The sequence below is a fragment of the Melospiza melodia genome, chromosome 1 (assembly GCF_035770615.1).
Source record: "Melospiza melodia melodia isolate bMelMel2 chromosome 1, bMelMel2.pri, whole genome shotgun sequence".
NCBI lineage: Eukaryota > Metazoa > Chordata > Aves > Passeriformes > Passerellidae > Melospiza > Melospiza melodia.
In genome coordinates, this window is record NC_086194.1 from 145,504,341 (window position 1) to 145,648,519 (window position 144,179).

At 37.2% G+C, this 144,179-nt stretch overlaps 1 long non-coding RNA gene across 5 annotated transcripts; it reads left to right on the plus strand.

The window, feature by feature from the left end:
- The first annotated feature begins 15,764 nt into the window (after window positions 1–15,764).
- On the plus strand, window positions 15,765–100,572 carry LOC134430464 (uncharacterized). 5 transcript variants are annotated; one of them, XR_010030828.1, is made up of 5 exons: window positions 15,765–15,885; window positions 17,077–17,154; window positions 93,639–93,751; window positions 94,301–94,770; window positions 98,038–100,572. It is a non-coding gene; the product is annotated as an uncharacterized LOC134430464 (long non-coding RNA). The 5 variants fall into 5 exon arrangements; XR_010030832.1 differs by lacking the exon at window positions 17,077–17,154 and adding an exon at window positions 65,594–65,742 and having other exon boundaries at window positions 15,780–15,885; XR_010030829.1 differs by lacking the exons at window positions 15,765–15,885; window positions 17,077–17,154 and adding exons at window positions 21,853–21,951; window positions 65,594–65,742.
- Window positions 100,573–144,179: the final 43,607 nt, after the last annotated feature.

Sequence of the window (144,179 nt, forward strand, 5' to 3'; positions counted from 1 at the left end):
ATTGTTGAAGTATTAAATTTATCTTGAGACTGAGTCAGTTAGAAACACTTTTATTCACAAAATTATGGAATTAAAAAAAAAAAAAGAAGAGGAAAGCAGAGTTTTTCTTAGTCAATTCTTTTAAGTTAGTATTCCATTAAGTTCATTAGTTGAAAGTGAGTGTATTTTCCTCAGAAACTTGATTAAACTCAAAATTTGTTTTAGGAGCAAAAATCGTGAAATATTTGAAATGTCCTGAAAAATCATGTCTGACTTATCTGACTTGTTGAACGAAATTCTTCAGAGTTTCTGAATTTGATGCATCCTGGCTGTGGCAGAGGGATATTTTTAGGATACTAAGTTGGAGTGTCTACGTCATCGTGCAGCTGGAGGTATCTCATGAAGTGATTGTACGGACCAGGTGGGAGCACAAAGGTGTGATGTCACAGGAGCTGGTTCTGTTTGGTTTTGGCCACCAAACAGACCCTTTTGGAACTTTTTTTTGGAGTAGATCTAGAGCTAATTTTGTGGAAATTATGAGAAAAATGCTGATTTTTGGGAAATGATAAGAAAAATAATGTTACTAGACTAGATCTGTAATCAGATCCCAAGAAGGTAGGAAAAATAGCTTGTGAAACAGGAAAGTGAGTAATTATCATTCTTGTGTCACACTGTGCATTTATTCCACCTAAACTTCTAATTGTACTTAACACACTTTGATTTGAAGAATTTCTTCAGTCTTGCCATTTGTATAGGTAATTTTATCTACTCTAAGTTTTCAATATGTTCAGAATTAAAAGCACTACTCACTTGTAATTGTCTGAAATTCCTGCATAGAATTTTTTCTCTGTAAAATTGGGTTCAGCTGGGTTTGGCAGAGGCAGCATGCTGTGTACAAGCACTTCACTTCCAATAACCAAAGGCAGTTGCATAGAAGTCAGTTTTCTTTCATGTCTGCAGAACAATTTTGGGAATCTTAATCTGAGTCTGTGTTCTGAAAGTATGCAAGATCTTAATTCAGCAGAATAGTACCAGGTGAAAAGCCTTTAAATCAATAATAGTACATTTATCTATTGCCATTGTTGGTATGTATTTATTGGAGAGGTGAGTTGAAAACTGAGATGTAATAATAATGGCTTAAGTGTTAATTATTTTTTTTGTCTTCAGACCGTACATGAGTTGTGAGGAGAAGGATGCTGCATGTGGTAGGGTACTTCACTGGGCAAGCAGTTTCTCTGACATAAAAGACAAAAATGACAAAATCTGACTGAGTGGAAATAAGATTGAGTTATTTTTGAATTGTTGAAGTTCAATTGATGAAGTTCAATACAGAAGACTGATAAATGACTGAAATTTGCATTTCTGGTACATGGCCTAAAAATGCCTGAAGGCCAAAGCAAACAATTTAATTTACAGCATGCTTAGGACTGAGCCTGGACTGAGATTTGCTTTATGATGATCTGACCTACCTCTCTGGCCCATCTTTATTCCAGTTACCAAGCAAATGGATTAATTATTTGGGCTTACTTTTTCTGATGCTTTTGAAAACACTGAGCATGTGACTTAGCTTATTGGCATTAATCAGCTATATTAAAATTTTAGGAAAATAAGAAGTACTTCTTTCTTGTACAGTAGTCAAACTGATTTCATCATTGCTTGAAGCTTGGTTGGAGAGCTACCACTGAGCTCTGCCTCAACCTCTTCCTGGGCAGGGACCCCACCATCTTTGGACTGGTGTGTAAAGCTCTAGTTTTAAGGGAGCAGAAAAAAGCCACTTAAACATCTAAAATAATTGTCAAAAAATGTGAAGGACAATTGAAAAAGCTTTGAATTGATGTGTGTCTTTCTTGGCTAGGTTTATCAGAGCTTATTGCACATGATTAATAAAAATTTTTGCTGAAAAATAAAATGGTAATCCACAGCACATCCAATAAGTGAAAATCCTAAATGGGTCAAATTTGGTCCAGTAACTAGGTCTTATTCCATTATTTTCAATGGAGTGACTAAACCTGCCTCATTGTTCCTGTTTCTGCAAACCATGAAGCAGTTAACTCCACGTATAAACAGTGAATAAAATACATGAAAAAGCTTATATATAGTAGCTAGGAGGATTCTTCCATACAATTCTAGAACACCTCTCTGTTTTTTTTTTATTCTCAATAAAAATATTTTTGATATAAATTTATTTATTCTCAAGCTCCACAGATACATTAATAAGCAGATCTTTGTGTGGCACAGTACAGCATACATTTAGGTGACAGCAGCAGTACATTTTAAGTGATTTCTATTTTTTTAAGTCAATTTAATTACAGAAACACATTAATACATAGGTGGCATCAAGTTAGATTGGAAGATATAGACTGCCTAATGGTTGCATTTTTTTGCTATTGTGAAGTAAATTGATTAAAAAGAGAAAATTAAAAATAACATGAAGCTAGAGAAAAAGTGAAATTAAATATTTCATTAAAATAGGAAATTTGATGTTTGGAATGGCTGCTGGCTATCAATTCAAAATACAATCCATATGGAACAGGGGACTCTTAGAATTTAGAAGATTATAAATCTTCACTAGTGATTTCATGTCAAATTTTCATCAACCCTGTCCCTGAAGATTACTAAATTCTTCTTATGAAAGGAAGAGACTTAATCCACAAGTATTCACAGAGCATTTATACTAGCATGTAGTATTGACTAGTGAGTTTTAGAATTTGTGTACACCACTCTCAGAATGGAATATAAATCTCTGTTATTAGCAGAGGCAGCTTTCATGTATTTAAATGCCTGCAGTTCCTCACAGATAAACTTTTAATGATTATTTGGCAAGCAGCAGCCACCACATTTAGTGAGATGGCTCAGTGATATGGGTAATTCAGCACTTATTCAATGAAAGGGGGAAAATAAAACTCCTCAGCCTAATGGGTAATGAATGTGTCTGACTTCAGTGGCTACAAGGGGTGGATGGTGAATCATCTTCCTGCAAGACTGAATGTAGCTTTTTCCCCCAGTACTTTCTGACATCTTTCATACAAGAGAATACATAAATCTGTCTTCTTTTTTTCATGGAGCTTGGCTTTAACAGCATCAAGCAAGTTATGCTGAACAAATCAGTCTTACTTGATGGCTGTTGTTAGAGTTTATTATTCTTTCAGTTCATCATGCAAGCTATTAATTGTTGCAATTCTAAGAGCACAGCTTTGTCTATATTCCCTTAAGCAGTTATTTTGCATTGCTTTAAGGATGTGATTGATTACAAAACACATAACACATTAGGCCCTTGATCCTACCTTGGAAGATAGAGTGTTTTCCTATCTTATTTCAGATTGGAGGTACATCTAAGAGCTTCAGAATTCCTTCAATGTACACAAAGCTAATTCCTTCTGTTGCTGACTGCTGGTTTTGCTTTCTGAGTCCAGATGAGTTGATCTATCCCACAGCAGAATACAGTCTGTTCACTTATACCAAGCAATTTTGTATCAAAACCATACCTTTGAGTTCTGACAATTTTTTTAGGATTTGTCATGCAGTTCCATGTTCATTCCATCAATTCTATCCATTCTATCTTGCTCCATGCTCTCTCCCAATCTTCCCCTCTCACTGTGTTGAGAAGATTCCTTTTTCAATCTCTTTCTCTGTACTTCCAGCACTCTCCAACACAGCTCTTAGTGGTGTGTGTCTGTGATTGACTTTGCTGTTGGGCACTGTGACTGGCACTGTGATGCTAGTCTCTGGACAGGACTGCAGTGTGGACTGTGTCACACATCCAGTGACAGCATTTATAAAGTGTTTTCTTTTACAATAATGTGGAACTCAGTGTAATTGTTTCAGTCTCACTGCTTGGCCCACATAGTTGCATAACTGGCATTATTATTTATTAATCTTATTTATCTGGGATGGTCTTTTTAGTCTAATGAATTGTAGCCCTCGATGAGGTCCCACAGGACAGCATAGGGTTTTAAAAGCAAAGGGAATCAGGCCTTATTTTTCCCTCCCACGGCACTTCTGTTTTTCAGTGTCAAATAGTGTCAACCTGCCAAAAATAAGCATCTATATATATTACATTTATTCATCTGCTCATCTTGATTATCTCAAAAGACATGTCAGTCTCGAGCTCGGAGCTGGAATCTTACCTGCTGACAAGCTGATGTGGAAGTCATCTGAGTTAAGAAGGGAGCAGATAAGGTCTTGATGTATCACCCCAGTAAAGGCCTGGGGTAGGAGCTCATGGGAGCCATCTAAGCTGCAGGATCTAACTGGCCATGTGAGCCTTTATTACCAATTTAAATCCCTTCAATGCCAGTCCTAGATGCAATCTATAGGTGAGACATCACTTGACTTTGAAAGTGCTCCTGAAGGACACAGTTCTCACTAAAATGCAGTCTAATAGCTCTGCTTTGGGACTCTAAGAAAAAGGGGTTGTCAACTTGGTGAGAAATTGCTTATAGACAGAGAATTTTTCTTAAAGAAAATTGATATTTATTGATCATTCCTTTTACAGGAAGAAAAATGCTCTCTGTAGAGTCTTCACAAAAGGCCCTTTAACATAGGACCAGGTGAAGTAGCTTTGTTCCTCTCTGAACAGCTGAATTTATCTTTTTTCTTGTTTATCTAAAACCAGTTTTTCTCCATGTGGTTTCATTTTCAGGGTCAGGACTTAACAGGAATCTGTGGCTGAGATTTACTGTGCTTCTAGGTTCCATTTCAGAAATAAATTATATTGTTGTAATTGCACAATGAATTGGTCAGTTAATAAGCTCTTTAGCAGTTACTAAAAATATAAAGATGAAAACCTTGCAGAACTTAATAAAGGACATTAAAAGATCTGAATTAAAGGAAAGATTGTTTTCTTTATCATTAAAATTTCAAAACCCAGCTTGATTTTTCATGGCAGATCTGAGTGTTTAGGGAATGACAAAAATTGTTTATACCAGTGTTTGTCTTTTTAGCTAAGGAAAAACTAAATATCATGGAGGGTAATATAAATTAGAACTAGCCCAGAAATGACATCAGGATTTTGTTAATTTGGGACTGAGTATGAAACAAATAGGAACAGAGTATTCAGTCCTTGTTCTCCTTCACAAATCTGCATTCAGCATCATTCATGAACAACAGCTTCTCAACCAAAAGCTTATTAAAACCAACTATATAGACTAAAACCCTTGACCAAATGGAATTTTAGATCCAGAAGGCTGGAGTTATGTGGAGATTCGATCTTACATTAGGAAGATCTTGGCTGATAAACTCCTAAACATCTCAAAGTCCTAGCTGAGATTGTAATAAGGCATTGTATGTGTTGTGAGGTGCTGAGTCAGCCCCACTCTGTGGAGATTACAAACCGATAACCACCTGCAGAAAGTTAATCCAGCAGTGCTCAAGGCTATAGGAGTCTAGCTTCTTTCTCATCCCTGTAAAACACTGATCTGGAAAGCTCTGTTTTGGTCTTAATCCTTGGCAATGCAGCTGTGCATTTTAGCTACCTCCTTGAAAATGCACACCAAAGCATTCTATACACTAATATTAGCTGTGATGAGATCATTGCACATATTACTGGTGCTTTTACAACTTTTGCATAATCTATTCTGCTGATTTATATTATGAGAAATGATTTTTCGGAGTGTTGGAATTTGGAGACTGAAGCTTTTTTATTTTCTGTCCTCCTCCTGCTACCCAGGACATGATTGGTTTCTCTTTGATTCTTTCTTGGCACTCACACTCATATTACTCCTCTTGCCTTAATGTTGATACATGCTTTTTGTTTCTTTTTGACCTTCAGAAAAACTCTTTTAAGATGATTGAGCTTAAGGCAAACCAAGTGTGATGATGTGTCTTGAATGAATGCTGCCCAAGGGAGTGGGGAGGGTGGAGGGACAAGGCAGCCCTGTGGAAACATTCAGTGTATTTCTTGATTAACTTTTCACAAATTGTTTTCAAAATTGTGCTAAAGAAGAACAAATACTTTGGGCAGAGAGCAATACTTCATTAATTTTCCTCTTTTTTTTTTTTTTTTTTCAATTTTCCCTTGAATGACCTCCATGGGTTATTTCTTCAATTGTGTTTATGCAACATTTTCTCCTCGAAATCTTGGAGATAATTTCTTTACGTAAAAAACAGAATGAATTCACAGTGTATTTTTAGACAATTTGGTCATATAGCCAGACATGCCTGCAGCAAGATAACATTGGTGCTGGCAAAAAACAGGTAGTTAAACAGGTAGGTGGTAAATATCTACAATCATTGCTTGAAAGCTATCAATTATTTTTGTTCTCAAGCTTAACCATTAAACTGAATATTTACCCTGCAAACTGAGAAATGGCAGGCAATCTAAGCAAGTCATTTGCTTTTCAGTATTAATTTTGCTTCTTGTGCCAGGCTCTGTAAATGTTTCCTCATGTATCATTGTGATGGTGCCATACGTTTGAAATGTCAAATTATGCAGTGTCTGGTGTCATAAGAATAAAATCAGCAGCAGGGAGAGACAAAAAATACCATGCAGAGAATAAATACTTGTTTTCAGTACCTGCTTTCCCTGGTGTTGCAATGCTAGGGACAGAGTAATCTAAGGGTTGTTTGGATGTATACAAAATATGTCCTTTGAGTATTTTAGCCACCCCTTGAGGAACCTTTTTCTTGTACTGAAAACAAATGATTTGTGCAGTTCAGCTGCAGTATTTCAATCTTTCCCTATGCTCTTGCATGCGGGGTCAGCATACCAGAAAGGGCAGAAAAATGCTATTCTTTTTAGTGCTTATTTTCCAATTATTGTTAATTCACTAGCCTTTTGTGAGAGAATATAGTGCTAAAGCAGAGTAAGAGGCAAACTTTCAGATGACTGCATTTTACATGCAGCACTTTATTCTGCTCTCCTGCCACCCCATTTACCATCAGATTTATACCACACTAGCACAGCAACTGAAGATTAAACAGGGATTAACCTTTTTGGTTATCCACAATTTCTCACACTATTTGTAGAATTAATATAATTTACCAGTGTGTTATTATTGTGCTGGTGGAGTAATACTTCTAATACTTCTATGGAGGTTAGAGAAGTCAGGGCTCTGTAACAATCTATTTATAATAATAAGAAAAAAGTGATCACATTATTATTCTCAAGAGGCTTCACAGGAGGAGGGCCATGTTATGTTGTGTTTTGCCATTCAGACTGTGTATTTCTACCCAAATTAAGAGACTCTGTGCTGTCCGTTCTTGGAGCCAAGCAATGCCAACTTGCTTCCACCACCCCTGACCCCTTTTCATGCCTCTTCCCACTCCATCAGAAGATTTAAGGAGGTACAGAACTATTTCTTTTGGCATTTTCTCTTATGGTTTGAACATTTCAGGCTGGTGGATATGCTGAAAGGGCTGAAATCCAAATTAATTGTCCTTGGGCTTGATTGATTTGCTCATGCTTGAACATCCAGTGGTGTCTGAGCTATCAAGAATATCCAGCAGCGTCTAGAAGGAAATGGGTCTCACAGAAGTGTTGTGAAATACATACCAGCTTTTCAGGGATTTTCAGATATTCTGGTGTATCTCAAGGCATTCAAGTATGCATCACTACACCAGACCCTAAATAATCAATTTGCAAATTGGAAATGTATCTTCCATTCTCTGAATATCCAGTTCTGTATATTCTGTGATGCTCCTGAAGGGAAAGCAATTGCCTGGCAAGATGTCTGAATGCCCCATACTATTGGTCAGGTCCAGCAAACAAACACACAGGAAATTTTAGGCATCTCAACCAACTGCTTGTGTGAGTGCAGGAATGAAGTGGATCTGTCATTGTGGTGCTTCTATAACTTTATACATCTTATCCATCCTTGTAGGTAAGCTCAGGCAGTGTGGGCTGCATGAGTGGAGGTGATGTGAATTGAGAACTGCTGAATGGCACAGCTCAGGGGATGGTGGTCAGTGCTGTAGAGTCCATTGGGACCTGTAGCTAGTGGTGTTCTCCAGGGATCAGGACTGGATCCAGTCACGTTCAGCCTGGAGGAAGGGACAAGAGTGTACCTCAGAAAGTTCACTGGTGCTACAAAACTGGGAGAGTGGCTGACAGCCAGAATGCTGTGCTGCCATTCTGTGAGACATGGACAGGCTGGAGAGTTGGGTGGAGTGCAACATAGTGGAGTTCAACAAAGGCAAATGAGGGATCCTGTACCTGGGGAAGAATAACCCCGTGCGCCAGTACAGGCTGGGGGCTGACAGGCAGGAAAGCAGCTCTGTGGGGAAGACCTGGGGGTCCTGGTGGACAACAAGCTGTCCATGAGCCAGCAGTGTGTCATTGTGGCCAAGAAGGCCAGTGGTATCCTGCTGGGGTACATTAGGAAGAGCATTTCCAGCAGGCTGAGGGAGGTGATCCTGCCCCTCTGCTCAGCCCTGGTGAGGCCTCACCTGGAGTGCTGAGTCCAATTCTGGGCTCCTCAGTTCAAGAGAAAAAAGGAATTAGTGGAGTAGGGCTGGTGGAAGACAACAAAAATAATTAGGTGACTGGAGTGTGTCTCTTATGTGGAAAGGCCAAAGCCTGTTCAGCTTCAAGAAGAGACAACCCAGAGGAGTTCTCACTGATGCATACAAATATCTTCAGGGCAGGTGTCAAGTGATGGGCCAAGACCCTTCTCAGTGGTGCCCAGTGACGAGACAAGGGACAACAGGCACAAACTGAAACACAGGATGTTTCATCTGAATATGAGGGAAGACTTTTCTTTGATGATGGCAGAGCACTGGAACAGATTGCCCAGGAGCCTGTGGAATCTCCTTGACTGGAGACATTCACACCCCACTTGGATGTGTGATCCTGTGCAACCTGCTCCACATGAACCTGCTTTAGCAGGAGGGTTGGTTGGACTTCTCCAGGTCCCTTCCAATCCCTAATGTTCTGTGATTCTCTTCATATCCAGATAATTTCTAGTATCTTTTCAATATGCTGAAGCCCAATGTCTGAGATTTCCAAACAGCACAAAGCTCTGGATTTCATTATTTAAACATGTGGCACATCTGTTTTCTGTAGTGATATGAAACTTCAGGCCTGTAATGCAGAAGACATCTGTGAGCTGCTGTACACAATTCAGAATGAATACTGATGTGTTAGGTTCCTATTTTTGGTGCCTTCACTGGCTCCTAGTTTTTCATTATGTGATAAATCTTTTATGTTCTATAAAGTAGTCTATTTCAAGCAATATGATTGTATTACATTGTATATGTCTCGTTCTCTGGATGTTTTTGAGAATTTATAAAAGCACATTATTGTGTTACTCAGGTTTGAAACATACAGATGTAAAAATACTACACTTACTGAACAGTAAATATGTAATTGTTTCATGTATGCCTATCTATTAAAAAAAAAGACAATTGAGCATTTAGTGTTGTTTTTCTTTAATATTTGTTTTGATTCCAGGTTGGTTGTTCTGTCAGTGTTAAAAATTATGAGTCAAACTGGAAGTTGTGGAAATATCTTTGGCTTCATGAAATGTGAAAAAGAAATAATGTGCACGTGTTATCCTCATGTATTCATATTCATACATTTGTATGTGTCATATTATAGTTGCAATATGGTCATGGCTTTTTAATCTGTCCATGACTAAAGAGATTGATGAGAGAGAATCAAGAGAAATCCGGAATATCACTGCATCTCCTGAATTGACACTGTAAGAAGTCCAAGTGGAAGGAGTCCAAATACTGCTGCATTTTTTCTTTAAAATCTCTGAACACAAGGATTTCTTAACTTTCTCAGCTGCTTCAGCACTTAACTCTCCTTATAAACAGATTTTTCATATGCCTTACAGAAATCTTCTTCTTTGCCAACATTGCTGCTTTCTTGTATAGGTGATACACAGAAAACAATTAATCACTGATATGTTTATGACAGTATTTTCCATAATCTCATTATCCCTCTCCTCTGTTTGAAACTAAGTCAATCCTATTGCTCTATACTCTCTCCTCATATACACTCTTCATCAGTCTTGTTGATTTCTGCTGAACCTAATTTCCTGAATTGTCACCTCTATGTCTGATGGACCACATCCACATGTCCCAGATTTGCGTTTGCCTTTTTGTGTCAGCACTGTACAAGTGCTCCAGTGCAGTTTATAGCATCTCAGTCCACTTCTGCTAGAGGGTTTGGGTTTTTTCAAATTGATGATGATGGTGAATGTGAGGTACCTCAAGAAGGGTCAAGAACAGGACCCAGACCTGTGAGGTGTTCTGTAAACAGAGCACATCAGACAGCTCTGCCTCCAGGCAGACCCTCTTGCCTTCTTGCACACTCCAGTGCTGTTCTTCCTAGGAAAGTGGGGCATTTCTGTGCTGAACACTGCTTGTTGTAGCTCAGCTGACACTCTGTCTCTTATCTACTACTTGAAGTTTGTTTGAACAGATTGATTGCATAAAAATTCCTTCTGTTTCCAGTAGTTAGTAACAGTTAGCTGAAAGGACCAGGTCTCTGGAAAATGTGTGCAGATGGTTTTTCTTAGTAGCACAGACACTGCTGCTGTTTTTATTCCAGCATGAAAGAAGCACCTTTCAAACTATGAAGTCTGGCATCAAACTGTTGGAATTTCTTTCTGCGGCATTCATTTGTGCCCTTGACACTTATAAAGCCTCAACTAGGAAAAATCTCACACAGTCATTATATCCAAACTGTGCATATAGCAGGATAGTGATATGGACTGGTGAAAGCTTTACCTTGGTGATCAGGATGGCCAAGAATCCACATGGCATAGCATATAGTATGCATTTTTGCATTTCTTGATTCTCCTTCCCCTGTCTTAAAGAAGCACTGAAAAGATATCTGGAGTCTTCATCTGGCATGCAGCTGGTCGGCAGAGTTAGTTAAATCACCCTGGGGAATTAGACTCTTTGAAAGCCAACTAATACAGCATTTCCTCTAAATTCTGCATTTCCTGTATCCATCTTTAATTAAAAATATCTCTTCTTCCTCTCTCCCCTGTCACAGACATTAAACGAAAGGGAGAATGTTAATTTCTAAAGTGGTTTATGTGCCTAGCACTGCCAACATCACAGACAGGGAGATTGATTGAATGTGAACATTTACCTTGTGTGGCTTGTTCTGCTGGGAGGTAACAGTCCTGCCTCTGCTCAGCAGTGCAGGTACAGTTTCATCACAGAATCATGAGGATTGGAAGGGACTTTGAAGATTTTCTAGTCCCAACCTGCCCTACCAAGGGTAGGGACACTTGGCACTAGATCAGGTTGCTCAAGGCCCCAGCCAACCTGGCTTTAAACACTTCCAGAGCTGGGGCATCCACAACTTCCCTGGGGAGCTTGTTTCCAGTATCTCACCACCCTCACAGCAAAGAAATTCTTCCCAATATCTAGCCTAGATTTTTTTCTATTTCAGTTTGTACCCATTACTTCTTGTTCTATCACTACAGTTCCTGACAAAAATTCCGTCTCCAGCTTCTCTGTAGGCCCTTTTCAGATACTGGAAATTTGCTACGTGGTCTCCACAACCTACGTGATCTCCACACAACTTTCCCCTCTCCAGGCTGAACAGGCTGAACTTTCTCAGCCCTTTTTCATAGGTGAGGTGCTCCGGCCCTCTCACCAACTTCGTGGCCCACCTCGGGACTTGCTTCTGCAGTTTTACGTCCTTCTTACGTTGGAGGCATAAGAGCTGCACCAGCACCGCGCACAGCACTCCAGCTGGGATCCAGAAGGGCAGGGCAGAGGAACAGTCCCCTCTCTCGACCTGCTGGCCACGGTGCTGTGGGTGTGTGGGTGCAGCCCAGGACCCCGTCGGCTGTGTGGGCTGTGAGCCCGCCTGCCTGCGGGTGGTTCTCCCCAAGCATGGCGCCCGGTCCCTCTCCGCAGGGCTGGGCCGCAGGCCGCTCCGTGCCCGGGGCTCCCCGGCTGGCAGGGCCGGCTCAGAGCAGCCGCGGGCGCGCTCCGGAGGAGGCGGCGGTGCCGGGGCTGTCCCGCAGGGGGCGGTGCGCGCCCGCCGCAGCCGCACCGTCCCTCGGTCCGTCCGTCCGCCCGCCCGTCCGCAGCGCCGGCACCGCCGCTGCCCGGTAGTGCCGGTGCCGCCCGTGCTGCCGCTCGGCTGGGTCGGCAAGGGGCGTTCGTGGCGGCTCCTGCTTTCCTGCCTTGTGCCATTCGTCATCTTTTCTGCTGTTGTTTGTCCTACGCACAGAATCGCTGGTATAAAGCTGTGAAACGCCTATACCAGCCAGACCACAGCTCCTTTCTCTCTCGGGTTTTTTCCCTCCTGGTAACCTTCTGCCTGGGTCTGGCTCTTTGCTGCCAGATCAGTCCAGCTACAAACATGAACATTTTCCACATTTTCCAGCCTTGGTACCATAGTATTTAATATTCGGATGTCCCCTTCACCATTGACTTGGGGCTTATACTTCCGTTTCAGGGCATTTAGAACATTCTGCAACGCACTTTCTTTGTAAAATATGAGTACCTTCAGCTTTAAACACCACCAATTTTTTCCTTACAGAAAATTACTTTTCGTAATTAAGCTACTTTTGCAGCTAATAGTGACATTTCCAAAAGAAAAGCTTGAGAAGCTGAAGCAGACCACTCACTGAAATCTAGCAATCGTTGCTATAGACTTCAGTATTCTTCATGTAATTTTATTCTGTTCTTGTTTGATTTGATTAGAAATGTGAAACAGATTGCAATATTTGAAGTGCTTGATCTTCTTTAAGCCTTCCTCAGTGCTTAAGGAAATATAGAAAAACCTAGGATTTTTTTTTTAGCCTGTATTGTTTTCTTCTGGCTTTTTGTCTGTAGATTTTAGAAACCCTAATAAGGCAAGCAGCAGCTGTATGAAACATGGCTCTGGTGGTGTGAATTCTCTAAAATGTGACTTGTGCAATGCCATTTCTGCACAAAAATGCAAAGTTCACAAGATTATTATTTCCAAAGAGAAAACAAATGCAAATGAGGCAGATTTGCTACTATAAGTGTTGTGATTTGCATGTCTGGATGAAAAGCTGGGAGTTTGACTTAAATTTTGCAGATATAAGTAAGTAGAAGGTTCAAATGCTTTCTGACATCATTGCTAACATTTCTGATTTAGCGATTTTTGTTTTTGATTTATTAATTTTTAATTTTCTCCAAATGTATGGTCCCATTATTGACTTTAAAGTATCTAACACAGGCTACAATGTAAATTGTATTGAGTTATCTTAAACAGAGCTTTACATTATACTATACTTAGGATGGTGAATCCTAGATTTTGAGGCAAAGTACATGGTGTTTGCATAATTTCACGTCTTTCCTTTTATTTATTTGTACAAAGCTTTGTTTGTTGACTTTTACTTTTGCAAAGTCACATACTTTAGCCAGTGCCAACTTCCTTTGCCACATGCGCATTTGATTTGTGCTTTTTTTCCAAGATCATATGAGGTGATTAATGAATCGACTAAACTATGTATCTCTTTTTCATGTTTGCTTTTAAAGTAGTGGAAAGAAGTTCAAATTAATCATCAGTAGTCTATAAAGAATTTAACCAAGTAACACTTCATCCTGCGGTGTGTTTTTATCACCTGTATCAAAATGTATTTATGGTGTCCTTCTCAAATGTGTGTTCTTCTGCTCTCTCACTACAATTTATTAATCTGACAAATATGATGAACGCTCTTGGCAGCATTGAGGAAGGGCATTCAGCAAGGTTCACTCAATCTCCCTGATTTTACAACAGCAAAGTTCCACAGGAGAACTGCATCTTTGGTGATTTATTATACTGTAGCACTGATTCTGTGACCCATTTCTGCTCTTGTGATCTGTCTTGGGATCCCAGGCATTGCAGGGCACACCTCCTTGCAGTTTTGCCGTTGGAAAAAGAGGGGTGTAAAGATGAGCAACTTAGTTCAACCCTGAGTTTCACTGGTCTGTGCCCTGGGGCATGGCTCTGGACGAGGAGGTTACTGCATTTCAAGGAGTGGAGCATTTCTCATCCTTGAGTGGCACCCAAGCATCCAAAAATATTGTGGGAAGGCAGAAAAGAGATGGGAAATTCAGGAGATCCATTTGATTCAGTGCTCTGGCAAAAGCCAGAAACAGCCCAATGTGGCACCAAACTGATGGCATCTAGCTATTGTGGTACTCTCAGAGATGGTGGTAAGGCAAAGAAGACTGCTTTTGTCTTCTTTGCATCATTGGAGTGCATCCATTAGATTGCAATAGCCTCAAATAGCAATTTTGGCATAATTTCCCCCATTATTTTATTATTATAATAGTATTGTTGTAATTTTAATTTTAATTTTAATTTTAATTTTAATTCTAATTTTAATTTTAATTTTAATTTTATTTTTTTATTTTAATTTCTGTGCCAGATTTCTTTGGAATTTTGTCTATATTTCTCATTCCCCCTGCTGAATTAAGCTATATTTGAAACTCTTCTAGTGGAGTATTTCTGCCATCTGCTCTCTGTAGCAATTATTCAAATTATTTGCAACCCTCTGTTCCAGCAGGGGTGAATCCAGCACAGATTTCCTGACAGACATATTTTTGCCCTGCAATATGCCCCAGCTGGTACAGATCTGTATTTCTGTGGGCTTGGGTGGGGGTGGAGGGTTATGCTTACAATTCACAGGAAATCATCATCTCTTAGATTTTACAGACTGAATAAAGAGAAAGTGGTTTTGAAGGTTCTCCTTCCTTTACAATCTCAGCCTGTACTAGAATCCTACAGATCCTGAATACTCTAAATTGTTCACAGCACTGAACAAAGCTCATCACATGCCTATACTGGCTATTCCTTCTGTTATTGAGAATACAGGCCCCTTTTTGTTTTGCTGTGATTAAGGTGCTGCAGTAGTCTGCCCTGCCTCTGGTGATATTCACCTGATATAACAAGAAGAATGATTTTCCTACTTCTTGCCTTGTGCCACTTTTTTTAGTAAATCAGGGGGTTTGAAATGCAAACCCAAGGTATTCAAACTATCAGTGGATCTGTATAAACACTTCACAGTTGAATTTTTGTGAAAAATTAAAAGGAAGTCAGGAAGAGTGCATAATGTGCATATTGTTGTGAAAAGAGGACCCTTAAATTGCATTAGAAAGTGCCATAATAGTATAAAGAGATAACTAAACACCCTCCATGCTGATGGGCATACATGTCAGCTGAGAAATATAGGCAGTTCTGATCTATTTGTGGTCTCCTCAATTAAGGAGCCTTTAAGAAGAGCATTGAAGTAACTTCACAGCCAGCAGAAGTCTTTTCAGCTTTCAGCAAGTGTTTATTCATTTTATAGACAGACATAATTTCAAAACAACATGACAGCGCTGTGCAGCCTCCACTCTGCCCCAAGTTTCCAAAGCTGTGTGGGACCGCTAACACACTGTCCAGGCCCCAGAGATGGACAAAATTATGAAAGATTTTAAATACAGAAATACACTTTATACCACAATATACTATGAGAAGGGCTGTGGGTCACCACTCTTGCTCTTCCTTTTCGTTTGGCTGGTATTTGTTATAGGTTTATAGCAAATTTTTTTTACTATTACTAGGAGTCTGGGTTTGTTTATCTTAAAGAATTTTGACCTCTTTGCACGTTGTGCAATGCTCTATGTGTAAGCAAGAAAAATCTGTCATAAGTGCCAGGAGAGCACAAGTGACACAGCTGCTGCTTTGATAGACACGCCAGCTGCCCAGAAGTTTTATTTCTCTCACTGGGCTGATAACCTCCAATCCTGCATATTGCCTCACTTTTGTGGAACCCAATTGTTTTTTGGACATTTGGACTGCTGTAGAGTTAAAATCTTTTTAGGTGGCATCATCCAAGAGTTACAAGACGAAGAGAGGTGGGGATTGGCCTCATATAAGGGTCCCCAGAAGAGAAAGCCAGCCTGAAGATCTGTAGGAGTAGAAGAAAAAGCTCCTGATTTTTCATACAAGGTCAACTTTAGCAAAGGTGTTACATGGATGGGTCCAAAAAGCTGGTAAGTCACATTTGTGTGATGTACCCTTTGCAAATCTCCTTCTGGACAGACCACGTGCTACCTTGTCTTAGACTGCAAGTGCAAGATGTGGCTGGGGGTGAGTATTCTATTGCCCTCTGTTAGAGGTGGGGCAATTTCTTCTGTTAATTGGGCCACCTGTTAAAACCAGGTGGGGTGTTTTCTTTATCTCTTCCACAACCAATCCTCCCTCTGGAAAATGGGTCATATCTTCTGTTAATGGGCCATTGAGTGTCACTGCATGACTGATAAAATGACGCCATCCCATTGGGAGGTGCTCCACCCAGGGGGAGGAGCCAAGCATTCCTATCTGGATATAATCTGAGATTGGAACACCACAGCAGCCTTTTCCCACTAGATTTGCAGAAGAACATAATTGGAAGAGCATCTATGGGTTATCTAAATATTTAGATTAGGTGATCTAATGGTAAATTTTATGAATCTTTGCATAAAATACTTCCTTAAGTTTATTGCTAAATGAAATTGTCTACAGTCACATAATGGAGTGGAAAAGTTTCTACTTTAAAAAGTCTCTGATTGAGAATATTGGTAAAATCATTGTCATTGAAGTCCTTACAAAAACATTTAAAACAAGGTAATTTCCCACTGGAATTTTCCTTAGTGGAGCAACTAAGGAAAACTCAGTATGTATAAATGCAGTTTGTCTCAGGGCTCAGTTTCAGCTAGAGTGAATTTTCTTATCACAAAAAATTTTCTGAGTTTATCTTAGAATATTTTCCACATCATATCAGGGGGAGTCAGAGGCTTTTCGAGGTGGTGGAGGGGGAAAATATTTCTGCAGTTTAATAAAACAGCTTGTTGATCAGGAGAGCTATGTGAGAGCATCAGAGTATCAGGAGAGCTATGTAAGATTACATGATTTGTAATAGCAGTTAATTCTGGATTTCAGATAGCCCAAAGGAGTCTTTGGTTATTTGTGGTTGAAATGTTCACTGTCTTCTTATTTTTAGCAAAAATGTAGTACAGAAGCAGAGAAGCTTTTTTTTTATTATTTTTTTCCCCTATAGCTAAGATATTCTCACCTAAATCTTTTCTTTGGTCTGACAACACATATACATCTCTACCAGTTTTTCTTATGGTGTATATTTACAGCATATTTTTTCTCTTTCAATTTGTCCCGTTTCTTGCACCCTCCTCCCTTGTACTTTCCAGGTGTCTCCTTTCATGATCTGAAAGTGCTGCAGAATAAAGATGAGCCAATAGTCCAGTCCCAGGCAGTCTTTTGTTCAGGTAATTGCTCGGAACCAAGCAGCTCTTAAGTGCCCTGACTTCCCTGACTGAGATTGACTGATGGAAAGATTAAGTAGGGCAGAGATTTATAGCCAGCCTAGTCAGAAGAAAGCAAAAATGTAGACTCATTTAAATAAGATGGTTTTGATGTGTGGTTTTTTTTTTTTTTTTTTTTTCCTCCTCACTTCCCCACTGTATTGATGATGCATCCTGAATGTTATCCCAGGTCATATAGATCAGAGCCAAGCTCCTTTGACTGGAGAAGTGAGACCCTTCCAGCCACTCCTGAGTGGTGCTGGAGCTGTGCTGGTAGTGCTCCCACAGCAGATGTAACACCATGCTGGAGAGCTAACTTAAAGAAGAAAATTTACCAAGTCTCTCAGAAAATGTAAAGTAATTCTTACAATAAAGCCAGTAATTTAGATTTCTACCTGATTTATTTACCTTGCTTTCTCACTTGCTAAAGATATTTTCTAGTATATATTGAATGACACAATCCATTTAAAACAAATGAAATTGGCCTTGAAACCTTTGTCCCCATTTTATCAGTATGACCACAGCAGATTCTGGATAATTAATAGTAACATTTTGCAAAAAAAAGCCCAAACTCCACCATAACCTCATCTATATGTGGGAACACCCATTCTAATCCTTGCTAAAAATTATTTAATAATTAATATGTACATTTAGCAGTTTATATCTAAGACACATATTAATTAGAAAATACATAAACATATATTCATAAATGTGAAAAAATGTTGCAGGCCTCAACAGTGAATCTGAGTAAATGTATTTGCAATATTGCCAGCAGGTTTGTTTTTTTTTCAAATCTTTTTAATGAAGCTGTGAACAATGGAGAAATGCTATGTGTTAACTTCTTTTTTTAAAAGATTAGAATTTATGAAATGACTGACATTTTTACATAGTTTGGAATCACAGTTAGATCATTTAATGCAAATTGCAATATCATAGTGTCTCCTGCTCATAATCAGTATTACAGCTGTACAGCTCCTGGGTCAAACACAGTTTAGGTGACTTCCCCTGGTGCACATCAGCAGCAGAGCTCTTTTCCTCTCATTCTACACATACTCTATATTAATTTATGCTTGGGAGATGGGGCCAAAGCATCCCCCTTTTCTTTCCTTTGGGCATTATGTGTTTGAGCAACAGAGAGAGGAGAGCCATGCCTGGAGTTGGTGGCTTCCACGGGGACCTTGGGGGAAGAATCCTGCAAAATTCACCTCATCTGTAATTCATAGTGTGGGATGTACAGGTTGTGCCTTTTCTAACACGGCTGTTCACTGGCTAGAAGAAACCCTTTGTGTTGACAGTCCAGAGACATTTGGGCTAAACAAGTCAAAGAGAAAAAGAAAAAAAGTAGTAAATTTCAGTACTTTTTAGATCTGCATTATATAGTGTTAATCTTTGGGCTCTAAAGTGAATAAGATTTTTCCTCATATTTTTAAAACTGCGCATTATAATTTAATCTCTGGTCCTCAGACTACTAATACTGTGAAGGGTATTCCCTTAGTAAGCTGTTTGGTAATGGTCTTGTACAGACAAACACAAATATTCTGAATTAACTATTAAAGAGATAGAAAGATAAAGAATGTAGAAAACATCCAAGTTCCTAGACTGATGTACTTAGATGTTTCTATTATCTGTTTCAAGAGTTATCCAGCATGATTTATAATTTCTATTAAAAATATCAAAACTGTCTGGATATATCAAGTCAGTGAATATCCCTCAATCTTTGTTTTATGTTATTTTAAGAAAAAGAGTTCACGTTTACCTACACACTTCACCCTGTAGTTTTTGCTCAAAGCTACAATAAAGAAGAGGAAATCAATCTTTCTTGAATCCCTAATTTCCCATGGAATTAAATGCCTCTTGAGAGAAACGTTTCAGCTTGTGGGTTGGGTAATCTCTTCACTTTTCATTCTTCAACTGTGTTAAAAAAAAAAAGCATACAACACTAATCTGCATTCCCTTCTATGACTTTGTCCTCTAAACCCTATGTAAAACACATCTATTCTGTAAGAGTAATTTACAGTAAGATTTTTACTTAAAGAAAATGTGGGGTAAGAACCAGCTCTGTCAAGATTCATATCTAGGAAAAAACATATCTAAACTTAAACTTTAGGAATTAGTTCACTGACATCCTACTGTTTAATTGTCACACTTAAATAATATATATATTAAAGTAAAAATAAATGTCACTGGCTATATTTAGAAAATATTTTTATCAGATATTCTCTGGCAACAATAGAGTGAATTCCAAGGGCTATATCCAGCATGATGGAATACTACCTTACTCTCTGAACAAACCTGAAATAGAACTAAATATGAAGTACCTTTAGTTCCAAAACCTGGAGAGTTTAATGTACAAGAATGAATGATACTAATTTTTGTTATATATTTGGTCCAAGATATTAATTATCTAAATTATTTTTAATTGGGATGAGAATGTTTCTCAGTCTCTGCTTTGACAGCTGAATATTGCAGATGTCTCCATAATAGTTTTCACTACTTCTTTAAACCATATAAAATGTTAAAGGCCACATGGCAAAACTGAGTTTGAAGGAAAATTTGGGGTCTAAAATACTGGTTTGATTCTAGAGGGAAGGGTCAGGCAGGCCCTTGTTTTATGAACATGTTCTCAGTCCTGTCTGTATGTGTAGATGTCTGGAGAGAAGTTTGAGGGTAGTCCCATGTCTACTGGAATGTCATTAAATTCATTTGGTGATGAATCTACCCTGGTCTCAGAAAAGGAAAATATCTACCAGAGTCAAATAGCTAATGGAATAAAAAAAATGGAAATGGAGGAGTAGGTAGTATTTTTCACTCATGCAATGTGTCCTTTGCAGGAACAAAACAGGATATATAGTCTTATAGTGCTATTTAAAGCTGAAAGCCTGTTTTTGCAAGCAGACGTGTGTATCTGCATTTGCAGCATGCCACTGGCAAGGTAAATGGGATCAGCAGTAAGCTGAGACTGAAAGCTGCAGCTGGCTGACAGTTGCAATTTTACAAAACTCCTTTTTTCCCCTTCAGAGTCTATGCAGATATGAGTTTCAGCAATACTTGCCTCCAGCCTCTTTTAACTTTCTTTTTAATTAAAAAGCTTAATTGGGAGTAATAAAAATTCCAATTAAGCTTTTTAAATAAAACCCAAAAGCTCAAAGTGGCTGTGGTTGAAGATAACTGCTACTGCAACCCGTGACTAGCACCGCTGTTTGAACAAGGCATTTGTTTCACCATAATTAATGTTGTGCTTTATGATTGAACCTCCACATCTTTCAAAAGATACCTTACTGTATCTTTAAGTCTCACAGAGCTATTGTTTGCATGTGAAATATGGGCATTCTTGTGAGTTTTGCTAAGAGCAGCACAGGGACTCAGCTCTCTGTGGGTTGCTCTGCATATATTCCCCTCAGCATCATGCTACATGTCAGATCTGTAAGCAGAAATAGAACCCATAACAAGCCCTGATCAGCCAATTTCCCAGTGAATTCATGTGGTCTTGTGGGCTGCCTAAAATTCCCAGGACTGATTTACTGCTTCTCCAACAACTTCTTAGGGATTTTTTTCTTGTTATTATTTTTGCCTCTTTATTACTGACTGACTCCTAGCTCTTGGCTTGAAAGCCAGCTTGTGTTGGCTCCAGGTACCACTGGCATTAGGTTCACAGGCTTTTCTCATCAGCTTGATGGACCCAGGTGGCCTTGTCTTTCACTGCTGTTTTTGCTTTCATTTTCTCAGCCATCTGTTTCTGACAAGAATGAATTACAGCCCTGTTTTCCAAGAAGTATATTGATAGCTGTAGCTCAAATGGTTACAGTAAAAAAAACCCCAAAACCCAGAATGGCTTGAAAAGCAGAATCACAGAATCACAGAAATTCAAGGCTGTAAGAGACCTGTAAGATCATCAAGTCCAGCCCATGTTCTAACTATTCAACTAGATCATGGCAGCAAGTGCCACATCCAGTCTTTTTTTGAACTCTTCAAGGGATGATGACTCCATCACCTCCCTGGGTAGATGATTCCAGTATCTGACCACTCTTTCTGTAAAATACTTCCTTCTTAATTCTAACTTGCATCTCCCTTGACGCAGCTTGAGACTGTGTCCTCTTGTTCTATCTGTTGTCGCCCGGAAAAAGAGACCGAGTATTATTCGTATATAAAGAGACCGAGAATATTCGTATATAAAGCATGAATACATGGAAACACTCTAAGAATTAAAAAAAAAAAAAAGTTAATCTACTCAACTAGTATTTAATTTATTAATAATGTTGAACATATTGAGTTAAAGTTGAATAGGGTTGATTAAAGAATGGCTACATTACAACACAAAATGTACTTTTTTCCCAAATTAAAAGCTTAGTATAGAAATTTAAACCAAGTTTTTTTACTTACTTTTTGCCCCCAGATTTTGAAAAATAAAACTATTTCCTCCAAAAACCCCCTTGGATACCATTGGAAGGGATCAATCTTCTATCTACCCCAGCCTGTGGCATTGGAAAATATTCCTCCATCCCAATGTTCTTGTGCAGCAATAATGTGGTACATAAACTGAATGATGTGCTCCTGACCACTGTAATGCCCTGTGTCACCAAGTTGCATCTCTTTCCAGGAAAAGAACATTTGCCATAGGTTATGGGAATTGAGAGAGACCTGCTGTAGGTTGGGCTTGCTTGACTCAGCCTCAGTTCCTCTCAGTCAGAGTTTCATCTCCTGGGTCTGGGCTCTGACTAACAGCTTTATTCAGGAGAAATTGGCAGCTTGAATTACAGGAAGGTAGGAAAGATTATGTGTCAAAAATAGAAATTTTTTGTGGTTTTCTTTCCTCTGATCCTTCTTTGAAAGCATTTTCTGGAATAAATCAAAATATCTAACAAGCCAATGAGTCTTTTAAAGTGGAGTTTTAAGAGTGTACCAGGATCTTATTGAATCATGTTATCTAGCATTTTAAATCCTCTTGAAGTTAGTTACAAAGAATAGGAGCTATATGTTCAGTCTGAAGAGTTCTAAGATTTTAGTGACTTTGGATTAACAGGAAGATTTGAAACTATCAGTGCTTAAGCTTCACCTTTCTGTCAGTCATTCCTGACAAGGCCAGAATAAGGTAGTAACTACAGTGACTTTAGAGAGGGTGGTTTTTCATTAGTTTAAGCAGAATGTCAATTAAAAAGGAATTGAGATAAAGAACCAGCAACTAGATTAAGTTTACACTTCTTCAAGGATGATAAGAAAAATCCATTTACAGGTTCTATTTCAGACTGAATATACTTTCTGAGGTAAAGGCCCCTTATATTGTAGCTTAAAAAGTCTGCTGGTAATTTCTGAAAAGATTTAATAACTATTGTGTCTGAAATGTTGAGGAATTTTTTAACTGCTGAAAATAATTATTTCTTAACTGAAATGAATATACTAAAATTAATTTAAATTTAATTTCACACATTTTATGACAGAATGTTATCATCTTCCATCATTTCTTCTTCTGCCTGACTAGTATTTGCAATCCCTAGGAAATGACAAAGCCTATTTAAAATGAGAAGAGAAATTTATCTTTCTGTCATCTCTGAATGGGGCTGATTTGCTGCTAAGGAGTATGGGACACAATGGAAGCTGGCAGATACTAATTTTTTTTCTTTTCTGTGATCTATTTGCAAGATTTTGAGCAATTTAGAAGGAGTTAAGAACTCAGAATTTAGAAGACTGCATGGGAATGGGGCAACATCAGCCTTTGTCCAGGTTTAATGCAAAAGAAGCTCCTACAGGGATTCACCCTTCCATATATCCTTGTTATTCCTTGTGACAACACTGGACTTCAGGGTTCACATGAAAAATATTGTTTAAGGCAGGATGACATAGGTATTTATTACCCTTGACTCACATATTCAATATTTTTTTTTGCTTCTTGCAGGCTCGAAGTGTTTTCTCTAAAGGAAACAGAAATTATGATTTGTTACTGTGTTCAGAGTTGGGTTAGTCCTGGTTTTCTAATTTGCCCAGAAATTCAGACCAATCCAGAAGGGAAAAGTATTTTGAGGGATGCTTCTCAGTGCATGACAAAGGGAAGGAAGGGAAGTTCAAACAGTTTGGGACTGTTGAGCACAATCAGCAGATCTTGTAAACACCAGCAGGCGATCTATAAAACACTTTTGCATGCTTTACAAAGGCAGCTTTTCTACCTTTTAATTGTAATCTGAATAGATAGCAGTTTCAGAGCAAATAAAACATAAAAAATTTTGCATACACCTGAAGTTGGATAAATCATTAATTCCTGGTATTATATGAAGGATTTAGTCCTCTTTGCTGCTCCTGTGACTAAACCCTTAGCAGACAGGTCAGGTGTGGGGTTTTTCAGTAGTGAAACAGCTTCCATTCTGGTCTCTTTGCCATGAAATAGTACAATACTGGTTGAAAGAACCAAAACTTTCTATCATTAACAAAAGAACAGATATTTTCTCTTATAGGCAACTTATAGGTAATCAAATTCTTTCTTCTAGTTAACTAAAGAACAGGAGCAGGATAACCTTCCTCTTTGGAGGGGAAGAGAACTACTCTTCAGAGACATCCAAAGCCAGAGGAGATGCTGCCAAACTCTGATTCACCTACACTATTTATACTGCCTGACAGAATGAGTCACATTATGCTACTTTTTAATAGCTTTCTCACCTTCCTGAAATGAATTACATGCTTGCAGAGCAGTGATGGTAAACTCGGAGTCATAGCGATCATTATTAGGTTTGCAGCATCCTTAGCATTCAGTACTCATGAATCAGCTGTAATATATTGTGATAAATAATCTGCCCAGAGGGACATCAGCATTGCATCTGAAGTACAGCCCAGGCTAATACTGTGAAATCAGCTTTGATACAGTCTGTAAAGTTAGGTCTTGCTATATTTCTTTGAATCAGGGCAAGATTTGGCTGATTCCTCCTGACCAAGAAAATGTTGAGCAGCTTTTTCAGATGTATGTCAATGCTTTGAAGTTATTATTTTAAAACTGATGTGTTTCCCACTCTTTCTATTAGCTATATACACACCAATGCAGCGAAACCTCACCTATAGCATGGCCATGATGGAAAACATCATTGGATGGAAAACATTCTTTTGAACCCAATATTCCAAGATCTCTTCATGGTTTTGAAGGTTTCAGCTGCATCAAATTTTTGTCACCATGTTATGCAATAGATTTTGTTTCCACTACAAAAGCTGTGGCATTAAAAGACCATGGGATGATGTGAGGAGCTTGTGGCAGCACCAAGCTGAATCTGTAAGGTAACAGCCTGAAACAATTGCTGGTTACAGAAAATAGCCCCAGAAGGGGATTGCAGAAGTCAACTACATAGTGCACATGCTGAAGCTCAGTTAGCACTCTGATTTATTCTGAGAAATTCTCCTTTAACCTCCTCTTACAAATTTCCCATAGCACTGGGGAAAGCCATAGATTAACAGCTTTCACCTACCACTGTAAACCAAAAGAGGTAAAGACCAGAAATTGTGGTGCTGGCCAAACAGAAGGTGTTTTTAGTTGATTTTTTTGTGCTGTTGGATGGATCCTCCAATCTGTATAGAAGGGAGCCAAATTTAATATGCATTAGAAGTCTTTACCTTTCATTTAATAGTGGCAGAGCTGTTGTGTTTCAATTGCACAGAGATTTGAGAGTGCTCTAAAAACCTCATATGGAAACCTCATATGATCATCTGGGTAATGCCACTTTTTCCAACCAAACCTGTTGGAGAATTTTGCTCAGAAATGGCTTATAGAGTTTTGTTCAGACATGCCATAATAATATACAGCTGATGGAAAAGTAAAAGGCAGCTGTGAGGAGCAAATTCTCACAGCCTGTTTCTGTAAACAGCGAAGTTCTCAAGCCTGTCTTCAATAACAAGTAAACATTCCGTCCTTGGCTGTTTTGGGAACAGACATGGAGGTTTGAGAACCATTCATATCAGGGTGAGAACACAAATCTTGGTTTCAATAAACAAACCACAGGTATTGAAAACAAAAGGAGGGGTTAGTGTTTGAGCTGTGCCCTATGATGAGCTCGGATTTTGCAATATGCATGAGCTTAGTTACCACCACTATAAAAGTGTGTAAGTGAGATCAATAAATTGGAGTTCGATGTTGATCAACAAGGATGGGTCATCTCCCTTCGCTTTCAACACAAACCTCTGTAATTCACCTAACAATGAAGAAAGAACTACAAAAAAGAAGACTTATAGCTTGTCAAACACTAGTTTCACAAAACAGCTTTTATATTTAAGGTACATTAATGTTTCTTGCTGTAGTAATACAAGTGTGATTGAATGGGCTGTTAGCACAATAATGCTCTCTGCCTTAAAAGTGACACAAATTTCTGTCCTTCATTTGAATGTCATCAATGTCTTTATAGGCAATGGAATGTGTTCTTCAATTATATATTTGCCTGTTGTCTGATGGTGAATTTTGCATTTTATGGATTTCAAAAATATTTGTCTGACAGTTTGAATTGTTGACTTCCTTTAGCCAGCACCTGATAGGTTTATACCAGTGGCTGGTATAGACATCTTGTGCAGTTGAAAGTGGCATTTAGCATTTTCTGGCAAACATACATGTGTTCAGAACTCAAACTTTTTTTAACAGGCAGTGTCATGCTGATAAACTGTTTGTACCTTCTATAAATGGACCATTACAAGAGTCTAAGTATGAAAGCCAAATCTCTGTACATTGGCACTAAAGATGAGGGGTAAGTGCAGGGTTTGGGAACATCTGATTGAATACAAATGGGATGTTATCTTAGTGAAATCAAGAGAGACTTAGTAGTAGTTTAAAACAAAGCATTGTGGTTTGGTTTAGAACAGAAGGAAGATCTCCTAACATGCAGGGAGAAGTTTGTCTCTCTCAGTAGTATTATGTACAGACTAATTTCTTCTATTTGTATTTTATTCAGGAGTCAGAAAATATACAAATCCCTTCAGTGCCTGCATGTGTGGCGTGTCTTCTGCTCAGGTCAGATCAGGAATGATGGAGCTGCTTCTGCATGTCCTGAGTGCTGTATCTCCTGTGGGATGTGAGGTACTTGTAGGGAAGAGGACTTCAGAAATCCATTTCTCCTGTCCCAGAGGAGAGCCCGCTCTGCTGCCTGATCAGGAAGTCTGGTTGGGATGGGTAAACCAGGACAGTTCAGGTATTACTCAGAAGAATGAGATCATGACAATTAACACAGTAGTTCTGAAGTAAGATCAGCAGACAGGTCTCTGCCTGGAAAACACTGCATCAGCACCTTTCTGCAAATTTGAGCAGAGGGCTGGTGAATTAATTTGCTTTGGGATGGTTTGGCAAAGAATCTATTGCTTTCATTCAGCCAGTGCAGTGCTTCCCACCACCAGGATGTGGCATTAGTGGTGTATACATTCTGTGTGGGAGCAGGCTGAAGCTGACTAAATATTTGTTTCAAAACATTAACTACAGCTTCAGGAGAACTATTAATAGCCTTTTAGTTTCAGAAGCCAAAGCAGCATATTTATGGTGTTCATGGACTGCTAGTTTGTGCTGGTTTCACCTGGGGTGGAGCTATCTTTCTTCACAACAACCACTATGGAGCTGTGCTTTGGATTTGTGTGGAACACAAGGCTGATAACATAGAGATGTTTTTGTTACTGCTGAGCAGGGCTGATGTGGAAACCCAGGGTACCAGGAATATTTCTCTGTCTGCTCTGGGGTGTCCTGACCCCCAGGGGAGCACTGACTTTGACTCTCATTCATGGAGAAAGTTTCCTAGACTTCAAGGTAGACTAGAATCCACAAAAGTGTGAAATAGATTATAGGGAGTAGTGCAGGTGTATCACTTAGGTGAGAAATTTAGGTTTTTGGGATTTTTAGTATGTTGTGGATGGAAGCAAGATGGAGGACACTGTGTCATCCTGAGTTTCTTCTTCATGCTTCTTCTTCCTTCTTCTTCATGGGTTTGGGTGATGTTTTGTAATTGGACAGAAAAGCATTGCAGGCTCTTTGGGATTAGTTATTAGGTTTAAAGCGAAAATGATCTAGATGTCTTTTCTTAATTGGATAGTTTAGTCTTAAAAGACCTTGTAACAAGAGATTGTTAGCCATTTTGTGCTTTGCTAATGAAAAGCTGCCGCACTCACAGTAGTGAGACTGTTTTACTGATAACAAATAATAAACACTTGAGTCTGAACATGAACTGCTGTCTCAAGTGCCTTCAATGCAGACCCAGGGAAACCAATAGGCCTGCACAGAACCAAGGCCTTTACATGAGCATGCTGCTCATGCTGCCATGCTGGCAAGGATGTTAGGGGTGCTTGGGAAGTTGGGAGAAGACACATCTGGGACAGGTGACCCAAAATGACCAAAGGGATGTTCCAGACCCCAGGACATCATGGTCAGTATATAAAGTGGAGGAAGAAGGAGGAGAGGGAAACCTTTTCAGTGATGACATTTGTCTTACTGGGTGACTGCTCCATAGGATGGGGCCCTGCTGTCCTGGACATGGCAGAACTGCTGCCTGCCCATGGGAAGCAGTGAATTAAGCTCTTGCTTTGCTTTGCCTGTCTGCATGGCTTTCACTTTCTCTATCAAAATGTCTTTATCTCAACCCATGAGTATTTTAGCTTTTACCTTTCTGATTCTCTCCCCAGTCCTGCTGTGGGGGAGTGGGTGAGTGGCTATATGTGTTACTGGCCAGGGTTAAACCACAGCAGTCCTTTTTGGTGGCCAGTGTGGGTTGTGTAGGGTTTGAGATTATGACAGGTTAGACTGGGATATGCTAGATTGAGTATTGATCTGTTAGTGGTTAACTAGTCATGAGCAGGGTTCTGTGCTTGCTGCGGGGCTCACTTTCCTGACTGTATATTCAAATGTAGTGCTCATTTGTGTCCACTTTTTGCTTTAGCTTTTTCCTTTAGCTGTTTGCTAGGATTAGCTAAACCTAACAGAACCTGTGTCCCCGTGTGTCTCTGCTGCCTGGCACTGTTAGTGAGGCAATGGAATAAATCTACTCTTTGCATTTCAGTGGTTTGGTGGTCGCCCTGGTTACACATATGTGTTGATTCTCGTATAGCTAAACTCACTGTCATGGGAGTTTCACAAATAAATTCCTGTTCAATTCAGGAGAAGTTGAGTTGATGTGTCCTGGAGCCAGGCTGTGAAAAACCCCACAAGAGACAGCCTGTGTACCCAACCTGTCACAACAGACTGATTCACAAGATTTAAAATAAAAGCTTGATTTTCAAGTTGTGTATAAGGAGCCAGTTCTTTAAATAATACCCCAACAAAATTAATACTATGAGGATTTATGATTACAGCAACCTTTTATGAATTTTAAAGGCAGAGAGACACTGACAAAATATTCACAGTGTTTCTGCACTTCACTGGTTTACAAAGAATATTGCTAGCAGGCAGACCAGTGGGGCAAGGAAGCACAATTGCTTACAACAGTCAAGCAGGTACGCTTAATTTTTAAGCCTGCCAGCCCTGACATAAATTCCTTTATTTTTTTCTGACATCCTCTTGTATGTCTTAATTATCTTGTGAAGTCTCATAGGATGGATTTGATAAGGAAAAGCATGAACTATTAATTTTCATCTTGGGGTCTTAAAATAGCCAATTAAGCTTGTACTAAGAGAAAAATGATATAAATCTTCTGTGCCAGAATACAATGTTCTGTGTCTCATTCACATTCAGTTTATATATTCCCTCTAACCATCCAGGATTCTATGATTCTATATACTGTGCCCTCTAGGAATGTTTAAGTTTTCAAACCAAGAGGAAACTGACCTTTACAGGAGTACAGGGTGCATGAAAATGCCTGGGATAACTGACCTCCCTATCAGCAGTTTGCTACCAGCTTTTGCAAGGCATGTTTAAGATGGATTTGTCAATAAAATTTTGTACTTTCAAAAATTTAGAGAGGAACACACAACATGGTTCACGAGAGAGACGCTGTAGCTGGTTAACCTAAAGGGTGTGAGGATAGTTGTAGACTGAAAATACACCAGCCTTTGTAACCACAAATCTTTTGAGATGCAGCACAAGCCAAGGTTATATGGCTAGAAGATCTATTTTCTTCCAAAGTGCTTATAGCAAAAAGATAAAAGCAACAACAAAACCCCAAGGAAATAATGCTTCTTATGATTATCTACCTAATTCTGGCAATCAGATAAACCTTTAGGTGGGATAAGATATGGGTTTTTTTTGTTGTTGTTTATTTAATGCTCTAAGTCATATCAGTTAGTCATTGCTAATTTACATCAAGACCTAACTGATAAAAGAAGTTTCATTATGACATTACTTTAAAATATGAAAGTGTTCAGTTTTGTTGCTAAAAGTCTAATTTCATTGTTCTGGTCAAACCCTGAAGCTTCCTGTTACCTGATCTGCTGACCTAGTGTGAAACATTACCTGATCATCTTCAATAAGCCACAATGTAGATGTCAAAAATGCAATCAGCCTCAGGGATAAAAAACCCCACTATCACAGAAATTAAACTTTTTTTATTCAATAACTGTGAGATTGCTTTTCTAAAATCTGGGGTTTGTTTTTGGTAGGTTTTTTTTCCTATTTTATCATGAATTGTGAAATACATATTTATAAATTCCAGTAACTTCAGTCATTTGAGAAGTAAGAAGAAAGGATGCTGAAAGGAAGCAATAAATTCCAGGGAATTAGTGGAGAAAACAGCAGAAAATAAAGGTGAAAAATACTGAGTGGTGGGGAGAGAAAGTAATGCACACAGGTTTTAGGTAGCGGAAAGTGAGATTGGTCATGACACCACAATGGCAGAAAAAAGTGACTTATGAGTTAGTGGTAAGAAAAATCTGTGATATTACTAGAATCAGGAAATGAAAAGATGTGTGAAGTTTAAATGAGAGGTGATGGGATGTCTTGTCTTCTCTGAGTCAGAAGATCCATCATATAGTACAGCCAGTGTTTTGTCAGGCATTCCCTCCACAGCAGTGCCTGGGTAATTGAGAGTAATAACTGGCAGGAATTTGTGTGTCAGGAAATGAATTTTAAGGGAAGAACAGGATCTTAATTTGGCTGATTTGATTGCTTGGACATACCTCTTTCTCCATTCTGTAAACCAGAAAATGTTCTTCCTGGACAGAGGTAACTTATAAAACAACACTTTGTGTCCCTTCCTACTTTGTGTAAATCAAAAGAAATTTAAAATAAGAATGATAGGGTGGGAAAATGGATCTGAGTTGAGCTAGAAGAATGTGTGTTTGCAGGAGTATAATTATAGATATATAATTTATTGGCTAGAAATTTGGAAATGTTGGTTGTAGTTGCAGAACAAAGTTGCACTGATCTGACAGTTACGTAGCTCCCTGGAATAGTCTTGGAATTAAGAAGTTCACAGAGATTTATACTTTTTGTGCAATAAAAGAATACTGAGCATCCTTTATGACACCTTGTCCAACTTAGTGAATCAATGTAATGCAGAAGTACCAGTGAGCCCTCCCTGTATCTTTTCAATAAGTTGCAATTCAAGCAGATTCCTCCATACAAAATGAATATTTAATAATAAAAAGAGAGTTTTGTTCAAAGTTCAAGCTAGAAAAGGTCACATTCTTAGGGGATTTTATCAATTATTTGGATCAGGGAACAAACCAATTACTTAAGGGCTTTATTTTTATTTTCTTTTAAACACATGTGCTGCTATTTCTAAAATAAAACAGTAGAAGAAACAGCTGGTTTGATTTAAACAAAGAAAATAAGGTTTCTGTGTAGGTTTTGTCACCTTTATACTATATATATTTGCTTCAAGAGTCTGAAATCAGCATTGCTTACTTGTGCAAACTGGAGACAAAATCCCAGCTTAATTTACAGAATCACCGAATCATCAAGATTGGAAGAGATTTTTGAGGTGATCTTGTCCAGCAGTCAACCTAGTTCCACAATAATCACTCAAACCACATCCCCAAGTGCCACATCCAGGCACCTCTTGAACTGTTCCAGAGACATTGACTCCGCCACTTTCCTTATTCCAATCCTTGACCACTCCTACACTGCAGAAAAAGGAGAAGGAACTGACAGCTCTTAAATAGCCATGGAATGGGTTATTTGTACCAGTGGGAATATATAGGGAGATGGGCGATATTTGTATGATCCACTGTTGGAAACTTGGCTCAGTCAAAAGGGGAATACATTTGCATACCCTTTAGAATTTAGAAATGTGGCAAACCACTCAAACATACATAAATTAAATGGATTCTTCATATTCATAGGCTCCCTGAACAACATTAGATTGTTTCATTTTCATGGTTTATTTTGTTACTTTTAATGACACTATTAATCATACTTTCTCATTTTCTCTCACTGCCAGGATCTGACAAGGATTTTCCTTCACCTTGAGAAAGTGCCTGTTCTGAGGAGTTTCTCCTCAGCACTCGTGTTCACTCGGCACACCCTGCCGAGGGAAGGCAGCTTGTCTGCTGCACAGCACTTCTCTCTGAAAGATGGTTTCAGAACTGCAGGTTTGATCTCTCTCTTGGTAGTGAAAGACCATAAACAAATACGTCTTTCAAATTGTTTTTCCACTTGACGCCTTTATGATTCCATTGAAGAGGAAACTGAGCTAACTCAATAAGCAATGGACCGTAAGGCAGTAAACTGATACATTGTTAATTTTTATTGCTGAAGTTTCTTCCTCCAACTCTAGTTCAAAATGCTATTCATATTTTATTACTATAATGATGATTTTTTTATGTGTGCAATGGCAAGTCCTTCTGATATTCTACTTAATATTTTTTGTTGAGATGGGTTGGCCATAGCAAGCAACAAGGCAGGGAGTGTAGCAATGTCTCATTTGGAGGAATGGAGACCAAACAAGTTACAAATGGAGCTGCAAGTCATTGGCCAGGGCTAACAGAGCACCTGTCTGGCTGCTCCAGGAGCCTGCTCTAGAAAAGCCTTGGAACAGCAGACTTAGATGCCTGATGAAGAAGGATGCAAGGGTGTGAAGGCAGTAAGAAATGGTTTTTGTAACAGGTGCACAACAGCCAGCTAAGCACAAACGTAAGCTTTGTTGGTCTCTTGTGTCCCAAGGCATTTCAGTGTGTTGTAACTGGACTGAGAGCCCACTGAGGACCCTTAGAGACTGAGCTCTGGAGGCAAAGCTGCTCATTAGGTGGCAGAGGTGGCTGCCCTGGTTGTAGCTGCAGGGACAATTTCTCTCTGCTTGTTCAGGCGCTTCTGCACTTTATTTAATAGCACACTGTAATTGTCATGTTTGTTTTCCTTCCAAGCCCTAATTTCTCATGTTTTTTTTTGATTACCTAGCCAAATGAGACCCCAGTCTTGACTAGTGTCTGCCATGTTCCATCTGGCCAATATAAAATCCTGTTTAAAGCTTATCGAGGTACTGATTTTGCAGGCTTCATTCACAATGTGGTTTGTTAAATAGCTCTGAATACAAAAACACAATCTGCTTCACCAGATTGGGTTTTTGGTCCTTCAGGTCTCTTATTCTGCTCCTAGCAGTCACTTTGTCTAATGCTTCAGCAGAAGTGAAAGAACAGACATATATCTTGCCAACAGTATGAGGGTTTCAATAAAGGGGAAATTCTGTTTTTAATCCTCTGTCATCCGCTCCTGCCCATTATACACATTTGTCCCATCAGAAATTTTTTTTTTTCCTTAAAATGATCCCTTCTTGTCAAAGTCCAATTCAAGACAGTTTAATCCTTGCAGAAAAAAAAAATCACTGACCATCAGAAAACTTCCTAGAGAAATCTTCTCATTTCCATCAAAATCACTTACATACAGTGTTTTACTTTCTACAGATAATGTGTGTTTGTGGTTAACACAGATATTATGGAAATCCAACCATCCTTTGAGGTACTGTTGTAGATGAGAGAGAACAAAGTTTATCCCAAAGGTTAACTCAGATTGATTTAGTCTCTTTTACTCTGATATGGTCTCTATCTTGCAGATTTTGTTGCAAATTGGATAATATTCCTCAATGAAATTAGTGTATGAAGTAAAAATAGGCGCATCTATGCTGCATTATCTTGTGACTGTGGAAATTATTTTCAAACTTGTTCATCCAGGTAGCCAACATGACAGTGTTTTAGGATTTGCAGTCCATAAACTTCCTACTTGGCCAACCAGCAGTGACAGATCTAATGAGGGACAAACAGAGATTTAACATTTGAAGGCTACATACAATAAACATTGTAGTCTCACAGCTAGATCTTTAAAGGCCTTGGTCAGTCGCAGCCTAACACTCATTACAGCACTGTGCCTAACACTCAAGCCTAATATTGTCCTCTGTCACATCCCTGGATAAAAATATTAATAAATTGTGGGCATCAGCCTTTTTCTCCTCATCTTGTAGGCTTCTGTGTTGAACGGGCTGCTCAGGTGCCCTACATGGGTCTGTAACATGTCAAAACTGAGAATATTACAAAGCTGAGTTTGTGGCACTCAGGTTCCTACCTGTGTCTTGTCTTAAGCAGGAAACTTTTAATGTAGTCACAAAAATTTACACTGAGTGCACTTCATCTGACTTAAAAGATTCATTTGGGTCATAAGAGAGCAGTAGGGTAGTATTGGGCCTCAAGACATCATTCACCCTTGCTTACTTGTGCATCTGAGATTGGAAGACAAGGCAGTTCTGGTTTTTGTTAAACTCAGATTTCCTTTTGGTCCCTGCTTATGATGCCAAATTGATTTTTTGCCTTTTTTTTTTTCTTTTATGTAGCCTCTGTATTCTTTACACATGCATTTGTAACTCTATTGTTGTATTCTAGCTAGCTCAAATACTTCTCCTTACCCTACCCAAGAGGCAGAAAGACATAACACATTCCAAAATGTTCCAAGCTGGGGGTCCGAGGCTCCTACCCTTGGTTTTTCCTGGCAACCAAAGCTGAGACCAGCTCTTTGAGACATATTCCTACAAACAAATATTAGTTCTCATCTAAGGTGGGAAGATTTAGAAGGGGCTTGAACCAGGAGGGAATTACCTCACCAATTATAATTCTAATTTGTTATTCTTGTCAAATATGCAAATTTGCAAAACCTATAAAAACTGTATATGCGTTATGCTGTGTGTGCATCTTCAGCATTTTCTACCTGGACAATTGTGCACCTAAGCATCCTTATAAAGGTAACCCCTTTTTATCACCCTATCTGTGCCTGGCTGGTAATTTTAGGACCAGCAAAAAAGGTGTCACTTCATTTAGACCAGCAAATGTGTTATTTGTAACAGCATGGTCATAACAACTCAGATTCGAGATGAGTAGCTTCTGTTATTCACAGAATTCAGCATAGTGTTTTGTCAAATTCTTGATGGAAATTTGCCAAGGCTGATTGATTGATTTTTTTTGAGCAAACACTGGGATTGTGATGTTCTAATATCTTCCTTGTTGTATAGTTTTACAAACACTAAAATAGATTAATACAAAAAAAAAATTTATTAAAGTATCAGTTCAAATGAGAAAACTCTAAAATTAATTCTTCAGTGACCATCCGAAAACTTTCATTATACAAATAATTTAATTTTTATTTACCAAGTGTACAGAGGCAGTGAAATCATTGCTTAAAATTTAAAATGTTCTTTTCATATTTTATGACAGTTTTCTGAACTTGTGTATTAAGAACGCTTCTTGAGAAAACATTTAAAACTGAATTTAACCGGTTTAATAGATATTTGTTTTCTGATAAAATAGTTGTTTTTTAAAAGTGCATGCATGCTCTGGTTTGCTCTCCCAGTCAGTTTATGATTAGAAGTTTGCAAAGAACAAGCATTAATGTCAGTTTAAATGTTCTTGGAAGTAAGAATCTAGATATTTTTATTCTATTTTGATGATAAAGCTGTGAAAATATAAAAAATACAGCAATCTATGAAATCAAGAACTATTGAAATAGCATCATAAAAGCTGGAATTCAGGTGAAACAAGGTTTGTAGTTACCAGATGTTTCTTCCTATTCACTACTGATGCTCACAGAATCGAGTCCACATATAAAAGATGGAGGATGCCAGCTTAATTTGTGTAGCTGTGAGGAGTAAAGGCTCACCCATTACCAGTTTTGTTCTGATGACCTTAAAAATAGATGCTTCAGTATTACACTATCTTTTATTTCCCTGAAACACTTAAATGCAAAAGTTTTAAGTTTTTCTAACATATTTTAAAATTATAGATATGAATGCAGTGCAATAAAAATGATAAATAAAATCAGGACTTATTCTGTGTCTGACAGGATGAGCTGAATTGCTCCTTGTCTTTAGTACTTAACTAGCTGGAACCATTGTTCAGCTTTTGCAAAAGGAGACAGTATGTAATTCAAAATCTTTACTTTCAAGACAGTGAAAATTGACTTAAGAAGCAGTGAAAACATCATAAAACCACATCAATAAATCTACACATACATGCTGAACCCAGCCATCCACCAATTTACATGGAATTCAGGCTATCCTCTCTCCCACAGAGAGGCAGATTTTGTCTGTCCATTTCCAAAGACAAAGAAATAGAATAATTATCTGTCAAGGGATAACTCTCTTTATAAATAAATATTCTACTCCAATATTTTAAAGCTCTCTGCAGGAATCCAGGTTTTAGGTTTTTTTACTGATCCTTCCACTATGGTGCAGTTTTTCTGTCTCTCTCCGTATTTCCTTGCTTCCCACATGACTTGGGAAGAAGAGAGGGGCTGCCAAAAAGACCCACACTCTCTATCCCAGTGTTGCACTCCTGCAAAAGGGGAATTGTCCTCCTGTGGTGCCCTTGGGCATTGTTCAGTAAATGAGGGAGTCATGAAGATTTTATGAAATAATGCCTCAGCAGCTGAAACCTAGAAAGGGTAGCTTAAGTTCAGATAATATTATCTATATACCTGGCCATCAAAGCAGGTAAGAGCACACGTCCTCAGAAAAGGAAGCCGCTGTTTGTTTTCAGTAAGTGTGTGCTGTTCGACTGAAAAATAAAGCATCCAATTTTCTCAAAGGTTCCAGAAGTTCAAACCACAAAATGCTTTTGCCCTTGAACATAAAGGTACCTAATAATTTCAGGGCACTCTCAGCACTGAAGTAAAAGAACATTTTGAGAACATACAAACAAAACAAGTGTGGTAATGATAGGTGGTGTAAAATGAGTTATTTTGTGTCTCTAGAGTTATAAACATTAATGGCTTAATATATATTCTGTCTCCAGACAGTTAAATTAATCCTCTCAGCAGAAGCAATATAAATTTAGACTATATTTTCCAGATGATTTTGCTTACTTCTGATCTCCTTTAGTACATAATGTGCTTTAGCTCTAAGAAAACGAATGCTTACAAGTGTAGATATTTATATGAGTCAGCAAAGCTGGCGTAAGCTTGATGACACCTTGTGTGCCCAAAGCAGCTGAAATTTTCTGTTTAATGAAAAAAAGTAAAAATCTGATCTTCAGGCTGATTATAATGCTATATATGAATGTACCAATGAGCCTATTTGAAAACATTATCTTGTGCTTGCATAGCAATTCTTGTAACTCAGATTGCAAGAAAGAACAAATATGAACATTACCCATTAAAGACACGAGTCAAGAATAACCCAGCTAAAGTCAAAATACTCCTGTTCCAGCTAGTATTAGCTGGTCAGCTGTAATATTTGCTAGGTCTCTTAGGCAGCATTTCCCTCATGCTGAACTTGGTCCTCAGTTGGTTGCAATTTCTACAATGAATCTGCAAGGAATGCTCCCATCATTTCACTTAATCTTGAAAATTTCCAGTTATTATATAGCAATCACAGTCTATGACTTAATATCATGCCTGGGTATTGCACCTCTCTGCATTATTTTGCTTTTCTTTTATCCCAGAATTTACAGAACCCAAAGGAGAAATTAAGGCATAGTAACGAACTAGGAAAAAATCTCCTCATTGCAGATGTATATTGTTAGATATATTCCTTTCATGGTTGTCAGTGGGATTTCAGCATTTTACTTGTGGTGCAGATATTGAGACATGAAAATTTCAAATTAAAGGTATTTATCAAATCAAGCCATTATTTTAGCAATGAGCGTAATTAAGGAATAGCTCTGGAAACTGCTGTGTTCTGAGTAACTGTCTCAGCATGGTAAAGAGTAAAGATGAATCCTAAATGTTTCTAAGGTAAAAGCAGCAGTAATCAGCAAGTGTGATGGGAGGAAAGAAAAAACTACCATAGACTCAGGGATAGGGAGGTGGATTGTATCTAAGTATAACTGCAGAGCTCTGTGTATTGGGGTGACCAATTTCTCATATAATGTGAGCAACAAGCACTTGTTCTCTTTTCATTCAGTAGATTTTTTCAGGCTAAAAGTCATACTTAGTAATGTCATATTTAGTAAAACAAGCTAAGAAATCCCATCAAGTTAGAAAATGGATGGGATTGCTTTTATCAGATGTATTTAATACAGAAACTTCTAGAATGAAAAATGTTTTCTGATTTTCAAGAAAATTGTATTTTTAAATTCCCAAGTAGGCGATCTCCTTTTGGCTTGCCTCAATATTCAAACAGTTCCCTAATGGTTCACTGAAACTTGCACAGTCTCTTACTCAGTTGCTTTTTGGGGAAAGACTAGGTCAGATTTCACATTGAATAAGATTTTGTGAGAGGACAGTGAAGATGAGGGCTATGCTCCCATATAAACAAGGCTTTCCTGCCAGGCAGCTTGGATGACAGGGAATTTTGGGGATTTCCTGAGGCATCATAGAAAAAGTAGGGGAACTGTGAACTCTCTTATAACTGAAAGTGTATATTTAACTAAATGATATAAGGAAGTTCAGTTTGGCTTGATTGAAAACTATTGTATTCAGCTTGCAAATGGAAAAAAATCTGATTTTGGACAAAAAATTAATCCTCAAGTAGTAGGCTATGAGGTTTCTGTTTTTTTTTTTTTTAAATTTGTTTCAGAGGTGCTGTTTTTCTACTGTCAACAGCTCAAAATACAACATTTATTAAAAATGCAAGAGAGTTCATAAGCAAAGGCATAATATTAGCTGGACTTGAGAATTTCGTCTAGCTGTGACAGTCTATGGACAAAAGCCAGAGCCAGAATAGATAGAGATAATTGGATAATTTAGTTTATTTCTAGCTCACATAGCCAGTAAGATTTAAAAAGCTTTGGGCACACCAATGCTTTCTCAGATCTTCAAAGAGAAGCAAAGATAGGATGCAAAAGTAACTGGAATTTTTGGCATAAAAGCAGGTGTTGACAACAATGAAGGACTCTGATGGACTATTTTAAAAGGATAAAGCAGTTAAATTTCAAGCCTTGTCAAAGTGCAGGTCGCAGGTTGCTCCTGCTGCTATTATGCATGGGTAACAGAAAGTGGCTTTTGTCCTCACTTTTTCTGCAAAGACCAGTGAACTTTTGAATTCTGAGCCTCTTTCTGTGTTGCTAAATAAGAGAGATGGGATGTTACTTCAAGCAATGGTCTGCCTACCATGCAGACCCATGCACGCAGCCCTAAATTTTGTTCTGCGATGGTTGGCCTTTTCTGAGATGTTTTTTGGGCATGGCTGAGAGGACAGAAGACACCATGCCCAGCATCAGTGTTGGGTTAACTATTCTTTTTTAGTGTTTTGTGTTCCCTGCCAAAGTAATGTTTTGCTTGCCTTCTCTTTGCTTGAAAGAGAAGAAAATCTGGAATAAATACTTGTACAATCAAGTACAAGTATTTTGAATTTTGAAGAATAATCTTCTAGAAGATAATGATTTTCCCCCCAGTTATTGTCCTCAAATATGACCACAGATAACCTTATCTTTCAGATTTCAAATGTGAATATATATGTCAGGTCTTTACCATTTAACAAGCTCTAAAAAACTTGCTATTTAAGTCAGATAGATTCCACAACATAGGCACAAGCAATATATAGATACAAACTTGTGAGTCTGAAAGTTCACAATAAACATCTTACTCTCATCAACAAAAATCAGTCAATTTAGCTTTAGTTTAAACCTGGTCTAAAACGCAAATGGTGTTTATCTCCTTCAAGGACCAGAGAAACCACCTTTTTCTAGTCAGAAGCACAGCTTTGGAAGGCATACAGTACATGGCTAGTCTGTCAAAAGTACAGAGAATTTTAAGTGGTTTGGCATTATCATAACTGTATTAAGCCGTGTTTGGTTTTATCGTGTCGCGTTCTTTGACATTCTGCTCGGTGTGTGTGCGCTGCCTGTCAGTCAGAGAGTCAGCAAGTCAGGAGGGAGCTGCACTGCAGGAACGGGGCTGCCTGGAGAATTCAGATGAGCACAAGGAAAAGGAGCAAGGAGTGCTTGCCAGCTGTGAGGAGAATTATTGAGGTGAATCTCAATCTCATTAGGTGAATGGTTAAAATCGTGAATAGTGATGGCATGGCAGAGAAAAAGGATCTCACGTACCACAAAATTCTTTGCACTGGAAATGTTTTCTTTTCTAAAAATTCTCTACAGTTTTTTACTGGTGAGAAGCTTACTGAAATGAGACAGCAGCTAAGCATAACGATATCTTTCTAAAATAGAAAAGTAGTTCCTGAATAATTTAAAGGATGCGTGTATAACTATGTAATATGTATTAAACATGGGTAAAACCAATGGATGAATTCAGCTATACTTCCTTTTGTGGACAACTTGTGACAAATTTTTTTTGTGCCATGACTAGTCTGTGCATCTGCAACAGCCTAATGGTTCTAGAGCTTGCTTGCTATTGCATTTTGCTGAACATTTTATCGACATGTGCCTGTCTGCCTTCTTGCCTGTTTGAAATTCTCCCTGCCTTGTTGGATGCTACCATCACTGTACACCTCTGAGTAAATATGGTGGTAACAGGGAAAGTTCCTGGAGCCTGGAAGCAGATCAGGTACACTGGTAACATGTCACAGTGGTCCACGGGGTGGTTTTGCCCTTGTCAGCCATCTCTCAGCCCATACTAGAGTCAGGTTTTAGCAAAAAGGAGGGACTGGTCCTAACAAGCAATCTTGAAACAGGTATCCTCTTTGGGAGGTGAAAGGAATTTACTTGTATGGACATGGACTGGTCCATGGCATTCAGTTGCAGTATCATAGAGTGGTGCTGTCATCTGAAATTTACTTTTCTGTAGATATCAAGTTTTTCTGTACCTACTGCTAAACTGATGCTCCTTCAATTTCTTCTCAGCTTTGGAGATCAGTGTGACTCTCGTTCACATTCAGAGGAACAGAGAAGAGAAATACAAGATACAGGCCACATGTGATAGTTATCTGTAGTGCAAGTGTTGGTAGTTTCTGTTGCACAGTTTCTCTCACAATCTGGAAGATAAGAAGCACTTAAAATGTACTCAGGATTGGAGTGGACCTTTGGCTTGGTCCTTCCTCTAACTCCACAGTGATGACAGCAATATGGACATCGCTCTGTCCTGGTGTAAATGGTTATTGTAAGTTACTTCTTCTCCAGGGCTCTGAAAAGGAGAGATAGAAATGGGAGTGTGGCTGTAAAATATACACAGAGATATTTTCAAGGTTAATGCTAAACGCAAGTCCAAATTCTGACATGTTTTATCCAGTTATAGAAAAAATATTATTTCTCTCCAAAATGATACTAAAGATGGGTGGTAAATTCCTTGATGGAAACTTATTTGTGGAAAAAGAACATCTGGCAAGTTAAAGAGCTCTGTAGAAGAGAGTAGAGTACCAGATTCTTGGCTTGGGAAAATTCTAACAAACAAATATACGTGCAGTGTTGTAATGTTCTCTCTTCACTCTTCATGGAATTCATGTCCACAACTTTAGTTTTTAAAATTTTGATGTGACTTTTATTGCAACTTCTTTGGATGTTATTATGCACTTAAATGTGGTAGTTTCAACCAGACAGATTGAAGTATCTAAATCCCCCAAATCATCTTCAGTATGACATTATCAAACTCCAAAGAAAAACTGAAAGAAAGATCTGTCTCCCAGTTCTTTCATTTCCCTCACCTTATGGAGATTAGGAACAGTGAAGCTTTGCTGATGGAAAATACTGTTGTTATTTCTTCTGTCTCAGGACCCAAGGAACACTGCAAAGACTATCCCTGTTCCATTTGAAATCCAGGGGCAAATAGACAGGTTTGAACTCCCAGCTTGGAGCAGACTCAGCTCCTTTCATGAAAAAACTGGTTGGGTGATATACCTGGGAGCTTTCAGGAAAAGAAATAGATTTTATTGGTAGTGAGAGGCAACTGGATACAGAAGAGTTACTTCAGGAAAGTGAAAACAGAACTGAGCTCAAGAAGGAGAAATTTTAATCAGACTAGTGTGGCTTCAGCAAAGCATACCAAGTATTTTCTGGTTTTGTGATATTTAATTAAATTTGGAATGTTAGAAAGAAAAGATATATTTCCAAATTAAGCTTTACCTCATCAAAATTTCATTCTGTGTTTTAAACAGCTCTTGAGAGTACATGCTGTACAGTATTATCTGGTCATTTTATTTCCTGGCATAGTTGCTACTTATCAGACCTTAACCCGGGGTATCTTTATTTTAAATTCTTACTTTGGGAGCTCATACTCTTCTATATATATTGCCAGTGATATGTGTCATATTATATATTTTACTTCTGCAGGATATTTATCTGATTGTGTGTGATTTTTGCTCGATGCAAGGAACACTTCCTTTGTATCTTACCAGAAGTTGCAGCAGGGCATAATATGACTTACAAATAGCTAACATTTCAGAAAAGAAGAACACAGCCACAAAGATAAAACACTGGCACTGCTTTTCTTTGCACAAGGACAAGGTAGCCATCTTCATCCTAAGAGAGAAATTTGGGCAATCTTCATCTTTCATCCTGAAATCATCTTCCTGGATTGAGAGGTATAAAATTAACTTGTTTAAATTTACTTGTATTATGAGCATAACTCCTGTTAATGCTGATGAGAAATGTACTTAACTTACTGCAGATGAAGTTACTTAATTCTCCAAAGCAGCTTATATTTCTTTTTCATGGCTGTGATAATTTCCTTCCTCTACCATAATTATATTCCACGCTATATAGATCTCAGCATTTTATCTTGATGTTATTCTTCAGAATAAAATTCTCGGTAATTTCTTTCCAGCAGTATTTCTGTAACCACATCAGAAAATTTCCATTAATTTCAAACATGAGAAAGAAAGAAAAAATAGTTTTAATTATTTTTTAAACAATTCTATGTTTTTATTCCCTGTTGATATGATTTATCTATGTGAAAAATTTGAAAAATACAATTTTGAATTGATAGCTGACTCTGTTATAGTCTCAGTTTGCTATTGTAACTAACTTTAATATATTATAATAGCATTTCTCAGAGAGGAGTTTAACAACAAGATGTTTTAAACAAAACAGTAGTAAACCCAGGCAATTGCAAAAGATAAACCACACATTTATGTTCACTTAAGCCCAAGGTACTTAAAGCCAACCTACTACTGAGTTTCTTGTAGTGCAATAAAAAATTTAGCATTACACATGCCTGATTTTCTTCTTACTGTTTTTATGTCAGAGAACCTTTGCAATTTTAATCTGTTTAAAATTATACAAGAGTCTATAAAAACATTTATTTACTTTATGCTCCTTGTGACATGTAGGCAATATCTAGGCCCTTTTTCAGCACTTGTGAGCTTATGGAAAATGCTGCTGTATTCCAGCCCTTGTGAGAGATGCATAGCTGGGTTTGCAGGGGCCCTTGGCACTGGGCAACCTCCTGGCACTGGATCATGCTGTGAGTGGCCTGGCAAGAAAAGAAAATAAAAAAAAAAATCATTGGTTTCTTAAGTTAGTTTTCCTTTAGGTTACAGAGTGAAGAGAAACTTTGTATTTATATGGCCTTGGGTTTATTTCCTTGAGGAATTACGTTGCAGACTTGGTGCAAGTGCACAGTTGCCTGCTCCTCTGGAACCCCTTTGGGCTTAAAAAATGCCTTCACTGCAGCAAACCTAAGTACCCAAGAAAACTGAAAGCACATCTTAGTTCCTAAATCTTTGCTTTTGAGTCTTTCTTCTCAAGAAATGTACATGGGTGGAGAAGACAGCAGGCTTCTACAGAGGAATTTTTCACAGGAACTGTCTGGGAGGGTCTTGGGTGTCCCATAGCTGCGCTGGGAATGATGTGGAGCCTTTAGTGCTCCAACTCCTCCCTGCTGAAATAGTTCATGCCACGTAAGGCTTAGCCATCTTGCTTTTCTTCCTTGCTGTTTACTCTGTAGCACTGGTAACCTTCATGACTTCTACTGCACTTTAAAATGTCTGCCATTTTTACCTGGAAATCAAATTTCAACTAAAGAACCTTGAAATTGGAGGGAAAAAGAAAAGAAAACAGAAGGACAACAAAACTTTGCATATGTTTAGCCTTTTGAGGTAGATAAAATGCAAAGAGGGCAGTACCATAAGTTAATAATCCAGTGCACAAATTAACTGGGGCTCAATATGTAATCTTTAGACCCAGAGGTCACTCAGCCGATCAATACAATTTTATAATTCACTATTTCTCTTTGAAAGATCCCTGTTGGAAGGTATTCAAATAACAGGACTACTACAACAGTATGTGATATAGGAGTTTGTAAAGTCTGCTGTGCTCACAGAGAATGTTTTCTCAATGACTTCCTCAGCCTGAGCCAGCATCCTGAGTGTTGCTGAAAGATACAGAGGACACAAAAAGCCTAGAGAGAGCCTTCGTTCCTAATACATTTTTGTCAAACAAATCTGGGTAAAGTCTGAGTAGCCAAGCAATGACTCAGGACCCTTTGTATTCTCTCAGGACTGATTGCAGCACCCCTGACCACCTGTGGGTGTGTGGGTCCTGCAGCACATTTCGGCATCAGAGGGCACCAGGCAGAGGTGGCTGGACTGCCAAATGCATCCCAAATGGAAAGGCAGCTCACTTGTCAGAGTGACACACGCACTGCCAATAGCAAAGATATCTTATAGCTGGGGTGGACCTAGCTGTTCCAGAGAAGGCTGGTCCTGTGCAGATGCGATTGCTGGACTATCCACAAGTATTGTTAATACTTTCACTATGTAGTCATGAGGCCAAGAAGAAAAGCTGTGTAGAGATTTCTGCTTCATAAATCCTCTTTTCTTGTTTGCTTCCTTTCTACATAAATCCAGCAAGGACCCTTTTCTTTTTTCTTTACTTTTCTTTAAATGCTGATACTTTTCAATCATATAGGGCCCTAATTTTGCCTCAAGTCACTGAAAGCTGCAATAATACTGTTTTTACCAGTATTTCTATTCACTAGAGACTAAAAGATATCTGTAAACCCATATAATATATTGCTTAAAATCAGAATTATGATAGAGGACTCCAATTTTTTCTAAGGTTTGTAGAAAGCACAGAAATTTTATTTTCTTATATTTAGTAGTCTAATGGGATTCCTTGTGTATTTGAAGTCAAATTGGTCTGGGATGATTTTTTAAGTAAACACAGACTTTACCTCAGGATTGAAATTAGTTTTTTGGAAACTATAATACTAGAACTACAGTATTGACACTGACAATTAAGATAAGAGACATACTTTGCACAGAAATTTAATGAAAGGAATTGCTATCATGTATTTCAAAATTACAGTATGATCGTTTCTATTCATTCTTTATAACCATCACATGGCATATTTTTCCAGAGGTGCTACCTAATTATGTTTTAATTAAATGTGATTCATCGAATAGAACTGGAGACAAAACTGGCAATCAGTGAGTCTTTTTCATTCATAGAATCTGTAAAATAGGTGTATCTTGTAATTAGTTTACAGATGTTTACTTTTGAACAAGTAAATCAAAATTATAATAATTTTCTTCTCATCATCTGGTAGAATATTTTAGCATATTTATGCAGCACATAACAATGGCTTTCATGAGTGGGACTACCAGAAATTATCACCGTAGCCACAATTCTGATAATTATTCAGAAGACTTCAAAATATAATCTCTTACTGAAGTTAATGAATAAGACCATGTTTTAAGTCTAGATGCAGTAGAAGAAGCTTACTTCTGTTTGTGCACACTGACTATAGCTGAAACATCATAGAATAATAGAATGTTTTGGGTTGGGAGGGACTTTAAAGATCATGCAGTTCCAACCCCCCTTCTATGGGCAGGGAAGCTTTCACTAGGCCAGATTGCTCAGACCTCCATCCAGCCTGGCCTTGAAGGTTGCAGTTGCAATAATTTTTTAATTTATTTATTTTTTAATGTTGATTGAGTTTACTTTCCTATGTAAAGTTAAGTAAGTACTATTGGCAAACTACATACTGCCTGACTCAGTATATTGATTAAAAGGGCACCTTCTTGGGAGTATTTGTGAGCTTCAGTTGTCTTTCTGCTAGAAGAATTTGGCTGTGCTTTAATTTCACTGGCTGTAATTATGCAGGTTTTGGGTAACTGAGAGAAATGGGTTGGTTTGTTCCCTGGGCTGCTCAGTTGCAAAACTCTGAACAGACTTAGTGTCTGTGTGCTGTACATGCCAAGCTGTAGTTTCAGCCCAGTGCTCTGCTCACCTACAGAAGGAGGGTCTGGCTGTCACTGCTGTTTTGGGGACATCCCTGTCACATGGGAGCCTGCCATGCACACACTAACTCAGAGCTGGTGGGCTGGGGGTCTGCCTGCTACTCATACAGGCACCAAAAAAAAAAAAAAAAATAGGCAGGATCTGGTGTCAGAATAACCCTTGGGCACTCGTGGAAATAGCTATCACATTTCTCTCCCCAAGATAAGACCACAAACAGACAATGTTAGGGTGGTAGCTGGCCCCTGGGCCCTCCTGTCCTCTTGCCTGACACCAACTGAAGGCAGGAGAGCCTTCTCAGAGAAAAGAAAAAAATAGCTTGATTTTTTTTTGATTGCTGAAAGTATATTTAGCCTAATCAAGCTTAAAGCAGGTAATGATGAGCCATCCTATTTATTTATTGCTTTCTGCTAGAAAATAAATTTATTTTCTTTCTAAATACAGAGCCAAGCCAATCCTATTTCCATCACTCACTGTGCTTCCCTATGTTTATCCACCTACATGATCTATTTGAAGGTACAACCACCTGTAGGACTATACTTATCTTCCCAGACTTTGCAAAGGCTGACTGGAGAGAAAAAACATCTTAAGTGAGCACTGTTTAGGGTTTTCTTTTTTCCGTCTTCATTTGTTTAAAGAACATTTGGCTGAAATCTAACTTTTGTAGTTTTACAGCTATTTCTGTTCTTTCAGTAGCAACAAATAATTCATTTTTGTGACAAACTATTTGCAGGATAACCCACCATGATATGACAGAGAATTATAGCTTGAGAGAGGATGAAAGAGAAGGAGCAGATGATATCTCACAACCCAACAAACAATCCTGTTGTCATGAAAAGTATGCCTATTAATAGCTATAAAGATGAAGAAAAACAGGTACCATTTACAATTTTAAAAGGATGGTTGCTAAGCTGAAGATTTTCCTAAGGACTTTGAGCTGCCTTTTGATAGCGATAAGCCACTATCTGTTCTGAAAAATGCAATAGGCACTGAAGCAGGAGATAGACCATAGGCAGACAGGGAACGCTCTTGAAGCTTAATCACATGCAAATTGGAGATTAAGAGATTACAACTGACTTCAGTGCACATGAGGAATATGGGTAACGCCTTCATGTATCTTCAATTTTAATGCCATATAAATCTTAGCGTGAGTCATTCAGAATTGGGAAGATAAACCAAAGAAGCCTTGACTTCTCTGCAGCTGAGATCCACAGAACCATTTAAAAAGTCAGGGGTTTTGTTACATATGCATGTGTGCATGCTGGAGGAGTTTAAAATGGGTTTCCAAAGATGACTTGCACAGTAGGGTCTAGAAGAGCTTGCAGGATTCTGGGGGCCATGTCTGAGGTGGGATGTACCGTGCATCCAGCTGCCGAGGCCGTGGTGACCTGAAACTCTGATGCTCTTTGTCTGGGTCTGCATGATCCTGCCCTTGCTAAGAACACACAATCCTTAGTGGTGACCTGTGCATTCCTGATACCTCTTCTGAAATCTGTTTAGGGACAGAAAAAAAAAAGTGCATTTGCAAGGAACCGACTTCCTTTATATTATGATTAACAGACACAGAAGACAGCTGATGGTTAATAGTAAAAGAATAGACTGCAGGTATACGAGTGGATTGTCCTTTAAAATATTATCTCTGTCATGGATTCATAGGGATAGAGATCTGTAACCAGAAAGGACCATGATGATAAATGATCTGTTGTATAATTTTGAAAAAAATACTTCATTTCTTTGTACCCTCTCTGCTCATCTGTGACATCATGGTAATCAGAGGCTACTTATTTCAACTTAATATTTTTCAAGGAAACTGCTTGAGATAGTCCAGAGGAGGCCACAAAGATGATCAGAGGGCTTGAGCACATCTCCTTTGAGGAAAGGCTGTGAGACTTGGGATTGTTCAGCCTGGAGAAGGGTTCAGGGTAACCTTATAGGAGCTTTCTGGTACCTAAGGGGGGCCAACAAGAAATCTGGAGAGGGACTTTTCCCAAGGGCATGTAGTGATAGGACAAGGGAAGTGGATCCCAACTGAAAAATGGTAGGTTTGGGTGAAATATTAGGAAGAAATTCTTTATTGTGAGGGTGCTGAGGCACTAGAACAGGTTGCCCAGAGAAGTTGTGGATGCCCCATTCTTGGAAATGTTCAAGGCCAACTTGAATGGGGCTTTGAGAAACCTGCTCTGGTTAAAGGTGTCCCTGCTCATGGCAGGGGTATTGGATCTTTAAGGTTCTTTCTAGCACAAAACATTTTATGATTCTCTAATTCTTATATAGTGAGATGGATTTCTTTCATTTTCTCTTTCTGTGGATGGGAAATAATTAGTGGGATGTACTTACTAGCTGTACTAAGACATTAATCCTTAGTGCCTAGCTCAAAGTCATCCTACTTTGAAATTTTGAGTATGATGACTGGCGAGGACTGTAACGTTATAGAGACAAGCAAACAGCAGACAGCCTTGGCCTGGATATGTACTTGTTGTGGAACATTGGCCAAATTATTTAATACTCTCCCCACCATGCCCCACCATGATTTCAATTTGTAAAATGAGTTCAGATCTGGTTTCTTTCTTGTATGAGGATGAAAGCCACTTTTATGTCATAACAGAGCATATGGGCTAGATTCTTACATCAGGATAATAAGAGATGTGCCATTGGTGATTTGTGCTCATTGAACATTTTCTCCTGAGGTAGAAAATACTTATCCATAAAAATACTTTCTTCATCCCTGCTAAATGTATTCAAGGATTTTTCTACTCTAGTTCTTTCTTCCTTTCAAACCAAGTAAATTCATTTTTTTTGTTTTTATAAATTATTTTCTGCTAGTTCCAGAAATAAAAAAATTCTGAATTCAGAATAAACCCCTATTGTCATAAATAATTAAAAATAAGATTAATTTACGGCAACTGATCATCATTTAGTGGCCAAAAGGAAAGAGTATTATTTATACAGTAGCATTTCACACATGCTTATCAATAAATTGTTTTTAGAATATATGACTAGAACTGGCAGCTGTGTGATCACAAATAAGAGAATTGTAATTATTCTGTCTTTTATACAAAAATGAATGCAATGAAGGGATTATGTACATATTTTTTCATAGCAAGAACAACCAATAAATTACCAACCATGGGAATCTCTCACCTGGATACAGGAAGCAGTATTGTGTTTTTGAGAACAATTCACCTGTATGCCACCTGCCGGTCTGGCATTGAGGGAAATGAAAAGCATTTTCCTCTAAAACTTTACTCCCTTGAATGAACTTCTGGGAAAAAGTGTTGTATGACACCTGTATTAGTAGGGAATAAAGATAACCCCCTAAAATAAACTACTCACAGGAATTATTTACAACCAGACATTACTCTAGGAGAAAATTTCTATTGAAAGCCCAAAAGATATTGTGGTTATTACAATAGGCATTTCATTCAGTGTAGAAAAGGTTTCTTTAAAAGACATCTTGTAAAATACTCTTCTTTGGTAAAGAAATGAGTGTGTAGAGCTAAATAGACCTATGTAAATAGACCTTTTTCCTCCAATGTAGTAGACAGGAATGGTGAATATATGCAATTATCTTCACATTGCAAGCACGGGTTGAGCATGTGTGAGGAGCTAAAAAGCTCAAAAATGATAAAGCACTTACATCCACTTGGAAATGACAGGAACATTGAGAAGGAGACAGATAGGAGCCAGTCCTCTGCTGATGTATCCTGACAGAGCTCCACTGAAGTATTGGAGCTATTATGATTCAGGCCAGCAGAGGAGCTGGTCAATAAATGCTTTGCTTTGAGACTTGAACTTTTCTAAGATTGCAGTAATTGTAAGTGCTGTGGATACTTCAGTTTTTATTCAGGGCTACACATATATTTATTTCTTCTGCAACCCACCTGGCATCTAATAAAAAAATTAGAAAAAAAAATCTTAAAGCTTCTAATCTGTCAGTCCCTTCTTAAGGCAAAAGTCTCAGCACTCAGGTGAGCTTTCAGCCTCATTACAAACACACACTCTCTGCTGAAAGGAGCCATTTACTGTGCATGTAAATGCATGCTGAAGGTGGTCACTATTGCTTGTGGGCTGGACTCTGCCCAATTTCACTTTCATGACTCAGAAGTGCACTGCAGTTTGCCTAATACCCTAAAGCTCACAGACCTGGTAGGTGTGCTTTTAGCAACCGGCTGCATATTAGCAGCTTTGGTGCTCCAGGAAGGTGTCTAAGTGTATGTAATTTTAAAGTATTCCTCTATCTCGGTTGGAAGTACTTGATTTTCTTTTGATCTTGCCTCTTTTCAACAAAAAGAGTGCAGAAAATTATCTGGGGCCAAAGAGTTTCACACAGAGCCTTATCAATGACAACTATCAATGACAAGACATAATGGTTCTCTGTGCCAGTATCCTAATATTGTCTCAGTCAACCATATTCCAGTGAAGTGTAAGGCTGTGTTGGGAAAGATTTGAAAAAAAGTTTACACATGCTGGTTCTAAAATGCATAGAGTTTCAAAGAATCAAAATTACTGAAATCCTAAGTAACTCATTTTGAGTACTTCATCATTGATAATGAACAATTTTGATTAGGCTTTTGTGCCTCTGGATGTCACTGTTGTTTTGCAATAATATAAACAATGTTATTTGACAAAGCAACAAATGAATATGGTATAATCATCACCATCTTATGTTTTTTAGAAAGTACAAGACTGATGACACTGGCAATTTGAGATTTACCATTAATTCAGTGTAAAGTATGAACAAATTAATATGTAAAATAGTGCTTTCTTCAGTTTAATATTTGGTGAAAAGGGAAAAAGCCCCAAACCCTATGAACTTCTCTGATGTCCCAAAATGCATTTCTTTGGAAACACTAAAATGGAATGAGAGCCTTCATTGCCCTGATGGGGTCCTGTCAGGATGTGTCCTGGATGAATACTGGCTTAGCAAGTCAGAGCAAATGGTCGTCTATGTGAGGAGGAGGTGAATAAGTGTCAAGGACAAAGCACTGCTGCTTCTGCTCATACCTGAGAGGAGTGGAACTTCCTTTTCCCAAGCAAAGTTGTTATGCATTTGTTACAAAATTGGGAGCAAAAAGAAGGGAGGGAAAAATCATACCTTTCTTCTTTTATAGATCTTGCAGAGCAAACTGTTCTACTGTATGAAATTATTTATAAAGTTAATGGAGATTTGGTGATTAGGAAGGGTATTTTTCAGATTCATTAATGGCTGCAATTGCCTCAGTTCTTTACAATAAAATAGGATGCACTATGTGCAATAAGTTTTCCTTGGAACAAGGCAGGCTCATCAGAAGTTTGTAGGGCAACTGGGATGTGGCAGGGAAGTAAACAAAGGAGTGTACAATTTTTAAAATGTCTCTGATCTTTAGTTTTTTGTTGTCAATTTAATGAAAGAGAGTGGCTGCCTTCTGCTGGGAAGTATTGAAAATGAAATAAATATAGAAATAGAGTATTTCCATGAAAAAGGGACATTTTTCATTTTTCTAGAATCCTTGAATTTCATTTGAACTAAATCTGAATAGGAAATTTTGCCTCAAGGAGCTCGAGGACATAGTGATCAGGAAACACACTCTGCTTTGAAATCAGCAGCCACTGACTTCAGTTTGGATAGAATTTCTTCTTTACAAGGGGGTCCCATAGGATGCCACTCAGTCAGGGTCACATTTACTTCCACGAGCAGTTGTTGTGGCTTAACCCTATCTGTCAATGAAATACAAAGCAGCCACTTGCTCACTTCCCTCTGCCTTGGCCCCTCTGGTGGGAAGAAAATATGGAAGAAAAGCGCAGGTTGAGATATGAACAAATTAATAGCTGAAACAAATGAAATATGTTACTGATATTATTGTTAGTAGAAATAATAATGAATTATAATTAATAACCTAATGAGGAGATACAGAGGACTAAACCCCAAGAAACACAACTGATGCCCATCACAGTTTCTCACCACCCACAGACTGATGTCCAGCCCATCCTCAAACAGCGATTGGTGCCTCCCAGCCAGGTCCCCACAGTTTATACACTGAATGAGACATTCTATTGTATGGAATACCCCTTTGGCCAGTTCAGCTGAGCTGCCTGGCTGTGCTCCCTCCCAGCTTCTGTGCCCTACTCACTGGCAGAGTGTGCGAAACTGAAAAATCCTTGACTTAGAGAAAGTTCTGCTCAGCAACAGCTGAAACATCACTGTGTTATCAACACTCTTCTCATCCTAAGCCCAAAAGACAGTACTGTACCAGATCCTAGGGAGAAAATTAACTCTATTCCAGCCAAAACCAGGACAGCTATGAATTAAAGTAAATTCGAAGTACTTTTTGCTATTATACCTCAGCTAGACTAGAGCAAATGTATTAAATCACTCACATGCTGTAAAGAAGATGCTATTTTTAGACTGTAAATTCCTTTTCCCAGTAGCAGGGTGCTAATGTCATATCATGCTATGAGGGTGGGTTTTCATTCTTTTATCTTTTTTTTAAGCTTTCAGACAAATATCTTGCACATTTCTTTTAGGGTTTTAAACTGCTACTATTACAAGGCTGATTAATAAGGCTTTATGAGCTAATTAATATGCTTTTATCTATATGAGCTTTTATCTTTATGTGACTGATTGCTACAGCAATTCTATAGCATTACAGGAAGCTATTTATTTTCAAATTAACAATGTCATCATGACCTTTTACCAAACAGCTAAGTCAAGGTTCTGGCCTGCCAGGTAGCTCAGACTGTTCAGTGCTGGCTGTAAATTACATGCTGATGAGTGAGTGTGATGATATTTGTTCCTTGATGTGAATGCAGCAGTTTATTCTCCCAAACTTCAGTGATGATGGAGTTCTTGAACACTGAAATGTAGGATGAAACAGTAAATTTTTAAAAGTAGTGATGGCAGTAGGAGTATTAATGAATGTGCTTACTGGGGAAAGTGTTGGTGTGCCTGGGCCAGTCCCTGGTGATGCCTGTGTCTGCACTGGGTCCTGGCCACCCAGGGACATCTCCAATACATCCAGTTGCTCTGTCCAAGATCCTGTGCAGGGTGTGTTTTGGAAGGTCACAGCACCAGGCTGATGTGGATCTCCATTTCTGATTTTGGATTTACTCCAGATCCAGTATCTGTGCTGAGTAACCGGGCAAAACACTGCAAGCTCCCTGTGCAAAGGAACAAGGCACAAATATTTATATCACTGTGGCGTATGGAACCCCACAGGCTATGGGTAAAGCTTGGCCCTTGGTAGGGAACTAACCCATAGTAAGAATTTCTTCCTTCAAAAAACTTAAAATCTCAGCAGTAACAAAAACAGAGGGGTTGGAGTGCAGCCATGAAGAACAATTTCTCTCTTGTAATGACCATGACTTCAGCATTAGTTTGCATTCAAATTATTTGAGGAAATCTATAGGGGGAATTATTTTGAAGTATTAATTTTGAAATCTTTAAACCATCCAGCATCTCTAGTCTGTCTTTCATTTGAGATGACTGGACATTGTCAATACCAAGATGCCACTACAAATATTTAGACTTTAACAAAAGATGTTATTTTGAGGAAAATTATATTTAGATAGTCTCAAAAAAAATTGACTTGCGTTGATAACTCAGCTAATTTAAATCACCAAAAAAAATTAGTTGGGAAAGTAAATATTACTATTATACTTCCCATACCAAAACCCCTTGTTTTTTACTCTACTGTAGTGTCAAAGTTACAGATAAGTAACTTAAAATAACTCCTCATATTTGCTTCAAAAAGAGTTTTGATTTGGGTTCCTGAAAAGTACATACAGTGATTTCTTTTAAGGTTAGAACTGATATGACTTCCCTCCATTAATGTTAAAATATCAAATTCTGGACAATTACACAAAGGGGTTAAAAACTATAGTGTATCTAGGGGAAAACACAAAAGGATGGGAAGGAATTTATGTGGCATTTGTGCAACTATCATGCAAGCTTTCAAAGGATTTCCATTGTCATTCAAGATTACTTGAGCATAAGTTAATGGACTCTTAAAGTATTACCCAAAGCTTATTATGATAGACTATAGCAGTCTATTTTAAAAATGTTTTTTAATAATATCAGCTACAAGGTCCCTGAAGACATGGTATTTCTAGGCTTAGTATTTCTTCATCAAATATTAAAATAGGTCAAGTAATTTGGTTTCAGCTCCTTGTCTGTTCATGCTCCTGCTGTAGTGTGCATACCAAGTAGAGAGCATTATGTAGATTTACCAACTGTTGACTTCTCTGCTTTGTTTCATTATGTTGTTTATTTTGCAATCTGTACTAAGAGTGGAAGAGCTACAAATACACACCAAGGAATCCTGATATTTACTAATTCCATAAAGTTAAGGTCATCTTCTGTAGCGATTAGAGAATAAATTATCAGAATTCAATCTTGCAGATGCAGGTAATCCATAATGAAAAGACTGAGATAAGACCAAATGACTCAACAAGGTTTTTAGTTACATGATTAAACTACTAATATCTTACAGTATGATTAGGAATATATTTCTGCACCAAAATGTATTTCCCAGGAAATATTTGCATTTGTCAATTGGAATTCAGCTAAATTAAGGCTCAAAGTTTTATTCTTAGAGGCAAGCACTCAAAGACAATCCCCAAAAGGCAAATATTCCTCCAACTGAACAGTTTTCTACACCCCTTGTTTTATTTCTCAGCAGAAACAGGGATGAAGCATGTTTAAAGCTTGATTCCATCAATCAGCATTAAGTTATGTACAGAGTTTTATAAATGCTAGATAAGAATCAGACCAAACAGGTCCATCTTAGAAACTTAGCTTTGGTTAAGTATAAAGAAATGGGACCATTCATACTTCTCTTATTTATAAGCTGAATGTACAAAGCAGTGCACAGAACAGAAATGTTTAAGGTAGATATTTAGAATAGAATAAAAATCTTATGATGTTTCAAAAGTAAAGCTGCACACATCTTTTAGATATCAAACCTGGCATGAAAAAAGGATTCTTAGAGCATGAATTGCAGTGAAGACATGAAAGTGTGTGACCTCATATTTGTAGTTCACCAGTAACATTGTTAAATGTCTTTTAATACCTTTTGTTATAGAGTAGCAAAATGCTACTGTCCTTGATTTCACCAGAAGCAAGACGTGGCAGCAGAGCTGCTGCTGTGTAGCACACATGGTTAAGGATAGTTTGTCATGCTTGGCTTTTATTTTAAGCAATCTAATATTTAGCCACTTAACAACTTTGGAGCTTGAGTCTTTTGTTTTGAAAAATGTTGCAGGGATTGTACAGAGCAATGTCCTTGATACAGGAGCAGGATCCATGAGAGAGTATGTCAAGTATGGTTTGGAGTTGGCAGGCTAAAATTATCCATGGGTCTTTGATTTAATTTTGATGCCAGAGACAATCTTTGATCTGATATTTGTCATAAAGACTGTCAAGTCCTTGTCAAGTAAAAGTAAAATCATGTGTTTCAGTGAGCCTATTTGCCAATACTGGCATATCATTATCTTGGTTTGCCTTTCTTCTGTGTATTTGGTTATGTTTCTGGGAAATTAAAATGCTTATCATTATGATTTCAAAGATGTCTTATTGGTAATTATATATTTCAAGATGAGCTGCCAGCTATTCTGATGAAATTTCTGAGTTTCACTTTGAGCAAACTTTGATTTATTTATTTTAGTAGCTCACTGAGGAATAAGCATCATGATTATTCCCTTGTCATTCAAATAAATCTCAGATATATTTCTATGCCAAGCACTGTGAGACAAAATAACACTCATTTTTTGAGTGGTGACTATGACCAGCACAATAAAAACCCATTCCTTAGGAAAAGACTTGATCCAACATCCCTGCAAGTTTCTGCAATGTGTCTTTTGACTTGCAGATTTTGGATCATGGTGTGAGTGTGCTGATTCAAGAGCCCAATAGTAACAACAACTTCGTGTCTTGTTACTGTCTGCCTTTTTGCATCTTGCTTGCAATTTGTGGCAAGGTTAAATATCAAGAGCTTTTGTGGAAGGATTATAGTTTCTCATGCACGTGAAGTATTTTTCAAGTTCCTGTTGACTCTAAAGTAACTAATAGAAAAGGGAATAATCTGAATACTAATAACTGCAACTTCATTTTTAAATCTAATTTTAAATATTAGAAATTTTCAAAACTACTTATGCAAATGAAATTGCCCCATGTCACAGGCTATGTTAATCCTACTCAATTATGTTACTGCTAAGACATATACATTTGTTGAGTTTAGATAAAAGTGTGCAATTCTTCAAAGGCTTTGTGTAATTGCTTCTAGATTTGCCATCAGCTGTACTTGTCTTTGTGATTTTATCTGTACTTGGTGGGTTTTCATGTTGTAATTGTATGTTAATTGTTTGTGATTGTATCTATGAGATTTTCATGCAGTAATTTTGAATAGCAGTTGTCTGATTGTACCTTTGATGGAAATTTTAATGCTACTTTTACTCAGAATGTACTTACTAACAAGCAGTTCACATAAACCAATATATACTAGAAGGAAAATTATAGAAATAAAATGGGAGGGCACTTCCACAAAGGCAACGCGTTGTGAATTATAAAGGTAAGTATTTTAGTAATTTATAATTTTGCACTTCAGTTTATTCTGACAAAGAAGAAGTGATTGAGAGAGTCTGGTAACTATTTATGACTCAGAAGCTTTGAGGTATTCACAATCTTTTTGCTTGTTCTTCTGTGCAAATTCCCATATGTGCTCCAGCTAATTATATCAACTTTTACAAGATACTCAGGGGCCATTGTAATTTTTTTCAGTGCAAAAACACAGCATAAGAGCAGAGCCAGAACCAGTCCAGTGGGCAGGCAGGCATTTTTCTGGGTACCATCCAGAGGCAGGGACTTTGGTGTGAAAGGACACCAGGCACCCTCTGCTCTTGTTAACTGGTCCCAGTAGAGCCTTGCTATAAGCCTGTTCTATTCAGGTAATTTTGGTAGTGAATATTCTGAATGATTTGTGTTGCTAAATCATCTCAAGGCTCTCACTACAGCCCTGGAGCCACGGGGTGTTTCAAGACCATATATAACCATGGTCTGGCTGCAAATAAGGACAAATTATAGGCATTTTCCATAAATTCTAATGTATGAAATATGCTTTCACCCAAGCACTCACATATGGAAGACAAAAGCTCTTTTATTGTCAGTAGTAGTAGCTTTAGAAATAGATTTTTCTGTTTGCTTACTTAGGAACTGTTTATCTGTGGTTTCATTTTTCATGGCTGGTTCAACTAGAAGAAGAGGTAGATTTTGAAAAACTCTCTTAAATCAATATTCCCAAAGAAGTTTAATGCTCTTGGATTATACATTACTTTATTCCCCTCCCCCCATATATATTTAGCTTGTTTACTTTGAGTAGTTACAGGCTGTCTTTTCTGTTTCATCATTCAGGGCTGGTGGTCAGGAATTCTCAAATTGAATTTTTTTGCTACAATAGTTTTACGTTTGATTTTTGATATTTTTCTTACATGTCTTTATTTCAGATGGGGGAAATTGAATAAACATGCTACACTTAGCACATTTTCTTAATTGGTTGCTGCCACTTCATTCAGATAATGTGATGAAAGATTCTCCTTCCCCTTAGAGACAATTCATTCAGTTCTGACCTTACTTGTGTTTCTAGAAATGATTGGATTCATTTTTTACAGATAGCATATTTTTTGGTTCTTCCATGTTTTTCCACCAAACAACAGTAAATGATAAAGGTGGGGGCCCCAGCCCAAGTCAGATCTAGTAAATCAGTGGCTAGAATTCAACAATAAACCTAAAAAAAAAAGGAAGTGAACTACAAGCCGTTTGTGTTAGCAAATGCTCTAGTAGTGAACCATGAATAGGTGAGCAGGCAAGACCAGATGCACTGTTTAAATGGATTAGGTGGGCCATTTAGCTATTGTTAAGAGTCATTGCAATTAATTTAATTGAATCTCTTCTTTTGGCAGTGATCCCAAAAGGCAGACATTCAATTGCCCAGAATGCCCGTGGTAGTCAAACAATTTCAGACTAAATATTATATACTTCTAATGGATTCTGTGTTTTCCTTCAATGTGGACTATCCTTGCTATTTTACAGGTAGGCACAATTTGAAAGCATTGATTCAATTGCTTTTGTCCAAGCTGTGGAGTTCTCTAGGGTTGTCTGAGAGGCATGAAAACTAAGATGGCATATGAGGAAAGATGTGCCACTCTGGCAGGGAAAATTTCATTACTTAGTTAAAGTAACAAGCCAGGCTTCTACTGCAAGTCCTGCTTGAATAGAAATGTCTCAAAAGACTTAATCAAAGACATCAGTATTTGTAGCTCTCCAGAGTCTGGAACTACCTCAAACCACTGGATCTTGTGAAGCTTAGCACCATGATGAATTAGAACAGGTCCCACATCTCACAGATGCCCAGAATTAAATATTTGTGGTTTGCAAGAGTCTTGCAAGAGAGAAGTGAGTGCATAGGTTAAATCTATGCTTTCTGAGTTGTTTATTTCTTTAACACTGAAGAAGTTAAAAAATCACCAACACCTCAAATCTCTACACCTCATACACCTGGAATGGATTCTGGAGTCTCCTTCAGACTTCATGAGATCCTTAAGCACTGTTTCTGTGGGGCTGTGCCCCTTCCCTGATGCTCTGTAGCCACAACCTTGGGCTGTGGGAGTTCTCACAAGTCAAATGGGACTCAAAAGAACGAGCACAAGGAGGAAATCATCAGTGAGTCATGGAGATTAGTGTGCTGTTGTGCTGCCTTCTAGAAAAGAGAATTCTGAGTTTTGGTCTATTTTCAAAATCTCTGTTTTACATTCTTCTAGCAGACCAGACCAGAAAACCTTCCAGAGAAACAATAGGTATCTGTGCTTTCTGAGCAAGAGAGATCAATTGCTTGGTACCCCTACATGGTGGGTTACCCAGCTTGTTGTATAGCAAAATATCCTTCATTACAGGTTTTGAACTTTGTGTGGCTGAGGAAGGAGCAAAATCAGCGTCTCCGTTGATCTAAGACCTCTTTAATCATGTGACTGCGATGCAAAAATATGTGAGGCTTAAAAAATTATTAACAATAATAATAGTTTTTTTCTTCCTTTCAGATTACTAAACCCACAGACAATTTTTTGCTGTAATAAGCAGATAATGGATTGATATTTTCCATCTGAACGATTTTGGAAGCATTTATCCCTCCTTTGCCAAATTGAAAGAGTCCTGAAATTGAACCAATACGTCATGCGCAGCATCTCTGTGAGAAAAATGTCTCATGTCCACTTGTTTGAAGGTCTGGAACTCCAGAGAAGTTTGTATTGTGTCAAGTAAAATCCACTTTTCCCAGGAGATTAGCAAAAGGTTTTCTTGGGCTCTGTTATGTACAGGTGGCCAAGGCTCCTGTGGTGTTCTGCATTCATGGATCTCAGTGTGCTCCTTGGAAAGAGGGCAATTTCAAACCTGAGGGGAACAGCTTCTCCTTCAAACTTCACAGCTGGCTGTGCTAGAAAGCCACGTTCAAACCAAAAATAAGCAGCTGCTTGAAGGGTGTATATGTGACTGCTAACAAAAAAAAGGAAAGGAAAATGTAGGTTAAAAGCTATGCTAGTTTGAGACTCAGTATGGGATTTGTTTGTGTGCATCTGACAGACTTTTTACAGACAGATCTTTATCAAATAATGAACCCTTCCAAGAAAACTCTTTCCTAAATATTAATGTTTGTTTTCAATTGTTTGTACTCATTTACTGAGAATAAAAAAAAACTTTGGCCATTTTAAGTAGCAATAGTAAATTATATATCATAGATTCATAGAATCATCTATGTTCACTGACACTTGATTACTTTGTACTAATTGCTTTAGTAAGTACCAATTATATCCCTAAATGGTTTTCTGAATGTTAATATATCAGCTACATTCCTAATTTTCCTACATATTTTGTAGTTAGAAAATGAAGCAGCAAGATTTTTCTTTCATACCTATTAGTCATCATTACATTCTCTAGTAAAATGTTATTTCAATGTAATGATTTTTGCAAACACATTTAGACTGTAGTTCCCAACATTCATGTTAAATGTTAACCCATTATATTACATCAGGTAGAATCAAGATGGCACAAAACTATGAAGGAAAGAAACCATCTGATGAAATTATGGACAGAATGTGCATTGTACATTTTTCCGTATATAACTTTGGCTGACTAATTAATGGAAGTATAAAGGGTTTATAATGACCTTAACTATTGATATGGCCTAATTAAGCTCTGGTGCCATTTAGTAATGCTTGATATTAGTGATTCCTCTGAGCAGAAGTGATCTCACTGGTGTTAATAAAACAGTTTGGTTGGCTTTGTGTGCTGAAGAGTAATATTCTGCTGAAACTAAAAGCCTTGCAGGCTTATGACAAATCCAGGGAAAATTTAAGAAATGTAAAAAAAAAAATTGGGTATTGAACTGGCACTTGGAAATTAAATGGCAGTCTTCATCTAGTCTTGCATGGAGCTTTGCTCAATTTTATCTAAAAATAAAGCAAACAAAAACCAATATTTATGTTAAAATGTTGATATGAAATGACAGACTTCTCATGCCCATCTTCTGTTTAAATTCAAGTACTAAAATTCCCAAAGTCTCCCTTGATTGTTTTGGAAAAAGCTATACATGCTTAACATCCACAAACAGATAAAATGAACAATCTTTAGCTTATGCAAGTATGTATTAAAAATACATATATATGTATGACAATAACATGTACTTATTCTGCCCATGAAGAGGCAGATGAGGCTAACTGTAAGTGAATTTGTTTGCACTCCCATAGGAGTCTAGCTGCAGTAGAACTGAGCCCTATGTGAATTAATTTATCCTGCTTTCAGGCTGCTTGGCAGCTTTTGGCACTTCTGCTCCTGTATTTATGGCTGGCCTGAGGATGTACACGCTGCATGACAGTGTGCAGCACCGGCATATATCCTTAGCCAGTGTTTAAGCATGGGGGAAGTTGTTACTCTGACTTGTCAGATGGTTATTTCTTGGAGAAGCTGTCATGGGGATTTCATGCTGTGGAATTTACTTTACCATTTCAAATACTGTGTGATTTTTCTAGATTAAAGGACCCTGTCAGGTAAAATACAGAAATACAGATCACATTTTGAATTTTATATCTTCCCTCTATTCTTTATGTGTTTTGAATTAAAATTTTTGATATTGTGTTCCATTTGAATTACTCTGTATGCTGCCGCACTTTGCTTTTGTGTCAGTCTCTGGTCCTTTGCTGATAAAAATTTCACTTCTCTATGTTTAAGTGACTGTGATTTAAATTTCTGAATAAACAGTTAACATAAAAACTTATGCTAATTGTTTGACAGTAAGAGCATAAATTCACTTCCAAATATTCTCTTCAGAAAGTCACATTGTATTTTCTTTTTTCAAAGAAAATGTGACATTACAACAACTCTAATCAATGCAGCTGTAAATTCCTGCACTGCGGTTTTTTTTTTTTTTTGTTGTTTTTTTTTTTTTTTTTTTTTTTAATTTTTACAGTGAGGATACCTAAACTGCCAATCAGAACTGAGACACATATGGTAGTGGATTGAAGGACTTTGATTACTTGTTTCCAGCCCATGGAGAATGCATGAAACAAGTGAAGTACTAAACATTAGGTGCATGCTAAAGGGAGTGATTATTCAGACAGCCTATGTATGCCCATAAGTGGTATCAAATTGTGAAGAGAGGAAAAAATTACCTTCCTTATGGACACACACACCTTCAGAACATGATATGATAGTAAGAGCAAAGGAATTTTTGTTTTTGTAAATATTTGTTAAGGAATATTTTAAGGTTCTGTTACCTGAGCTAGGGGTCTCATAGAATTTGAGTATTTAAGACACACAAAGGGATCTGAAAGAGAGTTTAATGTTAAGAATTTGCACTCCTTGAACTGCATAACTTGGTTCTAGAGATGGTCCAGTCACATCAGCTTTACACTATAGCCAGGTGGATTAGCTGTGCTAGAATAAAGCTTTTGGAGTCAGCCTGGATAAATCCACATGGAGCTGCACTGCTGACCTAATATATGCTGCTGTTGTATTTAGTAAAGAACCTAGGAAAATATGAATTGGGGAAATTCCATGTTGCATTTGCAGCGGAATGGAGGTTCTTCAAGTTGCTTCATATCTCTTTTGTATTGAATAACTCCAATATTTGAAACTGTAACCAAGTGGAATCCAATGGCAATTAGGAACAAAAACCCCTCTCCTTCCATTTTAAAGAAACCATAGGATGTCTTGGGTCTGTGGTAACTTGTCTTAATACATCTTATACTACTTAGAAGTCCTCTTCTGATTTATCTTCGGCTTGTCTTTGAAGCTGCTAAATTAGACATCATTGGAGGAGTAATATCTTTTCCATTGTTGCCAAAAGATAGAGTAACTGAAAATTAAGAGAGTGGGAGGGAGAAAAACTGATATCCTCAAAGAAAAAAAAAAGTGCAACAAAGTCTAAAATTAAAATGTAATGAAGCAGATTTGATATAATACACAGTTTGAGCTAAATGGAATGCTATCAAAACTGGGTATTACTTTCCTTAGGGAAAAGAAAATCTGTTTTGAATTCAATGATCAACCTGGCAGAAGTATTATTGTCATTATGTTAAAAAAAATAACAAGCTTACTGCAAGACAACAGTGCATCAAGTGGTGATTCTTGCTCACTTTCTCATGGGAGAGATGGTCTATTTGGTAAGCTGGGCATTGAACAAGTACTTGCAAAACCCAAGGTCTGTGATGAATCCTGCTATTTTTTTGTCTTTGCGATCTTGAGTGTGTTATTCCTCTGCTGCTCTTCCTACTTGTTTTAGTGTCTTAGTTACAGAGGTAGTAAACTCATGGGAACAGGGGCTGTCTCCTCTTCTCTGGAAAGCTTAGCAACACACATGGTTTGTTCTCACATTTCAAAACCCTGGCCTGACTTGCCTCTCTGCAAACCTGTTTATGCTTTCCCAACTCTTTGTGATCCTGCCTGTTCCTCCCATCTGCTCTCCCCTGCTTTGAGGGCTGCAGGGCTATTCGAGGACCACGTTTCTGATCTCAGGAAAAGCTGGCATCCTGCACTACTCTGGCTTGTGTCATTGGCAAAGGACTTTTCTGTTTCAAGCACATATTTTGATGTCTCTCTTCAATATGTATTTGTTCCCAGAGCTGAATAGGGCAGATCTTTTCTCAGTCATATATATCAACAAGAAATCAGTGAAAGGAAAGTCTATAAAGAAAACCACTCAGGTCTGGCCAGTCTGCTTCCAGTTTTCCCAAAGTGAACATTTTATGTCTAAATTTTAAAGCTGCACTGATTTATGACAGCTCTGGAACAGGACACCTCATTTCTAAGGAAATTTTTAATTGCTTTTAAATTAAATAATGTTTATTTAAGTGTGAGGCATTCAAATATTTTTACATTCGATCAGAATTTAAAATTTCTATTGCATCACAAAGTTACAAAGAGGCTAAAGATTTCTGACAAATTCTGCAGGATTTTTACTTGAAGGGAAGAGTAAGTTTCCGTTTCTTACTAAACACCATCTGAAGAAAGATGATTTATAAGAAATACTTGATTTCCTAATTGAAAAAAAAAATTAATCTATAAACTTATCTTCAAGGATTTTTTTTGCCTAAGCATCTGTTTTTGAATTAATGTTGAAAAATATTATTAAAACCCCCCAACAGATATTATCTCTGCCTTTTAAAAAAAATAATTTTTTTGAAGGAAATTTGGGATTGAAAAAAGTTTTAAAATGAGGCCTATCATATCTTTACTACAACCCATATCTTCCCGAATATTCTGTTTAAATAGAATATAAACTAGGGGGTTTGTTTGTTTGTTTATTTGTTTGGGAAAAAGAAGTGGTTTTCTGCTGGAGTTAATGGTAGATTAATGGCAAGAGTCAGAGAAGAGCTAAGACATTATTTACATGAGGCCTCCTTATAAGTGCTGGTACTAGACAACTTATTCTAAGGGATTTATATAAATGGGATGTCATATGCAGCAAGGAATAAAACACATACTTAATGTGGGTAAAAGCACTGAAATCAAATGGTGAGAGGATTAGACCAAGCTTGCAATTGCTTTTGTCTGACTATAGCTAATTTTGCAAAGTACTTGCGGAAAACAGGATTGGATCATAAGGATTTAAACTATCAACAGTTAAATGATTGCAAAGGAACCTTCTTAGCTTCAGTAATTTTTACAGGATTGATTTATATTTAATTGACATATGTATACCTATGCATAAATTCACAGATGCATGAATGATTAAAAACTGAAAATGCAGCCAAGAGAAAATGATGGGCCATTTTACTTAAATGATATGAACTTAATTCCTTTGAAAAAATACAAAAAATCTGATTTGTAAAACACTTTTAAAAAACATCTTCTAAGGTAATGTAAGTGGGTTTATTTTCCCAGAGAAAATGTAGCCAAGTATTTCTCAGTGAAGCTGAGAGGCAGAAAAAGCTTTAGCTAATAATGTTGCTCACTGCAGAGAGCTCTTGAATTCTAGGTGTGATTTTAAAACTAAGGTTCAGAAGCTGATTAAGGACCAGAATCCCTGACTGAGTTTCTGATTAACATTTTGAACATGGAGCGAAATATTCAGTCTCTGCATAATTATAAAATATAGACATCAAAGAACAAAAATGCCTTTGAGTGATCTATTCTATCTCTTTGTGAAAGCAAGATTATATTTTTAAGCTGGCAGTTACAAGGGTTTTTCCAAATGTAATTTTGATGGTTCCCACAGATTGAATGTAAACTGTTTCTCTTGGAAAAATATTCCATGACCTAAAGGGTCTTTCTGAAAATTTTGCTATTGCATTGACATCCACAAATCCTTCTCCCTTTCTGTCTCAGGTATCTCTTGTTACACTCCCTGTTTGCCTTTACATTCCTATTAAAATATTAAGGCAAGAGTGAAAAAAGAAAAGGCCTAAAACCACATAGAGTTTTAAAGTGTTTTAAAAGCCCAGGACTGCATACAAACAAATGTATTCATTTTTTTTTAATGTTTGAATCATAGGATGAGACAAATCAGGGATCAAATGGAAATTATCCCATATCTAGACTGATGTGAAAGCTGTGTCCAATTGTGAAATTTTCTTCTGCTCTGAAATATCTTCTTAATATTCCATTAACCAGTTTTCTGATGCTTCTTGAATTTAAATGTGTTGAGGAACTGATTCTTATGCAGTGAATAAATAGTATTTCTTAATTATGCAATTTTACTATTTTGTTTATGTAAAGCAAAAAAAAGCATATTCTAGCTTAAGTTATTACAGTTGGCTTATATTTATTTCCCTTGGAGTTTAGTAAGTGTATTATTCTCTCCCAACTGCCTTAATGTAATGTATGAAGCCACACAATGTGAAAAGAAACAAAACATTTATTCACAGATGTAGCATATTTTTTAACACAGCCATACAATATATGTTGATTTTTTACTTTTGGGTTTTATTTGCAACTATGCAACAATTGTTTCAGCCATGATCCGATTGGCTTGTCTATTTAGGTATAATAATAAATGCATATGCTATCTGTGCATATATTTCTGGTTTTATTCTGATCTGTCATGTAGTTTTGAGAGACCTCTTTTATCACATGCCCCTCATAGTTTGGTTCTTTGATATGCTTCCAGTTGTCCCAGTTGTCCCCTCATTCCTCACTGAATTAGGTTTTTTTTTTTGAAATTCAACAGAGAGTAGACTATGAAAAGTTCATACCTTACTATGCTCACAAGATGTTGAAGAGAATTCAACCTGCAGTTTGTGTCACAGAGAAGGTGTTGCAAATCTTGTTATGGGGCTCCTGATGTGCAGACTCCCAGCTATTTTCTCAGACAATAGTTTTGCCACTTATTTTTGATCTGTCAGCTTCAAGATTTTAACAGTCTTCTCAAAAAGAAAAGTGAAGATATAAACATCAACTGTTCTCACCATATCCTTTTAGCAGAGAGGTTTCATAAAGTCTGACACTTGGCTATATTTTGTTTTTCATTCACTGTAGGTGGTTGTGTAAATTTGTTGACAAAGACCAGATTAAAGTGAGGTTCTCTGAATGTACCTTGAAGATGTCAGCTGCTTTCCAGTGTTTCTGCTTTCCAGTAGTGCCAGTGGTCTCTGAGAACATGATGTGAAAACCAGTCCAAAATACAAGTGAGTGGGTGTGTTTAGTTAAGTTTAGTCAAACTTAAACAAAATTTGAATTGTTTTGAGTTCAAGAAAGCTGACCTACATTAAACATGCTGACTTTTAATGCTTCTCAGAAAGCATTGATTAGATTTCATAGGACAATGACTGTGTTAATTAGACACAGGAGTACTGACAGCACTATAAAATTAACAGGCACGTAGACATGTTCCATGTGCAGTTTACTTGGTGTTAATACCAGTAAAGCATTCCTCCTAGCAAAAGGGAGCTTGGAAGTTATATTATTTACATAGATATAATCACAGAAGCTCCCATTTCCCTCTGCTCTACCTGGTAGTCATACAGCTGCTAATTGGCAGCAGGGAATTCTGCAGCATTAAGCATGAAAGGCTCTTTCAAGAGGAAAGAGACAAGCACCAGTAAGCTCTGTTTCAGCTCCATGCACAAGTGCAGTCACTTGAAGGCAGGATCTGCTCTCCATATCAGTGACTAAAAAGACACTTAATTTTCTAATAATTAATGTCATTTCTGTAGAATCCAATATAAATTCATCATAAGAGCAGATCCATCTTAGGCAGGTGATAGTCATCCCAATTAACTGGAGAATTTTCAGTGATATGAGATTTTCTAAAATTTAAATGAGAGATGTGAAGTCTTTCAAATCAGGGGAAACAAATGCATTTCTTCGTGGTATAGACTGCTGGACTAATCACTCTAGAGAAAAATGACATCAACTCTGCATGATTATCTGCTTCTTGCTTGTATGGGAAAGAGTGATGGTATTTTGGAAGCATGGGAAGTTTTATCTAAATTATGGAGGATATTTTTATAGTCTTTATTTTCCTAATCATAATGACAGTAGGGTTCCCTTATTCTGCTCATTGGGGAGTAAATGGAAACAACAATCCAAATGATACTCAAACTCTTATATTTATTCATTCCTCACATAATAATCTGTTTTGGATGTGAATTGATCTGGCTGAGTTCACAGAACTTTTCCTAACATAGTAATTCATTTCTTGAATCCAGGAAAAGAATGCCATACTTTGAAAATATTGCAGGATGACACAGGAAAAATGCTTCCTATCCCAGTTTCAGCACAAGGAATAGGTAGGCTGCTTCTGCTATAAGCATATGTAGTTTCTAACCAACAATGACAAGCCATTTTCACAAGTAACATCACTGTTAGTATTTGCTAACAGTGAATAGAACCTTGACGTATTAAACTTCAGCTTTGCTGTATCTATGATCTGTTACAGAATTTTAGAGATTGGACAAATGCATTTGTCTGAAAATAAAGGTTGAAATAGTTCATTCTTATATACTATGGAGCTGTGTTTTCAGTAGGAATGCTTTGCATTGCTGCTTGTTTTGATTTGGTGTGACAATGTGCAAAACAGTAAGGGATCAGAATTGCTACCTGCCTTTCTAATATCTAACTGTGTATAAATATTTTGACATGAGGAGCAGAGATTTTAAAATGCTAAGCACTACAGCAAAATGGATTAGCCTTTAGTAAGGGGAGCTTCAAATTGCAAGTGCCAGGGGGTTAATGGAAAGCAGTGTGTCATATTTCCTGATTTACCCTTTCACTATCTTGTCCAAAACACCTGGGTAATGTGTTGCTCATAAATTATAATTCAATAAGCATACTTTGAGTTTCAATCCTTATTCTTTTAAAAGTTTCAAATAAACTGTACAGAAATTCTGGCTATGTGGGAAAGTGCTCTGCTTTGGTTAGTGCTGTAGCAATGCCCCATGGGCAGAATGAATGTAAGGTAGAATTGATCAGCCTTTTTGATAACTTCAGAGTAGTCAAAGATCTAGAGATACTCTAACATTTTCTTAGTGGACTCATGGAACCAAATGTATTAATTTTAAATGATTTTAAAATATTTATCTCTTTTCGTTTGCTGAGAACACAGAAACATTTTGTGTGAGACTAAGATTTAAAAATATGATAGCTTCATTATTTCCATAAACAGAGTTTACACATGTGTGACATAATACTTTGGTGATGTACTGTTATCTTGGATTTCATCCTCTCTTCCTGACACTCTCTGACTGCAGTCTTCACCTCTGATAGCAGAGAAGCCATGGAAGATGCCTGGCTTGCAAAGGATTTACCATACCTCTTGTTAGCTTTACAATGGCTGTGGATGCTGTGCTGCCAAGGCTGAAACCCCTCAGCCATAGCAGCACATTTGTGCCTTGTAAAACTGGGATATGATGAACTAGAATCAAAGGGTGAAAATAATTTTTTATATCTTAAGATATATTTATTAGCTTCCCCCAGTTCTTGGGCAGAGGCAAAGCTCTCTGTCCCTGACTAATGTGCCAAATCTCAATAATTTCTAAGGACCCCATAATTTATAACAGATAATCAGATTCTGCTTTGTGTCAGCTAGGGATATTTCTTTCATGTCCAGGTTCCAGACAAGATGGGGGTATTTTTTTGCAGTAGTCCACAAGGTACATAGTAGGACAAGGAGGTTGACATGAAGTCATCTCATGTCATTGCTGGGGGCAGGGACAGGACATTCTGGGGAGAAGGAGTTCCTGCTGGTCAAGAAAACATGGTAGAGGGAGCTGTCCAGTGTTTTCAGTTATAAGGGAGTTTTTTTGAGTGAATAATTTATTTTCTTATACCTTTTGTTATTAATATTGTAACTGTTACTGTCTGTTTTCTTATCTCATTGCTGTTTCCAGTAAATTGTTCCTATCTCAATTCATGGTCTTTGGTGCCTCCAATTAGAGGGAGAAGAGGAGGTGGTGCATGGTTTTAGTGGGAGTACTGTATTGGAGTATCAAATCTCCCTATCTTGTTCCCCAGGATTTTTTCTTCCTCTCCACTCATCCCAATTCCCTCAGCCTTTGCTAGTGCCTCACTTTGCCACTCAATAGAGCAGTGGGTTTTTTTCAGCTATAACACCAAAGAAGGACCAGGAAATAGAGCAAGGGAATGCTTGATCTATCTGAGTTCTCAAGATCAGATTCCCAGGAACATTCTTGCCAGAGAGACAGATGGTGTTGCTACCACCAAGTGTCTTGTAAATTGTTGAAGAATTGCTCTGAGTGAGATTACTTGCATTTCCATCTTCACATACAGTGTTACTCATATCCTGTAATACAAGATTCTAATCTGGCTGTTTGTTATTAGACATAGCATAGAGAATTTTATATTTATATTTCTAACTGCTTTTTCACCTTCTTATATTTTTATTGATTTTTAAAATCAATCAATTCTCTGTTTTGCTTTCTGAGCTTTTCTTTCTGCTCCTTTCTAAAGTGAATATCAGGATATTTTTCTTTGATGTTGCACTTTCCACTCTGTCTCAATTTCCTCTGCAGTTCTTCCAAGAAAAAAAGAAATCCAACTATTTTTCTGATGATGAATTTACTAGATCTGCTCTGCCTTTTCGAAGAACTTTGTAGTATTGAATGTACTTCTCAAAAGAAATGCCAAACAAACAGCGTTTTTCAAAGTGAATTTAACAGACACAAAGAACGCTGACAGTCTCAATACCAAAGAAATTAATTTTTGTCAATAATTTTCTATAAGGACACTATTTTGTGCTGGTATACAAGTTCTGATCCAATAACCATCCGTGGATGAAGCTGCATTAATTGTGTTCAAAATGAAACAGGAGCTCAAGAATTCAGCTGCTGCTCACAAAAATATCTAAATCCAAAAGTTTGGTTTACCGTGGAACTTTTGTTTTAAAATGCTCTTTCTTTTTGTATGTTTTTTTAATACAAAGGCTATGTTGATTATTTTTCTGTTCTTTTTTCTCTCCAATTATTATTTTATCATATTGGGAAACATAATGGTATTAATTCATTGCAATGTGACAGCATCCATATCACTGTATTAGCTCTTGATCAGTCTTATCTTACATTCTGATTCTCCTGCTGACATGTTTTCTCTGGTATGTATCACTTTGAGAAATCTGCAGCTCAGTTATGCATAAAGATTGCTAAGCTAAGAGAAAAGGATAAAACCTGGGAACATGGCAGCACACACGTTGAAAGGAACACTAGAATGCCCTCAGGATCAGTGCCTTTAATCTGTTATATTTAGTGTAAGTTGCATGATGCTTTATTTAAGCATTAGTTGAATGATAGCTTTATTTAATTTATGAAATTTAAATGTGTCTTATCATGACTGTGTACATTAGTTCTTCCTCATTATCTTGTAGCGAATTCTTCCCAGAGTAGTTATTGCATTCCAGTTTGGTGGCTGTTGGCTGCAAATTTCCACCATTAGGTGTAGAATAAGACTTCCCTCATCAAAAATATTTCCCATATCAATTTTTCTGATTGAATTGAGAGATAAATCCTTTATGTTGATGTGGAAAGTGAGAACACATCACCCTATTGACGAATACATGGTGAAGATACTTATCTGCACCAGGGTGTCAGCCTGGATGATGGAGCAGATAGCAGTATGTACTCCAGATAATTAAAGACATTAAACACAGCTAGACTGGATCTGGATTTTGCATTTTTTCTACTTTTATTAGAGATCTTATTTCTCTGCTATTTAGCTTATAGGAGCTCATAGATAATATTCCTTCTTAGCCTTTTCTCTTTCTGTTATATTTACATTATTGATACTGAAAACTTTATCAGACATTGTTCAAAGCCTTATATAATATTATCTTTATTATATATATATATATATATATATATATATATATATATATATATATATATAATATTTATTAAAAGATAAGTTTTTTTCCTCAAATATCTTGAGCATTTTGGGTAGACCAATTAGCTGTAGTGCTTCTGTTTTATTTTCTTTTTAATTTTATGTCAATTTACTTTTTTTATTTTGCTTCATCTTTTTTTTTTTTTTTTGTGCCTCTGGAACTGTTCATTACATAAAATTTAAAATGCATATTACATTTACTTTGTGATATACAACACCTTTTATCTGGCTTCTTATACCTTACTGTATTTATTTTGATGCTACATAAGAAATCTTTGTTTATTTTTTTAAAACACTTTTAAAGATTTTTCTTCACACTTCATGGGATATCAAAGAATTTTTAAATAAAATCAACAGATCTTATATTTCACCTTTTTTTTTTCCCCCAAATTCTGGCCAGCCTGAGGTTACCTTTGAAAGAATTGTGAACAGATTGAGGCTATGATTGAGAGGTTTTCATCCTTACCCTCTGGAGACATACAGAACTCACCAGATCACTCTGATCTTTTTCAGAAGTATTGGAGAAAAGTAATTTTTTTGTAATACAATTTCTGGTCCTACAGAGACATACATAATTCAGTACTCAGAGGAAAAAGGTGGTGACCACAGCTTTTTTTAGAGCTGCTGAGGAACAAGAAACACACCAAGATAACTTTTTGAACTTCAGTCTTAAAAGCAAAAGCATCCATTGCATATTGTGCTTACAATTTTTTTCCTTTTTTTTTTTTTTTTTTTTTGGCAAAATGTACTTACACATTAATGAATAGTAGGTCACTGACTAGATGGAAACCCTTTGGTTTCTGAAACCTCAAGGAATCTTTGAAAAAAGAGGCAGCTACCATCCCTCCACACAGGACAGGACTGTGGTCTGTCCCCATCATGTTCCTCATGTACTCTGCAGTGTTCAGGGAGAAAATGCATATTAAAAGAAGCTGTGAATTTAAGGCTGAAAGCCAGCATTTCATATAGATATTTCTCAGTGTCTAGAATTAGTATGTGCTTAGTTTTGCCCATTTTATTTAGGGCCTTTGGAACCACTGCCTTGGACATCTGAGGAAAGGCACCTCCTGAACAGCACAGACATCTGAGGCTGGACTCAATGTTCAACAACAGCCAGCCCTAAGCTGATGTAACTGGCAGAGATCAGTTGGCTTAAGATAATATGAATAATATAATGTAATATTTTTAAGCAAAAGCTGATATTTTCTTGAGATCATGTGAGGCCTGTGCCAGTGTTTAAAGCACAGAATAATAGATATTGTGAATAAAGTAAAACAGAAATAGAAATGGAATTCTGGAATGGTTTCCCCTATGCTCAACAAAGAGAAAATGATAATTTGTGTAAACCACAGAAAATGTTATTATAATTATCTGTCATGATGATGCAAATAGTTTGTGCTGGCCATGGTATTCAGACTCACACAAAGTTATCTTGTTTCTTACATCCATTTCCCACCATGATGAAAATCTACAGTGTAGGCAGAAATTCAGAAAATGAAATGTACATTATAACCCCATGGAGATTAAATTTATCCAGAAAAGTAATCACAGACCAGAACATTATTTATAGGTGGCTTGCCTGAGACCTTTATACAAGAAAATTACACTATAGACAGAATAAAATTTGCTTTAAATTAGAGCTCAAAGATAAGCATGATGTCCCAGTTTTGAATGGAGGAGATGGGAAATTCTTATCACAATAATTCTGAGGATTTGAATTGAACACAAATGAAACCAGCACCTCAGGATTTTTACTGAGACTACTAAATTACACTCACCAGTGACAAAGATTATCCAGGCCTTGGTGGCTCTGACTGTAACATTTTTGAGTAGCATTGGGACTGCAGCTATAGTGATGAAGGACATGAAACCGATGCTCAGAATTAGGATTTTTCATGGTAGTTAAGATGTGCAGCATCTGTTGAGAGGAGTCACAGTAACAAGGTTTTGTAAGTGCTTTTTTCCATGTGTCACCAAATATTGCTGAGATTAAATGAAAAAATCCCTCTTTACATACATTCAGCTGCTGATCACTAGCAACATCAATGTCTGTCAAGATTTTTTCCTTAAAAAAACAGGGGAGCCCTGCTGCAGTCATTGTTATGTTAAATACAACACACCTTGTCTAGCAGTGCATGTAACTACACGTTTACCTCTCAGAATTTCCACCTCTATTGTACAGAATCAAAGCCTCAGTGCACATTTATTCAAAACTCCTCTGAAACCATGCAGCACTGGCCCCTTGATTTGGTAAAAATTTATGTATGTCAAGGCTCCAGAGCTTCAAGGCATGAGTGTGTGTGTTTAAGGTTAAGTTTGCATTGCTCCTGCAGTTCACATGAAAAACCATCCTAGTGCCATTGGCAAGTGCAGGACATCAATCATCTGCTTCACATGGGGGCACAGGAGTAGGCATGTGTATGTAAAACTCAAACAGCAATTCTTCCCCTTTTGACAGCCCTAGTAAAAGTATAGCTACATCCAGCTTTAGCATATTTTTTCCACAAGGCATGGGCCATTTAGGCAAGTCACAAAAAAAAAAAAAGGTCAAAAGTCTAAAAATTATGTGTAAAGAAATATTAGAAGAAATGAGATTTTTCATTTCAGAGAATACGTCAGGAAGGCAGAGTAACCAATTTCCAAATATTGCTACAGAATGCATGAAAGTGCAAAATAATGCTTTCCTTTTGCAGGATGTTGAACATATATTAGTAATTTTGAAGAAAAAATATAGGTTATCGACTAAAAAAATAAAACAACAATTAAATACTAAAATAAATTGACTAGGAAGGTTGTGGAATCTTCTGCTATTTAAGACTTCAAAAGACAAGCTGTATAGATATCCCTCTGGTGTTTATGTGGGGGAATAATTATAAAATAACAATTTACTTCCCAAAAATGACACGTAGGTTAGGAAGTAGAACAGAAGTTGAAAATCTGTGTGATTTTTTGCCAGGTCAAATTTCAGTAGATACTGCTTTGTCTGGTTGGGCTTTTAAGTGATCCTTAAATGTTCAAGTTAAATTATCCTGCTGTAATGCCTGGGGAGAGAGAGGGAGCAGAGAGACCATGGTGACTCTGAGGGACAGGTAGGGGCAGGTAATGTGGTTCAAGAGTGAAGACAGGCTTGAGTTAAGGAAAAAAACCAGCAGCAGTGAGGTTTTGGCTACAAAAAATGAGGGGCTATTGGCCTAGGCTACATCCCATGGTCACATCTAATTGTATGATGCCTGAACATTTTCCATTAAAAAAAGAAAAAAAACCCCTTTGGAACTGTGCAAGTGAAACGATTATATTGTACTTATTTTCATTTGGGATTGTCAAGAAATACAATTTTATAAAACACTACTATTTATTACATTTTTAAGTAAATATTTTAAAAGTAAAGTACTGGTTTATGCAGGCCGTTAAGCCTGCAAAAAATTACATATTAAATTTCTTAGGCTTTGTAGGGTATCTTTTAATTCCATATTATTAGAAAATAAATCCTACCAAGAAATAGGATTGCATAAATAAGGACTTTTGGCAAAAACAATGGCTTTGTTTCATTTTTAAATCTAAGATGTTTATACCTCTAGATATGTCTACAAGTACTAATTGCAAGAACAAGACACATTAACTATGTTGGAGTAGTTTCCCAAAGCAGTTTTGCTGTAGTCTGGCCCAAAGCCAAATGCAAATTTATCAAATAGATTAAATGGTAAAACTAATGGTAGCATTTCAGACCTCAGTCTTAAATGGGATATAAAGGTTCCACAGTAAATTGGGAAGTTCATCTGTAAATGGTGACTACTGAAATAGGCAGAATGCCTACAGCAGCCCGTTAATATAGCTATAATTAAGACATGGAGAAAAATGTATATTCACCCTTTCAGCAATAATCAAATTAATATCCAGTATTTTCAATAAATAGCATTGGTCAGTGTCAAGGAATAGGTAAAAGACAGATTTCTTCAATAAGATGATATACAAAAAGATTGTGAGATCAGATAAACTCCTCCAAGTCGATTTTTTTTCTCTCACATTTTAAGTTACTTCTAATTTCTTGCCATTTCTTTCTCAAAGATACCAGATATTTCTTTTTCTTCTGTTTCTGGTCTGTTCTCCATCATTCCTAGGTGCAGCCATTTGAGCAAATGTATTATTTGCTTTGCAGCCACATCTTTGATCTTTAAAACTTTCCACCAGAGGGTATTGTAACATGGACATCTTTTGGGAATGATGCACTTTATGAGTTACTCCCAGGAATGTCCTTGGGCACAACTCTTCCTCCCTTCCATATTTGCTCAGACTTGGCTCTGGACCCCATGCTTCCCAAACTAGAGACTCCAGCTCTTGTTGGCCTCATAGCATCTCCCCCATTGTCCTTCCCCATTTCCAGAACTAGGTGCTACTCTTTTGGCAGCGCTGGAAATCCTGTCAGGTTTCACTTCTGCAACCCAGAGAATTGAGCTTATACTTCACAGATTCAGGTTCCAAATTTTATCTGCCACCTATCATCTTCATCTTCATAGATTTCTTTTGCTCTCTACTTTTTTTCTCCCTGTGTTTTCTGATTCTGTCATTCTTTTTTGGAGCTGTCTTTTTTTGGCATCTGATTTCCTTTATTGCATCCTATTAATATTATGATTTTCCCAGCAAGTCTGGGACACTAAGGATCTTCAAACTGCATCTGATCTTAAAAAAGCAGGGAGAAAACAGAAGTGATGAAGACAAATCTGATGGATTGAAATGATCTTAGCGTGAGGATAGTGGAAATACAATGAACTGGTGAAAATTTTAACAAAAAAATACTAAAAAAATGACTGAATGATGATGGTATTTACCAGAAATTCTCCTTGGAACCAAGTCAGCTAGTACTGAAATGAATTTTACTCCAGTGGAAACTGGAAGACTGTTTGCCACCTACCACAGAAAATTAATTGGAGGTTTGGTGAAAAATGTTATATATTACATTGCAATTCTTTCAGAATCTTGATAATACTAATCATACTTTCTTATACTTTCTTGTTTTACAGTATCCTAGCTATTTTTTAGTTGTTTTTTTTTTTTTTTTTTTTAGTCCTTCGCAGTTTTTAGCAGTGAAAGCAAAGGAATTTTTCAAAAGCAAAGTCACTGCTGTTATTATAGATGTTGACAATATTTGCACTTGGAAAACTTTATCTTGTATCTCATTTACATGTGTGTAGTGATGTATCTGGAAATGTCTGTGATATATGGATATACACCTGCATTGTTACATGCTGACAAATGCACTGCACGTGAAATATTTCTTCTCTATTACAAACAGGCTGATTTCAAAAACTATGAATACCCCATAAACATTTCTATGGTATTACCTCTAAGATGCTGCTTTTTTTTTAATGTTTTCCCTCATGTGAGGCAGAATCTTAATTTCCTTTGCTCTCTTTTATTTGTGTTGTGATCTGTCATTGATATTCTCTTGTGAATGAAGATGTCTGCTATATAGCACCAGTCAAAGTGCAGGGTATCAATAAAAGGAGTAAAATGCAAATTTGTCATTCAGGGAGCAGCATTCCTGAATCAGAGACTTGCTACTAATTCACAAAAGCAGGGAAATCTGAAGGCAAGTTTTGTGGCAAGATATATGGAGAAATTGTAGGTAATTTGGAGATGCTACAAATGCAGACAAATTGTTGAGTGGATACTGCATAAATAAAACAAGAGGATCACTAATTATTTAAGTTATGGAAGATACTTTAATCCATAAAAAAATGAAAAAAATGAAAAGAATTGAACCTTCAACTGCTGTGAAATGCCTTGTCTTTACAATGGTATTTGAAAGGGTTTCCTTTGTAGAATGTGAAGTTATAATTCAGAGAGGTTTTAATTTCATTTTTAGGCTTCATGTTGCCATTGAATATGTTCTTCTGGACCAATACTGAAAAATTAAGCATTTAAAGATTGAATAAAAAAAAATTGTATTATCTAAAAGCATTTAACATAAGAAGTGCTGCGATGAGGTCAGTCTCCATGAGTATGCTTTAAATTTCATAACAGTCCTGGTCATTTTTGGATGAAGTGAGAAGTTTTATACAGACATATGACATGTTTAGTAAGGGAGCAAGTGAGGAATCCAGGGGCATCTTATCTCAGCTGATGCTTGAATATAGCTCCACAATGTTTTGCCACAAGTTAGAATAGAAGGTGTTACAATTGGTCTGGCAATGAAAAACATATTCTTGGTTATCTAGCTATTAATCTGGCCTAGATAAGGTGATAGAAATAATTTATATAGAGCTTAATGCAGATCAAGATGAAGAGAGGGTCAGAAAGAGGTGTAGAAACTCTTAGGTTTTTTTCCTCGGGGAAAGATACCTCATGTAGAAAGTGTTTTTGTGACTTTGAGTGATACATTGTGTACCTTTAGTGCTTATGGACGAGTACTAATAGCCAGATGAGAAGTTTTGGAGGATATGTGAAGGGAACATAAATTGAATAGGGAATTGAATACATGCAGAAGATCCAATTACATTTTTTGATTCCCTAAATATACCATTGCTGTTGCAGAAATACAGAGGAATTGGCAAGGTTAATTGGTTCAGAGATTGAACAAAAGGTTTCTGCTTGAAATACAAATCTTTGGATCAGCTGGCTGGATGGCCAGACTGTAAAGTCATAAATTTTAATTACTCTTGCTCCTATGGAGTTTGTAGAAGACCTAATCCCAATTTCTTTATGCACCAAAATGTCTAATGACTTCTGAACAAGTGAGTGTGCAGTGAATGCACAAGCAGACCTGGAATGATTATACAGCATTGGATCTTGCTACTGTTTTCTGTGCTGTGAACTGACTGTTGAATTTATTTAGCCTGGAAAATTATGTGACTGAATTGATTAGCTCTGCAATTTTCTGGACTTATATACTGTACTGTCTTCTTTCTGTTTCTTTCAGCTGAAATACTACAATACAGTTTTGTCAAGGTTTCTTTGGGATGACTTTTCTCGAGGACTAAGTTATTAAGTCATGCTAGCAAAAGAGGGTGGACAAAGAGTAATTGTGGTTGTTTAACTATTTACGTGAATATTATAAGTTTTCACACCATAATCAAATAATTTTATGTTAATATGACTGATTTCATACCTGTGCTATCACCTTTCCTCCTTGGATTGTTTTATCCAGGAACTTTTTGTCACATACAAGAAATTCTGTGCATTTTTTTGCAGCTAAAAGACATAACAGAGAGCTGAAGTTAGTGAGTTGTTAGGCTGATCATCATCACCTGCAAAAGGGGCATGATGAGTTTTTGCTGGTCATCAGACAGGTGCAGATCATGCCTACTGCTCCCTGACATATCTGTGCTGAGCTGACATCTACAATTCTCTGATTGTTGCTTTAGAATTTTTTGCATAGTGACATCTCTTTTTTTACCACTTGGTCCCTTGGGCTTATCCTGGGGCTGTGAGGGCCAGTGGCTCTCGCCATCCCAGTGAAGAGGAAGGCAGCTCCACAGCTCTTCCTCACAACTTAGCAGGCTCCTCAGAGGTCAGAGCCAAGGCTGCACAGAAGAGGTGTTGGATGACAGAGAAATGCACAGCCAGGAAAAGATGATTGCCACACAAACCTCTGGGTAGTTGGTGGGTGGCAGGTCTTATCTTCCTTCTGCCAGCTGCCCTTGGAATTTCCTTGTGACAGAACCTTTTATGGAAACTGGGGACAGTTTAGGGGGCATTAGCTAGAGATGGATTCTGGGTGTCACACTTGGCACCCATGGTCTGCAGGCCCCTGTCTGTCTGCATTAGATACACACTCACTGCAGTGCCCACACAGGGTTTTTTTTCTTTTGTACATCTAATACTGTAAGAGTGACACTTGCATATTAATGTTCAGCAGCTTCCTCTCTATATTTGTATGACATCTTTAGAATTTCTTATTTATCTTTTACATATATTTTTCCTTTTTTTTTTGTCAGGACCATTCATATTTCAGGCAAAACTAAGTAGCATTGCCTGTTCCTGAGGTTGCCAAGCAATCTCCTTGATACATACCTTTTTTCAGTTACTTATAACTCAGCCAGACTCTAGCTGTTTGTGATGAATTTTTCCATGCCAATTTCTGCCTCCAGCTGAATCTTTGCATCAAAATGTTTCAAGCTTTTCTGAGAATGATGCTAGGGGAAAATAGGTTGTTTTGTTCATATGATTCAGTAGCTTTGCTTTGAAATACTAAAATATCTTTTTTTTGGAGGAAAGGGAAGAGATGAGGAAGAAGCAGAAAGACTGCAAAATATGAGAAATGTGTCTTTTTCTTCCCAAAAAAGCTACTGGACCAAACGTTTAGCAGAAAGACCCAGATTTTGGAAGAGGGAATCCTGGGAAGGTATATTGGGCAATCAGGAAAGTGTCCAAGGAGTGTGTGTATGTATGTGAAGTTGGACCCAGGAATCAGTAGGGGCATAATGTGACAGATCAGGGAGGGACCCAGAACCAACAGACCTGTTGTTCATGTGGAGCCAGGCATCCTGGGGAAGCAGGATGTTTAGGTAAGGATACTGAGATAGAAACAGCCTCTGGAGTCCTGGGATACTCAGCCTGGTGCTGGGAACATGGCAGCTGGGATTTAACAAAAATATTTTTGTGTGGGGTTTCACTGCATGATCGCTGACTACTTTCCCATAGCACCCCTGTGTCATTCCTAGTGCAGGAGGGATCTCTCCGTGCTATTCTACATTCTGTTAAGTAAAGGAGAGTCTTGTTTGCAGGATGTTATTCTCTTTATTTATGTATTTAATTTCATAAGCTGGAAATAGTTCACAAATGCCACAGAAATTGTGCAGAACCTTGCAATCTAAATTCTCTGCAGTAAAAACAAGTTAATGAAACAAACAGTGAAAACAACCTTTGCCTTTTAATGTCATCCAGAGCCTGAGGTGGCTTTGGAACTGGTGTTCAAAATGAAGGCAGTGCTAGAAATTGACTAAAGCAATTGTAAGATTCTAATTAAAATTCATTATAAACAAGAATAAACAAGAGGATTTTTTTTTCTCCTGAAAATTCTCTTTTCCTTCCTTTGTCTTCTTAGGGATGTTTTCCTGTTTTATTCTTTTGCCTCTTATTTAAATACAGAGACTGGTTTAACTAGCTGAGATTTCATATTTTGTAACAGTATTGTGACCCACGACCAGAAGGGCAGCTAACAGCACTGACTTAAAGATCCTGACTCTGGCATCTGCCAGGTCTTGAGGGGGCTGAAAAGATTGTGTGAAAAAATAGTAAAGAATAATAAAGAATAGTATTTCTGTAAATTGATCAATCAGGAAATTTTCTTTCTAAATACTCTGTACAATAAAAATAAAGGAATAAGAAATACTATTGAGAAGAAAACCCTTTATTACAGCGCCCTGTGTGGGTCGCTGAGGGTGAGAGAGAGACGGTGAATCTTGTTTCTAGATCAGAAGGCTGGATTTATTGATATATGATATATAATACATTATAACTATACTAAATAGAAATAAGAGAGAAGTTTGCAGAGCTGCTGCTAGGCTAAGAATAGCAAGAAAGAATCTATAACAAAGTTGTGTCCAGGGACTCTGTCCCCAGCCTGCACTTTGTGATTGGCCTTTAATTATAAACATGGGAACCTGAGCCAATCAGGTGCATCCCATTACATTCCACAGCAGCTGAAAACAATTGTTTACCTTCTCTTCTGAGACCTCTGCCTTCCAGAAGATGCAGAAATCTGAAAGAAAGAATTTCTGTGAAAAAATGTCTGCGACACCCTTAGTAAGCAAGTAAGCCTCTGTATTCATTACTTGAGCATTATTCAACAATCTAATGTTGTCTTATCATATGGTCATTTGACACCTTTGACCATTTAGGCCCATTTAGTCCTTCAAAGGAACACAGGGAGAGAAGGACTAGCAGTAACTTAAGTGCTCTAAAAACTGGGAGTTTTGTCCCCAGCTTTGTCAATTGACCCTTTCAGTTTATCAAGAGAAAAAAACTCCTTTTCATTTACTGTGTAGTCTTTAGTCTTTGGTTGCTGAATGTTTGACTCTATATCCCAAGAGTTGATCTGCACAAGGGCTGAGTGTCTCCAGTGCAATTGAAAGTGATGTAAAATGCGATTTGAACATTTATACATCCTATATAATATTAAATTGCTTTGAAAAATCATGGCCTCTTTCACAATTTGCATTCTGCTCCTCTGTTCTATGTTTTCTCATTGTAGGAATGAAGCTAATATTATCTCCTCTAGCTCAGATTCATTCATCCTGGTAATGGCTGGTAGCGAAGACAATGATTATTCAGAGCCAATTGTAATTTTCTGCAGCAGGTGAGATGGGTCAGTGGGCCCAGTGGGCAGGCAAGAGACACATTAAATTGGTCCATAGCAGATATTTTATTTTGTGGATTTGCAGGTACCCCAAAAATTTCCAGCAATAGTATGGGTATGTGGACTGAAAGAAAGCCTTTTGAAAAGAAAAACTTTCTTGCCTCCGCTTACCCCTTCATGGATGCATTAAAAATTTTTGTCAGTCTTGCAGAGGTTTCTGGGCTGCAGGTTAAAAGCAACTTTAGAAACTGAACTTTCTGACTCAGCTCTCTGCAGACATGAGGTTTTCACTGCAGGTATCTGCATTGCACAAGTTCTGGAGATAAAAGGAAATTTTTATGGAGATCTCTTCCTCCTGGACATTCAACCTGCTTTAATATCTTTATTTTCAAACCACATTTGGACTACTTTTATGTTCCTGCAATGCATGTTATATTAATTTGTTTTTTCCATTAGGAATTGAAGCATGCAAAATGAATGTTGGGAATTCTACACAGAATAAAGGATGAACATGATAAATATAGCTTTATATATATATATCTATATAGTGGAACAGCATTCATTCAAATATGGTTCCTAATGACTTTCCTGCTACCTACACATATCAAAGGATGGACTGTGAAGAAGAGGCCCTAATAATATATTAGCTGAAATGGCAGTCCCATTTTGCCATCAATTGCAACCTACCTAGGTAAGCACAAATGTGCTTTAAATAATGCTAGAAGGGAAATAAGGAGGAAAAAAAAAGCTCTGGGTGCTAGTAATTCGAGAAAGGAATCAAAAGACTAGTTAAATAGCTCTGTTTTGCGTCTCATTTTAAATTATTCATTGTGCTTGACCTGCAGAAAGAATGACAAAGCACACGGGATATGGCTTAATTAGCCCAAAACTTTATTAACTTAATTCATCTGGGAGTTATCTGGCAGTAATTTGTGCAGTATAGGTTATCATGCCATTTTCACTCTTTATGACCTTTTTAGAGGGGGTTATCTTCAGCCCCATCCCTGTCCACACCCACTGGTGCAGGCTCACTGCAGCTGCCAGCAAGTTCAGTGTCCTGTTAATCCCCACATTTTACTTTTGTCAGTCTTCTCACACATCACACTGTCTGTTGCAACCTTAAAAGATCCCTTTCAGACTCTTTATTGTGCTCTTGGCAAAGGCACAGGACTCACACTAAAATAAGACAGTCTCCTTAGTGTTCTGCTAAGCTGTTCCCAAGTCCCACCAGGTACAGGTGTCAGACTGCAGAAATGGAATGGACAATCTCCTGTGCCTCAGCTTCACCAAAATTTCTTACCTGCATCCACAATTCCACATACACCCTTACAATAATCCCCAGGTGTCTGAAGAGGATGCAGATGATAAAATTGCTCACTCTGCTTAGTTTTCTTTCCTAATATTGTGGAGGGTGGACAGGTTCATATATGCCCTGTGCATGCTGGTTTCTCTGCTGTACACAGGGCAATATTGCCTCAGTGCTAAACCAGACTGCACGAGCTATACTTGAGATTGCTCAGAACTAGAAGTAGCCATAAGGAATGAGACGACCAGAACTAGAATTAACCATAAGGAATGAGACTCCCATTTTCAGCCTCTTTCAGCAAAATATAATCCCTGAATGCCTCAGCTAGTATAAATAAAAATTAATGGAAGTGTCTTGTAGTATTTGCTTTACTTTCCCTGCTTTGTATTTGGTACCTCCAAGTCAAAAGACCACTCCACTCCTGTACTTTAAGTCCCCAAACCTCCAGATGTCCAAGCCTTGCTGGGCAGTTACTTTTTTTCTGTTGTAAACAGTCCACAAATGCCACCTGGAATGGTGCAGTGAGAACACATTGTTATTCTGGCATACCTAAACTAGCCAGAGATAGCAGATGTTCTTTAAAGAACACTAGCATAATTCTTTTGACTTGACTAATTAACTGGCAATTTAAAATTATTCTGGTTTCCATTTCCATTTCACTGTGCTCATATACATTTCTGATTGAACTTTTGCTTCACTTGAGATTTTCTTTATGAGCAAGTAATTTGAAGGATCTGCTTAGCCTAACATCCTATAACAAATTTTACCCTGAAGTTCTGACACAGAATTGTGAAGATTTCTATAACGCACAGCAAAGCACCTCTGAATAGTAAGTTCTGTCCTGAAGGAGATTTGAGAAAATTCATATTCACTGGGGAGATGGAAATCATTCAAAGTGCAGGCAACCTTCATTAAGCAGCCCAGGAATCTTTTTATTTTTTTTCTTAGGTAATAGGTCTCAGATTTGCCTCTGACTCATTGGACTGAAACGAACAGACAAACCTGGTAAATATGAGGGAACTTGCCTCCCTGCCAGCTGTCAGGGAGCTAACCATAAGTTGTTTGGATTTCCTCCAAACAGATATTAGCTGTATATGTGTTATTCTGTGCATGGAATGGAACACTTGAAGCGCTTGATACTTGGTGTTTGGATTCCATGCTTTTTGCTTGACTGTGATTGATTTACTGTGAATACTAAGAGTGTTATTTCTACTCAGCATGCAAGCAAGAAAAAAATGCAAACTGAAGAAATGGCTTCTAACATAATGTTTTATGAATTGGTAGATTTTCACTTAGTATAATAGAATAGAGTAGACTATTTCTGTCAAAAGGGACCCACAATGATCATCTCATCCAATTGTGAGATTAATTCAGGGCTGACCAAATGTTAAAGCATGTTTTTAAGGTCACTATTGAAACACCTCCTAAACACTGACTGGCTTAGGGCATAGACCCTCTTTAGGAAACCCATTCCAGAACTTGACCACCTCCTTGGTAAAAAAATGCTGCTCACAGTTCAAACTCTGCCTCCTTGGCATAGCTGTGAACCATTTCCATGGGTCCTGTCACCGAATACCTGGGAGAAGAGCACAGCATGTCCCTCCCTCTGTCCCCTCCTCAGGAAGTTGTAGAGAACAATAAGGTTACCCCTCGGCCTCCCTTTCTCCAAACTAGACGAACCCAAAGTTCTCAGCTGCTCCTTACAGGGCATTCCTTTCAGCCCTGTCAGCAGTTTTGTTGACCTCCTCTGGACATGTTCAAGGACCCTCACATCCTTCTTAAGCTGGGGCCCAGAAGTGCTCAGAGCACTCAAGGTGAGGCTGCACCAACACTGAATACAGCGGGATCATCTCCTCTCCTGACTGGCTGGGGATGCTGAGTTTGGTGCACCCCAGGGTGGCATTTGCCCTCTGGGCTGCCTGGACTCACTCTGCTGACTCCTCCTGAGGCTGCTGACAGCCAGCACCCCCAGATCCCTCCAGCCACTCCTCTACCAATTTATATCTGTGCCCAGCATTGCTCTGCCCTAGGCGCAGGATCCAGCATTTTGCCTTGTTTAATTTCATCCCATTGTTCATTACCCAACTCCAACTTATCTAAACACATCTCTATTGTTTCCGGTCCCTCAAGAGGGTCAACAGCTTTCAAGTTTGGCATCATCAGGTGCATGAAGGCAAAAATCTAAGGAGTATATGATAAGTAAAATTGGAAGAAATAAAACTTGCCATTGCAACAGAACACACAAAAAGGTAGGCATATGTCACTTTTGGTTTTATTTTTCCAAACCAGGAGAATATTAGCAATCCAGTGTTTGAAGGATAATTGGATAATTGCTTGGATAATTGCAGATAACATCTTATTATTGGAGATTCCTTTCAACATCTTGGTTCTAACCACACCAAAAAGCCATATGTATGTATGAAATATGGCATTTCTGCTCAGTAGACTCTTGCAAAGGTCTTTTAAATGTCAAAAAGTAAAATAAGGCATTGTTTCTGTATGATGCTTTATAGAAGTTAGCTTCTAACAAATGAGTACTTTAATGAGATGTTAAGAGAATTGAGGGATTTTTGACAATCTATTTCTGTAATGAAAAGAAACAATCATCAATGCTGCATAGTTGAATTTTGCACTTTCTCTGGGCAATGGAGTCCCTCAAGGGATTGCCTGGAATTGTCCTCAAACATGTGTATAGCTCCATGGAATCTAAAGTAGTGTCTGGCTACCTCCTTCTGAATTACTGAACATAACCGAGATGAGGAAGCTACAAAACTGGTGAATACAAAGGGAGAGCAACATTTTACCACCTGGTGAGCCTTAAGCATCTGCCTTTAGGTATTTCAGTATAATCAGTGTTTATGTAGCCTTTTTGAATACCACCAGTTTGACTTACAGCTCACATGGACAACAAAGCCTATCAAATCTGGTTTCAAAAAATATTTGTTCCGAGTTTCAAAAAGACTCTGGGATGTTGAAAATCTCCAAAGATCACTGAGCTGCACAATAGAGATGAAGATTTGTGATGTCCATGACATCTCTTTGTGTAGAGCAGCGGTGCCTGGTGAAAGTCCTGTTTATGAAATCCTCAGTGTATAGTAACCAGAAAAACAGTAGGTACTTGAATGTAGGAAGAAATGTTCTGATATAGAAAGACTGACAGACATACCCAAGGAGATATCTTATTTCAAACATTTGAAGGAAAAAAAGAGTAAAAAAAAAGGAGGAAAGTTTAGCACTTAGTATTCATGAGCAGACGTGCAAATAATAAATATTTTGGTTCAGTGGCCTTTCAGAAATGTATATAAATAAAATTTCTTGAGGTCTACTGAACATATTCAATCCCTGTTTTCTTTTTACAATGCACTTATATATTTCTGTTTGATAAAACTGAAATGAGATATTTTGTTTTTTCAACTTCTAATCCCTCTATTTTCTGCCTGAGACTATTAATCAAATAAAATCAACAACAATTTTATTGCTCCAAAACTCTTTCTTCAGCATTCTTTTTCTTCAGAGTACAATTTAAACAGCTCTGCTTATGAATATTTTGTGCATAGGCAAAGAGTGAATATTTAAAACACTAATTTTATCAGGAAAATTTAAAAAATGACCAGTACAACCTACAGGTTCTGAAAAGGTAAACAATGTATATTCAATCCATACACGTGCTAAAGCATATTTCAGTTTTAAGCATACTCTAGCATGTGTCAAAGTTCATAAGCTAGGACAGAATAAAAAAACTTTCCAATCAATTAATGGTGCTTGGCTTTGGAAAGATGTAGGCATAGACTAACACAGGAATCATAGAGAAGTAAAATATTTTTGAATAGTTGTTGTTATAGGGACTGTAGGAATGCAGATCAAATGGGAAAAAGTAGGTTTTGTATGTGATCTTTGCAAATTATTTTTTTAGGATGAAATACCCAAATTATTTAGTAACAATAAAGGATGTTTATATCGGCTAGCAAAAATGTGCAAATTTCTAGCATCTGCAGAATCATAAAATTTGTCTGTCTTACTTAAGAACAAAGGTCAATACTGCCTGCCATATCTATTATTAAACAAAGGCTTGATCTAACAGAAATGCTGGGCAATAGAAAAATCAGACTTAGTATTGATGCCTTAAGTTTTAGCTTTCATATTTTTCACATCCTGTACTGGATGAGTATATATAGCTCTGAACTTCATATAGAGTGCTAGTAAGCACTCATCACATTTTGGTCAGACAAAACAATCCTTCTGGGCCTGGGAACCAAGGTCACACCATTTGCCTCAGGCTCCAGAAAGTCTAAGCAAAAAATGAATTGGAAAGAGCAGCAAACCAGGATAATGTGACTTCATTATCTGAAGCGATAATTGGACAATTAACCTCTGATATGCAAACAGACCAAAATCCTATCAGTCTGAGAAAACTCTTGACTGTTGTCCATCTTGGAAGTAGCCTCTGCCAGGCTTTTGCACTGCCAAAGGTGCATTTGTTAAAGGCCTCTATTAAATACCCACTTTATTCTCTAATTCTGTCCAGCCTCTGTCCTAGGTAGCCTCTCCCAGCATCAGTACAGCCACTCATGTAGTAGAGTATACTGAGGATGCTGTCTGCAACAAGAACAGATTTGAAATTATTAACTGAAAAATTAAACAATGATGAAAGCCATTATGGCAAAAATATAAGGTATTGGATGCTAAGATAATTAATGCTAAAATTCAGCCTGAAATAATTGGTGATCCTCCAGCCTTAATGATTCTATGAGATATGGAGAGAATGAACATGCTTGCATAAAGTGAATAAAATGCTCCAAAAAGCTATTTTTGTACAGAGTATGTTCATTACCACTGGTGACTCACAAACTGATATACTGGTATATATTTATTTTTCAGTGATATGAAAAGTAAACAGGTCCAAAAAAATTAAGTTTGGGATGGATCTTTGGTGCATAGATTTCCTCTAGTGAGCATCTTCTCAAAACAAGGCCAATTTCAGCAGGAGAGGAGGTTGCTCAGGGTCCTGTCCACCTAAATCTTGGATAGACCACACCAGGCTGTGCCATCTTGTCCCAGACAGGACATGAATCTCCCAAGGATGAGAAAAGGAAGTTATTCAGTATGAAATGAAACAAAATAGAACAATGAAATTCCCTTCTTTTTGTGAGCATGACTCAGCTGAAGTGATTTGGATTCTTTTTTGAAAGGCAGTGAACATCAGTGAATATTCTGGGATGGCATGTAAGCAAACATGTCCCATCCCATGGGGATGTTTCTGAGCACTGGGGTATCTTAGGCTTGGTAACACTGCTTGCTAAACACTAAGAGGAACTCCCTGTAGCTGTTCCATGGAACCGGGGACACTTCCCCAAGCTTTTGTGAACAGTATTTTACCTCATGAAAAGAGCATCAAACACTTTGAATTTATTAGCCTGTAATTCTGTGTCTCCACAGTTGCAGACATTTGCACAAAATGTGTCACAGCTGTAGCTGTTAATTGGACATTGAGACACCTTTCTGGCTAATTTAATTGCATCTGTGAGAGAGTTTTTGTATAACAAGTATTTAGAAAGTCTGTGTTTAGTGGTTATATTTTATTTCATATATTTATACAAGACTTATTATAATGGCAGGTATACAGATGGACAAGCTCTTATTCTTTCCTCATTTGCTTAATTAATTTTCCTTTTTGGCTTTACTTTGTACTTTATATCAATCCCCTAGCCCCACAGCCCTAGTAAGAAGAATAACTAAAAAATATTGTATGAGGAACAAGAATATACAAAGCCTCAATGGCTAAAAATCCAGCATTACAATGAGATATTCACATAGCACCTAAGCTTATGTGCAGTTATGAGAAAAAGGTGAAATCCTAAAATCCCTTAAAAATGATTGGTGGACATAGATGTTGTGGAAGGTGAGTTAGAGCTTGTAAGTGAGGTTTTAGCAGTTATTCTTTACTTAGTGTTAGAAAGTCTTCAAAAATGGATTGTGGGGATGCTTTTCCTGAAATGAATGATACTTTATCAGTTTATCCATTGATATACACTCTCACTTCCTTCATTAGAATTAATTTATTCCTCCACTACTATCTGCACTGATACTGGATTGTCTGCTCTGTATCATCATCAGTGATACCAGGGTAGATCAAAGAGTAAATGTACTTCTGACTTCAAATGTTATTCATTATTTTTGCATGTGATTTTCTTTGCTTTTTATTTAATCCTGTGTTTATCCCCCTTCTGGTTAGTACAGAACAAATGGCAAAGATAAGTGACAGCATTTGACTTTTCCTGTTGAAATGGTGACACAGGGTAGGAGACAGGAATGGATGAACAGCTATTTGAAATTAGACACTCTGTGGAAATGGAGATGTGTCAGCCAGGGAACAGAGCATGGTCAGGTCTCAGACCTCTGCTGCCTTTAATGGGACCAACTTGCTTGTGGGAAGAAACTTGAGGAATATTAAGTGGCTTGTAGAACAAATAAAAGCTTTTGGAGAACTGCTTTGAAAAAGGAGTGTTTTCTGGCAAATGAAAGTATTCCTCAGTTGCATAATACTGCTACATCCAGCAGACTCAAAGCAACACAATAAGGGCAGCAGTGGTATTGTATAAGGGACAGAAGATAAATGAAGTATTGATTTCAGAACTAGCAGAATGCCACAAAAGGGGCATACAGTATTTCTATGGGGCCAGATCCTTACTTGCTGTAATTTGGTATTGTGCCATTGAAGTCAAGCTGATTTATATCAGCTGTGGTTCTGGGAAGGTGTATTTATAACAGGGAGGCATGAATAAAAGTCATGCTCAGAGTGCTTGGTAGGAGTTGATTTCCCAAAACTGAATGATGAATAAACAAGCTTTACAGTTTATCTGTTCTTTTAACTTACTGCAGTACTCACCTTCAGATAATTTCTGATCTGTCTTTAGCCTTTCTCAATAGCTCTTTCCCTTGCTTCCTGGAGTCCTGTTTCATGCTGATGTTCTCCAGCTTAAGAAATTACTTTCCTGCAGAGGTATAAAGGCAATTACTAACCTGTCCTCTGCAAGCTCTCCTGGTTCACACCATTCTTTCCTTTAGCCCAACAGAAAAGTTCATTGCATTGAGGTCTTCATTTTGGTGTTCCTTCCTACCTGGTTGTAGATGCCACCAAAAAGAGAGTGACCAGTGTTGAAACAGCATAGATCAATGTCTGCTAGCATTGTAGGATGTATCAGTCTTGTCTGCATGCTGAGAGAAAAATGGATCTTGGAAATAAATAACTTTCTTCTGCTGGTTTTAAGAAGGGTAGCACTGTGTGAATGCCAGCAGTGTGCTAACAGAACACCCCACAATATGCTGCTACCCCATTGTGACAGAGTACTGTGGGATGCTCATCAGAAAGCCATATACTTGTACCTTTAAAAAAAATTAAAAAAACCTGTTCATGATCTGGGTTTTGTGCTGTGTTTCAAGTTTGCATGGCTTAGCTGAGACAACCTAGACTGCCTGAGAGTCTGCTTTGGTCTGAGTGACCTAAACAAGAACACAGACAACACTCTCATTTTTATCTAAATGAGATAGGTTTAGAGAGGATGGTGAAAATTCAAAGGAATGCATCTCTTTGAAATATTTCAATTAAAGTTTCACTGAGAGAATTTGGCACAATCACTCTGAGGATTCTTCTTCTAGCAGTCATGGAAATGACACAAAATGCACCATTTACATGCAATTTCATTTTGACTACACTTAATACTGGATTTTATATTGATTTACTAATTGTGAGTTCAAAATTACACAGCAGGTTACTAAGTATTGAAGTGCATTCATGTTACTGTTCAAAATATTTAGGCATGCTGTATAGAATTCTCCAGGTCATATGTGTGTAATAATCTTAGGTTATTGACAAAAGAAACTTTCCCAGTAGATGGAGTTGCTTTGAAATGAATTACTGAAATTCTATGATTTTTTGTGTTATAACTATTTGTGTTTAGCTACATACTAACTTGAATAACACGTTTCTTGCATAATGTTAACATGTTTAACTCAATCTCTTGATTGAAAGCTATTTGCACGAGTCTTCAAATCAGAGATGAAAGAAAATCATGAACCTTTTTATCTATGAATTTTTTAAAAAATCTGTCCTCTTAGTCGACTTTAATATACAATATGGGGAAATAACAGAGGAAACTACATAACCCAAACATAAAGATTCTATTACTGTGTAAAGCAGACTCATAAATTGGAAAGCCTATATTGATTAGTTAGCAAATATTTTCCCATAAAAATTGCAAGTCTTTTCAGTTGTTTATAATCCATGTTGGTATAATTTAGCTATAGGCCCCACTAGGGCACACTGAGAGAAGAAAAGAGAAAAAAAGCTCACTCCAGAATTTTAGAGTTAAGAAGTCTCTCAACTCTGTAGCTGAATTCAGAACAATAACAATATTTTATGATGAACAAGCAGTTACTTGGGATGGGAAACAAACTCTTGGACCAAACATTTTCTTTTCTTTTATTTCCCTCCCTATTTTGCACATCAAATGGAAATTTGGCCAGCTAGATTTCCTGATTTTTCTCTGCTTAACCAGTTAACAGTTGTGGAGGGCTTCCTTTGTTGTTTTATTTTTAAGGGTAAACAACTTACATCCTCAGAGATCATTTTCATTTTGCTTAAAATAAATCCTTAAAAAAGCATGTGATGCAAGAAGATTGAACATGTAAGCAACAGTATTTTCCAGTGTTTCTCTAACTCCTCGAACTATGGAAAAAAGATCTATACTCATTTGGGCATGATGAATGCTTTCCTGGGGAAAATGGAAATATATACATGGCGAGGGGCAGACTGTGAGCATGCAAATGAAATCTCACCTTTAAGGAGAGGGTGGAAAAGTAACCTTGATGTAGCCATTTACTCCAAATAACTTACTGTTAATTTACTGAAGAAGGAGAAATCTTTCTTCCAGGATGAACTGGTAAACAGTAGATGCTGGGAATTTCCACAGTACAGAGCTGATCATGAGCAAGGAATAAATTGGCTCAGCTGCTTCCTGGCAGAATCTGTATCTGTCTCTTGGCCATTGCTACCACTGACCAAACAAAATCCATTAAAATGAATCCTGAAGTTTGTTGAAAAGTCAGTGGCAGGAGATATTCCTCAAACCATGGAAATAGTAAAAACAAGTGTAAGAGTCCACTCTTTCAATGGAGAATGGTTACTTTTCCAATTAGTTATTGAAAGAAATGCATACATATGTGGAATAAAGAAAAGAATTTGGGAGTGTTTTAGTTCTTAAACATTTTTTTTATTAGAAAAATATGGCCATTTTTGGGAAGTACATCTCAGTACCTGGCAAACCAGAAAATTTCTGCTTACTGCTTTTAATTATGTTGGTAACTTTCTCAACTGAAAATTATTCCAAGTAATAGTTTTATTTATTGATTTCTTATACCATTGTGAGTAAACAGTGCAGAATGGAGGTACCCCTAATATGTCCTGAAGAAAGCAGTTACAGTGATAAAAAATTAAACAGCTTGGTATTTTATAAGAATTTATAACTTATATCAAAGATGTCCATAAAGTTTTACAAACATGTGGAAGGATCTGTAGATGCTAACAAACTAATTTAAACAGACACAGCACTGCAAGTGAACAAGTATGCAGGCAGAGCTGAGAGAGAAGATATTTTGACACCAGTTGATGTATGTGACATGAGTCCTCAAAAAGCTTTCATGGCCTATCCATAGGTACAAACTATCACTTCCTGGGCGGCACTGGGAGGTCAGCACCTATTTTCTCTGACCTAGGATATCAGCTATGTCATTGACTGGTTATGATTTCTGACAAGCATTTTTCTGTGCTCTCCTATTTTACTTGTCATTTGAAAGAATTCCTTATAAATCTAGGTAAGGGAGTTTTCTTTTAAGTGTCTTTTAAATGTTTGCTGGTAGACATGTCCTGGAAAACATTGTAAAAAAAATGTGTCTGCCTCTGTGTTGGGACTGTTGCTCACAATATTGACATCAAATGTCTTGCCTTTTTGGTGTCTCTTGTTTTTTTTCTTTAAAACTTGTAAAACTTGCAGAAGAAGATAGGCTTTTGTTGTGTATTGGTCCAGCGTTGTTTTGTTCCATGTCTGGTATTTGTTGAAAAGGAAAATAAAAAAAATACACCCCACCCCCACATACCAGTGGGTTTTAAGGATGGAGTAGAAGAAGAAAAAAGAGGGAGAAAGAAGAGAAGACAGAAGGGTGCAACAGAGATAAATTTGTGGGCTACTCAGAGTCAAGTTATTCAGAAGAAGAGACAGAGGGTGTAGAGGTAAGAAAGGAAGGTAGTCATTGTAAGAGCAAAAGGGATAAAAATGTTGTGATCCAAAGGACTCTGTGCTTAACTCAGTTCAATTGCACTGAAGAAAATATATTTTGGTACCACAGAGTTGATAGGTACCAAATTACCCCTATGACCCTTGTATTACATCTGGATCTTTAAAATCCCACATCTAAGAAGCAATCCACAGACAATCTGTGTGTGTGCCTTACCTTACAAAGTGGCTCAGAATATGCAAATTCCTCTGCTTGTGTTCCTGGGCCCTTGTCAGTGATGGATGGAGATCATGGGATGATGAGAGCAGGCAGTGATGGAGCTCAAATAAGGAGGAATTCAGCAAATGAAAAATTTGAAGCCAGTTTCTACTTGTATGTATATGCATAATGCTAAATAATAAAAGTGCTTTCTTTGGTTCTAATGGAAAATCTATGAATATCCTTAGGAAAAATACTTTCTGTTCTGTTAGTAAGAGTCTGACTAACTATTATGTCATTTAAAATGGCTTCAGAAGTTGAGAGATACACAGTGAGTCACCAGAACAGAAACTGTGGCTGCAGGAAAAGGACCGAAAGAAGAGAAATTGAAGAATGTCAATTCTTGAATGTGATCCTGCCTGCAGCTTGCATCTGACATGCCTAAGGCAGTGCTCCCTGAGAGCAGCTGCAGAACTGGCTGTGATGCTGTCAAAAATTTGCTTTCCTTAGTGACAATTACATGAAAAGCTCATCTATTCTGCTCTCTGATCTCGCTGTGCTGCTGTAGCCTTTGGGAAAGGCTACAGCATGGATCCTGGCCAGTACTTAGTGTAGAGGCTGGGCTAGAACCCTTTCAATTGTGTCAGTAGTCTGCCACTGGCTGTCAAAGAGTCCAGAAGCATGAGAAAAAAACTGCTTCAGTGTTTTCCAATTTACTATAGGAAAACTCATCTTTTCATGTGCGTATTTAAAATTCAGAAAACATATGTATTTCTCTCTCTAAGCACAGCTTGGAGTAATATTAATTTTTTTTTCATTTAACTTGCATATTTCTCTCTAATTATTTCTTGTTGATCTGCCATACTCTGGGGGTTCTCTTACTCTGGAGTCTACAGCCTTCTGTGATCCTATATACACACAACTTCAGTGGCTCATAAAAAAGCATCTCATTGAGATGAGAACCTGGCAATCATTTACCTAGATCTTTGCAGCTTTACTCTCCACTGCTCACTCCTTGTTTGTCATATTGATTTTGTATTTTCAGTCACCCGTTGGCCTTGAGGAGGATGAATGATTGCGTATTGTTTACATTGCAGCAATGCCTCATGGCAATGGCAACTCAGTCAGAGAGCTGGACCCTGTACAAATGTCCTGCTGGATGGATAAACCCTGAAAGAACAGTCTGCCAGAAAAACAACAGTCAAAACAGGTAAATAGGATGAACTATCCCACACAAACAAATTGCAGGATAAAGTCCCATTGGTTTTATTATAATAAAGAATAAATCAGTGCTGATGTAGTGAAGTAGTGAGACGTTCAGAAGATAAGGATTTTAATGAATTTTAGGAGAGGAAATAAGCTAGATTTTAACTTTACCTCATTAAAGGAACACAGAACTACAAGTGATTGGCTTTGTCACAGTGTCTTGCCCTTGTCAAAGTCTTCCTGCTGCCCCAGTCAAGCCAACCTCGGCATTTTAACCCCTTTGATTATGTGAGGTGCCTTTCTTTTAGAAAGTCAACATGAAGTCACTGGAGAGGACTAATTTCTTTTTCTCTTCAGGAATGAAAATATCTTAATTGAAATTCGGCATGTGTACTTTGGTGCCTTCCAAGTTGCGTCATTGCTGTGTTCCATGACTTTGAAGATGACTCCAAAATCGAATGTGCACCTCAGAGCTGCCTCTGACAGCTGGGATTTAGGGCACAATAAACATATCAGCTGCTCTGTGGCTTCTCTGCTTTCCTTTTCATTTCAGGTTTGTCATAAAGGAGGAGACGTCTTTCTGGTTTAGATCTTAGTTATGTGAGAAGACACCTTTTCTCCCCTGTGCAATCTGCAGCTGTCGAGGTAGCCTGCTAAGGGAGCCATCACTGACTTGAACCGTCTTGAAACCATCTGATCATGCACCTGATCCTCACCTATGCAAGTGGCTTCTTCTGATGGTTGGGTTTATTCCACATCACATCAGAGTGCCTGAGAGCTACGGGCTGTGCTCAGATTCTGATGGCACCAATGGTGCTGCTGTGTGCACATGCTCCCCAATAGAGAAATGGGAGTGGATGTGGATTATACTGCCTCGACTCAGGGCACAGCCAAAGGATGCAGCCTCAGTTGAGCAGAAGGATGAACAAACTGTCGAGCTGGTTCGTGACAATTTTTGTTACTGCTCTCTGCAGCTCCCAGTGAACATGAAGAGCAGCTAATGCAGGGAATCAGGCTACAGAGGTAATTGAATCATAGAATCATTTAGGCTGGAAAAGACCTCTAAAATCATTGAGTTCAACTGTTACCCCAGCACTGTCAACTCCAACATTAAACCATGTCCCTAAGTGCCATATCTGCACATCTTTTAAACACCTTCAGGGCTATTTACTCAACCAGTTCCCTGGGCAGCCTTTTCCAATTCTTTGCTCTTACAGCAAAATTCTTTCCCTAATATTCAATCTAAACCTCTCCTGACAAGATTAGAGGCTATTTCCTCTCGATTATCACTTGCTACTTCCAAAAAAGAAACTGACACCCACTTTTTTACACCCCCATCAGGCAGTTGTAGCGTGCAATAAGGTGTCCCCTAAGCCTCTTTTTCTCCAGGCTAAACAACTCCAGCTCCCTCAGTCACTCGTCATAAAATTTGCATTCCAGACCCTTCCCCAGCTCCATTGCCCTTCTTTGGACTCACTCCAGTGCCTCAACATCCTTCTTGCATTGAGGTGCCTAAGACTGAACACAGGATTTGAGCTGGGGCCTCACCAGTGCCACAATCACTGCCTGGGTCCTGCTCACTGCACACTCAGAGCAGACAGCCAAAAGAAGCTGCAGTGTCCTGCAGAAACTGGCAGGGATTGTGCAAGGGTCTTTGTCCCTGGCAGTTAGTGGCAGCCTGCAAATATTTGGATGGTTTTTGAGGAGTCTTTCCCAAAGACTAGAACTGCAATTTAGGAAATATCCTCATAGTGGATCAGCCACTTTTTTCAGGCCACTTTGTGGATGGAAAGCATGACCCTAGAATCTGCTCTGGAACAGCACTGAGAAAGGGAAAACCTGCAGTGCTTAACTTTTTAAATGTTTTTTTTTTTTTTTTGCTTTCTACATTTGTCACTAATCTTTATCAAGCTGCTCTCCTGCTTCAGGTGAATCATCTGAGGTGCAGTTATGAGGTAGAGCCCTCTCTGAATTTTATGTTGCATTTCTCCATCATTTTTGATAGATTCTAAAGTTAAAGACTGCCAGCTGAGGAATCTCAATTTGCCATTTACTTCCAATATGTCCTTCATAATTTAGTTGATAAAGCACCCAAGCTTGCCCTGGAGAACAGGCCTAACAGCAAGAAACGTTCTAGAGGCTGCTGCTGATAGCAAACTCACTGGTTCTTGAATGTTTAGCTCCTTGTAACTTAATATTGATACATGTCCACAATTTGAGAGGATGGGAGTTCGTAAGGGAACTTCTGAATCTATAAACACAACTATACACATAATCAAGACTGTTAGGTTCTAGTCTAGTTGGAAAATCTTGTCATAAATTGCCACACTTTATTTTTCATTACACCAGAGGGATGTTTCTTCAGTGTGAGGATTTCTGCACCTCACTTTCAGAAATTTACCTGACACCAGATCTTAGTGGAAGGTTAGCCATCATGTTCAGATCACTTCCTGCAGCTGTCATTCCAAAGACATGTTAATTCCCCTAGCTAGTTGAAGTTAAAATATTAATCTAGTTATTGAAAAATAATGGGTGTAGAAAAACATGTACATGGTTTCTATATGTGCTGAAATCTAAAATGCCTAGAGCTGCCCTGATTTCAAGCTCATGAGTCATCTAACTCAAGCTGTAGAAATTCCAGGGGGCCTGTTGTTAAATAATTCACAAGTGATGTAATTTTACTGTGTATCTCATTAACAAAACACTGCAGGAAAGAATTAGGGAAAAGAACCTAAAGCAATCCCAGTACTTTTTTTTTTTTCTTCTAGAACTGTCATATCTAAAGAATTAATTTATAAGTGATAGGATAACAAGTTTGTATTAAATTATGGCATGAAAATCTCTGTCAAGTAATGAGAAAAATTAAGAGAATTCTTTCTGTTTCAAGTCCTGTACCCCAATATGTCTTCACAGTCTTTTGCAGATTGTAGGTATGTATGAATGTGTATATCCACCTAATTTAAAATCATATATGTATGGGAAGGCTGGGAGAGATCTCCTTTGCAAGAAAATATGTCCTGTGTCTTCCACAAAAAAAAAATAAATATATATATACACAAACATTAAAAAAAATTACCACTTTGGTCTCAAAGTTATTAAAGCCTTTTTATTATCTCTAGCACTGTGTAATAGTTGAGTAAGCAATCAGGTTATGCAAATGATAATCTTCTTTTATCTAGAGGTATGCATCTGCAATTAAGAATGTCAGTCACCTTATCTTGTAAACAGTCTGTTCTCAGTACACAAATATGGGATCTGGTGCAGATGTGTCTGTATATGCCAGAGCACCAATATAACACTTTTGCTGCATCGAAAGCCTGCAATTTCATGCTTAGCACTTGGCATTGTAACCATGGTTATCTGCAGTTTGAAACAGAATACAGAGGCTTCAGCAGATGGGTTTTTTACTTGGACCCCTGGCAATCAAAAACCAGAAAATATAAACACAGCATATGGTAGATACATTAGTATTATTTACTACCAGATACATGAGCTTTAGACTTTGTTGGAGTTTTTCCCTCAAATTCTTTACAAGCCAAGAGGACTGTTAAGTCATTTGTAAGAGAAATGGACTTTTTCTGTGTAAGAGAAATGGACTTTCCCTATGCAAGAAGCAAAGAAATTAGTGTGAGCCTTTTAGCTTCTAAGTGTGAGGTTAAAGTGACATGTTATCTGTAAGCATGTATATTTTCAAAGGCTTGGTTACCTTTTTTAAAATCTTACCTTCAGAGAAACTAGCATGCTGTTTCAAAATTTTTAGGAAATATTGGGAGTTCACTGCATTGATATTAGCCTAGAATTTTCTACATTTCTATGTGTTTCCATATGGCAGTGTTGAGCAGAAAGAATTTACAGCAGAATAAATTTAGCAGATGACCAGTGCATCTTTACAGGTTGAAATAAATTACTCCAGTTCTGAGGAATGTGTGATTGTGTTTTTTCTTTCTGAAAACTGAGTGCTTATATGCATTGTCTTACAGTTTTAACTTCCTAAATGCAAAGAATTTTATCTAATTTCCAGAAAATTTGTACAGGCTTGAGTGAGCTGGGTATTTTTATTAGGAGTTACCAGATACCATATTGTAGACATTATATGTTTTCCATACAGCAGCTTAAGAGCACTTCTTGTCAGGAACAGAAAAGAGAAATAACATCCTTCCAAAGTAAAATTGGATTATGCTCTTAAATGACAATATCTACTCTACAGAAAAAAGCTGGGGTGAGTTTTAGCTCAACCTTTCAAACAAAACCATTTACTCCATATCTGTTATTTTCATTCATTTGCTGTAGGCCTGACCTGGTAAATGGAGGTTACTCTGAAAACTGTACTTAATAACTGCTACTGTTATTCACCCTACTCTATACTGAACCAGCGAGACATGTTGGAAACATCACCAGAGTCAAGAGTCAATTCCAGAAGTATTTGAGACCCTTGGCCTGAGTCTGCCACTGCATTTTATGGAGAAGAATGGTGAGCATGTGTACTTGTCAGCATTCAAAGCAGCTGGCAATACAGCCTGCATTGAATCTCTGCAGCTCTGAGGAGGCAGCATGCAGCTGGGGAAGAGCTGAGCAGGAGCTGCAGAGCTGGAACAGATGTGGAAAGGCATTGGAGCTGGAGCTGAGCCACTTGCAGTTATGCATGGAAAAATCCATAAGAACTTCGCATGAGGCCACAGACAAAGAGTGGTTGTGGTGTCTGGAAGTGAAATGAGGCATTAAAATAAAAAAGCCCAGATTAAAGAAATCATGGGGAGTAATTTTACTGTTTCAGGGTTTTTCTTAGGGCTGAATAGTGAGGGACAGAGTTTGAATGTAAAGAAGCACCAGGAACTGTTGCCATGTTATTGTGAAAGTCCCACACCTTCTCGGTAATTTCTCATGGTCACCTCCTCACAGCGCTGACTCCTTCCTCTTCTCAGTACAGACAACAAACTTCAGCCCTCTTACAGCACAACCAACAAACTCCAACTCTCCTCTCACCCCACTCCTTGTAGCACTCATCTCCTTATTGGACACAACTATGGCCTATTAAGGGCAGGCCTGCTCCTAATCTTTGGTGATTAGTACAGCTGCAACTCCTCAGGTGTGAGATTACCTTCTGCGCTATTCTCTTACATTCTATCCCTCCACAAGAAACAATAGCTGGAAGTACCAACTACAGAAGACAGAGAGACAGGTTCTCCTACATCTTAGTCAAGTGCAAAACCCCACAGGGAAATGCAGGATTCTTTTCAGGTTTGAATGCATTCCTTTAAAATGTGGCATATCCAATTCCACCACATATTTGTGTTGTTGTACCAAAGATAAAGGCTGCTTTCACATAAATTCTTTTATGCTGAACAGCTAAACTATCAAAAGGCTGGTACCTTCTTCAAGAGCTTACAGCCATGAGGTACAACAATAGACCTCAAAAAATAAGGAGAAAACAACAGAGGAAAGTGCTGCTATTATAGTACAAGAGTTTTATTGCACATTGCGAGGGCTCCATATTGCTAGATTTTCATACCTCCTTGATGGAGCTTTCTTGTAGGCAGCTCCTCCAGGCACTGACTCTTCCTTGTCCTCACAGCAGCCAACTAACTCCAGCTCCTACCAATCCACTCTTTTATAACACTCTTCTTATTGGCTACAGGTGTGGCCTGTTAACATCAGGCCAGCTCCTAATCTTTAGTAATTGGTTCAGCTGCAACTCCTTAGGGGTAAGATTACTTTCTATACTACCTTTATTTACTTATGTTCTATCCCCCTACAGGAAAGGGAAGGTTTTCAAATAGATCACAAAGGAAATCTTTAGGGTTCCATCAGGATGACATTTTCATCATTCATGGAGTAATGGCTATAAAATGAAAGAGGAGAGACATAGGTTAGATATTAGGAAGGAATTTGTTATTGTCATGATGGGGAGGCACTGCAACAAGTTGCCTAAAAAAATTGTGGATATCCCATCCCAGGAAATGTTCAAGAATAGGTTGTGGTTCAAGACCCAGTGTGCTGTTTAGTGTCTGCTTATCTTTCAAATATGCAAACCTTGCTCTGCTTCACTTCATGTGAAAATTTAAAAGTTGTAGGATCTTCATCACAAAATTCAGTAGGTTTTGAAGTAAGCAAAAAATATTACACATTGTGATTGGAGTACAACGGTCAATATGTCCTGGAGCTCAAAATATAGTTTAGATTAAGGTAACACTTTGTGAAATTTTATAGTGACCCAGATCTGAACTATGCTTTTCTGTTCAAATACTGAAATTGGTTACACCTACCTCTTTTATACAGACTGTCTGCAATGGTAAAGAGGCTGTTGACACTTCCAGATGAATTTTGCTTTGAATTTTTGAATTTGTCTGAACTTGAATTTCAAAGCAAAACTCAGAGTGTGTGAGATCAAATAAATGAAAACCCAAAAGTCTGCATGAATTCCTGTAAGATGAAATAACGGAGTCCTTGCCAGATTTGCTTACTATCTAAAAATAGTTCAATCTCATCTATTCAGAATCTCCTGTGATAGCAGAAGGAGTAATATAAAGACCAAGAGACATGTGAGAAGCTAAGTCAGAGGCTTGAAAGGAAGGCAAGGAAAAAGAGACTCTGTAACTGTGATGTGAACTTTGTCCCTCTTTGAAATGGCATTTAAGTGTAGTGACTGTGGTACTTACTGTAAATGGATTGTCACGCACCCTCCTAAAGCTGTGTGTGTGCCCCCTCTGAGTGATTGAGGTGGATGTGCTATCCAGGTAACAGACTAGAGTTTTTTTCTTTTTTTTTTAAAGAACAAAAATTATTATGTAAATATGGTGGAACAAAAGCAACAAAAAAGAGAAGGAGAACCACTTACTAATTTTAATAATAATAGCAGTCTTCCATAAGCAGTTCAGTACTGAAGCTGTTGCTGTTTGAAATAGCTTCATTTCCCTGCGAATCTGAGGCAGCTACCATCAAATTATTTATCTCTTTTTCTGTTGGGTAATCCTTCAGATGTTATTTTTTACATAGCAGCGTAAATTACATTTGCTGTCTTGCAAGGGAGAAGACAAGTTACCTGCTGCAGACTGAATCCAGGATGCACCAGGAAAGAAAGGGAACAGTGCAGAAACAAAAGAGAGTTTTTTTGACAGTTAAATCTTCATGCATGAAATACTTCCCTTTTTTAAATCTAATTTCTTTTATTCCTTTCATTAGTTCTTTTCATATGTTTTAGTTGTGTATGCAGTCCCTCATTAATTTTTTTGCCATTTTGGTCCAGCTTTGGCCAATGCTTAGGCACTTGTTGACTTATTGACATTTCAGCCAGCTGATTGTTGTCATGGTTGAACCTGGGTTGTGTGTAACTATTTGCAGGGCCAGTCAGGACCTTTTTTCAGACATTGATCTTTTTCGTTCTTCTATTACAGATGGTTGAAATGGTTTCTCAATATTTTTTTAAACGAGTATCTAATATTTTCTGTCTAGCACTATTGACTAATTCCCATTTTTCTTTTGACTGGTCACTTGAGTTTACAAAGAACAATCTCTTCATTTATTATAATTTTCTATGAGTATATCCTACTGATTTAAAATGTTCCTAACAATTATTAAGTTTGCTCTTCTGGACAGATGTTCCAGTGTTTTGTTTGTTTGTTTGTTTGCTTTTAAATTACAAATAAAATTTCAGAAATCATACTCTAAATGAGATAGAAGCCAGATTTTTATTTTACTTTATTATTCTCTCTGTTCTGTTTTTCATTTCTCCCACTTCTGTAACTAAGGGAGTTTTAAGTGTTCTGCTAGTATTGCAAATCATCATTGGTTTTACTAACTAGCTAGCAATGACAGCAAAGTCTCTGCCAGACAACAAGAGAATATATTTTTAGCTCTTGCACACAAAATTCTGTAAAGAAAAACTGGACTGTTTGTATATAACTGCTGGTAACCATAGGATGAGAAATTCCACATTCATTATCAGTTTGTACAGTCAGATGTGAAATATCTCAGAGCTTAGGTGTTCATTTGCAGTGCAACTAATAAAATGCCTGATTTTTTCTGAGGATTTCAAATACCTATTAAAATGTAGGGAATATTTATTGAAGACTATATGCAACTGTATAGTTCCTTGAAAAACATGCCAAAGAGATTTCCATCCTTAGCTATAGAGTTATCTCAGATTCAGATACAAAGTGAGGCTGTTTAATGTTTACCTTATTTTATAAGCTATGAGAAGTTGGAGTCACTAAGCAATGTGATGAGAAAAATCTTCAGAAAATTTTTTGGTTTACTCTCTATATTGAAAATATATAAGCCAAACACATTTTCTGTGGTGAAGCAGCAATCATAAGTTTAGATTTATGATATTATGATCAGCTGGAAAATTTATTTAATGTAGCCAGACTTCTAATTGCTGTCTTAGACTTTGATCCTTATCATTATGGTAATCCTTTCACTATAAAAATCAATCAATTAATATTTTTTGCTCACATAATTATATTTCTATTGCATTAATATGTGTTTTAAAGGTACTGTTCTGATAACTGGTATTTGATTTATATATAAGGAATTCCTGACTGCCCTTAAGTACAAAATGTAGCATCAAAGAAATATAAAGGTACACAATAAAATACTGTTCACTGTTACAGGAAAGGGGGGGCTCATGACCCAGAAAGCTTCAGCTCCTGTGAGGGGCAGATCTGTCTTGGATCAGGCAGCTTGCAGGTCTGTGCCGCAACGCTGGAGCCTGCAGATTTTGGGATGATGTGGGGGGCAGCACTGCTGCACTACTCTGGGTTTTCAGGAAGCTTTCCAGAAAAGCTTTTTTTTTTTTATTTTTTTTTTGGGGGTAAATGAAGTCTGCAGAATTTATAGGGGTTGATTTCTTTTGTGTGTGTATTCTATGAAGTGAAAGTTATCTAGAAAATGAAAGTTGATTGAAAAAATAGAAATTTCTTTTCCCATCATTCTGCTTTAAATAGTTCAGATTCTACCAGAAAACGTCATTTTTTCTCAGTTATTTTGTTAAATCCAAGCCTTTGAGGGAACTGGGCTGCTATATGGCTGTTGTGTTGTTACTTTCTTTGGAAAGCCTCACATGTCAAAATCTGTACTTCCACCTGTAAACCTAAGCAGATTGAGGACAAGTGAGTGGTCAATCCTGCCCAACCAGATGAAAGAGTAAAAGTAGTTATAGTACTTATTTCTGTAAGAAAACAGCAAGGTCCTGACTTAACCAGTCAGCAGTGGGTGGGGTCAGCTTAACCAGTCAGCAGTGAGTGTAGTTGGCTGGAGGATGGAAGCTGAATAGTCACAGCTGAGGAGAATCAACTTGTTTCCCTAATTTAGAATTATTCAAGCATTTTACTTTTGATTTTTTGCTTAATTTCTGAAAACAGCAAAAAAGATAAATGGATTCTGGAAGAGAGGAGCTCTGTTGTATTTGTATCCGAAGCTTGTATCCGAAGCTTGAAATTCCTTCACAGGTGGGCACTGTGCATTTTACCAAATATATTAACTCACACAACCATTTAATGATTACCTTACACAGAAAATGATGTGAAAATTAAAAAAAAATAAGCAATGTGATATACAGACAAAGTCTTCAGACATTTTTAACTACCATTAACTTAGATTGACTCTCATACCAGCACAATAACTTCTGAACCTCTAAACAGGGCCTAATGAAGGCAAACATATGTTAGGAGAAAAAAAGTATTTTTATCTTGTAGGAGAGGGATTAAAACAATAGACAAGGACCATCACATCCTCCAGACAGAATAGGTAATCGCTGTTTCAGGGTTTGAAGATTGAGTTTCTTCCTGGGACCAGCCTCAGCTCTGATTAATCCCAGTGTCAAGGGATTTAGCATGATGATCCTTGTTGGTCTCTTCCAGCTCAAGTTATTTTAAATCTGAGTGTGGTAGATGACTGAACCATGTAAGTAATGGGGAAATAGTACTAAGGTTCACCACTAACCCACAAAACTGATGTTTTCTGAAGGTCATGCAAAACAAATGAAACAAACTTGAAAACAGATCTCCAATGTCTCGAACCTCAGTGTGGCCAGACAAGACCATTTTATCTTTTCTCAGTCTTTACTTATGAATTAAAAATTTGATACCTACTTGTTCTTTTTTTCTTCTTCCATGTCTTTACCAAATTGCACTGCTAATTATTAATTAAGGGCATCTATACTTCACGTAAATACACTTTACAAAATAAGTACAAGTATTAAAATGAGATGTGGGGCAGCAGTGCCAGTGCACCATGAATAAAACAAGTGGTGCAAACTAAAATACTGAGCAATATATTTGCCTATTGCTGACAGCAGCAAGGGAAAACATTTATATACATGTTAGTATATAAACAAGTTAATTCATACATGTAATTTTGTTTTTCCATGTTGGATATTGAAAGTGAATGTTGTTTGCAAATCCTTTTTATTTAGCTCCTCAGAGCTAAATGATATTTCTAAATGATTTAATCAGTGCCACTAGGTAACACATTCTCACTAGTTCTTATACTAAGCTCTTACACATCAGAGTAACCTACTATTGAATCATTTTCTAGTTGAATATATTTGTGTCTATGAGCATGTTTTGGATAATAGCAACACTTTTCCAGTTCTACAGTAGTTAATAAGTTCAGATATTGATGTACAATTCATTGCAAAACGATTGCATTGCTTAATTACATTCTTGTGAAGATGTAGATACAAAAGGATAAAGGTCTTATCTTAGTGTATCTATTTCCCCACAGGGAAAGAAACTGTGCTGTTCTCCAGTACATGCACATTCACAGATACATTAAGAGTTGTGCTCACACTGAGAAAGGCAGTAGCATAAATATTTCAGTAGAAAAATACATTTCTAACAGAAATAATGCTGGTAAAACCTCTGTATGCGTGCCAGACTCCACTGACAACAGCTTTTTCCTGCTTCCCATGATAACAACATCAATAATTGTGAAATCCTTTGGAACTAATGTGGCGTATGAGTGTAATTCTGAAGGACAATCACTTCACTGGCTGAGGATAATCTGCAACAAGGTGATTGGGGCATCTGGCTGCATTAACAGCAATGCAAGTAGATGCTGTGGATAGAAATGAATGTATCATCCCTGGTCCTGATTACTATGTCACTCAGATATATACTAACCTTCAGTATCAATGAGCTATTTTAAAGGTTATCAAAACTTCATCATGAATGTTTTCTGCTGAATCCATAATCTCTTTTAGAAGGCATATATGCGAAGACTTCCAAGCTTTTAGTCGTGCTCTATTTCTTGTTCTGAAGCTCCAGAAAAATGGTTTAGATAATAATTATGCTATTTTAGTGATGGGAAAAGAATTAGAAAGAGAGCTAGCTTGCAGCACGTTTTTTATATTTAGATATTTTATTCATTGCTTCTTTTACTTTCAGAGAAAAAGAAGTCCCAGTCTTTTCAATCCTTCTTCAAAGAAGTTGTTTGCATGTTTTTGTGCTAATTATTATCATTCCTCTCTAAGTCCAGTCTTATTTCACATTCTTCCATCTATTTGGACAGTGTAAGAGCAAGGTATTTCAGGTACTGCAACTCTGAAACACCTACTGGTACTGTGACTTTGCCTGCAATGTTTTTTGTTCTACTCCATTTGCCCAAGAACTCATCTTTTTGAAATGTGATTTTGTATTAAATGGAAATCTCTAGCGGGCTAGAAACTGAGTCCATCATTTCCTAAACTGCTATTGTTAATATAAAACAGTAAGTGCAAAAGTAATTCTAGTTTCCTTTCCCATTGTTGAGAGTGTCTATATCTCTGGAAATCACTATTCTGAGAAAACTCCTTGAACTTGAAAGGGTAGAAGATAGGTTGGTTATGACAATTGCATATCATCTTCTAAGGTACATTAGCCATAGACTTACACTTAACAACAATTTCAGCTAATTACATTTTCTGTAGGCAAAGAATTCCACTGTGGTCAAAGACCCTGCTGACACACACACATCTCCTGGTGAAGGTGTCTGGGATTGACTTGAGACTGAATGATTGTAGCTTCTGCCTCATCTCAGGGATCCTTTGAATTTATGCTGAGAGATAGCAAATGCCTCACATAATCTATTGCTTGACTCTTCTGTATGTTGTTCCACGAAATACTCCCTCAGAGAGTAAGTACAAGCAGAAATCTGACTCCAATCTTCCATTATTATTTGAATGATGGTCATTGAGTCATACTGTTTAGAAACATCATGGGAAATTTCTAATGGTTTTATACAAGACTAAAGTTTTTCCATCCTTTTTGGTATGTTTGGCTGAAAAGTGGGACATGGGTGGACACAGGTTATATGCTACAACCTTGACATTCAAAATTTGGCAAAATGAATCATTGTCCCTGGATTAAGGGAGAGAGATAGAAAACTAGAAATATGGGACTAAACCTGAATTTGATAGCAATAGTAGTGAAAAGCTATCTATATATGGTAGATGCTCTGGTTGCTGCAGAATAAGCCTAAGCAATGATTACATGTTTCTTACCCAAGGCAGATACTTTCAACAGAAATAGAAATATATGAAAGCAAATCCAACAGTTTCTAAGTATTTCACTGGAATTGAGGTCACACCTTGAAAGGAAGACAAATATTCAACAATGATAGTTCACTAATTTCTTCATTTGAAATTCCTGAAGTCAAAGAATTGTTCTCCAGATGTGATAAAATTAAAACATGCAAAATTCCTGAAAAAAAACTTAGTCTGTTTCATAGTTGCTTATGTCAGAGCTGGAACTGAGAGTTGATTGAAACTGCAAGCACGTTGATATATGTCAGGGAATGCAGCAATTCAGCTTTACTTAGTGCCTGTAGGACACATCCTAAAGAACTTTTTCCCATTCCAGTGCTGCTACCCACCTGCACAGTGTTCTTGCTAAGCTCTGCCAGTTTGTCAAGTGCCAGAAAGTAAATGTGGGTGACATCAGACCATTTGGGCTGTTCCCAGCTGCAGCTCTGGCAGAGCGGCACACAGATTGCAGCTGATGAGGGGCACAGAATCTCACCCGGCCTCACCTGAAGCAGAGATGACTTCACTTAGGTTTTATTGTGCAGATTGCTTATCATATTGGAAGGCAGAGTGACATGGTTCATAAAGAAACAAATAAAGAAGAAAAGATGAGGTGGTTTGGATATAAATTTCAGCGGAGTTAGAAAAGATTTAAGACTTGGGGGTGTGGGCATTAGTGATGGTGGGAAGACAGCACTCCTTTTCAAATGCCAGCTGTTCCATAGAAATTCTCTTTCCATGCAGGTCTCATTTCTGGGAACAGGAAGGGAGAGGGAGTTCCTGAAGAAGCTGGTAATGGGATTGGGAATCTTACATCTAGTGCTGTGAAGTAGCAATTAGACATCCTTCTGGTCTACAGGCGGTGGGAAAACGATATTGCAGCAAAACCATGGCAAGAGGGCAGAAGATTAGGAAATGCCCTTAAAGGGGAAGATATAAAGAAAGGATTAATGAGAAGGTTTTTTCAAATAATTTGTGATCTGAGTGTCACAGGTTACCAAAATCTGCCTAAACTGCAAATCTCTCACTGGTATATCTCCCCATGTATCCAGGACATTTTTAATGTTTTCCCTTGCTGTCACTTCTGAGTTTATCACTGCAGACACATTTAAGGAAAATTGGAAAATATTAATTCTTTTATATGTTTAGACCTGTAAAAACATTTTTTTACAACCATTAGCTTTTCAGCTTGTCTCCTTTAATATATTTTTCCTTCCTCCCTGTATTATAATTTCCCCCAGAAGCATTGCCCAATTTTTACTGCTTTGCTATGACCTTATAAATCTGATTTTTCTTTAGTTTCTATGTTTCTGCTCTGACAATAACATATTTTTTCCTGATGTGAGGTGAGCATCAATGTTTCTTTTTTTTTTTTTTCTGGTTTTACTCCTTCTTTGGTAAATGAGTTGTAAAAAAACCTATAATTTTCATTTCAGATGCCAGGAGTGAGTTGACAAAGAAGACTTTCTGCATACCTTACTGCTCTGCCTGGAAGCTAAAGAAAAAATAATCCTTTTGTATGCTACATGAAGCAGGTGAAAATCTTTTGCAATGAGCAGGATGTGAAAACTTTGTGAAAACGATGCTGTTTAATGCTTTCCCATGGCATAGGTTAGCTCCTACGTGTGTGTGCTGGTTGAATTATACATTTTCCATTAAAGCAATATGCTTCAGAATGATTCTGTAGCTGATGACACTGGAGAAAAATTTACAGTTTGTCGCTGAATTTATTAGCAATGCATGCCACAGTCCTTGGTTGGGTGCTGCATATCACAAAATACAGAGAGGCAGGACAAAGTCTGTTCAGATGCTGCTTATTTCTAAGATGCAGGCATTTAAAGGAACAGTAAAGGGCATATTATTATGCAGAATTTCAGACATATTAAGTCTATTTGGAGAAATATTATATAGATATACTGCTAGCTATCCACAGAAGTTATAGGCAAGCTATGTGCTAGACAATGTGGATTTTACAATATGGGGACAAAAATTGATTCTGTGAATGCTTAGAAGTAATATGTGAAGTCTAGGAGGAAGGCTTGCTAAGCTGAATTTAAAAAAAATAAAGAAATTCTGGCACCCGTTTTGAACTTTGGGAAGCAAAGTCATTATAACTCCTTCCAGATATCTGTCTCATCAGAAAATGGAATTTCTCATTTAGTTTGGGAAGCATTGCATATGTTTAGTTCCTGACAAAACCTTTACAGATGAGCATCTCATTCTCATTAATTCTTACTGATTTTTGTCAGCATCAGAAAATATATTGTCAAAAATGAATGGTATATACCTATGAAAGGTATTTCATTTCCCCCACAATACTTCTGACTTTATGTGTGTTGTTTATAAATCAGAAGAGAAATCTAAATTCTTTATAAAACAGAAGAAAGCTCAGCTTGTGGGTTTTGTTAAATATTAAAATTATGTTGGTTAGTTGTTTTTGTTTTGGTTTTTTTCAAATGGTTTTCATTGTGAGGCCCTCATTCCCTGAGGGAATGGCCTGAAGTTGTGCCAGGAGCGGTTTAGGTTGGATAGTAGAAAAAGGTTCTTCTCCCAGAGGGTGTTTGGGCACTGGAACAGGCTCCCCAGGGAAGTGGTCACAGCACCAAGGCTGACAGAATCCAAGAAGTGTTTGGACAACGCTCTCAGGCACATGGTGTGACTCTTGAGGTGTCCTGTGCAGGACCAGTGTTTGGACTTTGGTGATCTTAGTGGATCCCTTCCAATATTCAATATCAGAATATTCTCTTATTTTGTGGTATTCAAAATTACAGACATGGGTAAATTATTAAATAAATTCTCAATAATTCTAACTTTTAAAATATTATCAGTAAAAATATTGAGTTGTTTCCCATTTAAAAAAATTATATACTGATTAGATACTTTCTTACTGACTTGGCCAACTTTTCTGAACTAAACCCCAGAATGGCAGCGTAGTCACTACCACAAAGAGAATTTATGTCAGGTGAATGAAGATGAGAAGTGCTCTTAAATCACAAAAACAAACAAAAAAAAGTGAGATTGAGAGCTGGGCAAGAACCAAATGAGCTAGGAAATGAAAAGACAACATAGCTTCATAAGGGCTTTTTGGATTTCACAGTGACTCAGAAGCTGAATGCCTCATAACCTATAAGCAGAGGACTGTGAGAGTGAGAAAAATCCCATTCCTCCTACATTCCACTACATAAGCCACTTGGATTACATGAAAAATACTTCATCTATTTATTACCTAAGAAAAATGCTTAACCCCACTACATAAGCAAAAACCAATTGAACAAAAAAATCTACCTGATGAAAACAAATACTACCTGCTTTCAACAAATGGAAGAAAAGCAAAAGAAATGTTGAACTGAGCATGAGAGTCACTGTCTCAGACCTGCTTCTTGGGATGGGGTTTGGATTGTGCCTGTTTCCTGGAACAAAACCTGCAGTGGGCTTGACTTAAAAGTGTCAGCCCAGCTCTGGAATGGTTTCTGATACTCTGAAATAGATATCACAGCATATCATTAGCTAGGCTTTTTTGCTGTCAGAACCATACTCGAAAAATAAGTGTTTTATGGATTCTGCTGCTTCATAAAAAGAAGCATCTGGGCGGGGATGAAATGAACTATTTGGCATCTCAAACATTATGCACAAATTTATCCTGAGCAGGTAAATCAGCTCAGCATCACTGACAGTGTAGAGGGTATGCAGTACAAGAATATACACAAAAATTATAAAAACAAGAAAGCACATCCTTTTGCAAGCCCTGAATAATAATCAACAAAATGGACTCTACAAGGACGGGTTACTGACTCAAAACTAAAGCAACTGTAAAACATATACACCCTCCAGAAAACTAACAGAATGCAGATTAGAGGTATTGCTTCTGCTTTTCTGTTCCCAAACTTCCTAGGAATTAATGCTTCATAAAACAGTTCCTCAACTCTTTCCACATGATTAAATTTTGGTTATCTCACTGCAGCAGGATAAGTGTATGCAGATCTGCAAGAATTTAACATTGTTATCTCCTTCTAAATCTTTAATACACTTAATTTGTTCTCCTTTAAAAAAACAAATAAAAAATCCCCCCAAAACTGTGTATATGGATCTTCATATTTGAAATATGTTATTGCTTACTTTGGCAACAGAAATGAAAAGTTTTGCTGGAAGGTTTGACAGATTACCAAAATGAACCCCCCAATGGGTTTTAAAATCTTTTGGAGAGCTGCAAAATGCAATTAAAATTTTGTGTACAGTTTATATGACAGTATCAAACCTTGGATCCGGTCTTCCTAGTATAAGCTTTAAGCTTACAGAAATGCTTATTGAATATATTTTCTTCATAAATCTGTCTGACCTGTTGACTTTGTTTGTGCATCACCCAAAGGAGGAACAGGAAGTCGGGACATGAACTCCACATTTCAAGGTATCAGTCCAGGGACTATAGTTGCTTCTGTGTGGTTCCAATGAAACTAAAGTTGAGCTTCAGGTATTCCCCACCTATATACCCAGAAATCCATTCCTTTCCACATAGCGAGCTCCCACTTTCCACTACATTAAAAAGGAAAGGTAACAAGGAACATTTCACGATCTGCAACATCCTGTAAGATGGGATGCCGCATCTCATTCACTTCTTCCAGTCAAGAAGACATGGACGAGACACCAACTCCTTTGGCATCATGCATTTAAGAACCTTATTCAAGTAACAGAAGGGTAGATCCCTCATTCACTCGCATAAGACCACACAACTATTTGTGATTCTGTGTGCAGGGAAATAGAATGTTGCACAGTGACAATGCACAAGGTATGACTAGAAGAGAAATGCAGCTGGAAAGACACAACAGTTTTCCCACTACATCGTTATTAAAAATATAGAATGTGGAGCCCATTTTTCCTAACCTGGTGGATGATGATACATGGTAAAAAAATTATTTTGGCAGAGTTAATTGATTTGACTTCAAATATCCCATGATCAAATCATTACCTTGATCTGAGTTTTTCTGGAGCAGTTCTACATAGCAGGATTCTCCTTTATAAATGATAAAAAGACATTACATTATAAAAGGTATCAGCTGCTCATGGTAAACACTAGAAGCACTCAGGGATTTTCTTTTATTATCCTGCATTTCCTCATTATATTTAAAATCCATATTAAGGGCAAGAACATGAACATGAACAAGAACATGAATAAGAATCAGCTTAGATGCTATATGAAGGTAATCTTTTGGTCTGTGCTCAGGTGCTCTCCCAAGTGAAGCCAACTCCATCATGAGAGGCATGGAACTGCCTTCTGTGTTTGAACTTCCATACAAGGTTTTGCCTCAAAGCTGAAAATACTGCAGGTCTCAGATGGCGTAAAGGCCACTAACCAAAAGTATGACATGCATGATGTTTACAGGTGTAAATAGAGAAGGAACAATTTTTGGAACATACCTATTGCTTTTCAGATAGGTTTCAGTTAGTTAGAATGGCAGAATACATCAGCAATTATCTCTCCTCTATGATCATATTCAAATTAAATGGCTTATGATCTGTGCATAATCTAGCAAGCAACTAATCTTCACATTCTTGAAGGCAATGCACATTTTGCAACATGACATTCTTGTACTGCATGATAACCAGAGGGAGAGATTTTTCCTTCCTACTACTAGAAATGAGGAAAGGAGGGCACCAAAGTGAATGGTTTTCTGGCTGGTTTCACTCAAAATCTTCCATGGAATCTGCTGATGGCTTGAAAAGAATTCAATAAAAAGTTGAAAAAGAAGAGATTGAATAGGATAAGTGATAAGAACCAAGGTGATGAGAAACTCTGAAAGATCAATCTAGTGAAGTACACTGAGGTTCAACAGAAGCTTTTGAATTAGACTATTTTCAAACCACTTCAGCTGGATGTGGACCCTGGAGTGCAATTTGCAGTGGTACCAAATTGATAGAAATTGTTTTTCTATAAAGCACCTTGGTGTGTTAGCTTTGATTAATCAGAAGCAATTATCACAGCTAATGGAGCATAGCTACCAACACAGAGAGCACAGCCACAGCAAAGTTCACAGGCCTCTTGCACCTGAAGTTCCACAGAAATGTGCTCCATAGGCAGGCCAATTTGTTCATGCTGCTTTAAGTATCTTTTCTAAGCACCACAGTTATCATGTGTTTGCTTCAATACCAGCTGATCTCGGTCACAAACACCTCTGCACTTTGGAATTTTGAAATGACTTGAATATCAAGCATTGGCACAGGCTGCCCAGGGAAGTGGCTGAGTCACCACCCCTAGAGGCATTTTAAATGTATGTAAATTTGATGCTTAGTGGCATAATTTAGTTCTGAACTTGGCAATGTCAGGTTAACAGTTGGATTTGATGATCTTAGGGGTCTTTTCCAACTTAAGCAGTTCTGTGATTCTGTGATTGTGTAATTAGCTTTCTGTAAACATTCAAGCAACAAAAATGCATAGGTCTCACAGTGCACTTGGACCATTGCTATGGTCCTAATCTAACTCATAGTTCTGGAGTAAATCAGTGCCAAGCTGAATTAAATATGTAATCTTTCAGATAGAACAATTTCTGGTATTCCAGAGGCTGGACTTCAGTGAAATATTTAATCCTTTTGGACATGCCGCTTTGAAATATTTCAGGCTAAATACTGCCTGGTATGAAGAAGTAGGTTGGATTCATAGTCCCTGCTGAGTTTACTTGCTATGGAATTTAGTTTTTCCTGTCCTCATCCTGGGGTGAAGTAATCTCTTCAACCACTTCAGCTAACTCCACATTGGAGCTGTGGTCTGTGGAATCAAGGTCCTTCCCACCCTGTGCTAATCTTAGAGATGCTTGCAATTATACTGAACTCACTGATGGTCTGTATAAATACAGCAAGTTATGGATGTGGCAAGTCAGGGATTCAGCCAGCTCTGCAATGGGAGCTGTGATATCTGACAAAAGAATCAGTGCTCAAATAGAGGCAGCAAATCCTTACAGCTCCTTGCTTGGTACGACTGTGAGTCAGACCTACATGAAATGCTTCAAGGCCAAAAGGGCGACCTAAATTCTCATTGCCTGTGTTAAAGAGAGCCATTACATCACTTAAAATGCAGACTGTCAAAGTTCCCCTGAGCCATGCTTGCAACCACTCTCTGCATGTTCAAAACCAGCCACTGAAATGCAGAACATAACGTAATCACTGTTTTTTGGAAATATTTGTTGTCCCTTTTTCATATTTTCCCGGGTCATATCATAAACATTTTATTTAATGGGCAGTAGCAGCAAAATTTTCTCATAGAATTTTACCATACAGCTAGACCTTCCAAAAATAAATTAACTGTTTCCTTATAAATGTTATTACAGTAGCTCACCTGGAAGACCCATTTCTTTCTTTTCCTAAGTGCTGTTGGAAGTAATCCAAATATACTGGAAATTATGCCTTCAATTTTGCAGTGAGGAAGTGGGGACATGGAATATAGCTCAGAAGATACTTTCAGAGCTGCAGAACTGCTCCCTGGTTTACATGGCTGTTACACTACAATCCAGAATCCTCAGAGAGGAGCCTATGTACCCTGTGCTCATCATGGGATGGTCTCAGCTCCTCCAAATGGTGACATAATTACAGCAATTACTTACAGGAAATACTTCTCCTTGGGGATGGACCTCAAACTCTTGAGCATCAAGGCAGGTTGCTGTCAAGGATAGGGAGGAAGACCTGCTCAGTGCTGAGCACCTGCTTAAGAGCAACCAGTGACATATGGTGGTGCCACTCCTTGGCTTTTGGATAGTAGGAATAGGGAAAGGGGAGGGGAGGATATACCTTCACTCCCTCTCAATCCCCCCAGTGCTTCATCTCTAAAATTAGGAGCTGGACTTAAATTAGGGAGTGCAACATTCTTGCTTGTAGAAGTGTCCTTCTATCTGTCCAGCAACAGATCCTAAACCAATCTGCCCTGTCCTCTACAGAGAAAGTTTAATGAGAAAAGGAAAGTCTCATGCATTCCAGCTCTGGTGGGGCAGACAATGAGACAGGAATTTTAATGGAAAATGAATAGAAAAATTTGGTTTGCTTTGTTTTCCATGTGATGATATTGCTCTAAGGCTAATCTCCGTTGTATTTTGAATTTCACTTACTTGTGACAGTGATGTCCACGGTGGCTGTCACAGTAAACTGTGCAAAATGAAGTATTATGAAGCAACTGCTGAGCAGAAAGATGTAGAGGTTTCATTGCTTATTAAAGGTATTGCCATCTCTGTAGAAAATTGATTCCTTCAACACCCAAATCTACAAAATTGCCTTAGGAATACAGAAAAAAATATCCTCCTTTAAAAGCAAAAGCAGCAGAATGCGTTATTTTGTCAGGTTTGCAAGTTTCATTTTTCCTTTAAAAAGCAGTTGTAAATGAGTCTATTTTTAAAATTGTAGAGACAGCAAAATGGGAAAAGTTTGGCATCCAAAAAGCCCTGGGGTCTAGCTCAGCCTGCCACATTAGCTATGGCTTAGCAATGTGCATTATGCAAATAAAGCAAAGAGCCTTTTAAAACCTGATTAAAGACCTGACCTACAGATTAACTAGGGCCATCTTAATATTGTGCATGAAAAGAATGTCCTGTGTTGGGGACTAGGATAGTGAGGAATATGAGAAAATACTCTGGGTTTAATTTTCTAATGCTAATTCCAAAAATAAATAGATTTTTGGGAAAACAATAAAGAAAAATGGAATTCAGAGCTGATGACCTGTACAGTCTTTGCTTTAAGGACAATTGTCCCTTATCTGCAGTGTTCTAAGTAGCAGATAAAGATAATATGCAAAATTTCAATGACGCATGACAAACTTTTAATATTTTTTTCTATCTACCTTCTTCAACCAAAATTTTACCTGTAAGGAAGACTTAATACTTCTTTCTAGATAGGGAGACAAAGCATTTTCTATTTTTTTAAGTGCTACCTTTCATTTCATGTATCTTCTGCAAGAAAAAGAGGGAAGTAAATTTATATATGATGAGAAAATGCAGACAACATGAAAATATAAGTGCTCAATATTAATAGAATATTTTTACAGGTAGCTTTTTCCACTTTAGAGAACTTGCTGCTGTTGTATTGCTCCATTTATGATGTAGAATGAGAATTGGTTGAGATGGAATTCTGCTTGCAGCACAGGCTGGTGAGATAGATGCCCTCATTTGATTTGATTGTATAAGCTTTCAGATCTGAAACTAGTCTGCTGATGTAAACAGCTGATCAAATGAAAATGCCTTCTTGGACACTAAGGATTCATTTAAGGATTTAAAAAAACAAACATCCTTGTGCTAAAAGAAAAAAACAAACACAGGAAAAAAAAGAGAGGAAAGATAGAAAGGTGAAGGCACTCTCTCTTGTAATTTTCTTATAAAAATGTTGTCAGTTAATAGAAGAATTAAGACAGTTGAACCAGCTCTTTAAAAATCCACGTGACACTGGTTACAGAGTGAGAGTGGATAAGCCATTTACACAGTGTAATTTACTCTTTGAACATAAGTTTTTCATTGAGGTGATATCCATGATCAGACTACAAATACCTTGGTTGGAGTTACTGCATTTGAGGATAGCTCTTTTATAAGCTGACCACAAATAATCCTGATGCAGGTATGTGTGTCTCCTAGCTTTGAAACAGGATCTTTAATATTTGTTTCACATCACAGCTATTGAATATCTTGACAAAGTTTAACTCAGAAAGAAAAAAAGGCTGCAAGCCATAAGGATCTAAATTCTCTGGGTTAAATCTGTTTAGGAATGGTTCTGCACACAAAGGATTAAAGATTTCTACTAAGTCTATATCCCTTTTCCTGTTCTGATCTCCCTTAACTTTGTCCTCTGTGATACCATTAGCAAAACTGCAACCCAAAAAGATTTTGGTTTGATTTACTTCCAGAGTTTTAAGTATCTCTAACAGTTTTAATCTTCCAAGCACATGCAATTCACACAGTTCAAACTAAAGCATAGAGCCTTATTCTGAATTTGTTGTAGGAAATTCTGAGAAAATGAATCCAAGAAAAATCTTACAATTCTGCAGGTTTCTCTGCTATGTTTTAAAGGCTTGCAAGGTTAAGAAAAATTTACAGAATGAGATTCCAATGACAAGACATTGGAAACTGACTCAGGCAATTTTGAGTATTGATAACAAAGTAACTCTCTGACTGTCCCCTGTCAGGCCCTGGCAGCTGATGCATGTTCAGTGCATGGTGAGTGCTCCCAGTTCCATCAGCCTGTCTCCATAATGTCATTGCTCATAATACTGTACGCTGTCATTTTGGTCTGCAGCACAAACAGTGGCTTTGTTCTGTGAAAAACAAATATCCCCTCTGCTTTATGTCTTCAGAACAACAGCAGACATAGGTCAAAATAAGGATGGTCTAAGTGAAAGCTGAAATAAATTGTCTAGCATTTAATTTTTCTAAGCCAGAATATAAATAATAATTAGGCGATCCATGTATGGTCACCCTCTTGTTCCTGCTGCTGATAATAATACTTGTGGCACTAAACAATTTATATAGCCAGTAATATATCAGCCCTGCAAACAAATATGAATCAGTGAACCAGCTAAAAATTCTGTCTGAAACGCCCTTCCTCCACAAACTCAGCAGAGCATAACACATCAAAATAAAAGGTCAGAGCAACCCCAATTTGAACATTGCTAGTCATCTTTGATTGGGTTTGACTCCGAGTCTCGTTTATCAGTGTAAGCCACTGAAATGATATCTGTATTTCCAAATTCTTTCTAATTTGTTTCACTGCAGTCTTTGGAAAGGAATACAATAATTTCTGCTTTGTTCATGATTTTTGTTTCCTCCAAATAGTCTCCAAATTTGCTTTTCAGCTTTCTGGAAGCAGAGAGAAGAACTTCATTAGCATTACTACTGCTACTACTATGCCTAATTGTTATTATTATTATTACCAGTATTTCTGAATTTTTAAGTTACTCTTAGGTACACCACAACAGAGGTGAAATACAACAGGGAATCTGCAAGGCCACTGCTCCCAAATATTAGTTTTTTCTTAACTAAAACCATTAGAAAATGCTAAAATTGGGAGGTTTATAAAGCTTTTTTCCATTTTTCTGGCAGACAACTTAGAAAAATGTGACTGAACATCTACAGTATGTGCTTCTAGCTTAAGGGCCAGCTGAACTGATGAAAAGGTAAAGCAGGAAATAAGAGAAAGAAAAAGACAATAAAGATAAATAGATTTAACCAGCCTCCTTTTGCTAGTTCACAGAAAATGAAAGTTACCTTTAGCTAAAGATCTTTCTTGAGTGGATCACAGGGCACATAAGTGTTCACTGTGGTCCAATTTGTTTGATTAAATATTCATAGAATAGCTAAGGGTGAGGTTTTCCTCTGGTTTAATCAATAGGAACATTGCCATTTTCTCCAACAGGAGTGTTTATGGCATGGCTTGCCTAAATGAATGCAATGTATATTCTTTGCAGCAAGAATATTCACATGCTTCAAGCCCATTTGCAGCTCTGCTTTCTATCCATCTGCTGATTCAATTGCCTCCACATTGTTATCCAGTGACATTTAAAGTTCTCTATGGTATCTGAGGCAACCAAACAAAGCTGGTTCATATGTCACAGGACTTAATGGGGGCAGTGCCTCCTGAATTGGCAACAGCTGGCCAGGTTGTTTGCCCTAGGGCAGCTCAAATGACACTGGATAACTAAACTAAGGCAAATATTTCACCTCAGATTTTCTGGCCATAGAATTCCAGTCTTCCCCTGCTAAGGTTGCTTGCTGTGTAAGTTACAAAAATTAGTGAAGAGTTAATTTTGTTCACAGGGAAATGTGCAAGGCAGGGCAAGGCTCTAAACATTTGATGGTGATGGATCCATCTCCTTTTATCACCATTGATAGCTCTTCCAAAGTGAAAAGATTCTAAGGTCCGTGAGTCTGTCTCTTCCAGTGTTAAATTACAATGCATTTGAACGACCTTATGGTGCAAAACCAGAAGGGAGATGGAGACACTTGTTCTCTTGACACTCATTCTCTAACCCAAATTACCTTTCCTTTCTCTTGCAGAGCTGGTCATTCACTTATGAAAGCATTTTGGTAATAGTGAGGGCTCTTCCTTTGATGTCTGTCAGTAGCAATAAGGACACATCCTTTGCTGGTGTAACTTGATATGTGCCCAATGAAATCACCTAGTACATTACCTCATCACTTTTACCCTTGAACTGAAAGAAGCAGAAAAAGAATCTTTGCTTTTAGTGGGTAGCTGAAGCAGATCGTACCCTTGGAAAGAAAATGTAAACCTCAGGCTTTGTGCTTCCTGGAATTCTGTGTCTTCCTTAGCAGCTCAGTTTAAAGAAAAGAGCAGATTGTTAAGCATCACTTGTATAGTTTGGTGAACAACAATTAAAACATGAAATCATTGATTGCCACAGAGTTACTGAGAATCTTTCTTCCCACCTGAATTATAATGTGGTCTGACAGTTAAAGACGGGTTTGGTGTAAAGTCTGAAATTCATGGTTGAATAAAGATTTTACATAAATCTGGAACATGTTTTCAACTGTTAGTAAAAGCAAACCTCTGAGTCCCTACTCTGTGCTCTCAGATTCCTAATAAAGGTGAGGAGCTGGAAAGAATATAGAGGGGTAGAGTGACTGACTTATAAGGATTTATACAAGGAGCTGAATGTTGATATCTTGGCCTGACAACTTAGCAGGATAAGGTAACAGTTCTCAAGCACTTGAACAGTATAAACATGAAAATATGCTAGGAATTATTAAGGCTGACAAAAAAGATATCAAAATCACCAGACAGTAAGCAATAGGACTGCCTTCAGAGCATTTTGTACACAAATACATTTATGGAGCTTAAACAGTTATTACAGATGATTGCAGGGGTTTTTTTTCATTATTTTAAAAAATTATTAGTTTTTTTAGAATCAGGCCTGAAGCAATGGAAAAAAAGTAGTGAAAAGAATTCCAGAAAATAATATTTTCTAAATATAAGATCCATTCAGCTGAGCAATAATCTTTACAGGGAAAGAATGTGAATCCCAGAATTGAAGGGTCTATTAAAAGCAATCTTATGCTGACATCGTTATTGACTGCATGATTTAATGCAGGGCAAATTTCCCCATCTCAAATATCTATTATTTTAAATTCAACAAGAACTACTGGACAGGATTTATGAAACTTGCCTTGTAAAAAGAAAAACTTTGAGCGAGAATATAAATATACCTCAGTTTTTACATCAAGCTGTCTTGATTTACCAGTGTCTCCGCAAACCTATGAAGTAGTGCTTGTAATTCAAGGCTGCTCATTGTAATACATAACATTTTACTTGTCTGTCTTCAGTGTGTGTGATGCGGGGGAAGGGTATATACGGGAGAATACATGTCCAATTGTGTCAGGAACTGACGTTTTAAAAAAGGAACCCACTTACCGAGGCAGTTACGTCCAGACATGGACAACACTGGACAAACCAGATAAGTGAAGAGCTTTTGCTTTTATTCTCAGCACATCAGTCTCAGAACATTGTTAGACAATGGAGACAGGATGTTAACAGCTCGCTGATCCACAGGGAATGCCAAGGAGGTGGAGCAGTACAGCACAGCATAAAACCATCTCAGTCTAGATTTCAGCCAATCATACATAGAACAACACATATTGACAAGCATTCTATCCAATCTTATAAAACACATGTAATGCTAGTTAAAACAAAGACTGGTTCATAAGAGACAAAGAACAGAGCTCTATTCATGCTAACCTTCTAAAGATATACATTAAATAACCTTGTTGCCATCCTTAAACCAATTCTACAGAGGCCTATTGTTATTTGTCACGTATGCTCTACTGCTTGGAAAACTTTTCTTCTGTATTTGCAATGCTAACAAAACTTCAATCTGAGGCCTATACTTTTTTAACCATTTCCTAAAAACCCTATAACTTTATGGATTCCAACATGTGAAATGGCTAATTATGAACTCAAAATGAATCCTGAAATTTTTGTATATATAGTTAGTTACTCATGTTAAGCTTGGATTAAGATCTATAGGATCCAGTCTCAGGGTTACTTCAAGAATTTTCCCAAGGGCTTTTGTCTGCAAGAGTACTAAAGTTTAATGTTCTTTTTTAGTTTAAATGTAGCTGCCTGGACTAGTCAGATAATCTGATAATTTTTAAGTAACAAAAAATTTATCGTTTCTTTTGCTAATGGACCTGGGACAGTTGTATTGTAATCTGGATAATTTACTGCAATATGAACATATGGTTCAGACTGTAACAATTGACCATAGATTATCTCTGTATTCATATGAAAATATGACCAATTTGTACAGAGTATTATTGATCAAAAGATTAGTTATTTGAATCTATTAGGGCATTTGAAAATCTTAGCTAATGCTGCTCCCCAGTACAACTCTGATGATCTCAATGGGGTGATCTCAGCAGGGATTTGATTTACATAATTCCATAATTCTCATCTGATTTACATGTGTAAAAATGCACTTACCATGGGGGGTTGTGTTGGAATTACTGAAAAAAAAAGGTGCGACTAGTATTTCTCATAAAATTGAATAAATAGCCAATGGCTCATAAAAGTGTTAAGTAGACACTTGAATATTCTCTGCTGTATTGTTATATGAAGACTGTGGAAGACATTCTGACCCTAACAGAAAGAAGAAGGAATTTAAGGACTGGGCATTTTCTGGACAAGCAGACACCTAAGGTCTAATTCTGCTTTCCTCTGTGATCTTGGTTTGTTGAATCTGTATTCAATATCTGTGTTCTCAGTTCCTAAAAGGAATATGAGAAAACATACTGGAATTCCAGGCTGCTTCATAAGCACAAAAATCTGGATGATAATCAATTATCAGAACTGAACTATGGAGTCAAGATAAGTTCCAGCAGTCCAAGTACTGATCAAGCTGAGATCAAGTTCCAACAACAAATTCTCTGAAAATTGTTATTAATACTCTGATAGCCTGCAGAATTTAATATATCTTTTTTTTGTACTTTTTAGGGTTTTTTAGTATTTTTAGCTAACAAGGAATTTTATTTATGTCTCAGGAGACTTTTCATAGCAAGAGAGAACCACACTCAATAATCACAAAAAATGCTGTCTTTTCCTCTAGCACGCCTTGCAATTATAAATGTTTTTTCTCTTTCTTCTTATGAAGTACAAAGTTCTGCAAGCTTAAAGCATGCAATACAAAGAGTCAAGGGACCTGCAAGGTACCATTAATTGAGGTGTATAACCTCACTCTTCCTTTGTCCATTTATTTCCTTAAATAACAGGCTTGCCTTACAAGGAAATGAAAAAAGATGCTACAGCTAACCCCAACAAAACATCTTGTTCTGTAGCTAAATTACTCAACATCAATCATTTAAGATCCTGCTGTGGAATTCAGTCTAGGTATAATTGTGTTTTTTCAATTGCTTTCAGTTAAACAGAATTCCATTGTTTGCTTAACACACTTCAGAATAACATTGTGACCACTCTAAATAAAAAAGACCCTCCTTCATTCAAATCTGTTATGAAGCAACGCAGTCTCTGGACATTAAATAAATATCCACAGTGACTTACCCTTGAAGATGTATTTCTCAGGATGTGCACTAATGCTTTTAAAATGTGGTTTACCTGCGAATTGGACCGAAGTATTTAATTTCAAGCGATTCCTTATTTTTGCTTGCTCCAGAGAAGGGACTGATGTGAGTTTCAGATATGCTTTTTCCTCTTGAAAACATGTAATCCATTATATAATTTATTAGCAATTTCAAATATTTTCTTATTATTTCAGTTTAATTAGAATGCTGGTATTTAGTTTGCAGTTTTACGAAATGAAAATATTCTCTTTGTTGTAATCAAAGGTAAGTTCCAGTCAAACGTTCTCTATAATTTTGTCAGCAGTGGACTTCAGAAGATACATTGTTAAAAAGAGAAGAAAAAGAGAAAGGGAAAAGAAAGAGGAAAAAAAGGAAAGGAAACAAAGGGAAGGAAAAAAGAGAAAAATATTTCTTCTTTGTAGCTTAAAGATTTAATGCTGTGTTTAGAGTGCTGGTGAGAAGGACAGTGTTATAATCTCTGGAGGATATATTTGCAGTCCAGGACGTATTTGCACATTTGTTCATTAAAGATGAAACTGAGATAACCAGCTGAATTATGGGATTCCATATAGCATATCATGAGATGTACTATTTGAATGAGTAAATCAGTTGAGAAATCACTTTGAGGAGACCTCCATTATATAAATTCTCAATTGTAAAGTTTCCATCCCTCCTAGCCCTGGAGAAAATGCATGATGAATATTAGTTGCAACAGCATTGTTGAAGTGCCACATTGAGAAGATACCATTTTTGCTCAAAGTGACCACCAGCTGTAGTTATCTTTTATCACAATCAGGAGAGGTTTTTACCTGTTTCTTGTACAAGCACAGCAGCTAGCTGTAGCAATGGGGCAAAAACCTTCTCTCCTGCCTGCCTATCTAATTGTATTGGACACACTTCTCTGGAAATTAAACTGCCTTAGAATTAGATCTAAACTGGAAGAGGGTAGGTTTTGATTAAATGGGAGGGAGAAATTCTTTACTGTGAGATTGGTGAGGCTTTGGCAGAGGGTGCCAGAACAGCTGTAGATGTGTCATCCCTGGAATTGTTCAAATCCAAGTAGGATGGTGCAGTGGAAGGTGCCTGTGGACATGGCAGTGGGTTTGGAATTAGATGGTCTTTAAGGTCCCTTCCAATTCAAGCCATTCTATGATTCTGTGATAATACAAGTTCAACTAGAATCAGATACCCAAAGAAGAATTTTCTAATCTTTTAAATGGGTGTTGTTTTTCTGGAAGGCATCTTTAGGTACTATTTGTGGAGAGCCATTTATGTCTTTCTGTGTTATAGAGGAGGAAATGGAGGAGGTCAGAAATAGGTAAATCTATAATCCTGTAGCTGGGTAGCAGCTCACATTAATTACAAGGCTGCTTTTATAAGCCATTCTACTGAGACCTTTTATCACTTTGAAGGCAAATGAAACATTCCACACATTTTTTTGAGCCAGCTAAGATAAAAGAAATATCTAAGGCTATCACTATCCAGCTCAGGACATTTCCATCTCAGCTAAACTCTGAATGTTATCACTGAAAAGCTTATTCTTCCTCGGGTTACATTTTTCTAATTGATTTTACTGTATTTCACATCTATGTATTTTTCAGTTCTTTTAAAGCTTCCTCATTTTCTTTTCCTATTATCCCTTCATTCATCAGGTCTCTTTGTATTTCCACATATAGTTCAGAGTTGTAAAGGCACTTTTCTCCAGATCTTTGCTCTTCCATTAGCGTATAGTCCAATGGTACTGAGAAATCTTTTTATTACTGTTTCATGCTGTTCCTTGCCATGAGACTAATTTCTTCTCTCATGGAACTTCAAGCAGTCCATCAACAATCCCGTCTCTTTATACTTAGATCAAATGTTTGGGATTTGTTATAAACAAGAATTAAAATCTCAAAGCGTTCATTACAAAGATCATTTTGTGAAAGTTGTACTCAGACTTTTAGATAGTATATAACCTCAAATGACACAACAGGCCACATTTAAAGCTGATTTTATTTTGGGTACAATTCTGCTGGGCTAAATTGAGCTGAACTTGTTTATTCAGGAACTCAATCTAATCTGAAGTTGAAATGTGAACATGAAAATGCATTAGATAAAGCACTGCTGTCCTGTTAACGAAGTTTGATGGCAACACTTCATTTAATGTTCTAGATACACACCACAGACATTGCCAAAGGCAAATCTAATTAGCTGTGTGAAGAATTCCTATAGATCTGTTCTCACTTACAGAAATGTAATAAATGAGAGTAGATCTATGTCAATTTGCTATATTAACTTTTAAGCTGGCTTCAGAATGATGCATTCAGAAGTAAAAAAATCCAACAGCTGTGGATGTCTGTAGAATAATAAATGTCTCATTTTTGGTATCAGGTCATTACTGAGATCTTTATTAACTATGCTGTATATTTGAATTGAGTTATCCTCTGTGCCTTTTATGCATATTTAAGTCTGAAAAATATAGAAAAGATACTATATATAAGCTTTGTAGACACCACACAGCCATTTCATCATATCTGATTACCCTGTGCAATTAATTAAAACTAAATACTAGCTCATATTCATCACTTATCAGAACTTTATTTGAATAACAAAGGGGATAAAATGCAAAACTGCATCATGAAACAGAATGGACATTCAGTCTGGCAAATACAAGTATTCATTAGGGCCGTATTAGGTCATGGCTGCTTGAAGAGTATTTAAAATGAATAAGAGTTGGAATGAATAGAGAAGTATTTTTGGAAGCTGATGTTACAAATTAAGACAACTGCTCTAGATAAAAAAAAACACAGCTTCCATCAACTTTAGTGTAAAACTCAAGATGAAGCCAATTTGAATACTTCTCTGGAGATAACATTTTTTTTAAATGAATAAACATTTTCCAAATAGTTATTCAGAAGCAGGCACAGAACAGTGGCAGATCTCCATTAAATATGTGTGTGTGCGTGTGTGTGTGTATGTGTGTTGATTTAAAAAATGAATGGGCTCACGACACTGCTTGAAGCGTGTCTTGGGCAGATTCAGGTCTGGAGGAGGTCAAAACATGAAGTTTTCTGGCAAGGACTACACATCTGTTCTGTAAAAATGGCTAAAATGGCTAGTGATTAAGTGTATACTGCACAGATGTTTACAAAAAGAGAAAAATAAAACTTATGTCTTTGATGGACTTGAATGTAATTTTATATTCTGCCTGCCTGAAAAAAATTATAACTTACTGGTTGTAAATGTTGGGAATTCTGTGGACACAGAGAAATTACCACTGCACTGTTTGAGATTCATGAGTGCTCCCCTAAAGAAATACTATTTTGTTTTAATTTCATAGAATTATAGACTGGCTTGGGTTGGAAGAGTTTAACATCACCTAGTTCCAGTTCCCCTGCTGTGGGTAGGGAGGCCATGATCAGGTTTATCAGGGTCACAATCTGACATTGAACACTTCTAGGAATGGGGTGTCCACTGCTTCTTGGGACAATCTGTTCCATTCCCTCACCATCCTCTCAGTAAAGAATGTCTCCTTTTCCCTCACAGTTTATCTAATCTAATCAAAGTCCCAGAATATGCTGACCATTGCTGCTTGTCCTGTCACTATCTCACCATATAAAAAGTTCCTCTCCCTCCTTTTCATAAGCCCCCTTCAGCTACTAAAAGGCCTAAATGAGGCCTCCCTGATAAAGATAAGTGGTACAAATATATGGTTAAAACCAGGTAATTTTGGTGTCTCTCTGTCTATATATTTGGATGCATGCACACATCTGTCTGTCTGTATCTATCATGTATGTATGTATATGTGTATGTATGTATGTATGTATGTATGTATGTATCTATCTGTCTATCTATCTGTCTATCTATCTATCTATATGTCTGTCTATCTATCTATCTATCTATCTATCTATCTATCTATCTATCTATCTATCTATCTATCTATCTATCTATCTATCTATATGTCTGTCTATCTATCTATCTATCTATCTATCTATCTATCTATCTATCTATCTATCTATCTATCTATCTATCTATCTATTTCATCACAGGTATTTCAGGAAGAGTTACACCTACTTATTTCCTTGTCCAAAACAAAGCAGAAGATTGGTTTTTATCTTACCTTGTGAAGTTTTCAGTACAGGAAAAGATTTGTTTCTGCAAACTCTGTCCGCAGTAGTCCAAGGTTGAAGTTACCTCTTTATATTTGGCTGGTAAAACTCTTTAGCTAAAATGGAATCTTTTCTCCTCTAAAATGATCTGAGCTGACTCCTCCACTTGTCTACTAGACAGAGTACTCTTTCTTCCACCTCAGCTGAAATCACTAAACTTCTTTTGAACTTATTTAGTGTACGGAGATACTTCTCATTCACAGGTTCCATTGTTCAGGTCCCATCACCCTGCAAAACTGTAGGTGTGTAGGTATTCTTAAATAAAATTACTAGTTTTACTCAAATATTTCTTCTTCCTTGAACTGCCTTGCATCCCAGGTGTACTGATTCTCCAGCACTTTTTTTAATCTCAGTAGAATGTTTCATATCCCTGAAATGAGTGCTTGTGTACATGAATTTTCTCAGCATTTCTCATTTTCTGAAAAGCAAAGTTTTTTTGAAGTGTATGCATTTAAAAAAGGGATTTATAATCATCTTATTATACATAGGCATTAATCCTTTTTTGTAGGCTTAAACAACACAACAGTGAAATTGTGAAAGGAGGTATTTGTAACAATTTTGCCTTCTGTTAGAGATAAAAAAACAGTTTTCATATGAGACATAGTACACTATTGCAATTATTTGGTTTATTAGCTGCTTTGTCTTAAACCTTTCTTCCATGATAACAAAAGTAAATGAGTTTATTTGAATATATTTATCTACTTTAATTACTTGAAATAAAATACTAGTGATTTGCACAAAATAATACTGCAGGCACTTGTTGCCAATTCATTTTTGTTTAAGAAATTAATTTTGTGTATGAACTGTGGGAGAAATTAATTTGAGAATTTAGTTTTTTCAATCCACTTGTTTCATGAACACACACACACACATGATCCCCTTAGACATCAATAAATTTAAATTAAATGTTTTCCTTATTGATATCCTGCTGACTTCTAGTTTCTGTTAATACCAAATGAAATGCCAAAATATAACTAAATCTCTGTAGTTCTATCTAATGTCAAATAATCAAAAATTCTATTACAAAAATGTGGTTTTGTTTAAATCCTAATACTCAAAGACATTTCACAAAGCACTGAAAAGGCCTTCACATGCTGCCACAGATGGTATGAATATCTAGGGTTTCTGTATAGAATGTGAGCAGATGACCATTTTTTGTGATTTAGAAATATTCTTATTTGTAAATTAAAATAATGCAATTCATCTGGAATGATGTGTCTAATATTTTTGTCCTTGGAGTTACAAATCACATATTATGAAGAATTGACTGAAATGGTATATTGAAGAAGATGAATAATTTTATAAAGGAAATTAGGAGCATAAATTATTATTACATTATTATTTTGGGCAGTTGCATTATTTTACCCATACATTTCACCCTTGTTAAATGCTATAAAATCTTACTTATGAGCAAATTATAATCAAACCACTAAATAAACATAGTGAAGTTTCTCTCGGCTATAATGAATGGAAAGGACTGGAAGAGATAAACTCATCAGATACACTTTATGGCTCTAGAAAAATGTCAAGTGAAGTGGTTTTTCAAATAATAACAGGCAAGAAGTAATTGGGAAATGAGTTGTACATAATTTTAAATAGTTGAAAAAGCTAAGGAAGAAGTTCTGTCTTTGATATGCATAATTTAATATCAAAGTGTGGGATAGCAAATCTGCCCTCGATTTTTGAGAGAACACACTTTGCATGGAGGTTCTCAGGGTAACTCAGGGACCAGACGTTCATCAGGCTGCTCAGGTTTCTCCACTCTTCCTGCCTTGAGGAAAATGTCTACACATTTTGCTATTGGGAAATCCTTTCCATATAGGGATTAAAAAGGAGTAGAAAGCTCTGGAATGTCTTGCCAGTGATTTCTGAATCCCTCATGGAGTGACTGGAGCAGTTGCGGAAATGTCTATGAATCCCAGATGTTTCATTGTTGAGAATGTGCTAGTGCTACTGCATAGAGAGAACCTGGGAATGGCACAGCTAACCTGGTGCACATAGGATATGCATATAATATATACAGGATATGCTGAACTTTGGAGCAGGGGGACATTGAGGGTCTTGGTCAAAGGCTTCCACAGTGCCTTGGTCTTTTTTCCTCAAAGTACTTTTTTCCTTTTCTCAGTACTTTTGTGAATATTATTTTCTTCAACACCTTGAAATGTTATACAAAAGGAACTTCTTTTGTGATAGTTGCTGACTATTTGTTTCCCACTTAGAATGAGGAATGAAAAAAAAAAATAATTGCATGGAACAAAACAAAAACTCTTAGAAATATCCTATAAAGTACTCCTTGTACCCACTGTGGTTTTGAGTGGTAGAAAATAATCTCAATCTAAAACTTTTATGTCCTTTCCAAAACTTTTGATTGCAAATTTTGATATAAAAGTTATTCTAATTAAGATTATTTAAAAATATTTTTCCACATAATCATACAAACCAAGTTTGCACTAAAACTCCACGTATAATAATGTTTAACTAATGACCCCAAAGCACTTCCATTTGATGAACCCACCTTCTGTGGGTGGGTTCATGTGAGGTATCACAGAATCACTAGATAGACATGGCTTAGCCACTCTAATGTTGCCTTTTTCCCAACCTGGAAATGAAACCCAAGATAATTTTGGTGAGGAGGTAATACAACAGGGGATCTTTATTTGAAGGCCAGGAGCAGTTATGGAAGGATATCCACAAAAGCCCACCCTGCCACGGGTGTGAATACATATTTATAGGTTTTAGGAAATTAGCATAATTGATTAAAAACACCAATTAGGAGAATAAGTGGTGATGCAATTCTTCTCCCAGTTCAAGCCCCTTCTCTAGAGTCCTTCCCTCAGCACTGGCTGTACTTTGCCCATGAAAATGTATCTCAAAGAGTTGTTCTCAGCCTTGGTTCCCAGGAAAAACCAAGATAGTGCTGGGGAATTGTACGCCCCCAGGGCTTGGAGATCTGGAATTTGTTTTGGCTTTCTGCCTAGGGAAAGACCATGGAAAAGTACTGGGAAAATGAGTCACTAATACAAGGGGTGACAGAGTTACAAATATATGTGTGAAGAATATAGAAACCATATAAAAGTAAAAAAGGCAAAACCCAAAGTGGCATCAGCAGTCTAGAAAAGTATGGCATCAAGCAGTTCAGTAAAATGACAATGACTAGCTACAGATCTGCCATAACATTGGGAATGAAGGACAAAGCTATATCTATGCTGGCAAACAAGGTCAGACATGAACCTGAGTACCAGACATCCTTTTGCTTGCCCCAACATTAGTGGGAAACTTGCTTAAATTTTTGAAGCCCTTGGTAGGGAAATAATTCACCTGTTACATTATTATTGTTTTTTTTTTAATATTCTTTTACCTAGTTTTTGCTTTTAGGAAAATCATATCTACTAAGTCTAATGATTTTTCAAATCCTCTACCTGCAGCAAATTAAGCTATAAATAGATTTATATGCATTACAAGTCTGGGTGAAACCTTTAAGATGCAGCACTCTCCCATCCTTCACAGAAAGTAGATGTGAAGTTTAAGGAATTAAAAGTTCAAAAAATTGTGTTCAGAAGTCTAAGATTAGAAAGATTCTGCATATTTATCATGGCTGGTGAATTGTTCTCCTGAGATCTGATGCGCTATTTCAAGAGCTGAATTAATTAAAATATGTGATTTTATATCACACTTGTATTTTAGTGATTGTGCTGAGAAGTAATGAGGCTAGTTAAAATTCTACTGCACCTCACAGAGAAGAAATAGCTTTGAGTATCCTCAAAAGTACTCCCACCTCCTGCAATAAATGGATTAAAAGCATTGAGAAGCTGTAAATTAGTCACACTGTCACTTGTTATTGCTAAAGTACATTATTAATATCAGAAAACACAATTTTCAAAATGAAGCACTGCAATCTCTTGTTTATCCCATTTTTGTATCAATAAAAAAAAAAGGAAGCTAGTAGGTAATTTAGTAATAACCACTGCTCAAATTAGAAAGAAGTTCCACCTCTCATGTCAAAGAGCTATCCCTGTGCAGATAAGTTAAAATGAAGAGTCATATATTTTGAGCACTTTCTTTACAAAGATATGATATTCTTTTCAGTAACAAACCAGATGTTACCTGTCTGAAAGCGTTATAACTGTGCAATAATTTGCCGTAATCTGCTCTGCCCACTTTGAAGCTCACCTCTTGCACCATTCTGACAAACCTTCAAGTTGGCAGTCTTGCCAGTTTGGACTTAGAACAGTAGAAAAATAACTTTTTGTGATCATTATGTTCTGAAATATCAGAACTACATCCCTACAACTGGTTATAGAGTCAGCCTGTTTGATTTTCTTCCCAGTTCATGACTTTTGGCCAGTTTTTGAAAACTGGATAATATAGACTTACTATTTCTGTTCGGGCTGCTCTATAGCCTTTGGGTTCTTTGTCTTATTTATAAGACGTTTAACAAAATCAATTGTGCAGAAGATGGATTATAGTAATACTTTGATTTTGAAATGAAAATATCAGTTATTTTTTTGTGCTGTAAAGGAGCCTACAGCTTGCTGAGAGAGCAATCAAAGATAGCACTTGGCCTTTGAGCAGGGTTGAGCCTTCTCTCCTTTCTGCATATGAATTGCTACAGTTTTTATTTAGGGATTATTTATAAATCACTCAGTGAACATCACTACTCTTTCAGATCTACTGAGATTTGGAGCCTCTACTATTCTGTAGCGGAAGTCAGGGAAGAAAGGCAGTGGGCGACTGAGTAGCAGAAGGGCAACCACTTTGCCCTAAGTGACATTTCCAATATTGTGAAGAATGTATGGTGAGGAAAAGCTTGACACAGCTCAGCTATTTCCCTCTCCTCAGAACCAGGTCCTTTCTTTATATTTCCAAGGTCAATGCAGCAGTAATTACAAGAGGGATGACTGCATTGATGCAAATATCTTTAAGGCTCTTTCCCTCTCTGTTCTTCGTATCAGTCCAAAATGCTGAGAATGACTGAACCAATTCAACTCTACTACGGTGGGATGGAAAGACAAATGTTTGCTGACTTCTGGATGCGTGCTGTTAGCAAGAGCTCCATCCTCTAATATCTCAGGATCAAACATATATGGCTTCAGCAAGAAGCTATATACACTTGATCTTGGTAGGTTTCGATGAACAAGCCCTAAATTCCCTCTTTCCAACAGTTTCACTCCTTTTGTTCTTACTCATGCTTTTCTTCTCCCCTCCCTGATGTATAAGTGCACATTCCTAACAACATCTCAGAGTTTTAACTGAAGCAGTTTAAAATTTATCTTGACCTGACAGCAATTTCAAATAAGAGAAATGGAGAGGAAAGTATGCATCAAGAAACACACTCCTGATCACATAAGTTTTTCAACAGATGGGAAAATGGACCGAAAAATGAAGCATGAAATTTGATGTTATTGAGTGGAAGAAAATATTTTGGTTTTATTGTCAGTTCCTCATGCCACTTAGCAAAAGAGAAAGGGGTCTAAAAATAAACCTATGTATTAGAGTTACAGAAAATGTGCAAGAAAGAATGACTTGCATCAAGCTTGTTGTAGATAAATAAATAAATAAGACCATTAAAGAAGATGGGTGCAGTCATCAGAAAACCTCTGACATTAACTTTTATGAAGCAGTTAAAATTCTCACTGCAGCTCCTGATTTGCATGTGAACTATGACCAATCATTCAGTCTGAAAACAATATGAAATAAATTTACAATTTAGCTTGTGTTCTGTATGGCTCAACACAAATGAATCAAACAATATGCAATAAATTTCATGGACTGTTAAGTTTTAGCTCTGGTGATGTAAATCACAGGTGGGATTGCAGCACAAAGTGCTGTTGGGTTGAGGAAGCAGTAAAGCAGAGAACCAGACCTTGTTTTGACTAGACAGGATCAGTATAGTGAAAAACAAATAGAGACGTAAAGAATTGTGGAAAAAAGAGAAGCCTATTACCTTAAAGAAACTTGCATAAATAACAGCCATGAAATCGCCTGTTTAACCTAACTGGAGAGACTGCAGATCTTCCTCAGTGAGCTCCTTTTAAAGATCAAAAATGCTTAGAGGTGTGACAGTCCACAAATACAGCTATTATAATTTTTTTCAAGCTCAACTAGTTCTGTCAGGTGAAAACAAAAGTATTTTATTCTCTGGTTTTAAAACAGTAATGGATTTTGATTTCATGGCAGCATTTTATCTGCATTTTACTCATGATCAAAAGATCAGGTTTATTATGAAGCAAAATAGTCTTAGATTTCCACTTTATGAAACTAAACTCTTATGATGAGTTTCCTGTTTGCTTATCTTGACACAAGATTCTGAATGCACATTCCACAGTAAATTTGGTATTTCCAATCAGCTACTTGAATCTGTGGATATAATTTGTGTGAATTCCATTATGACTTTTCTTAACATAATCTTTTCTATTTCCATCTTAATATCTTGGTTTGAGTTTATTTAGTTTTATTTAGTTTATTTAGTTTATTTAATTTTCTTTCCACATTAGATTTGTCTCCTAGAAAGTATGTGGTTTTGGGAGAGTCTACCCTTAACATATATATCTTTTCAGATGCTGAAAATAAAGTAAATATCACTATCACAAACATCAAATAAAGACCCTTTGCAAATAGTACCTTCTAAATATCCACTTCAGACAAAGATTGTAAGGGATTTGATAGTAATTTGGGGGGGATGAGGTGGTGGTTATGGGGGTTTCAGTTTATTTTCTGTTTTAAGTTCACCAGACTTTCATAATTCACTAATGAGCTAGAAAATAAAGAAAATCTTCCCTTGGGAGTTTTTTCAATAGGTTTTATTAGTGAAATGATAAGCTTCAGTATTTCTGGTTCCAGGTTGGCATAACCTAGTAAAGACTAGTAAAATTTTACAATTTACATGAGTAATTTTGGCCTGTAATGAAGAATATTTCTGTTCCAAAATCTTGGTGTGGGGGATATGTCATTTTTAATCTATTTAGGCTGCACTGTAAGATTGGTTGTACAGAACTGAAAGATTACTGCTTTGTATGATTAAGGTTTTGACACGGAGAGGACAAATGATTCATTTACATCTAATTAGTGACACAAGACTTGTGGAGACCAGTCGTGAAAGACTGATGGTAGGCTTCAAACTTCAAAAGCTCACTGACCCAGCAGCCCTTGCAAAGAAATGGTGGCTCTTAGAAGATGAAGGTGGTTGTGAAATACCTTGACCCAAAGCTTAAATTTTGGTCTTTTCCTGCTTATCTCTAGGAAAGTAACTTCTCTTCATCTGGAGGACTAATAACCCCATAAGCACATAAAAAAGAAAGCATAACAATGGAAAGAAGTGACTCAAAGTGAAAACTAAGTTTCAGAAGAATATAAATCTCACTTCTGATTACACTGGACCAGTAGTTGTTAGCAAAAAAGTTCAAACATTTCAGAAAGAGTGAATAAAATTAATTTAGGCAACAAAACCCTAGAAAAATCATAAGAACAAAGAAAGGAAAGAGGAGGGGGAAGAGCAAAAAAAGAAGTAAAAGGAGATAAAGAACATATTTTAATATTTATACCCAAAGTCCTACAAAATCTCTTTGTCACCCAGCAATAAATTCACTGACCACTATCTTTGTACAAAAACAAACCAGCAGCTGTGCCTCTCTGCCTATCATTAGAGACCTCTCTTTGATGTTTTCAGAAGCAACTCATTTAGCCTGCCTTGAGCAAATGTCTTATTAATAATCTTCTTTGTTTTTGTGGGTTGGTTCATTAAGTTCATGCATGCATAAAGTTGCTGTTGCTGCAGATAATGTGCAAAACATTTATAAATTTTGGCTTTTCAGACTCTTAAAACATTTATTAATTCAGGAAAATGTTACTTGTTTTTAAAATCTTACTTCAACCAAGGCACTTAATTAGTCTTTTGGTTTTTATCTCTTTCACAACATGAGTATAGACTTTCCAAATTTTCTGTGTGAAATCAACTCTCTGCTGTGCAGACATTTTATCTAGTAAGAGTGTCTCTCTGCCCTTTCCTCTCTTATTTATATTCCTTGTGGATGGGGGCTTGGATGCCAGGGTGCTGGGCATGGCTGTGCAAGTCCCTTCTTCCTTTGTCTGAACTGCATGCAGAAAATAGCTGTAAGTATACATCCAAAAATTAAAAATGCATTTTTATTTTCTGTACTGCAAAATGGAATCAATTTTTTTTTCCTGAAATATTTCATCTGACACAACGTAAAACACCAGTTTTCTAAGCTGTGGGGACATCCTAGGAAAGTGCTTTCAGTCCCTCCTACAGAGTCTGTCACACTTCAGATAAATTGATAGATATTTGCTAGTGCATTAGCTGGAATTCATCAACAAGGCAAATGGCCTAACTGCCAGGCTGGAATAATTTTTGCAGTCTGGGATAATGACTATTTAAGTATTTTTTATACAAAGAGGAAACATACAAGCAAAGACTGTGAAAGATCTGCATCAGAATATCTAAATAGCTAGAGACCAAGATATTCACGCAAAAAGTAAAGGGTATAAGTTCAAATTTTGGTCCTGTATCAAATGGAGGCTTTGAACTTTTTTTCCATGTGAATTTCTATTCAACAAACTATCCTATTTTTTTAACTGGGATATTTACTATTTTTTCCATTGGCACTCTTCCAGTTTCTAGAAGGTTGAAAGCATATATAATATATATTCACAGTGAGGCTGGAATTTTGTACAAGTCCAAGTAAACAGCCCATTGCTAAAACACTTAATACAAGCAGTTGCCACCACTTCTTTGTTTCTTCTTTAAATGTAGGTTTCAAAATTTTTCCCTTGATAAAATTATTTATTGTACCAATTACACCGGAATTGAAAAAATTATTTTCTGGTACAGAAAAGTAACTTTAGGCCAGTCTTAGTGTTCACAAACAAACAAAAGTGAAATCTCAAATGTAGTGGGAAGAGGTGTTCAGAAAAAGGTAATAAATATGTTATGATGCAAGACAAAAAATATATGAGGTAAAGAGAACATGAGGGACACTAAATTTAGAAAAACCCTTCATATTTCACCTATAGCTATACTAAATGGCACTTAACGAATTTTGACCTGATTATGTATTCATTTGAACAGAAAACAACTATTATCAAATCACTCTCTTAGATATGCTCTGTTAATGTCAGCTAAACAAGAGATGGTTAATTTATTTCTGCCAGAAGAAATTTTTACTTCATTGTGTTCCTGGAAGATTATGTCTGAATTCTTCCTTAGCAACATTTGAGAGGCACAGTAGCAACAATTTATCTCGCTCACAGTGCCCATAGAAAGAGCATCATAGTCCATTTTATTCACAATTTTGCTTATTAAATTATTAGAATATTATTTTATTTTATTCATATTATAATCTTATAATATTCAATTTTATAATATTCAATTTTCCACTCTATTTGTAAAGTAAATCCAAAGAGACAGGACAACATAGAAATCCCCATATTGGACTGGAAATAATGAGATACGGTATTTGAAATATATGTAAATATACATAGCAGAGATTACCTTCAAACTTCACATTACTTTTATGTCTTAGCAATTCATCCTCTTGTCCCATTCCAAATGGGAATTTTACATAGAGTTTCAAAGTTGTCTGAGTCATGCAAAGATTTAAGTTTCAGTGCTACTGATTTTGAATGCTGTTTCAACTCCTAACTTGTGATTTTGATAAAAACAGCTACCTTTTTACTCCATATATTTGTGAGTTGCATTTTACTACAAAAGGAAACAGAAAATTAATGAGGCTTATAGCTTAAAATAAAAGAAAAAAGTCCTTCAACAGCTGAGAATTTGTATGACAGCACTGGATCTCATTATTTCAGTCATTCTTGCTATTTTTGCTTTTCAATCCTCATGTTCATTGGATGCAGTAAGAGTATGAGGAAAAAAAAGAGTTGTGTTCGGATTTTCTAATTTACCAGTTCACCAGTGCAGACTTCATAGACTCACTGCCTTCAAAGTTGCAGAGTGGAATTCAGAATATATTGTACCTTTTAAAAGGAATATAAATAGCATGAAAACTGTATTTTGCTGGTTTCTGATGCTTGAATTTCAAAATCCTGCACACTAGGATAGATGGCATCAGTCCACACAAGTAATGTAGTTCCTTATGTACTGTTTCAGAAGAAATATAAAGCGTGGGAAGACTCCCTCTGCATTTAAAACTTGGTAAAGTGTTTTTTACAGAGTGTATGAAGGAATATTGATAGGCAAAGGCTATTGATAAGCAACTACAGAGAAGCACCTTGCAACAATCCTTGGGGCTCTGCATGACTGTGTGGCCAGCTCAGCTGAGTTGGCTGTGTCTTTGTGAAGGTTTTTGGGTTTCTTTGGCCAGACTCAATGATTTTAAAGGTCTTTCCCAACCTAAATGATTTTTATGATTCTGTGATAGCAGAGGTATGTGCCCTCTCCATTCTGTTAGGGGAGAAAAGAGTCAGGCTTGGTTGACCTCTGTCTTGCACCAATTTTTTTGGTTCTGTGCTTCTGGAAACTAGATGTGCTGAGATAAAGTTGCACTTCTGAGAAATCTAAAGGAGCTTCTATAGAAATCTAAAGAAATCTATAGAAATCTTTCTGTCTTTCCAAGACAGGTTCATTATTTCCTAGGTATCTAATACTGGGAAGTTCTTTTTCCTACTGCACCTTTAGTTCATAGAAAAACATGGAACTTCCTAAAATAATGTTCTGTTTTCAAGGTGCTATGAAGGATGTTTACCAGATTGAAACATGTACTTCGTAGGAAAAGCAATCAAAATAGAATCATTACATGATGAATTTTTCCATTCTCTTCCAGAAATTTGAATGGGAGTTCTGGATCTCATTATTTCAGCCACTTGGACCTTTGGCATCCAAGTCACAAAATGATAATAGATTTCAGTTTTGGTGATCCTTTTCAAGTGACTGCTGTCTTCTGGAAAAGTTTTGGACTTTCTGAAGCAGTAAGGTGTGGATACTTACTTAAGTTTGTGATCAGAATACCCCAAAGGAACATAAATCCAAGTACTGTGCTATGAAACTCTTCAAGAAGAAAATTGTTAAATGCACATCTAATGTTCTTAATCATCTGCAGTGACCTTGACAATAATCATAATTAATTGTAAAGTTTTACCTCAGTTTTACTTTAATGAAAAGATAGGCGCAAGAACAAGACTGATATAATTAGAATAAATATTTTCAGTGTGCTGTTACAGAGTGCTAATAAGTGTATTTCAAAAAGAGGAATACTATATGAAAAAAATGGATACTCATCATTACTAATGGAGAGGAGTGAGGTCTAATACATCGTGACATGTTTTACCTAATGAAACTTCCATTGCTTCAGTGGTTTCAGATTTACCAGAAGAAGCCATTTTATAGTATAACAAAATGTTAGCAAATTCCAGGTAATATTACAAAGATTTTTATATCCCCACTGCCTTTTCTAATGAGTAAGGAAAGAAAAAATATCATTATTTTCAAAATACCATTTAAAAACGGGGAAAGTCCATATTCTCCTTTTTGTACCCCAGAAAAACTGAAATAAGTGTTTAGTTTATTTGCTTAGAAACTTGCTCTGACCAGAAAAAGTTTCCATTCATTTTAGTACCTACTGATTACAGTAGAAGTGCCTTGTTTCACAGGATCAGGATGATTTAGTGCTGCTTAATGAAATCTTCCCCAAGACCTCAATGGCCAGTCTCTTAAGCCTCAAAAATATTTGTTTTAAAACTCTTCAGGTACAGCTTTTTCTTTGCTTAATAGCATCAGTTTCCATGATGGTTGCTACAGCAGAGAGTTAATAATAACATTGTGTTACTCTGGAGTTCACTTCTTTGGCCTTCCTTCCACTAGTTTATCTACCCTAAGACCAAATTATTACCCTGTATAAAATGAAAAGCCACTATTATTGCTTTATGTAAGTACACTTAAAATTATTATTAGTAGTGTACTTGGTAAGGTTAAATCATGAGGTCTTTGATGCTAACTTCAAAGATTACATCTCTGATTTAACTAGAATAAATGAGACGGTTGCTTCTCTCTAATTAAAGGCAAAAGTGTGTCTATGGTACTCTGCAATTATCTGTCACTTAACACTGTATTATAGCAACATTCATTGCATTCATTTTATTATAATTACAATTACCTTACATTTACTGAGGGCCCAGTCTTCAGAACACCAAGCAGCCTGGGGAAATGAATCATGATTTTTTGAAACCTAAGGGAGCCTGGGTACCAAACTGAAGGTGAAGTTCAGTTTGCAGAGAATTAGGATGATGCTGCCAGCAGCTAGAACCATCCTCTAGGGCCCTGTTTGCAGGGACAGATTTACAGGTGCTTTCCAAAAAGTACAGTGAACATTCTCTTTGGTTGATTCCTGAATTTTGGGCCGTTATTGCAGTGAAAAGACAACATCTCCACTTCTCATCTCTTTTTCAGGCCGTGGCAAACAGTAACTGATGACGGGTGAAGAGAAAGGGAACTCCAGCTGGTTTTACTCTTGCAGGGATTGAAAGCAGCACAGCAAGAACAGGGCACCAATTGAGCTGAAACTTTAAGAGAAAGGACAAGAGGTACCCTGGAGTGAACAATGAGTACTATTCTGACTAAACAGAAAAATTTCTAAAATGATCACCTCTTAAAAAATTTTTGTGAGGCAAGTGATGTCTCTTCTTCCTTCCTCTTTCCTGACTTGTCTGTATTCATGCTCTTTCTATTTTGTCTTTAACCATTAGCAAAATCATGTTTTGCTTTCCTGAATACTCCCTGGAAAAGAGATAAAGAGATCGAAAACTTAAAAGCCTGTACAACTATGATAAGATTTTAATTTTTTTTTAAACGGGGTATTTGATTGCACAGTGTAGAGCTCAGGCTGTGTTTCTTTAATCAGTGGAGAGAAAAAATTTATGCAGTCTAACTGTGACTGTGTAAATTGTGAATACTCACAATCTACAAAACAAGAACTTTAGATTTTTAGTTCTTCAAAACAGCTGTGAAAATTTCTAAGTCCTTATTCCCCAAGACATTCAGAATAAAAGATAATTAGTATTAATTATTATGTTCTTATTTGCAGTGGGAAGACAATGTTTATGAAAGGTGAAATCACTGCTTCTGTTTGTAGATTGAATACAGACAAGCAGTGAATTCAAACTACTGAGTGAGTGATCAATATATTTAGAGCTAATCAAAAAGCATTTTTCTACTGTTCAAACAAAACAGTGGGTCAATTTGTCCGTGTAAGCTCATTATATTTTGTGAGCAGACCTACCTTCAAAACATTCAGATTACAGCACAGTAGACATTTGTAGTCTCACAAACATGTCCCTACTTGTTATTGTTGTAATTTACTTGGCAGATCCTGCTGTTTCTCTGCCTATGCCATTGAAAGCAAAGGAAACTTTGATTTTATTGGGCACAGGATCAAGGTTTGGCCACTCAACATGTCCTTGAGCCAAAACAAAACTTAGGAGGAGGTTAATGTTGAGAGCGTTGTTTTGATTGCATAATGATGCCAGCCGGCAAAGCAGGAAAAGTCTTTGGGCTGCACTGAAATGGAAAGTGCACTTGTCTATTTTAAACTGCTAATACCTCATCTCACCTACTGTGCTGAACAGTCACAAAATGAACCTATGCAGTGACTGAATTGCTGTCCATAAAGCAAAAGCAAGCAATAGACTGTTGCTCCATTTCTATAATATAGTCATTTCTATAATGTAGTTATTCCTATAATATAGTTATTTCTATGTTATTGCAGCAGTAATGAAAATCAGTATCTTAACACTGAGATGCTGCATTTTGGGAATCATTTACAGTTATATTGTTCTAAACCAGCATTTTCTGTGAAACAGGGAAATGCAGTCTTTACAAAATAAGATTATTCAGCAAGGTGATCAAAAACTTACTCCCTGAGTATATTTGTCCACAAGTACAGTAGAAAATGCAAAGTAAAGCCACTGTCTTCCAAAAGATTAAAGTAATAGGAGTTAATCTTTAAATTAAAACCCTAGAAGCATATTTACTGCTTCCTCAGTACATGTGCTGTGGCCTGAGATGTCATAGCATCTTTTAGGATCTGTTTGTTACATGTGAATTTACCTGGAGGGAGGCAACCCTAGTAGAAAATCTACAGAGCCATATATTGTTAAATAGGAAAATATTATTACGATTAATTTTTTTTTTTAAATTTGAGTATCTCCTGAACAATTTGAAGGTGTTCACAAAATACATTTTCTTTTTAAATGGCATTTTCTTAATTCTATTATTGAGAAAACATGATTCTCATTTTTAAACATTTCCAGTAGAATATACTAATTTTAGTACTGATCTTGGAATATGGTGTTTTTTTCTTCTTCCTACCTCATACAGTAACGGAGGATGTGGAGAGACTATCCTCACAGAATGGTGAATGTGATTCTCTTCACTGACCCATTGCAAGGAATTCAACAAAAAACCTGAATCTAGCTTTGGATTCAGGACTGAATTGTTAAATTCATTTTATAAATACTGTGAAAAGACCACTCCTTTATGGTGAGTCAATGTATATATTTACTGGTCAGTTGGAAGTTGTACTAAATGTCTTCATATGTACAGTTGCAAGGGTATGCACCCACAGTTTTCACTTGTAAAATTTGTTTTCATATGTTATATGGCAACCTCTCTGGAATTATTGTTTGATTTTCTGTTAACTATTATAATTTATATAATTTTATTTTATTCAACAGTTTCAAAATTGCTTCCATTGTCTTGCTGAAATACTTCATCCATTAATAAGAAATTTCTCTTATTGAGAAAGATAATAAGAATAGATAGGAAGATATAAAATTTTAATAGTCTTTTCAAGACTTAATGATGCAAATCAGCCAGTGCATCTGTGCATATTAATTCCAAGCAATCCTACAGTTATGAAAACAAAAACCTGTTTTTCCTAAACAATGGAAAATGCAATTAACAGAACATTTTAAGGGAAATTGCACTCTTACTTATTTTATTAAACATTTCATAACAATACTAAAGTATTCAATGGTGTAAACATCTGGTGTTTATTCTTCTTCTGTGGTACCACAGGTGACTAATTATTTTCCAGGTGTCATGGAGAAAAAAATTGGTTAATCACCCAGTCAATTTAGCCTAATTTCCAGCAATTGAGAGCTGGTGATTCAAGTTTTGTGTGTGCAGGCATAGGAACATGGATGTGAGTCTGCCCATAACCATGTAACCACATTCTGGACCTTATTCCACTTCTTTTTAAAAGACAGAGAGGTCCAGGCTTTCGCAATGAAGTTGCACTGATACAAATCCAGATCAAGGACTTTGTGACACAGAGAAGAACTTAAAGTCACAGAAATATTTAAGTTAGAAAAAGCCTATGAGACACCAAGCATTGACCTGGTAGTGCCAGGTCCACCACTAAACCATTTCCCTAAGCATCACATCTACATCTTCTAAATTCCTCCGGGGCTGGTGTGATTCAACCACTTCCCTGGCTAGCCTGTTGCAATGCTTGATAACCTCTTTGGTGAAGAAATTTTTCCTCACAATTCCTCCAGTCTAAACCTCCCCTCACCCAACTTGGGGCTATTTTCTCCTATGCTAACTTGAGGATATAAGGGATGAAGGAGCAGATCAAAGAAAACTTAAGTTCTTTACTGACACAGATCAGAGAGATAAAATAAGATTGAAATATGTTGAATCTCTTCTGCAATTCATAATTGCCTAAAATATACTGAAATGAAGACTTAGGATAAGAATAAAGTTTTGGTGAACTGGATGATCTGGCCTAACAACATTTATCTCAACCAAGACCATTGCTGCAACTTTCCTTTATAATTAATGGGTCATCACTGCTGTATCTGGGGAGGGCAATTGTATATCAATAGCCATAATTAACATTTCTCTTTTTCTCAATATTTGATTTTTTGCATAGTTCAGTTACTCATTTGGATCTCCAAAGATACCTACCATTCCGCTGTTTAACAGAGCAGGTAGATTCATGGGGGGCTTAGAAAACTGAATTTTCTGAGGCTGATCTCTAAAGAAGAGTTATTCTTCTGAAGTCAGATCTTCTTTTCCTCATCTGATGCTATGACTCAGAATTCATCCCTCTGCCTATCAGTAGCACAGATAAATTTACACAGATACACATGCTTATTTTGAGAATAATTTTTGAATATTTTTTCTGACACTCCCAACCCCTCCATAAAACCTCTAACTATAGCATAACACTTAAAAACCTGTATGGAAAAAAAAATTCTAGAGTTCCAGGTTAATGAAGGATGTGAAAAATAATTCTTAAAAAGGAATTGAAAAAGTGGTCATAAGCCAGAGAACAGAAGAGGGTGAAGCAGGGTAATATGGAGTTCAAGGATAGCTCTGTTGTGTAGATTGGCTTGAGACTGATATTCATCCCCAAGAAATGAAAATTGCCCGCCCTTCCTCATCAGCTGCTCCCTATTCTTTCTGTCTCTCACATCCCCTCATTTTTGCAACCCCACACCTGAGTGCCTTTAACACAGATGATGTGCATCCACACTGTGCTCATTTAATGGCTCTTCTCTAACTTCAGGACAGGTCTGCAATGTAATCATGTGTGTGAACACAGCCTGGACACACAAACTGGGTGAGATTTTTCTATGAAGGATGAAAAGTGCTGAATTTCTCCTGTTCAATCCTTTTATATTAGTAACTGCAATCTGCAACTTTTTTTTTTTTCATACTGAAGTAGGAAAACTTCCAGTACTGAAGTTCAGTGTGACAAGTGCAGTGATTCAGCTGCCTGCCAATATTTCCTTTCCCCCTTCCCCTATTTACTGTGCAGAGGGGGCCTGGGCACTGGAATTGGTTGCCCAGAGAGGTTCTGTAGTCTCCTTCACTGGGGATATTCAAGAATTGTCTGGATATGATCCTGTGCCATGTGCTCTGGGATGACCCGGCTTGAGCAGGGAGCTTGGGCCAGATGACCCACTGTGGTCCCTTTCAACATTATCATACTGTGATTCTCTGATCTTCAGGTCCAAGCAAATTATTAGGATCAGAGTGGCTGAATCATCATCCCGTTTTATGAACCTAGGGAAGTTACTGTGCTTGCTGAACTTGACATATAGACAGAGCTCAGTAGAAAACTCTGTAATAGAGTATATTCCCACACAGCCCCTGGGAGCAGCAGAACTGCCATGCTAATCCTAGGCCTGAACCTGTGGTCATGGCCAGGCTCTTCCCACTGGCATTATCAATGCTCTGAAGAGCAGATGGATGAGACAGATGCAGGAGTTGCTGCACTGATTAAACAAGGTGGCAGTGGCAGCCAGTCTCAGTGTAAGCCTCAGTAGATATTGGGATTTAGTGCTATCCTGCTCTCACCACCGCACTACATGGACAACATCTGTCCTGCTGTCTGTAAGGTCAAGCCAGAGGGAAGAGTCAGCTTGACTCTAACTCATCTTTCTTGCACTGTCCAATGCAGAGACCAGTCACCAGGCTGTTTCCAAAACTCTAACACAGGAAGGTTGGACCACTCTGGAAAGCAGATGATCTGTACACCTGATTTTGGTCTTGGGACAGCACTATGAGACTACATAGGATATTCAGGCATCCAGCTATTCATGACCAGCAGCCTACTATGTAAGGAAGGCAGATCTTGGGGTGTCCTGGACAGTCAGAGGCAAGTATATCACAGTCCTTGAACTACTAAGTCCTGTAGAGGTAAGAATTTAGACATCATTGCAACATCCCTTCAGTAAAAAAATGAACATGTGATATCTGTCTGCCCAAGGTAGTCAAAATTCTGAGTGCAGACCATTGTTTAAACGGGACAAACCCAAAATCAAGTTTGCGATACCTTTAAATGAAAATACTCTTTAAAAACCTGGATCTAGCAATTATTTTTCATTGTCTGACATTGTCTTAGCATGATGAAATTAAAGACATATCATGATATTACCCTTTTCCTTTTGCTCCTTTAGAAGTGCTTTAATGGCCTTTAAAACCAGCATAATCAAGGCATGATTCTATTGTCAATATTCTAGAATGAAACTTGCTTTTAGAGTTTAGCTATTAGGTAACATAGTCACGTTTTTTTCAACTGTGCTGTGAACACAGAATAAATGGGTTGTGATGTTTAGCACTCCTGGTTAAAATCCCATTTTTACGGTTCAAGAAAAGTGCTATGACCCATGCACTGCAACTACTGATTTATCTGCACAGCAGCTTGGCTACCAAACCAGTTTTAAAATACTTCTGAAAACATCAAATGTGTTATGACT